The sequence below is a fragment of the Rhinolophus sinicus genome, chromosome 17 (genome assembly GCF_057876585.1).
Source record: "Rhinolophus sinicus isolate RSI-liver-muscle chromosome 17, RSI-T2T, whole genome shotgun sequence".
In the NCBI taxonomy this organism is placed as follows: Eukaryota; Metazoa; Chordata; class Mammalia; order Chiroptera; family Rhinolophidae; genus Rhinolophus; species Rhinolophus sinicus.
This window is the reverse complement of record NC_142517.1, coordinates 115,160,252-115,267,931: the sequence shown is the minus strand read 5'-3', so window position 1 is coordinate 115,267,931 and position 107,680 is coordinate 115,160,252. Positions and strand designations below refer to the sequence as shown.

Genomic DNA, 107,680 nt, shown 5'->3' with positions numbered 1-107,680 from the left:
TAAGAATCATGAATCTATGTCATATGTGTATATGATGCTTATTTTACTATTTCTGCTATTCGGAGTGTTCGAATTTCTTTTTAACACACAGGGAAAGACTTGGGATACGGCGGGATGGAGGGAGGTTAGGGAGTGCAATGCCCCTTCAGACGTGTCCCTTTAAAATCAAGCTGCCAAGAGAAGTAAAGGTTCACACACACAACTGTGGCTTTCACAGCTGTGTAATACAACAGATACTACAAAATGGAGCCAGCATCAACATAAAAGAGTAACTAACATCTGTGACCAGCAGGGTGGTGGTGGGGAGGCAATAAATTAGCTGTTCAAATGACACAAGTAATACATGAAAACATGTACAACCCTAAATAAGAAAATTAATATTGTATCAGTTTGGCATGTCTATACTAAACCTTCCTTGAAACTTACTGTGTACACACATCAAATCAGAGATATATGGAAACAATAACATAATTTTGCTTTCTAGTAGACTTTTTTAGAGTAATTTCAAGTTTACAGAATAACTGACCAGAAAGAACAGAGTTCAAAGAGTTCCCATATAACCCCTCTCATCACACCACACACAGCTTCTACTATTATTATCTTGCTTTAGTGTGATATATTTTGTACAATTAAGGAATGACACATTATTACTAGCTAAAGTCCAAACTAGTTTATGTTAGCAGTCCCTCTTTGTGTTATACAGTTGTATGGGTTTTACCAAATGCATAATGTCATCTAGCGTAATGTTTCAGCATTCCATTATACAGAGTAGTTGCATGCCCTAACAATCTCCTATACTCGGTCTTTTCCACCACTGCCTACTTGCTTTCCTATGTTGAATTCCTGGTAGCCATTCGTCTTTTTACTGTCTCAATAATTTTACCATTTCCAGAATGACATATAGTTAGAATGATATAGTAAGTACCCTTTTCAGACTGGCTTCTTTCACTTAAAATATGCATTTAAGATATATCTTCATGTCTTTCAGTGGCTTGACAACTCTATTTTTTTTTTGATCGATGGATAATACTCCATTGTATGGATGCATATGGTTTGTTTATTCATTCATCTATTGAAGGACACTTGGTTGCTTCCAAGTGTTGTAACTGTGAATAAAACTGTAAACGTTTTGTGCAGGCTTTTGTGTGAACATAAGTTTTCAAATCAATTGAGAAAATACCAAGGAGTGCAATCGCTAGATTGCATAGTAGAGACTAGTTTTAACTTCATCAGAAACTGCCACACTCTGTTCCAAAAGTGAATGTATCATTTTGCATTCTCACCAGCAATGAAAGAGGGTTCTTCTGTGCCACATCCTCTCCAGTATTAAGTGCTGTCAATGTTTTGGGTTTCAGCCATTCTAATAGGTGTGTACTGGTATCTCATAATTTACAACTTTGTAATGACATTGATGCTGGGCTTCTTTTCATATGCCTATTTGCTATAAGTATACCTTCTTTTGTGAGGTGTCTGTTCAACTCTTTCACCCATTGTTTATTGGGTTGTTCATTTTCTTATTTTTGAGTTTTTGAGCCATTTGTATATTTTAGATAAAATTCCTTTATCAAATATGTCTGGGACCAATATTTTCTCTCAGTCTGTGACTTCTCTTTTCATTCTCCTTATATTCATCCACAGAGCAGTAGTTTTTAATTTTAGTGAAGTCAAACTGATCAGTTTGTTCATTCATAGATTATACTTTTAATGTTATCTAAAAACTCATTGCCAAACTCAAGATCATCTAGGTTTCTTCTAAGTTATCTTCTAGAAGTTTTAAACTTTCATATTTCATTTCTAAGATGATTATGATCTATTTTGTGTTAATAATTGTGAAAATGTGAGGTATCTGTCTCTGTTTTTGTTTTCCTATTGATATTTTTAACTCAAGAGAATGCCTTAAACTACCTCAAATATTCCCATTTCTCAGCAACGTATAAATGCTATGTCAATTCTGCAATTATTTCAAGACTATTTCATGATTTTTCCTTCCCATATATTGCCATTCCTATTGGGATCGTAAAAAAAAAAAAAAAAAAAAAAAAAAAAAAAAAAAAAAACAGCTGAAATAGCCACACACTCTTCACTGACGATGTCATATTAAAATATTTTTATATATCTACATTTGACTGATATATTTAGAACTGATACTTTCTTATTTGGGTGAAAGTAATACAGTTGCTTAAAATTCTGATGCCATCACTGACCATCCTAACAAACTCAGGGTAATAAAAAAAAAGTAATTTGTATTTATGTTAATTTTATGGCTTCAATGGAACTTTTAATAGTTAACTTTCTTTTTAAACTGTAAATTATTTTTTCAGTTTTATTGAGGTATCATGGCATATAAAACTATGTAAGTTTAAATTGTACACTGTGATCATTTGATACACATATATATTGTGAAATTATTACCACTATAAGGTTAGTGAACACATCCATGACCTCACATAGTTACCATTTCTTGTTTGTGTGGTGAGAACATTTACAATCTACTAAATTTCAATATTGAAAATAATCAAATGTCAATTTCTTTTTATTCACAGAGTAGTCGTTAATAGTAATTATTTTCTTTGTTTTTTTTCATCATGTGCATGGTATCATATTTTCGTGGGTTCTTTTTTCAGGACTCGTTAAGATATTAATGTCACAGGATAATTGTTACTATGATATTTGATTAAATTTCTTTACACACACACAAAAAAAAAATCAGACCAGTTAGTGTGAATTTCCCTTAGAAGGCTCAGTCCAATCTTTATAACACTCTATGTGGAAATATGCCCAAATACACATACAGACACTCAAGAAGATTTAACAAACTTTTCAGAGCAATGAGAATACCTGGTACATTTTCAAAACATACACTTAATGAGTTTTAGTACAACTGATTTGTAATTTCTTTTCCCATTTTAAATCCATATACTTTCTAACTTCTGTCACTTTCCAACTTTCTATATTCCTCACTCCAGTTGTTACTTTATATTCTACAAATACTAACTTTTGTTCTTATCATTCGCAGTGAATGGTGGTGTCTCCTCACTGTGTTTTGTTTTGAAAGACCAATCCTCAGATTCCTATAAACACAGGAATGCAGCTTTCTGTCATACTGTGCAAACATTTTGTAATGTCTCTGTCTACTCATTCAGGCTGTCCTGACAGCAGCTCTGGCTCTTAATGTAAAATTCCCCTGGGGGCGATTTCAATGTACGCTCATCTTCACTGGCAACAAGGCAGTGGCTCTCATCTTAGTACAGCAGAAGGCTTGGGGTGTATCAATGACCTCCAGAGGGACTCCTTGGGCATCACAGCCAGGTAAGGCCTATCCCATGTCTTTATTATGGCATACTTCTTTTCAAACTTTTGATAGTGAACAAAAATAAAAAATACACAACATATCTTTCCTCTCTCTCTCTCTCTCTCTCTCTCTCTCTCTCTCTCTCTCTCTCTCTCTCTCTCTCTACCGCTATCTCTATCCCTCTTTATCTCTAATTTGCCTCTCTTTTTCTGTCTCTCTACCATAGACAATGAACTATTTATGAAATACTTGAGTTTATGTTAAATCTAGAAAATTGCTTCTCTAAATTCTTTTCAGGTTTTCCACAATGGTGATATTTTACATAACTTTAGTACAATATCAGTGCTAGAAAATTGGGTTCAGTACATGTGTGTAATCCTTTCTGCTATTTGATCACTGGTTTGTGTAACCACTACCACAGTTTCAATACAGAACCATTCCATCACCACAAAGATCTCCCTCATGCTGTCCCTCTCTTCTCCTCACGATACGTAACTCCTAGAACGCTGATTTGTTTTCCATCACTGTAATTTTGTCCTATCAAGAATTTTATATAAATGGACTCATGCAATGTGTGGTCTTTAGAAACTGGCTCTTTACTTAGCATTACACTTTCAAGATCCATCTAAGTTGTTGCACGTAGCAAAAGTTTGCTTGTTTATAGCTGAGTAGTATCTCATGGTACACATATACCCAAGTTTGCTTGACCATTCATTTTTTGAAGGACATTTTCGGTCTTTCCAGTTTGGGGAACATGCAAAAATGTTGTCATATGCATGTTTTTGTATAAATATAAGCTTTAATTTCTCTATGATAAAATCCCTCAGTGCAATTACTGTGTCATATGATAAATGTATGTCAAACAATGTTTTAGAGAGACTGTACCATTTTACAATCCCATCAAGAATATATGAGAAGAACAGATTCTGTGCATTACCACCATTATGTGTACTCTTAGTATTATTTATATTGTTCTTGTCAGTGTGTAGTGATAGCTCACTGTGGTCTAATTTGCATTTTGCTAAAGCAACTGATATGAAACCTTTTTTTATGTGTTCATTTATTTGCCTTCCATATATTTTCCCTGGAGAAATGTATGTTCATGTTTATTGTCCATTTTCTAATTTGGGTTGTTTGTTTTTCTATCATTCAGTTTTGAGAGTTTCCTTATAAATTCTAGATATAAGTCTTTGTCAAATACGTGGTTTGCAAATACATTTCCTAGTTGAGACCTTGCATTTTCATCCTCTTAAACAACCTATTTGCAGAGCAAAATATTATAATTCTCATGAAGTCCAATGTGTCATTTTTTCTCACGGACAAAGCTCATGAAACTGGCACGTTTACCAGAATGCCATGTCAAGTGATGTATAAAATAATAACAATAGCAAATCTTTATAGGCCAATTCTGTGTGTCGCATACTATTCTAAGCATTTATTTATCTAAGTTAACTCTCGCAACACTACTATAAGTTAGAAATTCATACCATTCCATGTTATAAATAAAGAAAAAGAAGCACAGAGACATTTTAAAAATTGCACCAAAATCACACATCTAGTACATGCCATAGCTAGGATTTAAACCCCACAGTCTGACACCCAGCTTAGAGTGTAAGAAAGAAAGAAATTTTATTTATTGCAATGAAAAATATATGATGCAGAGTGCTAGAGAAATGACACTCTCATCCTTGTATTCTTTCTTTGTTAAGATAGCAACAGGGAAGCTAAGCCATAATCAGAAGGAATCTTGGGGAGCAAAGATGCGGCATATTTGCCAAATAGTTAAAATGTGTCAGTGGCACCTGAAGGATGCTGGACCAGGGTGCACAGTGCCCTAGTCACAGATTCAGTAGGCAGTAACAACATTAGTTTGAGACCAACCTTGTCTGAATGGTGTTTGTTTTCTTCATGTACAATGCCTGCATTATGGGTATAGACAGACCATATTGGCCTCAGATTACTTTCCGTACATTTTCTCATCATTGGGAAAATCTCAGATGGAAATGATATTTCTGTGATTTCTAAATAGCTAGGGGCAAGGATGACCATGTCAATATAAGGTTCATATGCTCTCCAACAAAGGAAAAGGATCCAAGCTCAGACAATTAAGTTCGTGAACTAATACTAGAGAAAGTGCTACATACCTCATTGCTGAATATCACGACTGTCACCTTCAAAGTACTCCCCTTGGGAAGCTATGCACTGACACCAGCGCCTAGTCCACCTTCAAAGCAATTTTAGAACTCTTTTTCTAGAATGTCCATCACAGCTGTCGTCATATTACCCTTGATGTCCTGAATGTCATCAAAATGTCTTTGTTTCAATATTTCCTTTATCTTTGGGTAAAGTAAGAAGTTATTGGGGGGCCAGATCAGGTGAGGAGAGAGGGTATTCTAATACAGTTATTTGTTTACTGGCTAAAAACTCCCTCAAAGACAGTGCTGTGTGAGCTGGTGCATTATCATGAAGCAAGAACCATGAATTGTTGGTGAAAAGTTCAGGTCGTCTAACTTTCTCACGCAGCCTTTTCAGCACTTCCAAATAGTAAACTTGGCTAACTGTTTGTCTAGTTGGTACACAATCATAATAAATAATCCCTCTGATATCAAAAAAAGATTAGCAACATTATTGCAACAAGTTCACAAACTAAATTGTAAGACCTTGTATTCTGAAGTTTAAATGATATTTTAATGTATTGGGTGGCACTCTCTACTTATGAAAGCAGGAAGTGTGGAAGTGAATATATTTTCAGTATGTTTGATTTTATTTTTTATACAAGCATAATTTTACATAGCTATTAAAGAATGACCACTTACATTTTTCTAATATTGTTTTCTTTCTGTTGGATTGCTTTCTCTCCTCAGCTCACTGCTCCCACAAGAAACCAGTTCTGAAAAAACTAGGTTCGGGGGGATGTCTGGTCAATATGGCAGAGCAGATTAACACTGTGTTTGTTTCCTCTCCCAAATACATCAATATTAGAACTATAATACAGAGCAACCATCATTGAGAATTATCCACTGTCTAGCTGAACTGAAGTCTCATCTTTAAGGACATACAGGAGAAGCTGCCTTGAGACTAGTAGGAGAAGGAGAATGCAAAACAGGCCATGCCCACATGCACCTGTGATCATTAAAAACTGGGAGGGATATTTCAGCTGTGGATGTTTACCCTGGATGAGGAGGGGTCCCAGCTCCTCATCAGGCTCAACAACCCAGGGTTCCAATGCCAGGGAGAGAAGTCCACATTTCTTCTGGCTGTGGAAACCAGCAAAGATTGTGGCTGGGTGATACGAGGGTAGGTCGAGTCCCAGAGAAGTTTCTTGAAGAGCTCATGCACAGACTTGCTCACTGACTCACTCCCTCTGAGCCCCAGCAATTGGGCAGCAGCTTGAAAAGTGCTGGAGACATATCTAGAGGAAGTAATTTGTCTGGTGTAAGGTGAGGTCTGCAGGGGCATCTTTCTCCCATGCAGAAGGGGTGGTAGAATCCAGGGTTTCTGTATTGATCCCTCCCCTCTCCCAGCTTGCAGACCAGGTGTCTGTCATATCTGAGACTCCATCAACCTGGCTAACACTGTTCCTCCACCCCACCCTGGAGATTCCGTGAGACCCCACCCCACCCTACCTTGCATGCATACCCAAACCATTTCCAGTGGCTTTTCCATACAAAAGGCCAGTTTTGGTTCATGCTGCAGAGTTTTCTAAAATCTGTCAAAGTGTCACATATCCCAAACAAGCAGCATCAGGCTTCAGCAGGTCCCATACCTCTTGCTGAGTAGTCCTAAGCCCAGCACTAGTTGCAGCTGTCTTTGGTTCGTGATTGTTCTCTCCAGGAAACTCTAAGGCCAATGCAGGTGGCTCCATTTATGGATTGCTTTGTGGCTCATGTCAGTAGGCCCTCACCAGGGCACCAGCTGTGGCTAAACTTGGCATGTAGCGTGACACCTCCCTGGAGGCCCCAGGCCTGGCATTACCAGTGGCTGCCTAGAGACCAAACCAGAGCATCACCAGATCTCTCCCAAGGATAACACACCCTAAGGGAATATTGGGCAGAGCCTTATTAATGTGAATCCTACTTCGTGGGATCATCCTCGAATAACAGCTTCTCCACTATACTCACTACCAGTTTTCACAATCAATCAGCCTGAAGTGAATCCCTCTCATTGATTTGAAAGAGCAACCAAGTCTCAACTACAACAGGAGGGCACACACAACCCACACCAGGGACACCTGGAGCACTCAGCTCAGGTGCCCCAGGAGACTGCACCACTGGAGCCACAGCACACCTACTACATAAGGCTAATCTGCTAAGACTGAAAGACAAACCAGCCCTACTTAATACATAGACACAAACACAGGGAGGCTGCCAAAATGGGGAGACAAGAAACATGTCCCAAATAAAAGAAGAGAACAAATCTCCAGAGAAAGAACTAAACAAAATGGAGACAAGCAATCTTCCTGACACAGAGTTCCAAACACTGATTATAAGGATGCTCAATGATTTCAGGAAGAACTTCAACAAAGAGATAGGAAACATAAAAATGATGAGTAAAAAAAAAAAAAAAAAAACATTAAAAAGAACCAGTCAGAAATGTAGACTACAATAGAGGGAATCAACAATAGATTACAGGAACCAGAGAATCAAATCAGTGATTTAGAAGATAAGGTAGCAAGAAACACCCAACCAGAACAGAAAAAAAAAAAAATATAAGGGGCCTCTGGGACTACATTTAGCATAACAACATTCATATCTTAGAAGTACAGGCAGGAGAACAGAGAGAGCAAAGCACTGAAATTTTATTTGAAACAATAATGATGGAAAACGCCCCTATACAGTGGACAAAATAGACATAAAAGCCCAGAAAGTGCAGAGAATCCCAAACAAAATGAAACCAAAAGATTCACACCAATACACACCATAATTCAAATGCCAAATGTTAAAGAGAAAGAAAGAATCTTAATAATAGCAGGAGAAAGACAACTAGTCACTTACAAGCGATCTCCCACAAGTCTGTCAGCTGATCTCAGCAGAAACATTGGAGACCAGATGGGGTTGGCACAACATATTCAAAGTGATGAAAATTAAGGACCTACAACCAAGGTCACTCTACCCAGCAGAACTGTCATTTAGAATTGAAGGAGAGCTAGAGCTTCCCAGAGAAGAAAAAGGTAAAGGAGTTCATCAAAACCAAGTCAGTATTACAAAGATTGTTAGAGGGACTTCTTTAAGATGGAAAAAAAAAAGGATTCGAAATATGAATAATAAAATTTATATATACGCATATATGTGTGTGTGTATATATATGTATATATATAATATATATGTGTATATATATATATTCAATTACTTTCAATGCAAATGAATTAAGTATTCCCATCAAAAGAGGGTGGTGGGGCCGGCCCGGTTCCTCAGGTGGTTAGAGCTCAATACTCCTAAATCCAAAAGCTGCTGGTTGGATTCCCACATGGGCCAGTGGGCTCTCAACCACAAGGTTGCAGGTTCAATTCCTCGAGTCCCGCAAGGGATGGTGGGCTCCGCCCCCTGCAACTAAGATTGAACATGACACCTTGAGCTGAGCTGCCTCCCGGAGGGTTCATTTGGTTGGAGCACAGGCTCTCAAACACAAGGTTGCCAGTTCGATTCCTCGACTCCCACAAGGGATGGTGGGCAGCGCCCCCTGCAACAAAGATTGAACACAACACGGGACCTTGAACTAAGCTGCTGCTGAGCTCCCAGATGGCTCAGTTGGTTGGAGCATGTCCTCTCAACCACAAGGTTGTCGGTTCGACTCCCACAAGGGATGGGGGGCTGTGCCCCCTGCAACCAGAAACGGCAACTGGACCTGGAGCTGAGCTGCGTCCTCCACAATTAAGACTGAAAGGACAACAACTTAAAGCTGAACGGCACCCTCCACAACTAAGATTAAAATGACAATAACTTGACTTGGGAAAAAAAGGCCTGGAAGTACACACTGTTCCCCAATAAAGTCCTGTTCCCCTTCCCCAGTAAAAACTCTAAAAAAAAAAAAAAGACAGGGTGGTGGCAGTTGCCGTCCTACTGCCTTGTCCACTATTTTGGGAGAGTACTCCTCATTTACTTTAATAAATCACCTGCTTACTTGGCTTTCTTTGCATGACCCATTTGGTATTTCCTGGAATTCCTTCCTGTGATGATACAAAAACCTTTCTTTTCTTGACTGGCCTCATCTGTAGCAACCAGGCAGGGATTATTCTTCCCTGATATCAAGACTGAACCTTTTGCCATACTAACAAAGCTGCAAGCCAATTTTCTCCTTTCCACTTTCTTTCTGAGGCTGTTCCCCCTGCCTCCATTCATTTTTACAACCGCTCTAGGAATTCCTTAGCTGCATTGCGGGCATGGGTCGGGCACTTAAAAGCCAGAAAGCTCCTGCTACTTGAAGTCTCCCATGACTGGATGAATAGGTCAGTTCAGGGTAGGGCACTCGGCATCCCTGCCGAGTGGAAGACAGTATCTGTGAACTGAGGTACACAGTTCCACACCATACAATAAACACACACACACACACACACACACACTGCAATTTCCAATGTTAAGGTTAGTATAGCCTCCCAGGAGCAGGTCCTCTCTCAACTTTATCTCCGCCTTCCCATATGTGAACAGGCACCATTCAGCTTCTTGCCTTGCCTTTGCAACTGAAAAATCACACTTACTTTGCTGATCTTTTCCCTTACTAGTGGGGCTCTGAATCTGTCTCACTTTTCCGCAGGCTCTCTGCAAGGACCTGCCCTTCATGCTGCCTATGGCTGGGACATAAGATGGGAAACTGTCCAGATTGACTGAGAGTTGTTCCAGGATTTGTGCCTGAGAAGCCAGGGGTGGCAGGGGTGGGGCACACTGGGTGGCTGAGTGCAAGACGGGGTTTATGAGACTTACTGACCCGGAAGACTCCAGCGGTGGGACACAGAGGAATCGAAGGGAGTTTCCTTGAGCCGCACCCAGCACTGGGGGACGCCTCTTCCTTTCAATAGCCACTGTGCTGGTCAGCTTGTATCAAGGCCAACTCACACACAGGGCCATGCTCCAGGGATGCATGCCCCTGTGGTGGCCTGGCGGGATGCTGTGGTGTCACCTGCTGTCACATGGACATTGAAGCATGGGAGACATGCCTGCGGGAAGGGGGGTGCACTGTCCCAGAGAGGGAAAGTCAGCTGGCAGGGCCTGTAGGCTGCTCTCAGTATGCAGCATAGGTGAAGGAAGGAGATGTTGACTGCCTGCCAGCTCATCTCCTGCTGGGCCACGAACCCCAAACCAAGGGAATCCAGACTATGGGCTTGTTTAATCCACCATTTAATTAACTGCCATGAGGTACACACCGGGACTGCCTGTAAGCAGAATGAGGTAAAGGATTTCCTCCACGAGGGGAGGAGGGAGCTCTCCTTTCCCCCGAAACCACATGGCCTGTTTGAAACTCATAGGCTCTGTTTTATCCAGGGGGGAATGGGACCTACAGAGGTCCTGGAACTCTAACAGTGCCAGGTCATAAAATCTGTCGAGTTGCTATGGAGTTCACTGAACCCTCGCCTCACCAATGAGGCAGCAAACCCAGCTTCCAGGGCTATAACCAACAGGTAGGGACTAAACTCCAGGGCACTGGAGCCGCTCAGGGTCACATGGCAACCGGCAATCACTCATAGCGGTGGTGAGGAAGGCCAACAGCAAGGGGCCTGGGAGGCTCAGGACACCTCCCACGTTTGTCAGACTCCCCAGGAGAGTCATACTCCCTGCAGGGCTCCACAGGGAGAGCCCCTAATCCCTTCTTTTCCTGTTTCTCTGGATTGCTCCTGAGGACCTGAAATGGGTAATAATCTCAGTTCCTAGAGACTCCCCTTTCGCTTGTGATCTTCATAACTGGACCACCTTAAAATACAGTATTACCGTGTTTCCCCGAAAATAAGACCTAGCCGGAAAATGAGCTCTAATGCGTCTTTTGGAGCAACAATTAACATAAGACCTGATTATATTATATTATATTATATTATATTATATTATATTATATTATACCCGGTCTTATATTATAGTAAAATAAGACCAGGTCTGTGGGGACAGAGCCCCAAAGAGCAGTTTCCAGACTCTGGGCCTCATATGGAGGGGTGCTGGTTCAGGTGGTAGATGGCCGTCAGCTGTAACCACTGAGCCATTGGCCACTAATATAACTGCTGTGGCTACGGAGGACAGTAGAGGAGCAGAGTCGAGGAGAGTGGAGGAGAGTTGAGGAGAGTAGATGAACAGAGTCGAGGAGAGTGGAGGAGAGTCGTCGGTTGGTTGGCAGAAAAGCGGACAGCAGGTCGCATGTCCTGTGAACCCAGCCTCCAGTGAGACCATAGCGGTATGACTTCCCTACTTATGGCTCCGTGGGTGTTCCTTTTGGGCCTGGCCACATCCTGTGTTCTTATGTGGGGAGCGGGAGCAAAGACCCCACAGGCCGCCCTGCACGACACCTGTGTTCTTGTGCAGGGAGCGGGGGCAGAGACCCCGCATGACTCCCCAAACGACAAATGGCGCAGCGAGCAGGGTCCCCTGCATGACAAGGTCTTATATTAATTTTTGCTCCAAAAGACGCATTAGAGCTCATTGTCTGGCTAGGTCTTATTTTTGAGGAAACACGATAGAAAGAAAAAGCTTATTTTCTTTTGTAACACTGCCTGGCACTAGTATAAACTAAAAGAGGGCATAGCTTGACCTATAAATAGAAGCCTAAATTATAAAACCATCTTACAGTTAGATCCCTTCTGTAGAGGACAGAAAAGGTGGTCAGAAGTCCCATGTGTCCAAGCATCTATATACTTAAGAGGGAAGTCCAGAGCCTGTGGCCCTGTGAGCTGGCTCACTGCCATGTAGACCTCAGTCCTCCACCCGCTTACGTCCTCTGTCTCACCTTCACTCGGGCCACCTTTGGGATGCCCAGACTACGCAGGAAATTTTGGACCCTATTAGGACAACTGAGTCTGTCAAGGGACCCATCTGGGGAGCGCCCGGGATTTAGGGTCCAGGTGTCTGTCACCTCGTCCTTAAAGTGTCACTGGTCAGCATCCCCACTGTGAGTCACCAGTTTTGCAGTCTAGACTTCCTGTTTTCCTCCTCCCCATTTCCTACAATACATGCTGTACATCGAGCCCCCTGCAGACTTTGTAAAGAGGGTCAAGGGTCATTGTTGTCTTTGTTCAGGCGCTGAGAGGAGCTGCCTCTTATCAGTTTCCCAGGACTCGGGACTCTCTGGTTCCCTGAGTCCCTGTCAGACTATCAGCCCATTTAGTGCATTCTCCATCATTGCCTGGGAAGACGCCAAAGGGACCTGATGTTTAGAGAAGATTTTGTCCTTTATCATTAGTACTCCACGGGTCAATTTTGCTCAAACTTTGCTCTCCACAGTTTTCATCTGACCATTTGGGAAGAGGCCCTTTGGTACCAGGGATGATTCAATAAATTTTGGTGCTAAAAAGGGGAGACCCAGCTATCTGCTTGTCCTTTTATGATTGGACACCAACTCTATGTTCAGAAATTTGGCAAAAGTAAAAGTCTTAAGATTTTTCTAACTCTCAGTAACTTTCAAGGTCTTACAGAAAACCAGAAATGTAGACACAGCCACAACTGCTTGAGGCTGAGGTCATTGGAAAAAAAGGGGGTGGGGCAATGAGGGAGGAATTTTTAAAAAGAAACATGCCTAATCTCACAAGCCAGACACCCACCCATTTTCTCCAGTCTACTGAAAACTGTCAAGGTCAAATGGGAAATCGTAAGTCCTCTCTACAATTATTGGTAGTTCTCTTTATGTATATGATCTCTGATATCTGAGTTCGTTTGTGTTTTATATGTGACATAGAGCCTCTGCCTCCAGATGGTATTGCTAATTGCTTACTTATTGGTTGTTAGGAGAAATTAAGGTTCTGAGGGTTATAAAGTCTAATTTATACAAAAGAAAATGATGGGTGTTTTCAGGAAAGGAAGATATAGGTATGGAAGTACATTTCTAAAGGAATTGAAAGAATACAGTTTGTCCTAAGGTTGGTTATTTCTGAATGAGTAAGAAGAGACAAACTAAGAGAGACTAGGAAAGTTGTAGAAGGTTAGTGAAGGAAAGTCTTGAGGAAAAATTTTACATATATTTAAACTAAAGATTAAATGCTGAGTAAAGATTAAATGTGTGCTTCTCAATGTCAGATATAAGCCAGTGTAAAGAACGATTGAACCATTTTTACCAAAAACCTGGATAAGTGTAGGGTTAAATTCATCAAGCTTTACCTGATGTTTTCCCTCACCTGGTAAGGTGTTTTAGTAATTCTGACCCATTGTTACATATCTGATGAGAAGGCTCCAGTCCTATGGCAAGTCAGGGAATAAAGACATTTCAACGTCTTTAACAACCGAGACAGGGAAAACAGAAAAAAGGAACAGTGAGACCAGAGATGAGACCAGAGACAGGTGAGACTTGTGGCCTCAGTTACATACAGATCAAGGACCAAACCCCCTCAGGGCCACCCCGGCAGCCCCCGAGGAGCAACACCAGGTAAGGGAGCCTGCTTTGCATGTGCAAGCCCAGACCACTGGGGTAAGGAGTGCCCTAATCCTCCAAAAGAGCCGTGTGCCCTGTGCAAACGAAAAGGGCGCTGGAAAAGTGGTTGTCCCATTCCGAAGAAAGTAGGGACCAACTCCTTCCCTGCAAATGACAGTAATAAACTGATGGGGCCCAAGGTTTCCAATGCCTCCCAAGATTACTCTCCCCAGCAAGGCTATCATTTAAAATTGAAGGAGAGATAAAGTGCTTCCCAAAAAAGAAGCTAAACGAATTCATAACCACAAAGCCAGGACTGAAAGAAATGTTAAAAGGGCATATTGTTGGAGAAGAAAGATGAAAACTGACAAAGGAAGACCAGAAATGCAAATAACAAAGTGGCAATAAATACGTATCTATCAATAGTCACTTTAAATGTGAATGGATTAAATGCTCCAATCAAAAGACATAGGGTGGCTAAGTGGATGAGAAAACAAGACCCGTGCATATACTGTTTACAAGAGATTCATCTCAGATCAAAAGACACACACAGACTGAAAGTAAAGGGATGGAATAAGATATTTCAAACAAATGGAAACAAGAAAAAAGTTGGGGTAGAAATACTTATATTGGACAAAATAGACTTTAAAATGAAGACTATAATAAAAGACAAAGAAGGACATTACATAATAATAAAGGGATCAATCCAACAGGAGGACACAACCCTAGTAAACATCTATACACTCAACATAGGAGCACCTAAATATATGAAACAAATATTGACAGACATAACGGCAGAGATCAGGAGAAAGATAATCATACTGTGTTTCCCCAAAAATAAGACCTAGCTGGACAATCAGCTCTAATGTGCCTTTTGGAGAAAAATTAGTATAAGACTCAGTCTTATTTTACTATAATATAAGACTGGGTGGTATAATACGATACGATACGATACGATACGATATAATATAATATAATATAATATAATATAATATAATATAATATAGCATAACATAGCATAGCATAGCATACCATAACATAACATAACATAATACCGGGTCTTATATTAATTTTTGCTACAAAAGACACATTAGAGCTGATTGTCCGGCTAGGTTTTATTTTCGGGGAAACACTGCTTTAGGGGATTTTAACAAACTGACACCAGCAGAAAGATCTTCCAGGGAAAAAAATCAACCCGGAAACACCCTAAATGTGTCTTAAATGACACAGTATACTAGAAGGATTTAATTGATATTTTTAGAGCATTTCACTCCAAAGCAGCAGAATATACATTCTCTTCAAGTACACATGGAACATTTTCCAAAATCGATCACATTTTAGCCCAAAAATTCTCAGTAAATTTAAGAAGATTGAAATCACATCAAGTGTCTTCTCTGACCACATTGCTATGAAAATAGAAATCAGTTACAAGAAAAAAACTGAAAAATACACAAACACATGGACACTGAATAACATGTTACTAAATAATGAATGGGTCAACAATGAGATCAAGGAAGAAATTGAATGATACCTAGAGACAAAGAAAAATGAAAACTCAATAACCTGAAATCTATGGGACACAGCGAAAGCAGTCCTAAGAAGGAAATTTATAGCAATGCAGGCAAACCTAAAGAAACAAGAAAAATATCAAATCAACAGTCTATCTTTACACCAAAGGGAACTGGAAAAAGAATAGCAAATAAGCCCAAAGAGAGTACAAGAAAGGACATATTAAAGATCAGAGTGGAAATAAATGAAATAGAGACCAAAAACAAAACAAAACAAAAACAAACAAACAAAAAACCCACAACCCCCCCCAACAATACAAAGGATCAATGAAACCAAGAACTGTTTTTTTGAAAAGATAAATTAAATTGACAAACCATTAACCAGACTCACCAAAAATAGAGAGAGGACCCAAATTAATAAAATCAGAAATGAAAGGGGAGTAGTGACTAAAGACACCACAGAAATACAAAAATTAAAAAAAAAAAAAATACTACAAGCAAATATACACCAACAAATTAGACAATCTGGAAGAAATGGATACATTTCTAGAAACATGCAATGTTCCAAGACTGAATCAAGAAGAAACAGAAAATCTGAACAGTCAGATTACTCTCAGTGAAATTGAATCAGTAATCAACAATCTCCCAACAAACAAAAGTTCTGGAACACATGGGTTCACAGATGAATTTTTCCAAACAGTCGAAGAAGAATTGACACCTATTTTCCTCAAACTATTTCCAAAAATCCAGGAGGGAAGCCTCCCAAACTCATTTTACGAGGCCACTATTACTGTGATCCCAAAACCAGACAAAGATATTACAAAAAAAGAAAATTGTAGATCGATATCCCTAATGAAAATACAAGTAACCCCCATATAACACGGTTGTTAGGTTCCTAAAAAAATGCCGCGTTATGTGAATCCGTGTTATACGAAACAAAGAACTAGTACCAAAAAGGGGGTTAGGTTCCAAAAATTTTAAAAATATACTATTATATTTTTATAATTAAGAGAAATGTCTTTATTAAAGCAATTTTCACCAAAAGTATAACATATTAATGTGTATTAAATAATGTTTTCTTCATCATCACTACTAAGCACCATTAACCGAGGGCATTTTCTTTCTGACAAGATATCTTCATCCTCTGAACTTAATACTCCATGAACAAAATGCATTTAAAATTCAAATATATTTTAAAATTCTGCAGTCACATCTGATATGACATCCATGCTCGAATGAAAAATTTCAAATAAGCTATCTTTTGCCCTTAAAACCTCTTATTACATTCCGTGTTCTTTGGGGATTTTCCTAATTTTGAATGAGATATTTTTTGCTCTTAAAAGCTCTTATTACGCTCCGTGTTTGGGGAGATTTCTCTAATTCTCAAACTATGTTAGAATGAAACCGTGTTCTAGGATGCCTTGTTGTTCGAGGGTTTTCCCCAATTCTCGAACTGTGTTAGAATGAACCCGTGTTATAGAAGTGCCATGTTATACGGGGGTTACATGTAGATGCAAAAATATTCAACAAAAATATTAGCAAACAGGGCGGCTGAATGGCTCAGTTGGTTAGAGCTTGAACTCTGAACAACAGGGTTGCTGGTTCGATTCCCACATGGGCCAGTGAGCTGCACCCTCCACAACTAGATTGAAGGACAACAACGTGGAGCTGATGGACCCTGGAGAAACACACTGATGTCCAATATTCCCCAATAAAATTAAAAATATATATATTAACAAACAGAATTCAGCAATACATTAAAAAGATCATACACTACAATCCAGTGCGATTCATTCCTGCTATGCAAGGTTGATTTAATATCCACAAATCAATTAATCTGATATGCCACATTAACAAAATGAAAAATAAAAATCACATGGCCATATCAATAGATGTAGAAAAAGCATTTGACAAAATCCAACAATCATTTATGATGAAAACTCTTAGCAAAATGGGAATAGAGGGATTGTATCTCAGCATAATAAAGGCCATATACAATAAACCCAGAGCTAACGTCATACTCAATGGGGAAAAGCTCAAAGCATTACCCTTAAAATCAGGAACAAGACAAAGTTTTCCCCCTTTCACTACTTGTATTCAATATAGTACTGGAAATTCTAGCCACAGCAATAGGCAAGAAAAAGAAATAAAAGGCATCCAAATTGAAAGAGCAAAGTAAAATTGTCATTATATGCAGATGACATGATACTATATATAGAGAACCCCAAAGATTTTACTAAAAAATTATTAGAACTAATAAATGAATTTAGTAAAGTAGCAGGATACAAAATTAACATTCAGAAATCAGTTGCCTTTGTATACACCTATAATGAACTTTCAGAAGGAGAAATTAAGAAAACAACCCCATTTACAATTGCCTCAAAAACAATAGAATACTTAGGAATAAATTTAACCAAGGAAATAAAAGACCTGTACTCAGAAAATTATAACACACTGAAGAGAGAAATTGAAGAAAACACAAATTAATAGAAATATATACCATGTTCATGGATGGGAAATAATTAATATAGTTGAAATATCCATACTAACTAAGGCAATATATAAATTCAATACAATCTCTATCAAATTACCAATGACATTTTTTTCACAGAACTAGAACAAATAATCCAAAAATTTATATGGAATCATTCAAGACCTCGAATAGCCATAGCAATCTTGAGAAACAAGAACAAAGTGGGAGGTATCATGCTACCTGACATCAAAACATATGACAAGGCTATAGTAGTCAAACAACATGGTATCGGTATAAAAACAGATACATACACCAGCAGAACAGAATAGAGAGCCCATGCCTATATGGTCATTTAATCTATGGCAACAGAAGCAACAATTTACATTGGGATAAAGGCAGTCTATTCAATAAATGATGCTGGGAAAACCGGACACATGTATGCAAAAAAATGAAACTGGACCACTTCCTCATGTCATTTACAAGAATAAATTCAAAATGGATTAAAGACGAGCAGGGCGCACTTTTTGAGTTCTCCGTCTGATCTTATCACAAACGGGAAGCTTATAACCCATCAAAGGACTCTCTGCTCATCACGCAGAACAGCGAAGAGACTCACGCAGGGATTACTTGCAGGTGGGGAAAATTGGGCGAGCAGGGGAAGAAGGAAGGGAGTGCAGTGGAGACGCACCGCACCTGCGGCGGTGGGGATGCGGGGTGGAATCGCGGTCCACACCTGTGCTGTGGGGACTTGGTGGCTGTAGAAATACAGCCCGCACCCTCGGGTTGTGGAAATCTGCCCAACACCTGTGCTTGAGAAAATCCAGCCCACACCCACGGCTACAGATACGCAGGAGATCCCAGGACGAAGGAGAGCGCGGAAGCCAGGAGATAGGCTCTTTGCCCTGCGTCCCACAGCGGACCTCTCCTGCTGTGGGGGCAGCATATCCAGCATTTGAGGCAATAACCTCAGCTGATACCTCCAGTTAAGCTTTAGGCCAGACAAAGGACACAAACTCAATACCTGGGCCCCTCTCCCCACTCTTCCGACCCTACCCCCGCCTTTCTAGAGACTTGATCTGGCCCCGGCACTAAGGAGCAGTGGCAGATTACAGAGGAGCCTTGGCGCTCGGGCTCTGAGAAGACTGGCGGGAGGCTCTGGCCCAGGGAGGAGGCTGAGAGGAGTGTGGTTTTTGCTGGCTAGGAGAGAGGGACTCCTCTGTCCCCAGCCACCACCATTTCTGGCCTGCGGGAAGGGTGTGACACAGCTGTGCTGAGAAAGAGAGGACCCTTCCTTCCGTCCCCAGCCCCCACCCTTTCTGGCCTGCCTAGGGCGGGGCAATTACATCCACGGAGGCACTCCCAGGGATCAGCAGTAAGCTGCAGACGCAGCTCCCAGCTTTCAGCAGCTGAGAAATCTCCCACCAGCCACACACACAAACAGGGAAGAGGTGCCCTAAGACTCAGGAGAATTGGACACAGGGCTGGTGATGCTACTCTCAGTGTGCATATGTGCAGGCAAGGGCAGAAACTGCACTGGCTTTGTAAAAACTACCGTCCAGAACCCTCAGCCCCACGCATCTAAAGCTGTAGTCCCAAAATCACTCTGGGCACCAGGTGACCGGCTCTACCTGCACAATACGCAGGGGACTCTGTGCTACAGCAGAGAACAACCTGGAGATTACTTGGTGGGCTTAAGCCACGACTGGCGCTGCTTTTTGTTCTGTTTTGAATTGTCTTTATATCTTTGACATCTTTGCCTGTGTTGAGTGGGGGTTGTCGGTTGTTTTTTACATGTGAATGTATTTGATTTTTTCTTTGTTGTTGTTGTTGTGCTTGGTGATGTGCTTTGTTCTGAAATTGCCCTACCAGGGCCCAGCTTAAGAGGCACGAGATTCAACATACCCAGAGGCCAACTCCAGACCAAACCAGAGTACTACCGGGTTTGACCTACCAGGGTGACACACCCAGGGGGGATTCTTTAAAGGCACAAGAGCCCATAGAGGCCAAAACACATCTAAACGGTCAACCCTCATGCAGCAGAACACCCTGCGGTGGGAAGAGCCAAGTCTCACAACTAGTCAGCCTAGGAGTTAACCCCATCTACTCACAAGCGAAAAGAAATTAAAGATCTTCTTTAACAGGGCAATATACACAACACAAGAGTCACTTTTGGAGCACACGCAGGGGAGAAGAACGAAGTAGTGCAAGTGAAATATAAAGGACACATATTACATACGAACCCAGCAAGAACTAAGAACTCCAGGGCATCTACCTAATACGTCGAAGCAAACATAGAGAGTCAGCCAGAATGAGGAAACAAAGAAACATATCCCAAATAAAAGAACAGAAGAAACCTCCAGAAATGGAACCAAATGAAGCAGAGGTAACCAAACTATCAGAGACAGAGTTCAGAACACTGATGATAAGAATATTTACAATAGTCAAGATATGGAAACAACCAAAATGATCATTGATAGAAAATTGGATTAAGAAACTAGTACATTTATACAATGAATTATTACTGGGGTATAAAAAAAGAATGAAATCTTACCATTAGCAACAATATGGATGGACATTGAGAATATTATGCTAAGTGAAATAAGTCAGACTGAGAAACACCAATGCCACATCATCTCACTTATATGTGGAATCTGAGGAACAGAATAAATGAGCAAACAAAACAGAAATAGACTCAGAGATATAGGAAAAAAACCTGTTGGCTGCTAGATGGAAGGGAGAGGGGATGGGATAGAACGTGAAAAGATTAGAAAATGCAAATTAGTAGACACAATATAGTCATGGGATATGAAATACAGAATGGGGAATCTAATCAACAATGCTGTAAAGATTATGTAAGGTGTCTGATGGGTACTGGACTTATCAAGGGAATCACTTCATAGACTGTGTAGATCCCTGACCAATGGACTCTACAACTGAAGCTGAAGTAGAATTATATTGTATGTTAACTATAAGAATATATATATATATATATATATATATATATATATATATATATACACATATATATGTGTATATATATATTCACAGGAGGTGGAGTGTAGAATGAGGAAGATAGTTAATGATATTTTAACAGTTATATAAGAGGTCAGAGGGTAGTAGCTTGGGGGAAGGGGTTTTCACTTTGTGAGAGGTGTAAATGTCTATTATGTTGCTTCATAAACCTGAAATAAATAAATAAATAAATAAATAAATAAATAAATAAATAAATAAATAGGAAACTCTGGTGTCCACAGGCAGGGACAATGCCCCTGTTTAGTAGGAAGCAGTTTCCAAAGACGGACCTTCATCCCAAATCCCTTGTAAGATTATAAAAACACAGATTTCTTGAGGGAAGAAGTTTACCATAGGCAGAAAGAACAGGGCAATGGGGAGATAGCAGGAGGAAAGGAAGATGTGAGGGGAAACACAGGAAAGAAAGGAGATGAGATCATTCTTAAGAAAAGGAATAGCTACAGCTAATTGTAAGGAATTATAATGCTATTACCATTGGGGGCAGGGAAAAATCTCTACCAGCTGTGTAGCCATGACAGTTCTCATGAGGGCCAAGTGAGGACAAGGTAATCCCACCACCCTATGGTAAGGCGTGGTCAGAGAGGACAGCGGGGACCTACCCCGGGAACACCTGGGACTCCACCCCTTAAGCTAGAGTATTTGGCGCTCTCATTTGAATAAAATCCTAAGACTTTGTTCTTCAGCACAGTCTCTCTTCTTCTGGGTCTGCTCACTCTCACGCTGTCCTGAGAGTGTACCTCACTCTTTTCTTTCTCTTAATAAATCTACTGCTTGTTCAGCTCTGTTTGCATTACTTGTTGTGTCCTGCACGACAAGAGCTGTGGGAAGCAAGAAGGGCAGCGAAGGGTTAAGAAAGACAGTAGCCAAGAATAAAGTGTAAAGGGGGGGGGGGGGGGCAAGGGACTCAAGCCTCAAGGGCTGAGCCCCAAATCAGGTCAACACATAGCTTTTTATTCCTTAAAAAATGAGGAAGTAAAGCTTGTTAATCTCAAGGTCTGTGAGTTCCGTGCCTGCTGGCTGTTTTCCCGAAAGTCCCCATTGTGCTCCAGCACATACTGTGCCTTCACACACACAGGCACAACCCCGGGGGATGGAGTCATTGTTCTGAAACCATCCATTGAAGGGGAGTGTGGGGACAGAGCCCCAGAAAGTAGTTTACAGGCTCTCGGCCTCACGTGGAAGGGGGCTGGCTCGGGTGGTAGATGGCCGTCGGCTGTGGCCGGTTAGCCAATTGGCCACTGGTATAACTGCTGCAGCTACGGAGGAGAGCCGAGGATTGCCGAGGAGCCGAGGAGAGCCGAGAAGAGAGGAAGAGAGTAGAGGAACAGAGCTGAGGAGAGTGGAGGAGAGTTGTCGGTCGGTGGGCGGAAAGGCAGACGGCATGTCACGCGTCCGGTGGGCCCAGCCTCCAGTGAGACCATAGTGGTATGACTCCCCTACCTATGGCTCCGTGGGTGTTCCTTTTTGGCCTCACCATATCCTGCGTTCTTGTGTGGGGAGCGGGAGCAGAGACCCTGCAGGCCGCCCGGCACGACAAATGGCTCAGCGAGCAGGGTCTCCCGCATGACAGGGAGTGACCAATATCATTCCACTGGGTCTCAGTTTGCTGAGACATCCCCTCAAGAAAACTTTACCAATATCTTTCCATCAGGCCTCAGGTTGCTGAGGCACTCCCTTGTGATATTCTGGGGCAGGTGCAGGAGAACAAAGGGTTCGGCAGCTGTAAGACAACAGTTACTTATTTGGTTTTGTCCTGAAATTCCTTCCTGCGGTGATATAAGAACCTTTTTCTTCAGTAAAAAACTCTTCTATTTCCTTGCAATTATCTTGTTGAAGATCCTTTGTTATTTTATTAAGAGGTAGAATAGCACAAGGCAAGCTCTCCGGAGTCTGGCTGCACACGAGGCCCCACCACCAGCCTTGTGGCTACTTTATCAAGTGAGTTAACCTCTCTCAGCACAGGGTACTGGTAGATGTTTAACAATCAGCTCTCTGGGGGGGAGGGGCTAAAATATAAGCCCTGATTTGTACACTTGTCAATTTCTGTGGTGTAAATATCCCCACCATAGCAGATTTCAAACTGCCAACCTAATACCATAAAATGGAGAGTTGGGGAAACAAGAATAGCAGCTCACTATAAGACAGTGTTTCTGCCATACAGATACGACAGACATCAATAACCTCTGAAGCACAGACGCTAATGAAATGCTTTTGATGATGAATTTTAAGTATTTATTACCTTTGTTTCTAATATAATTTATTTACTTATAATTTTGTGTAATCAAATTTTTAACAAGAGTCATGATTAACCACTAGGTTGCCGAATTCCTGGAAGTTTTACATTTAGCGCTGGCTCCTGCACACAGCAGTCTCTGAGTCTTACCTTTCTCACCTGTGAAATGGGAGGCATAAAAACAATAACGCTTAGTGGTGAGGATGAAAGAAGACCATACCTTGGAGCACACAGTAAAGATTCAGTGATGTACTTGGTCCAGTGAACATCAACTAAAGAGTTCCTCTCTCCCCCAGGCTGGGTAGAGAAAGCAGTGAATGGGGCCGGTATTGGATCTCTACATACAGGGGAAGCCAGTTTTAGAATTCCAGGGTAAGAAACAGTCAGAAGAGTATGAGCTCACCACCCCTAAGCCCAGGAATTGGAGGTGCTGTAATTAGTTTAACTCTTCCGTACTGATGGTCATTTAGGTTATTGCCAATATTTTGCAGGGAAAGTAAATGCTGCTATGAATAATTTTGTACACGTGTGCATATTTCTGTAGGATAAGTTTCTCAAACTAAAATTGCTAGAACAAAAGGCATGTTTATTTGTAGTTTTGAAATCTATTTTCAAATCACCCTCCTTGAGGAGCTATAACAATGTAAAGTTTGATAGTCATTACATTTAATGTTTTCAGAGTATTCCACTGAGTAGAAGAATCAGAATTGATTAACACATTCCCTTATTTTTGTAAGTTTAGGCTATCAATAGGGAAATCTCCTTCCAAAGTTCTATACACTGAGAACTTGATCCTCTGACTTATAAACCTTCTCAGCTCTCCATGGAACAACAGAAGCTCAAGCACCTAACTCTATGTACAACAATGTATTCCTTAAGCAAGTGTAAAACTAACATTTTTATAAATAAAATTGAACAACTAACAAAAGGATACAGCAGAGTTCAGTAGAAACAACTAAGATTTTAGGGTCAAAAGGCATAATTTTTCATCTTTCTCTTATAACCTGTGTGACTTTCAATAAGCCACTTAGACTTCCTGAGATATATTATAATTTAACCCTCTACAAATGTATCTATTAGTATATATTTTGACATGAGTGACAATGTATGAAAAATCCATTGAACTGAGTTGGTACCAGTTCAGGAACCATGTCTGAATACTGTTTCATCCCCCGTGTCCAGAGTAGTTCCTGGAATGCAGCATGTAATCAATACATAATGAATGAATGAACCATATTTCATCCTCTTGTCCAATGTCAGGTAATACACAACCAAGAAAACTTAAAGGTAGCTAAGGGAGAGCTCTTACAGGTACGTCAAACTCCCAGTCTGGAGTACTATCTCTCCATGTGATCAAAGATATCATGATTGTCCCCAGCTTTACTTTATTGCAAGTGAAGAGATGTTAGGAAGATGTCAGTCATCACCAGTGTGCAACAAACCACTCCTATCTAGTGGTGTAAACTAATGGGCGTGTTATTATGCTCATGGATGCTGTATATCAGCAATTGGGAGAGGGCACAGCAGGGATGGCTTGTCTCTGCTTCACAGCTGGGCCTCAGTTGGGACGACTTGAATATCTGGGGGTGACCCGAGGCAGGGGATGGGAATCATCTGGAAGTTTTTTTACTCTTATGTCAGACACCAGGCTTGGGCTCAGCTGGGACTATCAACTGGAGCATGTACATGTAGGATCCAACAAGGTATGTCCCAGGAAGGAACATTTCAAGAAAACTGGTGTTCCAAGAGAACCAGATGGAAGCTGCATGGCCTTTTGTGACCTCTCCATGGAGGTCCCGTAGCATCACTTCCAACATATTTTATTGATCAAAACTATCACTAGCACACTGAGAGTCAAGTGAGGGGCTTAGGACCTCCTACCTTCTTTCCCCCATGGGGAATGGCAAGATCACATTGCAGAAGAACACTTGGGATAGATTTGCAGCCATCTTGGAAAATACAATCTCCCAAGGAAGGGGTGGGGCATACAAAATTGCATGAACACGCAAACTAGTGGGAAAAAATGATAGATAAACAGATAATCACATAAAAATAAAATAAATCGCAAGGTAGTTATTTCTCTCTCTTTTAAATGCTTCCATAAGAATTATTTCCCCCCCTTTGATAACAGTCATCACATTTACATGTTTTCATTTATTTTCTGTCTTCTCACTAGACTGAAATCTCCATGCACCTAGTTCCCTGTGCCTAAAATATTACCAACTTCATAACAGGTACTTAATAAATACTTGTTGAATTTTTATCTTGATTAGATGTTGAATTGATAATATTTTGGAGATATTTGATTAAATAAATGTATTGGTAAAATTAAAAACATAATAATAAATATTCGTTGAAAGAGTGGATGAATAAAATGTTGTTCTCCAATAGTTGTGGAAAGGCTGTGGGAGTCCAGGCAGTAACAACTCAGTTTGAAAGAAATGACATTTAAGTGAGTCTTGAATGATTTAGAAGGATGAATAACAGTTTTCTGATGAAAAGGGTAGGGGATATATTTTTGTCCTTAAATCTCTTTCAGAGACTTCTGTTAGCTAAGTTTAAGTAGGCATAGCCTCATCGTAAGTCTATAGATGGCAGCAGTTATGATGTTTTGGGTTGCAAGTGACAGAAAACAGTGACTGAGCTGGCTTCAAAATAAGCATTGTATTGTATCACATCACAAGAAGTCTGGAGGGGGGCAGATCGGCCATCCTCAATGCCATCCTGCCTCAGTGTCAGCTCAGGTCTTTTATGGTTGCAGGATGGAACCCACAAGTAGTAAGCATCACATGCAGACAAACAATACCCAATTGAAACAACACTGTTTCTCCTTTTGAGTAAAAATGTTCCCATAAGCCCCTTGTCAGATTTACCTCACATTGGTGCACTCCGTTATTGGCTAGTTTCCAACGCACATGTGTAACCTAAATACTGATAAAAAAAAAAGGGAGCAACAGGATCAGGTGGGGCAGTCACAAGTTGCTTCTTGGGACTTGGACTGGAGCTCCTGCCTCGCCTGAAGCACATGGCTGTGCGGAAAATGGTTGATTCACAAACAAAACAAAACAAAAACCTGGGGTTCTGTTGGGAAGGAGAAAGGGGAGATGACTCTTGGGTAGGTAATCAACAGTGTTCACAGCATTAAGCTTTAAGAAGGTGATAGTTCTGTCTTCTTTGTAGATGACTTTCACCTAGCACTTTTGTCTATTTTCTTTTCTGTCTTTTGCTCATTTCCTTTCTCATTCTGCATTAGATTTATTCGTTGAATAAATCCCATGCTACATCAATGAAAAGGTGTGATGTATAGAGTACATGTATGAATCTAATTAATTAAAAGTACAGTGCTTAGATAGAGTTTAGTTTCAGGTAAAAACCTTGATCCAGATTCTTCTGTTACTCCCTGATCGCCTAGTCACACCCAGCTGTCTGTTACTCATACTGGGCTCTTAGGAGGTCTTGTGCTTCTACGTGTGCTGATGCCTCTGCCGCGAAAGACCTTCTTAGACTTCTCATCTGTAGTGGATACTGAATATTGCCTCTGCAGGCCTCTTTCCTTTATGAAGAGATTTGAAACCTCGAAACGACATTTCCCAGACTCCCTTGCAGTGAGGGTGTGGTTCTGAAATAAGTTCAGTCAAGCAGGCGTACTCCTTTGAGATTTGGCAGGCAGATGCAAGGAGAAGGCACCATTCTGCTGGGGTTGCTGCTGGAAAGCAAGATTTGAGAGGGAAGGTTAATAATAGCTGTTCAACGCTGCTGGCCTCAGTGTCCTGTTTCAGTGTCTAGTCATAAGTTTCATAGGTGTGAAGGGCAGTTGCAGCAGCAACACTATTCTGACTTTCGGAACATAGCTCCTGTAGTGGGCACTTGAACTCAGTATTCCCGGGGTAGGCCCCTCACTTCTGCCCCTCCAGACCTCCCATCAATTTTGTAAGATCCTGCTTCAGTTTCAGTATTAAATCATTCTCTGCTTGCAGACCACCCATGGTGGTTTCTGTTTCCTGTACTGAACCCTGAGTGACAGATCACCTAACTCGTATTCAGCCTTCCACGCACAGCTTGGGTCCTCCTTGAGCCACCAGGTTGGCCTAAGTGACTCCTCTGCACTCCGCTTGTGCCCTGCCTGTTAAGTCCACGCCTCATCATGTTTGCACCCCTGGTGCCAGTGCTTGGCTCACAGCATGTCCAGCATCAGTATTTATTGAACTGAAACGTCCTCTGCCAGGATACCAGGAAATCTAGCCTGAGGGGCATCCCAACTCAGATCAGGACTGCAAAGCCCAAAAACAAGTTGGCTCTACACTTATACTGGATTCTACATGAATTCAGAGCCCTCAGTTTTCACACACTTTATCCTACCCTGCACACACACAAGAGGCCACACAGAATTGAAGGTTTGACCTGGTCCTCAGGAAAGGGATGCTAAGGTACAAGGGAAGTTGTTCATCTCAAGGTTTACCATCTGGTGGTTCTCAGGGCCGTCTATTGCTGGGACTACAGTGGCCTATAATTGATGACAGCATACGGTTTGGAGTCAGAAAAATCCAGGTTGGAAGGTGTGTAATCTTGGCTCACAAGTTACCTAACTTATCTGAACCTCAGTTTCTTCATCTATAAAACAGGGAAGACAACATCAGTCTTACAAAACTCTTTGGGGTAAAAGAGAGTATATATGTAACATGCTAAGCACAGTACGTACACATTGGAAACGCTCCATGTCCATCACTTGCTGTTACAATGGTCGTCATTGTTGTTATCTATACCCACAATTCTGTAGCTTTACATAATTTTTCCTTCACCTCAGACTCCCATGGAATTAGACTAAAATACACTTCTCTAATACCTTCTCCCAAGGTGTTCCATTGTACATACTGATGTGATTAACGCTTTTTGCAGACGATCCAGCCAGGCCCAATCTGAGGCTGTACTGAGGAAATAACAAAACCAGCCGTGTCAGTGGTTGTCCACATGAGTTGAAAATCAGAATCTCCTGGAGAGTTAAAAACAAAACAGCACCAAAGCCATTATGGAAGGCAGTGTGGAGGTTCCTCAAAGAATTACGAATAGAATTGCCATATGACCCAGCAATCCCTCTCCTGGGTATCTACCCAAAAAATCTGAAAACATTTAGAGATAAATACACGTGTGCTCCAATGTTCATTGCAGCTTTGTTTACGGTGGCCAAGACATGGAAACAACCAAAATGTCCTTTGATAGATGAATGGATAAAGAAGTTGTGGTATAGATACACAATGGAATACTATTCGGCGGTAAGAAAAGATGATATAGGAACATTTGTGACAACATGGATGGATCTTGAGAGAGTAATGCTGAGCGAAATAAGTCAGACAGAAAAAGCAGAGAACCATGTGATTTCATTGATATGTGGTATATAAACCCAAAACAACAAAAGAACAAGACAAACAAATGAGAAATAGAAACTTATAGACACAGATAATAGTTTAGTGGTTGCCAGAGGGTAAGGGGGATGGGGGGTGGGGCGTGGGAGATGAGGGTAAGGGAGATCGAATATATGGTGATGGAAGGAGAACTGACTCTGGGTGATGAACACACAATGGGATTTATAGATGATGTAATATAGAATTGTACACCTGAAATCTATGTAATTTTACTAACAATTGTCACCCCAATAAATTTAATTTAAAAAATAAATAAATAAATAAATAAATAAATAAATAAATAAACAAAACAAAAAAAAAACAGCACCAAACACAAATGAAACCAAACAACAATGTCTGGGGTCCTCAACCAGAGACGCTGACTTAATGGGGCCCGAGCACCAGTGTTTCTTAAAGCTCCCTGGGTGACTGTGACGTGCAGCTGAGCGCCACTGCTCAGTGTGGGAAAGAGGAGTACTTCCATTATCTCTGGGGGAAAAGAAAGCAGCTTTCACTTTTCTATACTCTCCCCGTGGTGGGGGAGCACAGAGGACTAAAAGATTATAGTGGGATTATTCCACTTCTGATGTGAAGAAGACATTCTCATTATGAACCTGGACAAATGACTCATCATGTGAACCCTCTGGTTGGTATATTGATTTCTTGGCTAGAGGTGTCTGATCTGATGAGGAGTAATCAGAAATGCTCTAGGAGCCAGTCTGGAAATACTTGTGAGGGATTCACTCTGGGTCGTGTGTGTCTTTCCTGTGCCAGCACTGGGCATGCTCATGGGCTGGTTGCCCATGTCCCATGAATGCACTTTGATCCAAGGCAAGTGAAAGGATCCCTGTTTTGGCATCAAATTTAGCTAATAATTAAGTATGAGAGATAGCTGGCCACAACTGGAGGTTTGCTTAGACATGAAGTATATCTAAAAATGTAAGTTTTATTTTTCATCTTTAACGTGATATACAAAAGGCAATATACAAGATTGGGAAAACAGAAAAATAGAATGGACCCTAGTAGAAACTAGTAATAATAAGACTTATACAGACTTACCAGCTACTAGATGTGACTCTAAACCCTTTACCATAGAAATTCATTTACCCCTCACTACATCTCCATGTGGTAGAAAACTATTTGTAACTCCATCTTACAGACAAGGAAAGAGGACCTGGAGCAATTAGGCGATTTGCCTGAGGTGGCACAGCTGGCTAGTAAAGGCAGAGCCAAGATTTGGACTCTTGCTGCATTTAACAGGGTACAGTCTACTCACCTAGAGCTCATAAGGTAAGCTGTATTCAAGGATTCAATGCCAGTTGCTAAAGTTTTTAAAGCTCATCTCAGTTGTCATTCATTCATCCATTTATTTCACGACTATTTCCTGAAGGCATCATACTGTCAGGCTTGATTATCAAGATATGGAAGGGGATACAAAAGACTACAACCCATTCATTCCTATTCTAGTATTGAACTCTTAAGGGTCTCAACAGGATAATACAAGTATAATCAACACAAGTCTAGTGAGATTAAAAATGCTCTAACTATTCCCCGATGACAGACTCTAAAACCAATACTGTAAAACTTTTGGAAGGTCACACGCTTACTGATGGTTAGCATTATTGTCTGTCTTTTCATCAATTAACAAACACATCTTGGACAATAATTTCAGTTAAATTTCATGAATTTGGCTTTGTAGAAACATGTTTAATAGAGCAGTATTGTCTTCAATCAGACTTTTGGTGTTTATCGGATGGATGGATGAATGGATGGAAGGCTAGATGAGTAAATTCAAAGACTACAATGCACAGCAATGTTCTAGGTGCTTAAATACATCTTAAAAGAATTTAGTGTTTTCTAAAACTATTTCTTATTTATGAATAAGAAATTATGACTCAGGAGAAAATTTTGATTTCTATCCTTTCCAGTGACAAATAAGTAATTAAGTAAGCAAGTCATTATGGTGTCCGTTTTATCTGATTGTTGTGAGGATTACATGAACTAATGGAAATGAATTATCTAGCACCCTTAATACATGTTAAACAGTCAGCATATTTTCAACTGCCTTTAAACTGAAATAATATATGTAAAAAGGCAAAACTTCAAGTGACACAAAAAACTATACAATGCAAAATAAGTCTCTTGTAGCATTTTCTACTATTATTACTTCTATTATTAGAGCTCTCCAAGCACAAGTAACATTTCTCTATTGGCTAAGAAGACAGAGGTTTATAGTCCAGTAGATAACATTGAGTTAGAACCAAGTGAAATACTGATACCGTGCTAAGGTCTGGATGCATGCCGCCTAAAAAATTTAAAACTGAGAGACATGGTTGGTGGGGGAAAAAAGCAGGTTTATTCAGAGTGCCAGCATTCTGGGAGGATGGCAGACTCCTGCCCAAAGGCCTTTGTCGTGCGGGGCGGCCTGCGGGGTCTCTGCTCCCGCTCCCCACACAAGAACGCAGGATATGGTGAGGCCAAAGAGGAAAACCCACGGAGCCATAGATGGGGGAGTCATACCACTATATTCTCGCTGGCGGCATCCGCCTTTCTGCAATCCGCTCTTTCTAGCCCAGCCACCATCTTCTTGCTAGCCCCCATTCTTCTCTCTTTTTGCTAGCGTAGCCACAGCAGTTATATTAGTGGTCAATGGCTCACTGGTTACAGCTGACGGCCAACTAGCCACAGCTGATGGCCATCCCATCACAGTTGATGGCCATTTACTACCTGAGCCAGCACCTGTCTATGTGAGGCCGAGAGCCTGGAAACTACTTTCTGGGGCTCTGCCCCCACACTCCACCCCTACAGGCTCTCGCCTCACAATCTATGTGACAAGCGTCTTCCGCGAGGGGCCCTGTGCGAGGAGCCTGGAGGTGCATGCAATATCCTGGACACAGCCAGACTCTCTGGGCACAGCCAGGGTTTCTCAGGGCACCACCAGTACTTCTGGGCATGGCCAGACTTCCTGGACTTCTTAGGGTACCACTAGTTTTCCCGGACACAGCCAGAGTTTCTCAGGTCACCACCAGTACGTCTGGGCACGGCCAGACTTCCTGGGCTTCTTAGGGTACCACCTGTCTTCCCAGACACAGCCAGGGTTTCTCAGGGCACCACCAGTACTTCTGGGCACGACCAGACTTCCTGGACTTCTTAGGGTACCACTAGTTTTCCCGGACACAGCCAGGGTTTCTCAGGGCACCACCAGTGCTTCTGGGCACAGCCAGACTTCCTGGACTCAGCCAGGGCTCTCAGGCCACTGCCACTCTCTGTGGGCACAGCCACACTTCCTGGACACAGCCAGGGCTCTCAGGGCACTGCCACTCTGTGGGGACAGAGCCCCAGAAAGCAGTTTCCAGGCTCTCGGCCTCACATAGACAGGTGCTGGCTCAGGTAGTAAATGGCCATCAACTATGATTGCATGGCCATCAGCTGTGGCTAGTTGGCCGTCAGCTGTAACCAGTGAGCCATTGGCCACTAATATAACTGCTGTGGCTGTGCTAGCAGAGAAGAGAGAAAGAATGGGGGCTAGCAAGAAGATGGCGGCTGGGCTGGCAAGCGTGGATGGCGGTTTGCGGACGGTGTGGATCCAGCCTCCAGTGAGAGTATAGTGCCGCCAGAGAGAATATAGTGGTATGACTCCCCTACCTATGGCTCCGTGGGTGTTCCTTTTTGGCCTCACCATATCCTGCGTTCTTGTATGGGGAGCGGGAGCAGAGACCCCGCAGGCCACCCTGCATGACAAATGGCGCAGCGAGCAGGGTCTCCCGCATGACACACTCTCTGTGGGCACAGCCACACTTCCTGGACACAGCCAGGGCCTCTCAGGGCACTGTCACTCTCTCTGGGCCTCTCGGGGTACCCTGCTGGAACAATAGCGACTCACAATCAAGGTGCTTACATATTCTCAATGGCGGCCAGTCAAGACACAAAAGCAAATATCCTCCAGTTCCACTACATGGTGGTATGTTCCCAATTAAACAGTTAAGCTGTCCATTAAATTAGGGATGGAAGGCAATTCCCCATAGTCCATAGTCGTTCGCCAGGGCTGTCCTGGGGGTGAGGGATGACCTTGACCTCACCCTCATCTCCCACGGAGGACTCAGCAAGCGTTTCCTCCTGGGACTATAAGTCCTGCATCCGGGCTGCCTCAGCAAGCACTTCCCAGCCCACAGGGCCGCAAAGACCTTTGCTTTCTCCGGCCTGTGCTGGTTGGGGAACCATCCACATCTTTCCACCTCTCCACGGGGCTCCATCTCTCCAGCAGCTGCATGACTTTTCCTGTGCTGGTGGGAGAACCGTCCACGTCCTCCCACACCTCCACGGGGGTCCAGCTCTCCGGCAGCTGCTCCTCCTGGTCTTCCTGAGATGAGTGTTCATACACACAAACTGCTCCACCGTCCTTTGGAGAGCTTTGGCCGGCACCATACCCTGCTCGCTGCACCATTTGTCGTGCGGGGCGGCCTGCGGGGTCTCTGCTCCCGCTCCCCACACAAGAACGCAGGATATGGTGAGGCCAAAAAGGAACACCCATGGAGCCATAGATGGGGGAGTCATACGACTATATTCTCGCTGGCGGCATCCGCCTTTCTGCAATCCCCTCTTTCTAGCCCAGCCACCATCTTCTTGCTAGCCCCCATTCTTCTCTCTTTTTGCTAGCGTAGCCACAGCAGTTATATTAGTGGTCAATGGCTCACTGGTTACAGATGACAGCCAAATAGCCACAGCTGATGGCGATCCCATCACAGTTGATGGCCATTTACTACCTGAGCCAGTACCTGTCTATGTGAGGCCGAGAGCCTGGAAACTACTTTCTCGGGCTCTGCCCCCAGAGCCTCCCCTCCATTCCTAGACCTGTGTGGGGACAGAGGCAGGAGCGCAGTTTCCAGGCTCTCAGCCTCACATGGAAAGGTGCTCATTCAGCTAGTAAACAGCCGTCAACTGTGATTGCATGGCCATCAGCTGTGGCTAGTTGGCCGTCAACTGTAACCAGTGAGCCATTGGCCACTAATATAACAGCTGTGGCTACGCTAGCAGAAAATGGGGGCTAGCAAGAAGATGCTGGGTGAGCTAGCAAGTGCAGATTGCAGTTAGCAGGGCAGATTGCAACTAGCAAATGGGGAGTCGGTCGGTTGGCAGAAAAGCAGACAGCAGGTTGCATGTCATGTGAATCCAGCCTCCAGTGAGACTGTGGTGGTGTGATTCCCCTACCTATGGCTCCGTGGGTGTTCCTTTTTAGTCTCACCCTATCCTGTGTTCTTATGTGGGGAGCGGGCCCAGAGACCCCCCAGGCCGCCCCACATGATAGCCTGTCAGAAGGTTTTATTAATATACAAGAATAACAAAGGATAGGGAGTCGGTCAGGTCGTCTGAGGGCTGACATGGATTCCTGGGGTCTGGTTTGTTTTAAGATGATGTTATCTCTAAACTCGGGGCTGGGGGCTCAGCCACCGGGACTTGAGGCTTTATGTGTATTCTGGTGTCTGGGAGCTTGAGGATTAAGAATTTGCCCTTTCCGGGTGAGTATTGTCTTAATTAAATGGATTAACGAGGTATGAGTCCTTTGCGAAAGGGAACAAAACAGAGTTCTTCAGTTAATCAGTGAGGGGAGAAATTAAGAGGGAATATCAGGGCGGCTATAACTGCAAACTAAGTTTAAGTACCAGTAGCTAGATAGAGAGCTATTTGGTAAGACAAGCTGCAAACGAGCTAAGTCTAATTGCATTATTGATTTACCAAATTTCACCCTTAAAATAACAACTGTATTCTGGGTAAATTCCAGCAGGAGTGATTAACATTCTCCAAGTTCAAATCATTTTGTTATTAGTCAAAACTTGTTCCATCATCGATAATACAGAAGTTGCATAAAGGGCACAGAGTGAGACAGCCCTCTCCTGGTACATTCACAGTCTGCAGGTATTTTCCACAGAGCGTTTCCCTTCCTTTTTGACTGTTATTCCAGGGCTTTTGAACTCCCACTACTCTCAACCCTGGGAACTTTGCCGACGCAGAGTGGCAAGTATCTCCAAAAAACAGGAGATAAAATAGGAACACCTGTAGGATTTCAGGGAATGAAAGATGTAATGTATTTGTAAAACATATTGATTACTAGTTTTGATGTTTGTGAAGCCATTGATATTTATTTTCACTTTTAACTCTGAGGCTGGCATTAATGCAGATATTCTTCAGTATTTCCCACAAAGCCTGTTGATGAGGGGAAGGGAGAGGGCTATTCTGCCACTTAGCCTCCCCGTCTGTACAAATGCGATCCAGGACACAAAAGCGACGATACCGGCGGCCTATCTCACCCCTTTAGTCCAGTTCTGAGTCCTGCCGGTCCCCTGGCCCTTCAGCATCCTTTTCGCTTTCTTTCAGAAGGAACAGATGGGGAGCAGGAAACAATTCAACCCCTCTTTTGTAAGCCTGTGAATGAATTTCAAGTATGCTAAACACCTGTCTTCCAACCTTAATAGAACACGAAGAAAAGCGGCACTTTTAGGACATTTAAAACTTGCCGCATGAAAACCCACCTGGAGAGCGCCACGGGGTGTCGTGACAGTCGAAGCGTCCAGCAGGTGCTCCTGCCAGACTGCTAGCTAGGTGGCCCAGCAGGCACTCGGCGGTGTGCAGGGGCGAGGCTAAGCAGCCAGCAGCCCCAGGGGGCCGGCGCTCTGCTCCTTACAGAGCCCAAAGCTGAGCGTTGCTTCTCTCCGAGGGGAACTGCCATGGATTTTCAATCTCCACTGATAAAGAACTAACCTCTCTGGAGACTTCCAAAGAGAAAGAAAATCTTTCTTGTCACAACCATATGATTTTCTCAGGAAATGCAAAAGTAAAGGTTGAGGGCAGGGAGATACCTGTTGTATTATGGGGGCGTGCTTAAAATTTTGCATGCGCTGGCCCAACTACCTGGGTTCAAATCCAGGTTTTGTCATTTGAGCGCCTACTATGTGCCAGGCTCTCTGAATACCGCAGGGAACAAGATGGTTCAGGTTGCGGTTTTCTTGGGGAACTATCATACCCTCGGTTACCTTGGTCAAGTTTCTAAACGTGTTTCTTCACCTGTAAGGAGTACCTGCCTCATTGAACTGTTGCAAGGATCTGAGATCTTGTATTAAAATGTAAACGATTCACGCTGTGTCTGGCACACAGTGAGGGCTCCGTAAGCATTCGCTGTTCTCTCTGGTCTCTCGAGATGAGCTCCCCTGGAATGAGGACAGCACAGAGGGGAGACAGGTGCCACGGTTAAGAATGATTGAGCTGTTCTTTTAAAGAAGCGCGGGCCTTTGTAAGGATTCTTAGCTGCGGAGAGGAGAACTGGTAGGGGCCCTAAGAGCAAAGGTTCGGAAGCTAGTACGTTACAGGAAAGTGAGTCCCGCAACCAAGGGCGCCAACAGAGAACTCTTTGGGATGTCCAGCTAGCGCTTCCCGCCCCGGGTGTCAGGAAAGCGTGATTAGCATTCGCTCCACCCCCGGCGCTTCCCGGCCTGCGATTGGCCGGCATTCCTCGGCTCCACGCTGGGGCGGGGCTGTGGGAGACAGGCGGAGAGGTGAAGCCGAGGGTTCAGTGGGGTCCGACGCGCGGAGTGCCTAGTGTGGTAACCCACCAGCCCAGCCCCAGACCTGGAACACTGCGTGGGCCCATGTCTCATGGCGGGCTTTAGTTGCAGCTGAACCCACGAAGAAGGGGAGGGCAGTGGGCCGGTGGCCATCAGCTCGCCACTGCTGCCGCTGTCGCCACCGAGCGCCCTCAAATGCAGCAGGAGTTGGGCGACCGGGTGTGAGTTTGCGGGGGATGCCCGAGCCGGTCGCGTCCCAGGAGCGCCCCCTGCGCCCCCAGGAGTCCCCTGGAGCGAGGAGCCCCCTGCAGGGGAGGAGGAGAGCAGCGGGCGGGAGGCGGCCGGTGTGTACCTTGCAGTCCCCGAGCTGTGAAGTGGCGGGTACCCCGGCCTCCACACACCGCCTTCCTCTCCGCTAGCTGCTGCAGGCGCACTCGCCCTTGGTCTGGCTCCGGGACCCCGGTGGAACGCACGGCCGTCCCCTTAGGAACGTGCCGGGAGGTGGGTGCGGACAAGGAAAGGGCGAGCGTGTTCAGGGGGCGACCCCCTTTCTGAAACTCCCCCACCTGGTGCCATGCGCCGCCACCACGGATACCAACCCCGCTGTGGGGGCAGAGCCCCAGAAAGCAGTTTCCAGGCTCTCGGCCTCACATAGACAGGTGCTGGCTCAGGTAGTAAATGGCCAACTGTGATTGCATGGCCATCAGCTGTGGCTAGTTGGCCGTCAGCTGTAACCAGTGAGCCATTGGCCACTAATATAACTGCTGTGGCTACGCTAGCAGACAGAGAGAAGGAGAGAAGAATGGGGGCTAGTAAGAAGATGGCGGCTGGGCTGGCAAGTGTGGATGGCGGTTTGCGGACAGTGTGGATCCAGCCTCCAGTGAGAGTATAGTGCCGCCAGAGAGAATATAGTGGTATGACTCCCCCATCTATGGCTCCGTGGGTGTTCCTTTTTGACCTCACCATATCACCATATCCTGCGTTCTTGTATGGGGAGCGGGAGCAGAGACCCCGCAGGCCGCCCCGCACGACAAATGGCGCAGCGAGCAGGGTCTCCCGCATGACAAATGGCGCAGCGAGCACGGTGTGGTGCCGGCCAAAGCTCTCCTAAGGACGGTGGAGCAGTTTGTGTGTATGAACACTCAGTCTCAGGAAGACCAGGAGAAGCAGCTGCCGGAGAGCTGGACCCCCGTGGAGGTGTGGGAGGACGTGGACGGTTCTCCCACTAGCACAGGAAAAGCCATGCAGCTGCTGGAGAGATGGAGCCCCGTGGAGAGGAGGAAAGATGTGGACGGTTCCCCAACCAGCACAGGCCGGAGAAAGCAAAGGTCGTTGCAGCCCTGTGGGCCGGGGAAGTTCCTGCTCAGGCAGCCCGGATGCAGGACTTATAGTCCCAGGAGGAAACGCTTGCTGAGTCCTCCATGGGAGATGAGGGTAAGGTCAAGGTCATCCCTCACCCCCAGGACAGCCCTGGTGAATGACTATGGACTATGGGGAATTGCCTTCCATCCTTAATTTAATGGACCGCTTGACTGTTTATTTGGGAACTGTTGTTAGTGGAACTGGGGGATATTTGCTTTTGTCTCTTGACTGGCCGCCATTGAGAATATGTAAGCACCTTGATTGTGAGTCGCTGTTGTTCCAGCAGGGTACCCTGAGAGGCACAGAGAGAGTGGCAGTGCCCTGAGAGCCCTGGCTGTGTCCAGGAAGTGTGGCTGTGCCCACAGAAAGTGGCAGTGCCCTGAGAGCCCTGGCTGTGTCCAGGAAGTCTGGCTGTGCCCAGAAGTACTGGTGGTACCCTGAGAAACCCTGGCTGTGTCCGGGAAGACAGGTGGTACCCTAAGAAGTCCAGGAAGTCTAGCCGTGCCCAGAAGCACTGGTGGTGCCCTGAGAAACCCTGGGTGTGTCCGGGAAGACAGGTGGTACCCTAAGAAGTCCAGGAAGTCTGGCCGTGCCCAGAAGTACTGGTGGTGCCCTGAGAAACCCTGGCTGTGCCCAGAGAGCCTAATTGTGTCCAGGATATGGCATTCACCCCCAGACTCCTCGCACAGGTCCCCTCGCGGAAGACGCTTGTCGCGTAGATTGTGAGGCGAGAGCCTGTAGGGGTGGAGTGTGGGGGCAGAGCCCCAGAAAGCAGTTTCCAGGCTCTCGGCCTCACATAGACAGGTGCTGGCTCAGGTAGTAAATGGCCAACTGTGATTGCATGGCCATCAGCTGTGGCTAGTTGGCCGTCAGCTGTAACCAGTGAGCCATTGGCCACTAATATAACTGCTGTGGCTACGCTAGCAGACAGAGAGAAGGAGAGAAGAATGGGGGCTAGTAAGAAGATGGCGGCTGGGCTGGCAAGTGTGGATGGCGGTTTGCGGGCAGTGTGGATCCAGCCTCCAGTGAGAGTATAGTGCCGCCAGAGAGAATATAGTGGTATGACTCCCCTACCTATGGCTCCGTGGGTGTTCCTTTTTGGCCTCACCATATCCTGCGTTCTTGTATGGGGAGCAGGAGCAGAGACCCCGCAGGCCGCCCCGCACGACAAATGGCGCAGCGAGCAGGGTCTCCCGCATGACACCCGCCTATCGCCAAACTTTCCGGCGCCATCTTGGCTCTGAGTCTCCTTTTTGAGCAGAGTGTGCCAGGGACGGGGGAACCAGTCTGGCTGGGGACATCTGCCTCTCTCGGGATTCAGGGACGTGGGAGCCCCGCGCCTTCACTTCTCCGGGTTCTTCCAGGCTCTTTGCCCTTTTATGGGGGGGGGGGCTAGCGCTAAGACCCATGGTCCAGCCTTTTAGAGTTTTAGAAGTGGCGGGAGAGAAGGGAGAGAGGTTAATCTAGAGGTCTGGTGAACGCTTGCGGGGGGGGGGGGGGGGGGGGGGGGGGGGGGGAGTCAGCCGTGACTCCCCTCTGACTGAAAGTTGTTAGTTTTTCTTCTCCCCCTCACTTCTTTATAAAGAATAAGTTCCGTGCAGTCGGAATCCTCACGGCCCCTCCCGAGTCCTATCCTGCGAAATGCTGAGCGCTGCCTGCGAAGGGAGGCAGCGCCTTCAGAAACAGTTTATCTTTGAAGTGAGAAAGAAACCAACAAGTCGCCAGCCCCAGCGCCACAGGCAAGTCGGAGGAGAGGAAAACCCCACTTCGCTTTTCCCTTCTGGCCTCGGCCCAGTGCGGGCTGCAGGAGGCGAGGGGAGAGAGGGGGTCTTGGCTCCGCCTGACCCGTGGACGCCGGCCTTGCTGCTGCTGCTTCCCACGCAGCTGCATCCTCCATTGTGCCAGGAAATCTCGGTACCCATGTGCCGCTGCATCCGCTACGCCTGACAGACGCACATGCCCAACGAGTTTAACCACGACATGCGGGACAAGATGGGCCGGGAGGTGCACCAGTTCTGACCACAGGTGGAGATCCACTGCTCTCTGGGCTTGCTCTTTTTCCTTTGCTCAACGTACACGCCCATCTATCTGCCTGCCTGCCTCAAGCAAGGCCCTACCGTCCTGCCGCTGAGTGTGCCAGAGCGCCAAGGTGGGCTGCTCCCTGCTCTTGCCCCAGTAGAGCTTCGCGGACCACAGTTTAGGAGCGACCCCTCTCGGTGCTGGGCCGCTACACAGAGGGCCTGTGCATGGATTACAACTACAGCCAGGCCGCCGTTGCACCCCCAAGGGCCTTCCCTGCCAACCCATCCTCTCGGGTGCGCCAGCCCCAGGAGGAGAGGGGAGAAGGAGAGGGAGGAGGCAAGTGGGCCACGAGGACCCATCCATGTACAAGTGCCAAGAATCCTTCATACCCATCCTGAAGGAGTCGCACCCGCTGTACAACCAGTGCTACAAGCCAGATACCCAACTGCCAGGTTCCCTGCCACCAGCCCACCTGCTCCTCCCCGAGCGTGCCTTCACCACCTTCTGGATGGGCTTGTGGTCTGTGCTGTGCTTCATCTCCACCTCCACCACAGTAGTCACCTTTCTCATAGACATGGAATGCTTCTGCTACCCTGAGCGCCTCATCACCTTCCTTCCAGCCTTCTACTTTCTGGTGCTCCTGGTCGTGGGTCCTGCCAGTGTTTCCTGCAACTAGGAGCACAGCCATACTCACTAGGACGGTCCTGCGCTGTGCACTGTTGTCTTCCTTCTGGTCTACTTCTTGAGCATGGCCAGCTCCATGTGGTGGGTCACCTGTCGCTCACCTGGTTTTTGGCGGCTGGCATGAAGTGGGACGAGGCCATCATGGGGTATGTGCAGTACTTCCACTTGGCCGTGTGGCTCATCGCCAGGGTCAAATCCATCACCGCGCTGGCACTGAGCTCCGTGGATGGAGACCGGTGGCTGGCATCTGCTTCGTGGGCAACCAGAACCTGAACTCACTGCACGCCTTCGTGCTGGGCCCTCTGGTGCTCTAGCTGCAGGTGGGTGGGCACGCTCTTCCTCCTGGAGGGCTTTGAGTTGCTCTTCCACCTGCGCAGGGTCATCAAGCAGGGCTGCACTGAGACAGAACAGCTGGAGAAGCTCATGACCCGCATGGGCATCTTCACGCTGCTCTACACAGTCCCGCCAGCACAGTGGTGGCCTGCTCCCTGGAGGAGCGGCACTGTCGCAGAGCTGGGAGGCTGCACTCACCACCTGCGGGTCCAACACTGGCCCACCGCGCCCCAAGCTGGAGTACTGGGTACTCAAGTACTTCACGTGCCTCGTGGTCAGCATCATGTAGGGCGTCCGGCTTTGGTCCCACAAGATGGTAGAGTCCTGGCTATGCTCCAGTAGCTGCTGCTGCTGCGTGGTTCAACGGGCCACAAGAGCGGAGGTGGGAGGGTGGCCGGGGACTGTGCCGAAGCCAGAAGCCAGCGCAGTGCTCAGGGGCAGGATTGGGCCTCTGGACCCCCACCCCCACCCCCCTGCAACTACCTACCACAATCAGGTGTCCCCCATTGTCCCTGCATTAGGCAGCGGTGGAGGTATGGGCCTGGAGTGAGGTAGGGGTATTGTTTTGCTTAGTAGCTTTGCCTGCTGCACTTGTGTTTACCTTCCTGGTGCTGGTGCTTCCCCCAAACCCTCCCCCAACTTGGAGAGAGGGGAAAAGAGCCCTTTGAAGGGAGCAGCAGTCCCAGGACTTCTCAAGGGGACTCAGCTCATCTGTATTCTGTTTTGGGATTCTTGCTGCCTTTTTTAGGGGAAGGCTGTTTTTAATTTATGTGTATTTTTAAAAATTTTTGACTTTGTTGCGTTTTGGCAACAAAATTTACCTTTGCTTTGTGGTCTTCACAGTCTTTAGGTTGGCATTCTAATGAAGTTCCCCTTAGTTCAGGTTTCTTTGAACTGTGTGGTCTAAATTGGAAAAATGTATTTCCTATACTTGTCTCTTTAAAGAAGATGTAACCAGTGAAAATTTGGGTTGCTGTGACAGGGAAGTTGACAGCAGTGCTTCTTCAGCTTGTTTCTCCTTCCACTGCTTAAAGTGTCCAAGATGGTTTTTCCTGCTTATAGTCCTGCCTGAGGGGAAACTCCAAGTCACACCAAGTGGGGGGGGGGGGAGTATAATGGGGTAGGACCTCCGCATAGTGACAAGGTTAGGGCGTGTTGAGCGATTTTCTGTTTCTTCTTATTTCTTTAGCGAGCTTGGGTTTCTTTTCTGTGGTACTTGTAAGCACCCTCCTTCTTAATAGCACAAGCATTTGAATAAGTTAGAGGTGGCATCATACTGTCCGGTATCAACAGTTGGAGCAGTGAGGACCTATGGGGTGGCAATTGGTTAAGCTTGAATTCTAGATGGTTCAGATGGCAGTTCTGTGCCAGAGGAGTGAGTGGTACTTAATACTAGGTTTCAGTGATGCCAGTTTTTGTGTGTTTTTTTTTGTACAAAACAACTTGTGTTAGAATTTGGGTACACGTAAACCCAGTCCTGTTCTGGAAGTACTTAGTGATAGTTGCTAAAGGGAGCTGCTTTGTAGATTTAAGAACTATATGGCTATACTTCCAGTAATTATATAAATTTCCAACATTTATGGGCTCCACCCCTATCCCACCTCCTTTATCCTGTGAAACAGTCTTTTCCGCTTTTCTTATTCCGCCTCTCCTGGAGAGCTGTGATAAGAAACCTCCTCACCCTTGAATGAGGTGCTTGAAGTGGGGGAGGGAGGCTGGCTACCTGTGAGCAAACACAGGCAGCCATGAGCCAAAGTCCCTGGACTTTGGACTAGTAGTACAGCCAGATATTCAAAGGCAGCAAGACACTGTTCTGTGCAGTATCAGAAATGAGACCCGCAACTCATTTGCATAAGCTTTGGAAATTTGGATCAGTTAACTGCTATAGCAGGAGGAAAGCTGTTTCCCACACCACCACCTCAGTACATTTTTTCTCTCTTTTTCTGAGAAAGCTTATATATTGATGAGCGCCCGTGTACACACGCAAATGCACCCCCCACACATACACACTAACAAACACACTTCACTATTCAAAAATTCAGTTTGCTTTACTAATTTGTTTAACCACTCATTCATGAACAGTGTGAGGCCTTTACAGGGAAGGGGGTGACAGTGCTATGGCCACCAAAATGCCATTGACCAGGGTTGAGTGGTGACTAAATGTAGGAAGCTCAAATGGCAAAAGCAATTAAAATTTGAGAACGCCTCCTTAGGAAAACATCTAGGCATTTGTGCTTCATTTATACCAAAGTTAGAAAAGTAAGATTGAAGCCCAGGTCAATTTTTCCTTCATGGATATTAAGTAAACAAATACATAGTTCCCATAGTGAATTTAAACACTGCTGTGGAGAGAAGCTTGGTATTCTGGGTTTAAGGACGCTTAAAACCTGTTCACGGTTATAAAAATGTGCTGTTCTTACACTTATCTTCTGAATCAAAATGGACACTTCAGTGGACCCCACCAAATCTAGCACACATGGCCTAGAGAACTCTGCACATGATTCCTCTGTTACGGATACCAGGACCAGAAAGAACCCAAGCAGCACTCAGAGAGTTAGGAGAGTCAGCTTTATTACTCCTGCGGGCTCAGCGGGATCCTTCCCAAAGACTGAGCCCCTAGCAAGGTTTTGAGCAGGTTTTTATGGGTTGGGGACTTCCTGGAGTCCGGGAAGGGGTAGGTGTCATCTGGTGATTGGCTCGGGGTGTGGTTATGTGGAAGTGGGCAATGGCTTAGGCTGGGGACTTCTCTCTTTGCTCGGGCCACCATTTTAGGTCAGTTCCCCCATCATGTCCCCCCTGTTGACCAATCGTAAGTGGTAACAACTTGGAGATCATCACATTAGCTAAGAGGACGATAACCCCGCAGGGCAAGGATCCGGGCTGTAGCCCCACAGGTGACGGAGGTCTCTGTGAAACGTACGACAGCGTTAACTATGCATGGCCCGATGGTAGCAAGGAAGAGGATCGTGAGGAGTGGGCCGGCCAGGGGTAGGAGCCAAGAGGACCAGCAAAGGCTAGAAATCGTAGGAGTCCAATGACAGCGAAGACGGAGGCCGGGCAGACGACAGCGAGGCTCATCCGGGCTGTTTCTTGAGGGTCAGACGGAGTTGACGGGCCGGGTCAGGTTGGGCGATCCAGGTGTCCTCCTCCAGCTGGGCTCTTTTAACCCAAGTGTGATGGATCTACGGAGCAATGCCTGAAACTTTCAGAGCAGTGGGAGTAATAAGTATGACAGTGTGAGGACGTGTCCACCGGGGTCGGAGGGGCTCGTGCTTCCAATCTTTGACCCAGACTTGGTCTCCCAGGATGAAGGAGTGTACTGGGGCCCCGAGAGAAATGGGGACCCTTTCCAGAATGTAAGCACGTACATCTGTGAGGACCTTGCCTAGCGCGGGCATCTGGTTTTGGAGGCTGGAGAACCCCAGCTGGCGAATGTCGCCAGGGAGGCTGATTAGCAGGGGAGTGGGCCTCCCGAACCTAATCTCGAAGGGAGAGAATCCAGATTTGCCAAGAGTGCAGCGCGCCTGAAGGACGGCTAGTGGTAGGAGGTCCACCCACCCTAGGGAGGTCTGGTGGAGTTTAGCTAATGTCTCCTTGATGGTACAGTTTATGCATTCAGCTTTCCCTGAGCTTTGTGGTCGGTATGCTGTATGGAGTCTCCAGTTGAGGCCCATGGCTCTGGTTACCATCTGGAGGAGTTCTGCTATGAAAGCTGGCCCATTGTCACCGTGGATAGAAAGTGGAATCCCGTAGCGGGGGATAATCTCCCTGAGGAGGGCCTTGGCTACTTCGTGGCTCTTCTCAGTCCGAGTGGGGAAGGCTTTGACCCACCCGGAGTAGGTACAGACCAGGACCAGCAAGTAATAAGTACTGTGGCAGTTTGTCGAGGTCCTCAAAAGGTGCGGTACCGCTTCTCTGAATCCTGGGAATGGGACTAGGGCCAGATTTTGGATTGTTCTTTGCACAAGTGAGGCAGAGTTCTCCGATTGACTTGCAAAGAGCTGACAGCCGGCTAATGTTGAAGATTTTGGCTAGGAGGCCTTCGAAAGCAGTTATTCTTAAGTGGGTTAACTTGTGATATTCAGCGGTTACTTGAGGACCTAGCAGGGCTGGGATGAAGAGTCTTCCGTCGGGCAATTGCCACCACCCTTGTAGCAATCTGGTGGCCCCTTCTGACTTTGCCCATCTGAGTTCTTCTTCTGTGTACCGTGGGAGAGATGTGGTGGTAGTGTTAGTGATCAACAGTAGTTCACTAGGGCTTCCCACCGCCGCTGATTTAGCCGTGGTGTCAGCGAGCTGGTTCCCGACTGCTGAGGGCTCGTTGCCTCTCTGGTGGCCCCGACAATGGATAACTGCAACCTGCTGGGGAAGCCAAATGGCTTGTAGGAGCTTAAGGATTTCTTGTTTATTTTTAATAGTTTTTCCCTCCGTGGTCAGAAGGCCTCTTTCTTTGTATATAGCCCCATGGATATGAACGATTGCAAAGGCATACCGAGAGTCGGTGTAGATGTTGACTTTTCGGCCCTCGGATAGAGTGAGGGCTCTTATTAGAGCCCATTGTTCTGCCCGTTGGGCCGACCATCCCAATACAAGTGCCCCTTCCTCGAGTACCTCATCTGTGGTAGTTACTGCATACCCTGCGTGACGTTTGCCGTCCCTTAGGAAGCTGCTGCATCAATATACGGAGTAAAGTCCCGGTTAGGATGTGGGCTGTACCGGAGGTCGGGTCTGGTGGTGTAGACCCCGTTGATAACTATACAGTCATGTTCCGGATCCCCTTCCTTGGTTGGCAGGAAAGTGGCTGGGTTCAGGGTGCGCACAGTTTCTAATGAGATCCGAGGGTTTTCCAGGAGTAGCCCTTGATACTGAAGCAGCCGTGCATTCGACAGCCATCTGGGCCCTTGACTGTTCATTAAGGTAGTGACCAAGTAGGGTACCTTAACTATGAGTCTCTGGCCTAAGGTGAGCTTATCTGCCTCTTTGATGAGTATCACAGTGGCTGCTAGGGCCCACAGCCATGGTGGCCAACCTGCTGCTACCAGATCTAGTTTCTTTGAGAGGTAGGCAATGGGACGGAGCCATGGTCCAACTGTTTGGGCCAGCAGTCCTAAGGCTATTTTGTCTTTTTCATGGACGAATAAGTGGAATGACCTCTCAGCATCAGGTAGCCTGAGGGCTGGGGCCTGTCCAAGTGAGCTCTTGAGCTGCTGGAAGGTGTGTTCTTGATCTTCTGTCCATAGCATGGGGACCTTTTCTTGACCAACTAGAGCCTCATATAAGGGCCGGGCTATTGCCAAAAAGCCAGGAATCCAGATCTGGCAGAAGCCGGCTGCCCCGAGAAACTCACGGAGCGCTCTCTGGTTGGTGGGCTGAGGGAGGGAAGTGATGACTTTCTTCTGCTCGGTGCTGAGGGCCCACTGTCCTTTGGAACAAAGCCCAAGTATCTTACTTGTTTTCTGCAGAGCTGGACTTTCTTCCAGGAGATTCTATACCCCGTCTTGGCTAAGTTGGACAGGAGTGCCCATGTCACGGTTTGGCAGTCGGTCTTGGTGGCACAGGCTAAGAGCAGATCATCCACATATTGCAATAGAGTGCAGTGGTATTCTTCTCGAGGGAAGGTGGCTAAATCTGAGGCTAGTGCTTCCGCGAAGAGGGTTGGGGAGATTTTGAAGCCCTGTGGGAGCCAAGTCCATGTCAGCTGGAGCTGCTGACCGGTATCAGGTTTAGTCCACTCGAAGGCGAACAGTGATTGGCTCTGGGGCGCCAACTGAATGAAGAAGAATGCATCTTTCAGGTCCAGGCAGGTGAACCATCTGGCCTCCGGGGGCAGCTGACTGAGGAGAGTATACGGGTTTGGGACTACGGGGTGTAGGGAGCCTGTGGCTTGGTTAACCACTCTCAAATCTTGTACTGGCCGGTATTCTCCATTAGGCTTCCTTACCAGCAGGAGGGGCATATTCCATGGTTACTGGCACTCTACGAGTATCCCTGCTGCTCTGAGACGGGTGAGGTGTGTTTGAATCCCTGCCCGAGCTTCCCTGGAGATGGGGTATTGGCATAGCCGTTGGGATTGAAAAACTGGCGCCTTACATTTTGCTAGCCCAGGTGGGTTATCTTCAGCCCAAACCTCCGGGAAATCAGTAGCCTTCTGGGTTCTGTTCTACACTGCCGGTCCTGTAGAGCCTCCATTCTTCTTCCCTCGGGGTGGTGATAGACAGAATAAGTCCCTCTGATGGGGGCTGCAGTGACATGGTAGCTTGGCCTGATTGTTCAAAGGAGATTTGTGCCCCTAACTTGGTAAGGAGGTCCCGTCCCAGGAGCAGGATTGGGCAGTCTGGTAAGTAGAAGAACTCGTGCAACACGGTGTGTCCTCCTAATTTACAACTCCGAGCCTGGCAGAATGGTCGGCTCTTAGCTTGATCCCCGGCAGCTCCCGTTATGGTGACTGCGGTCCCCGAGCAGTGCCACCGGCGTGGTGACTACCGAGTGTTCTGCTCCAGTATCTACCGTAAAAGTCACTGTTTGGCCCCCTACATCTAAGTCAACCATGGGCTCTTGGGGCCTGAGTTCGAATGAGCCCGGTCTTCCTCAGTCTGACTCAACTCTCACTAATCCTATGAAGTCGGGCTCCGCGCTGGTTGGGTTGGGACCACAGGGAGGCCGAGGCTGGAAGCGGAGTGTCTGGAAGCGGTGGGGCTGCGCCAGCCGTTGGCTGTGGTGCATAGGGAGGTGGTGGCGGCTCTTCGTCGGGAGTCTCCCTGGTAAATGGTCTTAGTCATGTGTTTCTGGGCGTGGCCCCGTGGGTTCTGTGCAACGAGGACCCTGGACTGTCCCTTACTATTGGAACAGAACCGTACCCAAGGAGGAAGGGGTCGGGCTATTTCCAACCACGAGTCAATGTAAGGGAACTGGTCTGGATGTCCTGGGGTCCTGGTGACAACTATGTAGACTCGGCGAATCGTGGGGAGGTCAAGAGTGCCTTCTGACAGCCATCCCACGTCAAAACTTGGCCACTGTAGTTCACATTAGGTGCAGAGACGTCCGGGGGTCATTTTGACCCTGTAGTCACCTCCGAAACCTTTCCTGAAATTCTTTAACATGCAATCTAGAACCGTGGGCTTCCCCTGTTTCCCTCCCATGATGTTCGGTGTTGCATAGACAAGGGAAGGGTCTCAATTAGGTGCCCGCCTGTCCGTTTCCCTCGTGGGAACTTTGGCTACGTCTTGGCTAAGGTGTGCCCATATAAGCCCCGGGCTTGGTCGCACTCCGAGACTGCGAATCATCATTATGCCGTGGGACGCTACCACGGAAGCACAGGTTGGGGCTCACTCGAGCTCTGTAGCCGACAGGCCATGGATCCACACAGAGTCCCCTTCGGGACCAAGCACACACACACATTCATTCAGGGAGGAAAGACGCCCTCCCCCGGAATGGCCCTAACTGGAGTCCGAAGTGGGACTCAGCGGGAGGTGATCAGGCTCCCGTGGGTCGGGGCTCCAGGGTCTTACCGTGTCCAATGTCCTGGTTGACTGTCCGTCCTTTCTCTCTGCTGGGATCCAGCAGGGAGTCACGGGCTGGAGCCAGCGGGAGGTCACCAGTCCATGGCCTGCCGAAATCAGCAGGGTGCGTCTAGCCATGTCTCGGTTCTCCTGCCACCCTACGGCCCGCTCTCGCCCAAACCAGGGGCTCAAGGGGGCAGCGTGGTTGGGTTTCCCGGTCAGGGAACCAAGAATGTGACAGATACCGGGACTGGAAAGAACCCAAGCGGCACTCAGAGAGTTAGGAAAGTCAGCTTTATTACGCCGACGGGCTCAGTGGGATCCTTCCCAAAGACTGAGCCCCGAGCAAGGTTTTGAGCAGGTTTTTGTGGGTTGGGGACTTCCTGGAGTTGGGGAGGGGATAGGTGTCGTCTGGTGATTGACTTGGGGTGTGGCTTGGAGGGGGTTATGCGGAAGTGGGCTGGGGCTTAGGCTGGGGACCTCTCTCTTCGCTTGGGCCGCCATTTTAGGTCAGTTCCCCCATCACCTCTACTTATTCTGAAGCTTCTTCTCATATTCTTGAATAGTTCCCCTAAGGGCCAAATCCTCCTCTATTTTTCAAATGAGGAACTTTTCTGATCACTTTGGGGTCTTCCCTCATATACCCTGTTTCCCCGAAAATAAGACCTAGCCAGACAATCAGCTCTAATGCGTCTTTTGGAGCAAAAATTAATATAAGACCGGGTCTTATTTTCCTATCATATATCTTCCCAGAATGTACATAGATTGTTCTGCTGCCTTCAGTCACTGTGTCTAATCGGACTGTCCCCCTTCTGTCTTTCTCTTTGTGGTGGAATCTAGAAATGGTACACAGTGTATCTAAAAGTTGTAGAGTGAGTGGATGAAAGTGATTGAATTCTTCATTTAAAAAAATGATTTTTTCATTCTGGCAACATGGCAAAGCTAAAAACAACCACCAATTTACTTGAGAAAATAAGACAGTTTACACAGAGGATACTAAGCCAAGGACAGGCAATATAGGCCGTGCTTATTGGGGTCTACTATCAGAGCTGCCTCTTTGTTTGCAGTCTCTGTTCTCACCCTGCTATCCCTCTCCCTTCCCTGGAACATAAAGCCCACCTGTTTCCCTAATCTTACTAATATCCACTGCCCCACCCTTACCCAGAGGAGAGAAGCCAAAGCTATTCAATGTCATCCCCTATTTCCCCCTAGTTTGCATTTTTATTATGCAAACAATCCATACACTTGAAAATAATTATAAAATGAAAGATTGTGTAGTGCTTTGACTTCTCAGTGAATCAGTTGATGTGACCTTAGGAAGGCTTTTGAATTTATATTATTTCCCTCCTCACATTTTGAAGTTGTCTAAATTGGCTGAAAATCATTTTTCTTGGCGCCTTCTTGTTTATCCTTGCAATCCTTTGCTATATTTCCCCATGACGTGTGTGTGTGTGTGTGTGTGTGTGTGTGTGTGTGTGTGTGTAACTGTAACTGTGCATGTGGATGAGCTGAAATAATGTGCCCACAGCACTGTTTCCAAGTCAGTATTCATTAGGCTGTTTCCTCCTGGGTCAGGGCAGCACTAATCCTGCTACTTGCTGCCAGGAGCAAACCTCATGGATCCCACATGGAACCTTCATAACAGCATCTGTGATCTGAACTCTGTCCACTAAACACTGACATCAACTAGGCAGTTCGTTAGCAGAAGGATTTATTTGGGGAAAGAATAAAGGGCAAAGGTGCTGCCAGAATTAGAAACCGTGGCCCCTGGCGAGCCACATGCATATTTGACTGTGTGCCAAGATGGAGGATCTCTATATGGCAGTGAGCCAGGAAGTTAGAACCATAGAGTTTTATAAAGAGGAACTTAGGGCCTTAGAGTTTAAGGAGCCCAGCTCCGCCCACGGACCTCCCAGCCTGATCAGTTTCCTTCAGTCCCAGTTCATTCTTATCGCCTCTCAAGTGCACACTGGGAACCCCCGCTCCTCCCCCCAGCTAGGAAATGTAGTTATATGTTTTAATGAACTGCTCCCTCTGCTAAAGAGGCTTCTTCCACTTTTGTGCTCTACAGAACAACCAAGTGTTGTAGGAGGGACAAAGCTTTGAATAACTGCTTTCTAACACCGCCTGTGGCAAACAGGACAGAACACATGACAGATATGGGCAGGGCTGAGGGGCAGTGGCTGAGAATGGCCTGCTCCCTCCACAGGCCCTTGTCTCCAGACTCTTGTGGATGGAAAACGAGCCACATGTTAACCCTGACGAGCTCAGGAGACTGAAAATGACCACATAAGATGGCGTGAGTATAAAAAATTTCATAACTAAGTGGACGATAGCGGGAAGTCATATCTTCAGCCAAAAGTTTCCTTCATAAAGTTAATCTGTGCCTTTAAGTGGGCCTGTCTATTTTCTTTTTACACCTAAAATTACATCCTTGGAATGTCAGTAATCCCTTTTTCTGGACCAGAGCAGGAAAGTACAGAATCCCTGATTATTATTCTTTTCCTTTGATTAACATCTCTATGTGAACTATTAACTATCTTGTACCCACCAATGTAAAAGAAGTACCTGTCTCTCCAGTTTACTTTTATCTAATCCCAGAGATTTTCCCGCTTTGCTTTCTCCCACCCCCTTAATCAATCACCAATGGATTTCATGTAACCTTCCTCCTTTGATTCTATTGTATAAAATAAATTGCAAAATGGCTGTTTTCTGGAGCATTTTCTCAATCGTTGAGATTTTGCTTCCTGACAATCGTCAGTTTGGCTCAAATAAACTCTGAGAAGTTTTTCTTAGGCTGGATGTTTTTTGATGACATTACTTGGCGTAGTCAGGCAGGATTCCATCGGGCAGGATTCCAAAGAAGCCCACCTAGGGACACCTTGCGGACCCAGATTTGGTACTAGGTACCAGCAGGGGCCATTGTGCCCCATACGCTCTGTGCTTCACAGTGGGTGAACTTGGGTGAGTATTTCTTGGAATCCTGGACCTCCCTGATTTAAGGTCCTGACTTCATCTGAGCTTTTTTTTTTTTTTTTTTAATTCTCTAGGAGTCGTTAAAGATTAAAGGTAGAGATAATCCAGGTTAAGGACAAGAGTTAAGATAACTCAGAGACAGGAGAAAAAAAATGGGTGGCTGATTTTCATTTTGGCTTTTCAGTTTTGTTTACTGCGAATCTGAACAAAACTTTGCTGGATAAATGAGAGTCTGAACTTGTTCATCTATGAAGATAAGGGGCATTTGCTTCCTCCAGGTCAAATTTCAGGTATTCTCAGGTGACTAAGAATCTATGTGGAGGTGTTTGAGGGTATAGCAGCAAGAGGCTATGTTTTATGTGGCCACAGAATTTGGAGATTGTAATATTGGTCCTGATACAAGTGGGGTCTTAACAAAGCCATCAGTTAATTCCTCTATTATATCATGTAATTTAGCAACCCCTCCTTTCCCTGCTTTTGCTCTATTCTGGATATGCCATTTCCTTTTGATTACACTAGCTCCTTGTGCATGCCCTATTTTATGGGACACTGGGTCACTATTAACCCAGGTCATAATGGGAATACCGGGCCTTAACAGGATATCGTGTCCTATTGTGAGTTGTTCAGTTCCAGTTAGTGCCCAGTACACTGCTAAGAGCTTCTGTTCAAAGGGGGTGTAAGGTTGCCCGGCCTCTGGAAGCTTTCGTGACCAGAAACCGAGAGGCACCCTTTTCCCCGATTGCATCTGCCATAGGCTCCAGTTAGCGTATTGATCAGAGGCAGTTACATGCAACTCAATTGGTCCGTCTTGTGTGGGCCAAAGATCTGAAGCTGTTTGGATTGCCATTTTCACTTGTTCAAAAGACTTTCTTTTTCCCTGCATTCAAATTTGTATTTCTTCCTAGTAACTTTGTATAATGGCTATAAAATTATTCCCAGATGGGGAATGTGGGCTTGCTATTAGCCAAATAGCCCTATAAATTTCTGAGCTTCCTGTTTAGTCCTTGGGACTGGGAAATCTAAAAATTTCTGCCTAGCCTTTGGGAGGATTTCTCTATGTCCTTTGTTCCAATTAATTCCTAAAAATTTCACTTGTTCAGCTGGCCCTTGAATCTTGGCTGGATTAATTTCCCAGTCTTTGTTTCATATGCTGAATTAAATCTTCTAGAATGACCTGTATATGCTGTTCTAACATAACCTGTGTATGTCTATTAAAATACCATCAATGTAATGCGTGATCTGCACCTCTTCAGGCAGAGGAAACTCATCTAAATGTTCTGCAACAATCCGGTGACAGATCGTAGGGCTATGGAGATACTCTGCGGGAGACGAGTGAATGTATATTGTCTCCCATTCCATGTAAAGGCAAACTGAGGCCAAAACTTACTATCAATTGGAATAGTAAAGAATGCATTAGTCAAGTCAACAACAGCATACCAGTTGCCTGGGTATTTTTGGACACGTTCAATTAAAGTAATAGTATCGGGTACAGCAGCATATAAAGGCAGAGTGACTTTATTTACTCCCCTGTAATCTACAGTCATGCGCCAGGACCCATCTGTCTTTTTCACTGGCCAGACTGGACTATTCCAAGGAGAGGTGGTGGGCACCAAGACTCCACCTTTTACATAATTTTGTATTGTATCCTCAATTTCTTGTCCTCCAGGAATCCGATATTGTTTTAATGTCACAATTTTAATAGGTTCAGGTAATTCAACTGGAGTCATATGTAGGTGCCCCACAGTAACGGGCAGAACTTTAAGAGCCCTCACTGCAAATTAATATTTCCCATCTTCTAAATTTAGGGACATCCCTCTAAGCATGTCTATCCCAATTATGTATTCCTTAATGGGAACTATTACTACAGAATATTCTCTTTTGGGAAACTGCCCAATCTTCATGGTAAGAGTAACTTGTTTAGCTGTAATTTCGGCACCCCCAGTGCCAGTTATAGGCAAGGGGCGGTCTTTACATTTCTGTGGATTCCCATAGACTAAAGAGGCCTCCGCTCCGGTGTCAATCAAAGCTCTAGCTACAGTATGGGACCCATTTTTCCAATAATCAAATCAATGTGTGGGCGATAATCTCTCCTAGCAATGTTAATTGACACCAGAGTTTGGCCTGATCCCTATGGGGCAGCCTGGAGAAAAGGGTTCAAATCAGGGTATAAACCCTGACGTGGGGGTAGTGGAGCACTAGATTCCATAAGCTCCGGTTCTCTCTCGTGTTCTCGCTCTCTCTCTCTCTCTCTCTCTCTCTCTCTCCCCCCCCCCTTTCTGACGTCTGTCTTTCTTGCGTGCTTTACCTTTTTCTTATATAGCTTCCATATATCTGAAGTTGGAATCCCATCTATTTGCTCTCTTTTTGCTCCAGCCTTTAACAAGGCCTGAAACATGTCTCTTCTAGAGACCTTGCTGGGATTTGGGGGCTGCTCTTTGGAAGGCTGTGCGCTCTCTCTCCAATCCCCTGTATCCCCTAACTGGGTCATCCTATCAAGGACGGCTCCCAGTGTATTCCGTTTCACTTAGGAGAAAAGTTATCATCAAATTTCGGTTAGCAGGCGGAGCGGTGCGCACCAACACATTACGATGAGGGACCTCTCTCTCCCATGTGGGTCTCAAAGTATGCATCCCCGTCCAACCATTACAGCAGTTTTCATGCATTCTTCCTTTAATTCCATAATACCGTCTCGCAGCGTATACCACGGACGGTCACTAGAGGGCCATGAAGTGTCAGTTGGATATTGCCGATTACAACCCTGTGCTGCAAGGGCTAACAGATTAGTCTGTCCGCCCTGATCCTGAGCGGGATATTCCCTAAGAGCTGCCTGCACACGTGGGTTGGAGGTTACAGTTACAAATTTCAAGCAATCAGTGGAATCTAACATTATTCCTCCAGCCCCTTGATCCGCTATTCCAGGTGATTAAAGCTTCACCTGGTCTTTGGGTGAATCTAGATAATATGTCATTAATCTCTTGTTGGGTAAAATCTTCAACAGTTGTTTTCCCTGCTACGTGGCCTGTAACCATATCCCTCTCTTCCCACCAGCGCACAAAAGGACGTGCACCAAATGGAAGTTTTCCTTCGTCTCCCTGTTTAGCCTCTTCCTCCAGTTCATCCCAATCCTCTTGGTCATCATCTGTATCTTCCCAAATATCCCGATCCCAGGTATCAGGATGCCAACCTGCCTTAGCAGAGGCTATGACAGCATGTACCTTCTTAGAATTTACCTTTCCTCTCCTTCTTTTATATTTATATTTTGCAACCCTAACAGCTGCAGTCTCAGCAATGGTCTGGTAATTTCAAGCCTGATCAGCCAAAATATAATTCTGACATTGTAATGGACAAACGACTTTGTAAGTCACAAATTTCTTTTTCCATTTCCAATTTTTTCTTAAGCAGGCTTTCCTTGTTTTCTCGCGTCTTTTGGTAGGTAGTTAGAATTGCCTAACCGCAGTGACTTCTTATCTGTAGTGCTGACAGCCTGCAGGCACGGCAGCAGCTGCGGAGGCTCAGCATTAGCAACCCGTGTAACCCAGATTTCAGCGAGGCCAGAGCGCCGAGCCCATTCCTGGGCCAGCTGAGAATACGGGAGTTCTTCCCAATCTGGCACAAGGGGCACAGGAACCTCAGGATCTCCTTTCTTCCCAAATGGCATGGTGGTCGCGTATCCTGCTCACAGCGCCAAAATGTAGCAGCAAGGGGCTACGTTTTATAAAGCTACAGAATTTGGGTGTTGAATACGCATTCACCATGCACACTGAGACAGAGACGAGGCAGCAACACACTATTTATTAAGTGAGGCAATAAGTAAGATAGACAGAATAAAGCAATGTAAGAGAAAGAGCAACAACGAGTTCTCACCACCTGAAGAGTGTTTCCAAGGTGTTGGGGTACCGAGACAGCATCTTGGCTTCAGGTGTGTCTGGCGAGCATCCCGGTCGGAGAGTTATAACTAGGACTCCCCCGGGACACTAATTTTATAGGGTTTTTTCAAATAGATTACCAGTCTGGAAAGAATGCTAGGCCATAATGATTACTATCAGCAAACATGGGGACAATGAATCACAACTTTCAGGGTAATTATCTAGGGTAGAAGGCAGGGGATATAATTTCGGCAGTTTCACAATGTACATGAGGGTACTATGGCCACAGGGCAACCAACGTGATCCTTTTCATGTGTTCCACCTGTGGGTCAGCTATTGTTCATTCAGGAAGGCTGGTGAGGTCTTCCCGAGTTTACTCCTGTTGACTGGGGCGTCAGTGTCCGGGTGGCACCTGGACAGAGCGTTCCCCTGACACAACAATTGGAAGGCACAAAAGGGCACCTAACTAATTATATTTACTTTACAGAGGGTACTCCTCGAAACGTGCTGTGGTCCCACAGGGATTTCCAACACAACTGTGTTTACATAGTTGACTCGTCCGGGGATGCAAACATAAAGATTGGTTACCTAGCTCTCCAAATCTTCATGGTTGTACTAGATAGCTGGGGAGAGAAACCAAGGCACATAAGAGGGTTGAAGCGATTTGGGAGGTAACAGCCCCTTGGAGCTCAACCCATAAGCAGCATACTTCAACCCACTACACAATATCACTAGAAACTTGTTCCGACTGCAGATCTCAAAAGAAAACTAAAAATTAACATGGGAAATTGTGCCTTAAAGACCAAGAAGCTCCCAGACCCCAGCCCCATTCATACTCCTGCTGATGTACAATTAGATCCTAGGGGGTCTTTACTTGCAAGTACTTATAGACACGGAAAGATTTGTCTAGAAGTGATATCAACTTAAGATGGCCAAAATGGAGCTCTTTTGACATCTAAATTTTTTGTGTGCATGATTAGAAAAAGCCGGCTTAAAAATCTAACTAAACAATATGGGAGGCTTAACTCAATTGGCAAATAGAACCCTCTGAAATGGTACAAAGACATTCTCTCCAGAAGTTAATAAGAAAATTTTAGAGACTATCTCTGAACTGAAGAAGGTTTCTGCCGCTGCTCAATGCCAACACCCCACTTTTCCCTCCTCTCTGGCTGTCCCACCGTGTGCTTTACTTGTCTGGACTCGCTCTCCTTTCCTCTGTCTCTTCTGTAGCTCTGTTGCAGCTCCCTTTGGAGAGGAGCTGGTCTTGGGCGGAGGGGCATTAGGTTGTACGCAGGCAGGACTGAGGAGTCTACTAAAGATTCCCCCAACACTCTCCAGGACCCTGATGAGTTCGCAAAAAAAATTGAATTAACTGTTAGAACATACAATCCTGGCTTTCCTGATTTATTCCAATTAATGCATCTCCTGGTTTCTGAGAGCAAACCAAAAGATTAAAGGTTTGCTAGGGAAACTCCTGTAGAGGAATCTGCCTTTATTGTAAAAAGTCACCTTAAGGATTGTAGAAAACTAAAATAGGATTTAGAAAAAGAAAGGAAATAGAAGCAAGCATACGGCTGCTCCAAGGACTATGAGAGCATTTTCCCTTCTTACTAACACTGGGGCGACTTTATCTGTTAACACCACCCGGCTAAGTTGCCCTCTCCCTTGGAATAAAGCTTCTGTATAAATGGTAGGGACATCTAATCAACCAATGTCTGTTTAAATCAGAACCTATTCCTCTCCAGCTAGGAAATGTTAAGGGGCAACATCTATTTTTACTACTCAAATCTGCCTCAATTCACCTGATAGTGTAAGACTTTCTAACCAACGATGCTCACATATCCTCCCAGAAGGGTTAAATGTATTTAGGACTAAATGAATCAGATTGGGAAAATAATGATTTTAGAAGAGACAAACTAAGAGGAGCTGGGAAAGTTATAGAAGGTTTGTAAAAGAAAATCTTGAAGGATTTTTATGTTCGTTAAGCTAAATGGGATTAATTAAGTAAATTTATCAAAAGTAAGCTGGTGCAAAATTAGTTACATTTTCTCTCAGAAAAGATAAAGTTTTGTTACAAGACGGTTGGTCTGCTACTGATACTATGAAAAAGTTTTCTGCCTGAAAAGCAAAAATTATGTGTCATCAATATTTTCTGTGTTTTACATTGTCTTAATTAGGTCTTTAGTTACTCAAGAGACCTAAATCTAAAAACTAAGTTTTGCTAATAGTTATGTAAACTTCTGGATTTTAGGACTGCAGGAGTTCATGTGCCCTTGGTGTCAGTATAGGCCAGTGTAAGGGAGCTTAGCCTAATGGGTATTGCAATGGTTATGACCCACTGTTACATCCATGATAAAGAGGCTCGGATCCTAGAAAAGGCCAGAAAATTTGCTTAAATGTCTTTAACAACCTAGACAGGGAAAATGAGAAAAAAGGAACAGTGAGACTGGAGACAAGGCCAGAGACAGGCCAGAATTTTGGCTACTGTTAATAGACAGGCCAAGTCCAGGGCCACCTCAGGGTCACCCCACCAGCCCCAGAAGAGGAAACCAATCTTGATACTGATGGAATGTTTGTTACAGGATGTTCTAATACAATTTTAGGATTTTTCCAGTACAGATATTGATTGGCACTATTAGGTCAACCACTCCTATTAAAATAACTATTGATAATAATTTGCCTCTACCTAATATTTGCCAATATCCTTTGAGGCCTGATACACCAGCTGGAATTAGCTCATTGTACAAAATTACCTTTAAAAGGGGGACTTATAATTCTATGTATGAGCACCTGTAATTCTCCTATCCTTCCAATAAAGAAACCTAATGAGAAAGGATGGATATTTGCACAGGATCTCAGAGCTATAAATAGATATCCTGTGGTTCCAAATCCACATACCCTATTATCAGCTATTCCTGTGTGTACTGTCAGTATTTTTTCAGTGATAGATTTATGGAGTGCCTTTTTCAGCATTCCTCTAAACAAACAAACAAAAAAAGACAGGAAATACCTCTTTGCTTTTCCACCTGGGAAGATCAGAGTTTACTGGACAGTAATGTCCCAGAGAGTCCCACCTATTTCTCTCAGATACTAAAAGCGGATTTGAATAATGTTGAATTTCCCAGAAATTCTATTCTAATCCAGTATGTGGATGATTTATTCTTGGGCTACATGCAGTAACTTTCACGGTAAACATAAATTTAAATTTCTTATTTACCAGTACTTGAATAAGATCAGCCCAACAAGCTGAATTAATTGATATGACAGGAGATTGTAAATGAGTCAAAGATCAAATAGCTAGCCAATATTTACACTGATAGTTGCTATACCTTTGGTGTAGCTCACAATTTGTTGTGGAAGCAGTGAGACTTCTTAACTTCTTCAGGGCAGCCCATAAGAATGGAAAACAGGTTGCAGAATTTAAATTAGGTAACATATAGCAACCAAAACAATTGGTAATTATCAAAATTCCAGGACATTCTAAGGCTTCTGTCATAGAAGGAAAAGAAAATAATTTAGCTGATACTGCAGCTAGACCAACAGCAAGAAACAGCCAAATTATCCAGAATTGAGAATGTTTCTTCTCCCTATTAAATCAATAAAAGACTTTTACAGTTCCAGTGGGCAGCTGCAGAAGAAAAGAAAATATGGCAACAAAAGAAGGAACGTTGACCCTTAGCATGTATCTGAGCTAACTGCACTTGGGTCTTAGAAAGGTGGTTTCATGGAATAAAGAAAACTATTAGAAACCTCCTACTGTAGCTTATAAGGTATATAGCAGATGTTTTATCTGTCCAAAATATAACCCTGGAAAATCACTCCATGGGTCCCAAGGACATTTTCCATTTCCTTTAGGTCCATTTGAGGTATAATAATTGGATTTTATTATCATCTTAAGGATACAAATATGTATTAGTCATGATTTGTATGTTTTCTCACCAGGTTGAGGCATTCCCTTACAGGACAGCAACAGCCTTAATGGTAGGGAAGTTATTTATAATAACAACAATCCTCCAAGAATTTCCTGTGAGTTACATAGTAACTGAGGGACTCATTTTAGTGAGTCAATAATATAATCTATTTGTAATGTTTGGCTTATTTTACAGCAGTTTCATTGTGTTTATCACCCCAGTCCTCTGGATTGGTAGAGTGTACAAATGGTAAATTAAAACTCAACTAGGTAAATTTTCAGAAGCTCTTCTTAATCTCCCTTGGCCAAAAGCTCTCCTTATAGTGCTTCTCAACCTGAGATATATTCCTTTTGGTAAACACAGGCCTTCTCCTCATTAGTCATTGTTCACCCTATGTGAAGGGACATATGAACCAATCTTACTAAAAGGAGGCATCCTGGGGCAGCTGGATGGCTCAGTTGGTTAGAGCCCCAGCTCTGAACAACAGTGTTGCCGGTTTGATTCCCACATGGGATGGTGGGCTGCGCCCCCTGCAACTAAAGATTGAGAACAGCAACTGGACTTGGAGCTGAGCTGTGCCCTCCACAACTAGATTGAAGGACAACGACTTCGAGCTGATGGGCCCTGGAGAAACACACTGTTCCCCAATATTCCCCATTAAAATTTAAAAAATTAAAAAAGTAAAAGGAGGCATTCTACTTATTATCAAGGACATCAATTATCTTAAAGAAATTAATAAATTAGTAACTGATTCACTTCAGTGAGTTCCTGGGAGATGGAGATGAAGACTTCAAAGACCATGACTCACAACTAGGAAGTTTGTCCATTGGACAAGACATCAATTAAAGACTCCTATCTTGTTGGAAGGGACCTATCAGTGGATACCAAAGACTCCTCAAGGATGAGAAGCCTCCGACATCAGGGGTAGACAGCTACCCCAAGACATCGAGAAGGCCTGTACACCTGCATAATTGATATTGAACTTAAAATAAACATTTGTTTGATTGTCTTTACCTGTCTGCTAATAATGATAATTATACTTGTTCTTTAGGCTTTTCTTGAACTCTGTGCTTACATAGCTCAACTGTTAATAATTGCTAAAGGTATATAAGATAACTTCTTTATTATCCATAATATTTTTATGGTTTCGAAATTTAGAAGAAATATTATTACAGAAGGAAGAAAAGGGATGTGTGTGTATTTTTGAGAGAAGTTAAAAGGAAGTAGTTTGTCCTAGTAAGTTATTTCTGAATGAGGAAAAGGAGACAAACTGAGAAGGATGAGTGAAGTTGTAGGAAGGTTAGTGGAAAATAAACATTGAGAAAGGGATTTTATATATAACATTAGAACTCAATTATGCTTACTCCCTAACTCAACATAGACTACTATATTAATGCAGATAGAAACTGAAGTGAATGTATACTATTTTTTTTAAGTGGCCTTCTATAATGGCTGCTGAGACACAGAAAATTTATTTATGAAACTCTTACTGTTCTGGCCTCTAGAAACGTTTAGGTAGTAATTGTAACTTACACTATTATGTTCTTACGACCTTGGCCCCTATTAAACCTTACAGTTCCCAGTTATACAACTAGCAGAAATCAGATTAATGAATGACACTTGAGTGCTTCCAATGTAAACTAAATAGGCCATATTAAATCAAAAAGGTGAATGGTTAATGTCCCCAGTCTATATGGAATTTTGAATTCACCCAATCCTAGCCTGTCATATCCACCCCAACAAACAGTGATATATGGTATATGGGAAGGGGATGTTTTTTATTGGGAAGCGTTAGAAAAATTCTTCTGTCATACTGATTTCTACTGTAATGACACCAGGTTTACAGTAAATGCTATGGGAATATGGTGTAATACTGAAATCATAGGCAAATTAACTTTGCCTGAGGTGAATAAAACCCATGACAATATTGATACCGAAAATGCAATGTATTGGGAAATTGAACTTAATCCTCCCCATAAAGTCATTTCTATGGACGCTAATTGGCAAAAAGAAAAATTAGAGTTTCTAGATCATGAAATAATAGAAAATCTTCATTCATCTAGCCAAACTTATCATAAGGTACAAATAACAGTAAACAAGGGAGGAAAACATATTAACTTAATAAAAATTATGATAATGCATATAAAGGGTTCCTTGGTTGCCTAGGATGTTTGCTCCCCTCAGACTCATACTTGTCTAATATTAGACATTTTCTGCTCTTAATTGTGTTATTGGTCCTAGTTTGTACATGTTATACTAGATGAAAAAAACAAGAAAAAAACATAAAATCCCTCAGATCATGATAGCTCAAAGATGAGAAATGACCCAGAATATATTTTATTTAGACATATAGGATCTGACTGCCTCCCATTTGCTCACATTTTCTTTTAAATATAAATAAATAACTCTGCCTTGACTGCCATCTAAGGTTATGGTCTTGCCCCACCCCCAATGGTCCAACATTCAGCAAGACAAACACTGACACTAAGACTTCCTAGGTATGAGCCGTGGGACCACACTATCCAACCAAAAGGTTGGTCATCAATATATCCTTCATATTGATTTATGACCAAAAGGGGGAAATATGGATGGTAAGGGACCACATTTTAAACCTGACAAGCGGTTCCGGAAGAATGGCGGCGTGAGGTGAACCTCTGTAAAGCTCCCCTGGAATTTACAAAGAATCGAACAATAAAAACTCCACAAAGGACTCCCTGCACAGCAGGCAGGCAAGACGAACAAGCCCACTACTGACTGAAATCACCTACAGGTGGGAGATTCGCGCGAGTGGAGGGAGGAGGAAAGGGAGAAGTGCGCGGAGACGGAGCCGCGCGGGCACAGGACGCAGACCTAGCTCAGTGCTCCAACCTCGCTGCTTCCCGAAACTACCGCAGCTGCGGGAGAGGGAAGAACTCGGACTGCTAGGGCTCCACCTGGGCTCCACAGGGCTGAGGGGGCAGCATATAACACGGCAGAGACCTCGGAGAAAAGACTGAGGGAAAAAGGCTGAAAACGGTGGTTTAAGCCCTCACTGCCGAGCAGAGAACGGAGCCTTAGGCACTGAGACTAGCTGCCCCCTCCTTACCCTCCCAGAGCTCGCCCCGCCCCCACCTACCCGGTGCTAGAAGCGAAACAATAGCAGCGTCAGATCAAAACAACAGAAAATTTGCTGTTTTGAGAACTGTGGACCGCAGACACAAATTCACAGCCCAACTAGTTCCGGCAAAGGGGAGGGAGCTGTGGAAGCAGGACCGGCTGTGGTGGTGGTTGCTGCCATTGCTCTGGGCCACCTCTCACAGCTCACCCCGCCCCTGGCCCCCACCTATCTGGACGGATCCCTACAGGAGTAAACAGAACTGCTGAAACATACGGGCTCTGAATCAGGAGCTGGAAGAGCTTTGGAACATCAAAAGCTCTCCGCATACCCACCGGGACACTGCGCCCTGTGACCTAGACGAACTTTTAACAGAGGAGAAGCCCGTCTCCCAGGGAATCCCCCCAGTGTGTGAGAAGCTGGAATAGTGCAGAGAAAACATAGCACTACCTTGTGAGAGAGGAAAAAAAAAAAAAAGCCTGCAGTCGGAGAAAAAGTAAAACGTTCTACCAACAAGTACTGGAAAACAAAAGAAAGACCTCTTCCTATCAACTTGTTGCAGAAGTCACTCCTGTAGATGTCTAGGAAGAGAAATAGTAAACCAGTAATCGCCATGAATAACCAAGGCAACAAGATAGCTCATAAACAAAGTGAAAAATCTCCAGAAAAGACACTTAAAGATACAGAAATATGTGACTTAAATGACAGAGAATTCAAGACTGCAGTTCTGAAAAAACGCAATGAGATACAAGAAAACACAGATAGGCAGTTAAATGAACTCAGAAACTCAAAGAACAGCATGAGCATTTTACAAAAGAGATTGAAATTTTAAAAAAGAACCAAATAGAATTTCTGGAGATTAAGAACTCAATAGAAGAAATTAAGAATGAAATAACCAGCTTAGGTAGTAGAGTTGACCAGATGGAGCAAAGAATCAGTGACATCGAAGATAAAAACCTGGAAATGACACAGATAGAAGAAGAAAGAGACTTGAGACTTAAAAGAAATGAAAGAACTCTACAAGAACTTTCTGACTCCATCAGAAAGAGCAATATAAGAATAATGGGCATACCAGAAGGAGAAGAAAGAGAGAACGGAACAGAGAATATATTCAAACAAATTGTCGATGAGAACTTCCCAAATTTGTGGACAGAACTGGACCCTCGAATCCAAGAAGCAAATAGAACACCTAGTTACCTCAATCCCAACAGGCCTTCTCCAAGGCACATTGTATTGAAGCTGTCTAAAATCAACAACAAAGAAAGAATCCTCAAGGCAGCCAGGGAAAAGAAGACGGTAACTTACAAAGGAAAGCCCATTAGATTATCATCGGATTTTTCAGCAGAAACTCTACAAGCCAGGAGGGAGTGGAACCAAATATTCAAACTATTGAAAGAGAGAAATCATGAGCCAAGAATAATATATCCAGCAAAGATATCCTTTAGATATGAAGGAGGAATAAAGACCTTTCCAGACATACAGAAGCTGAGGGAATTTTCTAATACACGACCTGCACTACAAGAAATACTAAAGGAGGCTATTCGACCACCATCAACAGGGACAATTTGTGGCAACCAAAACTCAAAAAGGGGGAGAGTAAAGGCCTGAACCGGAATATGGGAATGGAGAAAGTAAGCGTGCTGAAGAAAATGGAATACTCTAAATATCAAACTTTCTTTTACATAAATTTAAGGGTAGCCACTCAAAATAAATCCAGAATTGAAATATATACTGAAATAAAAGAAGAAACAGAGGGAAACATCATAGGATACCACCACACAGAAATAATGGACAACAACAAAAAGGCAAAGAAACAATGGAGACACAGCCTTACCAGAAAACTAAAGATAGAATGACAGGAAATCCTCACATATCATTAATCACCCTAAATGTAAATGGACTGAACTCACCAATAAAAAGGCACAGAGTAGCAGATTGGATCAAAAAACTAAACCCAACCATATGCTGTCTCCAAGAGACACATCTCAGCTACAAGGACAAGCATAGACTCAAAGTGAAAGGGTGGAAATTGACACTCCAAGCAAATGGTACCCAGAGAAAATCAGGTGTAGCCATAATGATATCAGATGAAACAGACTTCAAGGTGAAAAAGATAACAAGAGACAAAGATGGACATTTCATAATGGTGAAGGGGACTGTACAACAAGAAGACATAACAGTCATCAATATTTATGCCCCCAATCAGGGAGCACTGAAATACACCAAGCAACTACTAACAGAACTAAAGGGAGAAATTGACCAAAACACAGTTATACTAGGGGACTTAAATACATCATTGACAGCTATGGATAGATCATCCAAACAGAAAATAAATAACGAAATAGTAGCCCTAAATGACACATTAGATGAAATGGATATAATTGACATTTATAGAGCACTTCATCCTAAAACATCAGACTATACATTCTTTTCTAGTGTACACGAAACATCCTCAAGGATAGACCATATATTGGGACATAAAATCAGTCTCAACAAATTTAAAAAGATTGAAATCATACCATGCATATTCTCTGATCACAAGGCTTTGAAATTGGATATCAACTGTAAAAAGAAAGTGGGAAAACACCACAAATATATGGAGATTAAACAACATACTTTTAAAGAAGGACTGGGTCAAAGAAGAGATTAGAGGAGAGATCAAAAGATACATAGAAACAAATGACAATGAAAATACATCCTACCAAAATTTTTGGGATGCAGCGAAAGCAGTTTTAAGAGGGAAATTTATCTCATTACAGGCCTATCTCAAGAAACAAGAAAACTCCCAAATAAACAACCTCATGTTACACCTTAAAGAACTAGAAAAAGAAGAACAAGTAAAACCCAAGGTCAGCAGAAGAAAGGAAATACAAAAATTAGAGCAGAACTAAATGAAATAGAGAACAAAAAGACAATAGAAAAAATTAATGTGACAAAGAGCTGGTTCTTTGAAAAGATTAACAAAATTGACAAACCCTTGGCTAGACTTACTAAGATAAAAAGAGAGAAGACACTGATTAACAAAATCAGAAACGTAAAAGGGGAAGTTATCACGGACACCACAGAAATACAAAGGATCATCCAAGAATACTATGAAGGACTATATGCCACCAAATTCAACAACCTAGAAGAAATGGACAAGTTCTTAGAAACATATAGCCTTCCAAGGCTGAACCATGAAGAACTGGAAAATCTAAACAGACCGATCACCAGTAATGAAATTGAATCAGTCATCCAAAACCTTCCCAAAAGCAAAAGTCCGGGACCAGATGGCTTCACTAGTGAATTCTACCAAACCTTCAAAGAGGATCTAATACCAATTCTGCACAAACTCTTCCAAAAAATTGAAGAAGAGACAGTACTCCCTAACTCATTTTACGAGGCCAACATTACCCTGATACCAAAACCTGGTAAGGACAGCACAAAAAAAGAAAACTACAGACCAATATCTCTAATGAATACCGATGCAAAAATCCTAAATAAAATTCTAGCAAATCGAATACAACAATGCATTAAAAAGATTATTCATCACGACAAAGTGGGGTTCATCCCCGCGGCACAAGGATGGTTCAACATCCGCAAATCCATCAATGTGATACATCATATAAACAAAATAAAGGACAAAAATCATACGATTATACCAATTGATGCAGAAAAAGCATTTGGCATGATACAACATCCATTTATGATTGAAACACGTAATAAAATAAGTGTAGAAAGAAAATACCTTAACATAATAAAGGCCATATATGACAAACCCTCATTAATCTCATAATTAATGGTGAAAAATTGAAACCCTTTATGTTCAGGAACACGACAGGGCTGTCCCCTATCACCTCTGCTTTTCAACATAGTGTTGGAAGTCCTTGCCAGAGCAATCAGGCAAGAGAAAGAAATAAGAGGCACCCAAATTGGGAATGAAAAAATTAAATTGTCACTCTTTGCAGATGACATAATACTATATATAGAAAACCCTAAAGACTCTACCAGAAAGCTATTAGAAATAATCAACGAATACAGTAAAGTTGCTGGCTACAAAATCAACGCACAAAAGTCCATTGCCTTCCTATATACTAACAATGAAAACTCAGAAAAAGAAATACAAAAAACAATTCCTTTTGCAATTGCAGCAAAAAGAATAAAATACCTAGGAATAAACTTAACCAAGGATGTGAAAGACCTATATGCTGAAAACTATAAGACATTTTTGAAAGAAATTGAAGAAGACACAAAGAAATGGAAAGACATTCCGTGCTCATGGATTGGAAGAATCAACATAGTTAAAATGGCCATATTACCCAAAGTAATATACAGATTCAATGCAATCCCCATCAAAATCCCAATGGCATATTTTAAAGAAATAGAACAATAGAACAAAAAATCATCAGATTTGTTTGGAACCACAAAAGACCCCGAATAGCCAAAGCAATCTTAAGAAAAAAGAACAATAATGGAGGTATCACACTTCCTGACTTTGGCTTGTACTACAGGGCTACAATCATCAAAACAGCATGGTACTGGCAGAAAAACAGACACATAGACAAATGGAATAGAATTGAGAACCCAGAAATAAAACCACATAAATATGGACAGATAATTTTTGACAAAGACGCTAAAAACATACAATGGAGCAAAGACAGCCTCTTCAATAAATGGTGCTGGGAGAATTGGATAGCCTCTCCCATGCAGTATTTTCACTGTCATGTCAAATCCAGAACTCACAAATCTGAGCCAGAGACGTTTTATATGTAGACAGCCAACTTGAATCTATAAGTTATCACTGGCAGGTGATTATAATTCTGAATGCATCCCACTAAGAAAGGAAAACCCAGAGTCGTGAGTTTTCTGGTTTTGCTCCTGAAAGTCACTGAAACAGCTGTGTGTGGTTATGTTAGTCTCTTGATCCTTAATTTGCTGACCTTACTATTTCAGAAAATTTTTGTCTGTATTATATTTGTGGAAAGGTAAAAATGGTGATTTGACATTTTTATCCAATTATGGAGAATAGTTATTTATGAAAAACAAAGAAATGTCTGTATTTGTTTCCTAATTAATGTAGATGAGTTTTAAAGTGCATTAAAACAATGGTAAAGAAAATAAAGAGATGCTGTACAAGTCTTTTGCTCCTCAGGCTTTTATGGAAACACACATGCATTTTCAGGGTACCTGAGGAGATCTGTGGATTCTAACTTCATAAACAGGTTTCTCACATGCATTTAAAATATAAATGGTAGGATTTTTATTAGTTAAAAAAAAATCAAGCCAATTCCAATCACTAGAAACAAAACTAATGAAAACTTGTCTTACTTGAATGTACTTAATAGGTTTCTCCTGCTTATCCCGTTATTGTTTCATGATTCACTTGAAGGAATGAAGGCAAATACACATGAGAACAGAGACATAGGCTGAGACCCTGTTCTGTTTCATCAACCCTCCGTCTATACTCTGTACCAAACCTATGTGAGTCCATGCTGGTGCTGTTCTGTGTCTGGTTGGGGAGCAGGAATTCCCCAAAATGTGTATCATTCACCAGTTAGATCCACAACTTGACAGTCAGCTGACAATACCAGCCAGAGAGCCCAGATAAGAGGATAGAGATTGATTTAGACTTGGTACCTCCCGGGTACTCTGGACAGAAGCTTAGGGAACCTGAGATACTATCATCAGAGCACTTTCTCACTGGCTGCTGCTTTGGCAAAATGCAGATGAGCTAGCAGTCTGCCAGCCAGCATCTCCTGTGAGCGCCTGGTGTGCCCGTGTTCTCCAGCAGTTCTGTGAGGCCTGAATATGTGGAAAAGGTAGGGGAGTAGGAGCTGACAGTGCTGCTTGGGGAGATGAGACCAATCTGATACTAGGTGCATTACAACATGACACTATGTCATTCAATGTCAGAGCTAGTGCAGGGAACATGATTAGGTGGGTTCCTAAGTTCGGGTAGCTGGGGGAACAGAGAACACAGTAGCAGGGCTGGTTCTGACAGAAGGGCATCTGTACCTCACCTGGACAGGACCCTCTAGTGGGCACACCTCCCAGGCTTTCTCATTGCTCATTTCCCCCCAGTGGGAGAGGAGGAAAGGACACAGTCACAAGCTGGAGCAAAGGGACGTAGAAGGTGGGAGAAAAGGGTGGGCCAGAGTATTATTGGTAATGATGCTTCCTTTAGTGACTTAATTACAGAGCTCTTCAGTGTGTCACACATGGAAACATGACTGAGAGACCGTAGGATGGTTATGAGCATAGACGTGGGAGTGAGACTGACTAGGGACCCAAAGCCCAGCTCCCCGATTTCAGGGCTGTGAGATCCTGTACATGTTACTTAACCTGTGCTTCCTTCCGTTTTCTCATCCGTGAAAGTGGGATCACACTACTCCTCATATATCAGGGTGCAGAGGATCTAAAGGATTACATCAGGCTGAGGCAAGGTCAAGGTAAATAAAGCATGGAGGAAGCAGCTGCTCAGGATTGGACTGGAAAGGGAAAGAAAAGACTAGATTTTTATATCTCAGTCTGAGGACCGTCCTGGGGCTATTAATGTCGATTCCTAGGCTTCAGCTCCAGGAAATGAGATTCTGAGATGTGGGGCTGAAGAAACTGCTTGCTATTGTGTTTGTTTGTTTGTTTGTTTGTTTGTTTTTTAATTTACAGAGAAGTTGTAAAGATAATTCAGGTTTCCTGTATACCCGACTTACCTATTCTTTCCAATGTTAACACATTGTCTTAGTACATTTGTCAAAACCAGCAAGTCAACATTGATACATTGCTATTAAGTCCAGACTGCATTTGGATGTCACCAGATTTTCCACTGCTGTTCTTTATCTGTTCCAGGATCCAATCCAGGATTCTGCATGACATGTAGAGAAGCTTCATTTTTCATGCGGACTTTCAGCTGATCAGAGGCAGGTAATCTGGGGATGTCTTGAGAAACACAAGGACAGGGAAAGGACTGAGCAAAGCCAAACTGCCCCATCCCCACATTAGGGCAATGAACGCAGTTCTGAGTCAGGAGGGAGTAAGTTGGTGGGGGGGGGGGGCACTGGATATCAGTGGATGACTTTAGAATTGGAAGGAATCCCGTCCATGAGATGAGAGGGGTTACTACTCCTAATGTTAGAGGGGAGGAGTTTTGGAATTTGCACTGTGGGGGTGCTGCTTAAACTGAGGAGACACATATAGGGTTGTGGGGAGCTCAGGGGCTTGTGATGTTACAGCCCCTCATTTCTCCCTTAAGAGATGATGGCACTGGAGCACTGAAAACCTCTGTGCTCAAAGACCTCAGAGCCGCTCTGCACAGTTCTGTTTAGTTGTTGTTGGTACATAACTTGGAAACGGCTTAGGAAAGGCAATCAAATACAACACAGGTACAATGAAAAGAAAAAACATAAGGTCCCAACTTTATAAAAAAGAACACATCCCTGATGAGCCACATGGCTGCCTGCTTCAGAGAGTTCACAGTTCCTGCTGCTTTTGGGGGGCTGAAGTCTACACTGCCAGGGTTTGGGGATGCTGCTTCCCGCTAATTCACTAAGGGAGATCCTCTGGGTCTCTGATGACATTGCCAGAGCAAAGGGAAACTGAGAATTATTTAAAAATTGGGTTCCCAAAGATGTGGGAGTCGTGTGACATGTGCCTCATAGCAATGCCATCTGTTACTGTACGCTTGCTCCTTAAACACGATGAACGTGCACTTGGGCGACATCAGTATTTACTCAGCGGTGCCAGCGCTATCCGCTCTCATTAGTTACTGGGTCCTCTGAGCACATTTGAATGAGGCAGGCGTGTGCTGGACTTATTGAAAGGTAGGAAGGAAAGGTCTAATGGCTGAAGCACCATAAGGAGCTATTTTACTTGCACATTCATTATGGTAGAAAACGTCTTATTCTAAAGTAATGCCAAGGGACCACAGCAAGTGTCCATGTGAAACGTGTCCACTTCAGTTGCGAATAATTTTGCTGTTTACTCAAGACTCGTAAGCCATAAATCTTACTTGGTCCCATGTATGTTACCTTTTTCATTAAAACCCCATGTCCCCTCTACACCCAGTATTTGAAACTCACATCACACGTTCTCAGTGTAGGGCTCTAAGGTGAGCCACTGATGCTTTTGTCTGATAAACTCCTGGGACTGAACTGTGATAGATACAGAAAACAGGGATCTACAAACTGAGTAAGACAGTTTAGAGTGGTAAGTTCATTATGTATGTAGAGATGATCAGTCATACAATTGTAAGAAATTATTCATGTATGATTATAAGGAAGGGTAGAGGTTCAGATGAAAAGCATTAACAGATTACATTTGATTGAAAATATTCTAAATTCTGGTCATAGAACAGATACCATAAAAGACACCGAGAATGGGACACAGAAAGGTGAATAAGCCGTTCAATGTGGTGATTTAAAAAGCTCTCCATTTTCCTAATCACTACATAACATGATTTACCCACAGATGTTGGCATTGGTGACTGACAGAAAACAGCACATGGTGATTCTACAGCCTTATCTGTAGGTTTTGAGCTGTCTTTACTAAGATGAGAGAATATTGAAACCATATCATTGTCACCTGCCAAGGAGCAAAGGCCAAATTAGTATTTGGCATAAACACTGGCAGGAACATTAATATTAAACTTACATAGCTCCAAAAAACACCTTTTCATCCCCATTGCTGAGGGAGGACACAACACAACCAATACAGAACAAGGTTAGTGAACTGGGTTTCTTCAAAAATATCATCCTGAGCTACTCGATGGCTCTCAATTTTGCTTTAAACAAATAAAGACGACCCAGCTGGATCAATGCAGTGATGTTCCCACAAGGCACAGCTTTTGGTGGTCCTTTCTGCATCCCAGCACGTTGAGCTTGGGACGAGTGAAGAGGTCATGGCCTCTGCTACCCTCGTGTTCTGACTCGGGGCTCGTTCTTCAGAATTCCAATGTGCAGCTGTGTGATTCAGGCTCCACGCTCACTCACCAGGCACCACACACAGTGATCAGATGACAGGAACGATGCACGCTGCGTATTAGCTCTGAAGACCGTGCAAACATTTTCACCCAGCAGATACCAGGAAGGGGCTTATTGAGGTAGAGATCCCTCAACAGAAGCAGTGGGCACATCCCCACGACAACCACTGGATCCATGGAGAACCATGGCTGTGTTCTCTGGGGGGACAATCTCTTGAGGCCACAATGATTCATCTAAAATAAATAAGCTTCATGGGCTAGGAAAGGGTACCCCTCCCCCTGTCCCAGGGCACAGGGCTGATGTCAAAGTCACCAAGCAAGTTTCAGTTCCCCTCATCTCAATGGGGTGAGTGTGGGGACAGAGCCCCAGAAAACAGTTTCCAGGCTCTCGGCCTCACATAGACAGGTACTGGCTCAGGTAGTAAATGGCCATCAACTGTGATTGCATGGCCATCATCAGCTGTGGCTAGTTGGCCATCAGCTGTAACCAGTGAGCCATTGACCACTAATATAACTGCTGAGGCTACGCTAGCAGACAAATTGGGGCTAGCAAGAAGATGGTGGCTGAGCTAGCAAGAGCGGATTACAGAGAGGCGGATGCCGCCAGCGAGACTATAGTGATATGACTCCCCTACTTATGGCTCCGTGGGTGTTCCTTTTTGGTCTCACTGTGTCCTGCGTTCTTATGTGGAGAGCGGGAGCTGAGACCCCGCTGGGTCTCCCGCACGACAGTGAGAAAGTGTCACCACAACAGGACAGTAGGCACTTTTTAAACCTTGGAAGACAAAACGATTAAAGATAGCTGTCTTGGCTGGACAAAACCTACGTTATGATGTGACCTCTGATAGAGCCCAGGACTCAAACAGTGTTTGTCCCGTGGTGGGACTATGACCCCGAGATGCTCAGCACCCACTGCCCCTCCCAGAACAGCCCAGGAACACACCCCCAGGGGGCGAGTTCAGCAAAGTGGGAAAGGAAGACCTGGGAGGTGTCCTTTGCTGTGTGACCACACTGCTGTCACCTACAAGTGTTTAAGTAGGTATTAAGTCAGCGTCAACCGTACCACGTGCACAGGAATCCCTTTAGAGAGTTAGTGTCATGCGGGGAGGCCTGCAGGGTCTCTGCTCCCGCTCCCCATACAAGAATGCAGGATATGGTGAGGCCAAAAAGGAACACCCACGGAGCCATAGATGGGGGAGTCATACCACTATATTCTCTCTGGCGGCACTATACTCTCACTGGAGGCTGGATCCACACTGACCGCAAACCGCCATCCACGCTTGCCAGCCCAGCCGCCATCCTCTCGCCAGCCTCCATTCTTTCTCTCTCCTCTTCTTTCCTCTTTCTTCCGTAGCCGCAGCAGTTATATTAGCGGCTAATTGGCTAACTGGCTACAGCTGACAGCCAATCAGCCACAGCTGACGGCCATCTACTACCCGAGCCAGCACTCCTCCACGTGAGGCCGAGAGCCTGTAAACTACTTTCTGGGGCTCTGCCCCCACACTCCACCCCTACAGGCTCTCGCCTCACAATCTACGCGACAAGCGTCTTCCGCGAGGGGACCTGTGCGAGGAGCCTGGGGGTGAATGCAATATCCTGGACATAGCCAGGCTCTCTAGGCACAGCCAGGGTTTCTCAGGGCACCACCAGTGCTTCTGGGCACGGCCAGACTTCCTGGACTTCTTAGGGTACCACCTGTCTTCCCGGACACAGCCAGGGTTTCTCAGGGCACCACCAGTGCTTCTGGGCACGGCCAGACTTCCTGGACTTCTTAGGGTACCACCTGTCTTCCCCGGGCACAGCTAGGATTTCTCAGGGCACTGCCACTCTCTGTGGGCACAGCCACACTTCCTGGACACAGCCAGGGCTCTCAGGGCACTGCCACTCTCTGTGGGCACAGCCACACTTCCTGGACACAGCCAGGGCTCTCAGGGCACTGCCACTCTCTCTGGGAACAGCCCAACTTCCTGGGCACAGCCAGGGTATCTTCAGGGCTCAGCCAGACTTCCTGGACTCAGCCAGGGCTCTCAGGGCACTGCCACTCTCTCTGGGAACAGCCCGACTTCCTGGGCACAGCCAGGGTATCTTCAGGGCTCAGCCAGACTTCCTGGACTCAGCCAGGGCTCTCAGGGCACTGCCACTCTCTGTGGGCACAGCTACACTTCCTGGACTCAGCCAGGGCTCTCAGGGCACTGCCACTCTCTCTGTGCCTCTCAGGGTACCCTGCTGGAACAACAGCGACTCACAATCAAGGTGCTTACATATTCTCAATGGCGGCCAGTCAAGACACAAAAGCAAATATCCCCCAGTTCCACTACATGGTGGTATGTTCCCAAACAAACAGTCAAGTTGTCCATTAAATTAGGGATGGAAGGCAATTCCCCATAGTCCATAGTCGTTCGCCAGGGCTGTCCTGGGGGTGAGGGATGACCTTGACCTCACCCTTATCTCCCACGGAGGACTCAGCAAGCGTTACCTCCTGGGACTATAAGTCCCGCATCCGGGCTGCCTGAGCAGGAACTTTCCCGGCCCACAGGGCTGCAACGACCTTCGCTTTCTCCGGCCTGTGCTGGTTGGGGAACCGTCCACATCTTTCCACCTCTCCATGGGGCTCCATCTCTCCAGCAGCTGCATGGCTTTTCCTGTGCTGGTGGGAGAACCGTCCACGTCCTCCCACCCCTCCACGGGGGTCCAGCTCTCCGGCAGCTGCTCCTCCTGGTCTTCCTCAGACTGGGTGTTCATACACACAAACTGCTCCACCACTCTTCGGAGAGCTTTGGCCGGCACCGTACCCTGCTCGCTGCGCCATTTGTCGTGCGGGAGACCCTGCTCGCTGCACCATTTGTCGTGCTGGGAGGCCTGCAGGGTCTCTGCTCCCGCTCCCCATACAAGAATGCAGGATATGGTGAGGCCAAAAAGGAACACCCACGGAGCCACAGGTAGGGGAGTCATACCACTATATTCTCTCTGGCGGCACTATACTCTCACTGGAGGCTGGATCCACACTGTCCGCAAACCGCCATCCACGCTTGCCAGCCCAGCCGCCATCCTCTCGCCAGCCTCCAGTCTTTCTCTCTCCTCTTCTTTCCTCTTTCTTCCGTAGCCGCAGCAGTTATATTAGCGGCTAATTGGCTAACTGGCTGCAGCTGACGGCCAATCAGCCACAGCTGACGGCCATCTACTACCCGAGCCAGCACTCCTCCACGTGAGGCCGAGAGCCTGGAAACTACTTTCTGGGGCTCTGCCCCCACAGTTAGTTACATAAAAATGATAAATACCTCCACAAACAAGAGATAGGCTTATTTTTAAAACACATTTGGTTTCTTAACTTTCAAGTATTAATATTTTATCCCTTGGCTAAGCCAACAAAGGCTTGATATTCTCCTGTATGGAGAACAATCTGAACATGAGCAGAGATGAGGTTTTCTCATTTGTTCAACTTTAAACCCAACTGAACCGCCTTCCAAAATTAACTTCCTGTTCATATGGCCATACCTCTATAGAAATACAAATCACATGTTTTGATAATTAGCTAATCAGGACTTAATTTTGTACAGAAATAAAATGTACTTTACCATCCCTATTATATTTTCTCCAGTTATACATTTTCATTGTATAGAAATACAGTACTTTGGAAGGTTACTATGTGTATTAATAGAGGTTTAGTCACTGAAGAAAAGCATTATGCCTCCACAATATGCATCTTCTGAGGGTTTGGTTTCTCAATGGCTCGATAGCTGAATAGCAGACCATTTACAGGCACAGCAAATTTTCTGAATAGCAGCTGCTCAGTTTAACTGATTCTTTTGATGGAAATGTGTTCTAAGAAGGCTCATAGACCGATACTGAAATGTTTTAAGGAAAAGGTGATAAATACCAATTGTTAAATTTGGACTTAAAGGTGAGATCATTACAAATAGTAGTCAACAGCAGGGGGAAACCAATGTACACTAAACACTGTCATAATGTCTTCCAATTTCCAAAGATCATAAACAAAAGCAGCCTATTATAAACGTCAGAGTTTTTGGTGTTTCTCTGTTCACACACAGACAACCAGGGTTTAGAGCTTGTCTTACTGTAGCTATGTTACCTTAGGCAGAAAGAACAGGGCCGGGGAGGCAGAGAAGGAGCATGTGATGGGGACAAGGAAGGAGGAGAAGAGGAAATCCTTAGGAAAAGGTGTAGCTACCAGACTGGCCAGAACTGGGTGCCGGGGGCCAATAGCAGATCCAGGACACCGTCTTGCCCCTCAGGTGACCTTCAGCTACTTCTAATGGAGTCTAATATTATTAGCATGGCAACCGAGAAAAATCTCCATCCCCTGCTGCCATGACAGTTCCCACAAGGGCCAAATATGGACAAAAATCCCTCCTCCCTATGGGAAGGAGTAGTCAGCAAGGACCCGTCCTGGGAATGCCTGTGATGCCACCCCTAAATCTTTAATATTTTGCGCCCTCATTTTAAAGGTGATAAAATCCAAATCTTCCTTGTTCTCTGGGGCAGTTGCTCTTCTTCTGGGCCTGCCCACTCTCACACCATCGTGTCCTGTGCTATTTCCTTTCTTTTCATAAACCCACTGCTTGCTCTGCTGTTTGTGTTGCTTATTCGGTTCATCCCCGAATTCCTTCCTGTGACGTTTACCAAGAATGCTTCCTCCCTGTGACAGTGAGACACAGCCACCAGTGCTCCTGGAGCTCACATCTATGAAAACCCACACATTTCCCTGTGTGTTCTCTGATGGTATAACTAGAACCAGAGCCCCAGCCAGCTTAGTTGCAGGTTTTGAGAATCTTTCAGCTGCAGCATGGCGGGGCTAGTGTTTGTGATTACAAATTTTCCCTCCTCAAAGAAACAGTTTGAAAACTGATGACAGTAATGATCAAAGTCACTTCAGCTCCCACAGCAAAAGTACTTTCGTTTGTTTTGAATTCATCATTTGCTGTCACACTGTGGTCTAAGATGGCTACAAGCAGCATGACCATGACCACTCACTTTACACTGTTACCAAAGTGGGCACTGTCACCAAAAGCCACTTCGACAGCACCTGACAAGAACTGGTCCCTTCCCTTAGTCACCAGTGTCCTCACTTCAGTTGTGAATATGCACGTGGGGAATTCTGAATGACAGTCTTGTCTAGAGTCACAGGCAAAGGTAACAAAAACACCTCTCGCTACCGCCTGCTGTGACCTTGATCTTCTGATGCTGTTCAATACCATCAAGAGCTGTTCTTTCCTGTTTTCCTAAAAGCCACCCACAAAGACATTTCCCCTGTCCACTGGGTATTTTTGCGTCTGCAGGAAATACCTCTTTAGCCATCCTGGCCACCGGCTGCAGGGCTCTTCCCAGCATCCAGGGAGGCCAGATCGAAAGCCCTCATTATGTTTGCTGTCTCACTCCCACGTGAGCGAGCTGAGGAGCAGCACCACATGGCTAACCTATGGCCCACAACTCACTGCTGAGGTTGCTGAGCGCCCCGGGGAACTCTCTAATGGGATGGGCCTTGGGTTGATGCCGAGTGATGCTTCTTGGACGGACTGACAGGCAGGAGCTTCTGAACTCATCAGACCTTATCTTTTAACAAATGTAATTCTATATTTTAATCCTATAATTTAACACATGTAATTAAAGGAGAGTAGAGAACACAGTGACCTGAACCTTTTATACATGGCTGTACTTTTTATCCTCGTTTCTGTAACAACAGAACTCGAGAGAAAAAGACAAGTAAAAGGCAATATACGATGTGTGACTTGGCATTAAGCTATATATAACCACTCAATTGTCTAGACACCCGATGACCTGAACAGTGATCAAACATTTATTTCAAAGGCCACGTGGATGTCCCTTAAAAACGGACTGCACCTGGGAGACGGCTTTAAGGAAGCCATGAAGGTATGTACCGCACTGCTGTTCTGGTCGTGAGCCTGTAAAATGTTTGCCCAAACCACAGAGAAAGACACTTCAAATTATCAAGGAGACGATTACAACAATAACACATCAAGACCTACCGATTAATGATGAGGAACATGAATTGTTACACCAAAGGGGAATAGAATAACATGTAATTTTATGCCTATTTCAGTTCTTGGCACAATTTCACCTCTAACAATACTTCTTGAAATGTAAACTTGATGGGGGAACATGAGGAAAATGGTTAGGAAAGTTCACCGAAACCTTACAAACTCATAATGTCCTTGAGGGTCTTGCAGCAGTCCACATTTCATAGAGCCTGACTGTCCCAAAGCTTGGAGGCAAGAATGGCTCCCAAAACTATTCTTTTCCAGTTAGTGGGACAAAGGGTGATCTCAGCACAAGTAAAAAGCCTTTCCAGGAAAATCTGAAAAAGTAGAGCCCTGGTCTTTGACTTTCACTCATTTTAAGTTCTGTGATAAATAAGAACTGGTAGGAGAGACAGACTTCATGTGTTTTTTACATGCCTTTTATTCCTAGGTGTTACAGAGACTTGCTTGGCCAGCCACAGGCCAGGTCACAACTGCAAGTCACACACATCTGCTGCCTACTCTGCCTTTGCCCTATTTCCAGCCCAGTTTTGGTCACAGGAATGAATGGACATCTTAGCAAAGGCATCCTAAAGTCACGCATTGTGTTCTCACCTGTCCACATAGAAAGGGCAGCACATACAGGTCCAGCGCAGAGTCAAGTTGTTCACTAAATTCTGGAGTGCCTACCATGCGCTGTGCATCACACCTGGCTGGGAGATCTCTGGTGCTTGTACATGATACTTGAATGTGTAAATCTCTGATGAAACTGAGCATTTACCTCTTTTTGGTGGTCACAAGTGCCTCCCTGCAGCTGAGGTGCAACAGGACAGGTGGTATAGACGGGTGTGCCTGAGCCCAGGCTTTCCAACTGTCCAGCATCCCTGCACTTAGTGCCTTTTTAAGAAATACACATGCACACAAAGTACAGTCCTTCTCACACCCCCGCATTCTCACACCTCCATTAGCATTTCGTGAACTTCATCTCTGTCTTACCTAATCTGAAGCTCAGTCACTCGTGGTTTCAAGGCGGGAACAGAGCTGCCAATCTCTGTACCTCTGGGACTCCTCTCAACTTGCCAGGCGGCTTGTGAGATGTCGTGATTTCTTTTCCATGTATTAAATGTCTATTCTACAAAGAACTGAGTGAAGTTCCCAGCTGAGTCAAGACTACAGAGGGAAGCTGTGATTTGGTGTTAGCTAAGGGTGCTCTGCAGAAGAGTATATATGTCATTTGACAAAAAGAAAAAAGTCCTGCTCTTCCTGCCATGTGAGGATGCAATAGGAAGTTGACAGTCTGTAACTCAGAAGAGGGTCCTTCCCAGACACTGAATCACTGGCACCTTCACCTTGGACTTCCCAGACTCCAGAACTGTGAGAAACAAATTTCTGCTGTTTATATGCCACAGGCCTGTTCTGTTATGGTACCATGAACTTATCAAGACAAATGCCCAGTTGCTATAGCAGCATTTGTTGAAAATACTGTCTTTACTCAATTGTTTTTGACATTTGTTAAGAAATTACCAGGGTATTTTTATGTAGACCTATTTCTGTGTTCTCAGTTCTGTTCCATTGGTTTGTGTGTCTATTTCTCCACCAATCCCACACTAGCTTGTTTACTGCATTCTTAAAATCAGATAATGTAAGTCCTCCAAATTCGTTATTCTTTTACTAATGTTTTGGCTATTTTAGTTACTTTAAATGGAGAGACTCAAAACTTTCTTCCTTTAAAATATTTAAGTAGTAAATATTTTGCAGGCCATATGCTTTCTGTTTCAACTATTCAACTCTGGTGTTGTATCACAGAAGCAGCCATAAACAATAAATAAATAAATAAATGAGCGTGGTTATGTTCTAATGAAAGTTTATTTTTGAACATTGAACAAAAAAAAAGAAAAAAGTCCTATTTAAAGAGCATGTTTACTGTCTGAAAGTTATCAGACTGACAGGTCAGATTGGCCAATGTTCTCCAAACTCAACTGCATTTTCAAAAACACATGTTTATTGACTATTTTCTGTTCTAAGTGAAATTTTGTCCCCATTCCCCCAAAACTCAGCTCTCTCAGGTATCTCAATGAACCTCCTTACATGGCTCAACTCTACGGGAATAATTAGAGCCGTGTAGACGACACTGGCAATCTCTCAACTTCCTGTCATCTCTACTGGCAAACCTGGTATGTGCCATTCCTCATTCACGGACACCAGTGGTCCCTGAGTAGGTGGGGTTGTGATTTCTCCATCTTCTCACTGAAGCTAACTCTTCTATCAGTGAAGTTGATCTCACCCCACTTCTGCAGAACACTGGGCCCCAAATTACCTTTTTGAAGAATTTCTCCCACTCTGCCATAGATTTTCCCCATTACTAACGTGTTTACGTTGTCCCATCCTAATGGCTCACAACCCCTAGAATGCTTCCTCTCATTTTCTTACAGTAAATGCCCTGATGCTGGCTTCTCATCTCCCATTCTCTCCTTAACCCACTTTAGTCTGCCCCCTACCCCTATCACTCCATGGAAAATAATCTTGCTGAGGTCATCAGTGCCTGTGTACATACAAACCAGAGTTCTCCATCCCACCTCTCCAGTCCCCAAGCCTCCTTAGTAACATAAAGGGCACTGCCGTTTGCCTGGTTGCTGGGGCAAAACCTTCCAATGGGGTTAGCCTACTCCAATCCATTAGCAATTCTTGTCATGTTTACCTCTCACTGCTTTATCTGGCCACTTGGTATTCTATTTGTCACACTCACTGCTATCTCTGTTATTGCCTCCTGACTTCTCTGCTTCCATCCACTCTGCCTCCCAACAGTCTACTCTCCCCAAAGCAGCCAGCAGAGCCTCTTTAATTAAGAACATTTCACTCCCCTGCCCAAAACCTGCAAAAAGTTTCCCATCAAACAAATACAAATTTAACTTCTTTCCGCGACCTGCAAGTGACGAAAATAAGACCTAGCCAGACAATCAGCTCTAATGCATCTTTTGAAGCAAAAATTAATATACGACACAGTATTATACATCATATTATATTACATTGTTATATTATATATTATATTATATAAGATCCACTCTTCTAGTAAAATAACACCAGGTATTATATTAATTTTAGCTCCAAAAGATGCATTCGAGTTGATTATCTGGCTATGTCTTATTTTCGGGTAAACACGGTATGAAGCCAGACATTAAAGAGATTTGCAAAAATGAGAAGAGTGACACACTTTTCTTTTTTTTTCAAAGCATGAGAATTTATCTTTGTTTTACAAAAGGTCTTGATGGGTGATTTCTTTTAAAAATTAAAGTTTATTGGGGTGACAATTGTTAGTAAAGTTACATAAATTTCAGGTATACAATTCTGTATTACATCCTCTATAAATTACATTGTGTGTTAACCACCCAGAGTCAGTTCTGCTTCCATCACCATATGTTAGATCCCCTTTACCCTCATCTACCACCCCCCTCCCCCCCTTATCCTCTGGTAACCACTAAACTATTGTCTATGTCTATGAGTTTTTGTTTCTCATTTGCTTGTCTTGTTCTTTTGTTGTTTTCAGTTTTATATACCACTTACCTGTGAAATCATATGGTTCTCTACTTTTTCTGTTTGACTTCTTTCGCTTAGCATTATAATCTCAAGATCCATCCATATTGTCACAAATGGTCCTATTTCATCTTTTTTACCGCCGAATAGTATTCCATTGTGTATATATACCACAACTTCTTTATCCATTCATCTATCGAAGGACATTTTGGTTGTTTCCATGTCTTGGCTACCATAAACAAAGCTGCAATGAACATTGGAGCACACGTATCTTTATGTATAAATGTTTTCAGATTTTTTGGGTATATACCCTGGAGAGGGATTGCTGGGTCATATGGCAATTCTATTCGTAATTTTTTGAGGAACCTACATACTACCTTCCATGGCGGCTGCGCCAATCTGCATTCCCACCAACAGTGTATGAGAGTTCCTTTTTCTACACAGCCTCTCCAACACTTGTTACTATTTGTCTTATTGATGATAGCCATTCTAACCGGGGTGAGGTGATATAGCTCATTGTGGCTTTTATTTGAATTTCTCTGATGGTTGGTGATGTTGAGCATTTTTTCATATGTCTATTTGCATTTGTATGTCCTCTTTGGAGAAATGTCTCTTTAGGTCCTCTGCCCATTTTTCAATTGGGTTGTTTTTTGTTGTTGTTGAGTTGCATGTGTTCCTTGTATATTCTGGATATTAGCCCCTTATTGGAGGCACTGTTTGCAAAAATCTCCCATTCAGTTGTTTGCCTCATTATTTTGTCGATGGTTTCTTTTGCTGTGCAGAAGCTTTCAAGTTTCATATAGTCTCATTCATTTTAGCGTTTACATCCTTTGCCTTTGGAATCAAATTCATGAAATGCTCTTTGAACCCAAGGTCCATAAGTTTAGGACCTATGTTTGCTTCTATGCAGTTTATTGTTTCTGGATTTATGTTTAGGTCTTTGGTACATTTTGCTTAATTTTGGTACATGGTGCAGACAGCAGTCCAGTTTCATTCTTTTGCATGTGGCTTTCCAATTCTGCCAGCACCATTTATTAAAGAGGCTGTCTTTTCTCCATTGTATGTTTTTTGCTTCTTTGTCAAAAACTATGTCCATATTTATGTGGTTTTACTTCTGTGTTCTCAATTCTATTCCATTGGTCTATGTGCCTGTTTTTCTGCCAATACCATGGTGTTTAGATTATTGTTGCCCTGTAGTACAAGCTAAAGTGAGGGAGTGTGATACCTCCAGCATTGTTCATTTTTCTTAAGATTACTTTGGCTATTCGGGGTCTTTTGTGGTTCCAAATAAATCTGATGATTTTTTTGTTCTATTTCTTTTAAAAATGCCATTGGGATTTTGATGGGGATTGCATTAAATCTGTATATTGCTTTGGGTAATATGGCCATTTTATGCTGATTCTTCCCATCCATAAACACGGAATGTCTTTCTATTTTTTTGTATCTTCTTCAATTTCTTTTAAAAATTTCTTATAGTTTTCAGCATATAGGTCTTTCACATCCTTGGTTAAGTTTATTCCTAGGTCTTTTATTCTTTTTGTTGCAGTTGCAAAAGGAATTTTTTTTTTTTTAATTTTTTCTGAGATTTCATTGTTAGTATATAGGAAGGCAATGGACTTTTGTGCGTTGATTTTGTAGCCAGCAACTTTACTGTATTCGTTGATTGTTTCTAGTAGCTTTTTGGTGGTCTTTAGGTTTTCTATATATAGCATCATGTCACCTGCAAAGAGTGATAATTTAACTTCTTCATTCCCAATTTGGATGCCTTTTATTTCTTTCTCTTGCCTGACTCCTCTGGCGAGGACTCCCAACACTATGTTGAAAAGCAGAGGTGATATGGGACAGCCCTGTCATATTCCTGAACACCGAGCAAAAGACTTCAGTTTTTCACTGTTAATTATGGTATTAAGTGAGGGTTTGTCATATATGGCCTTTATTATGTTAAGGTATTTTCCTTCTTTACCTATTTTATTAAGTGTTTTAATCATAAATGGATGTTGTATCTCTGCATCAATTGATATAATCTCATGGTTTTTGTCCTTTGTTTATGTAATGTATCACATTGATTCATTTGCATATGTTGAACCATCCTTGTGCCCTTTAGGATGAACCCCACTTAGTCATGATGTATAATCTTTTTTTTTCCTGTTCCTATTTATTTTTTTATTTTTTTAAATTTATTGGGGTGACAATTGTTAGTAAAATTACATAGATTTCAGGTGTACAATTCTGTATTACATCATCTATAAATCCCATTGTGTGTTCATCACCCAGAGTCAATTCTCCTTCCATCACCATATATTCGATCCCCCTTACCCTCATCTCCCACCCCCCACCCCCCGCCCCCCTTACCCTCTGGCAACCACTAAACTATTGTCTGTGTCTATGAGTTTCTGTTTCTCATTTGTTTGTCTTGTTCTTTTGTTGTTTTTGGTTCATATACCACATATCAGTGAAATCACATGGTTCTCTGCTTTTTTTTTTTTTTAAAGATTTTTTTATTGGGGAAGGGGAACAGGACTTTATTGGGGAACAGTGTGTACTTCCAGGCCTTTTTTTTTCCAAGTCAAGTTGTTGTCCTTTCAATCTTAGTTGTGGAGGGTGCCATTCAGCTTCAAGTTGTTGTCCTTTCAGTCTTAGTTGTGGAGGGTGCAGCTCAGCTCCAGGTCCAGTTGCTGTTTTCTAGTTGCAGGGGGCACAGCCCACCATCCCTTGCAGGAATCGAACCAGCAACCTTGTGATTGAGAGGACGCACTACAACCGAGCCATCCGGGAGCTCAGCAGCAGCTCAGCTCAAGGTGCCATGTTCAATCTTTTAGTTGCAGGGGGCGCTGCCCACCATCCCTTGCGGGAGTCAAGGAATTGAACTGGCAACCTTGTGGTTGAGAGGCTGCGCTCCAACCAACTGAGCCATTCGGGAAGCAGCTCAGCTCAAGGTGCCGTGTTCAATCTTTGTTGCAGGGGGCACTGCCCACCATCCCTTGCGGGACTCAAGGAACCGGCAACCTTGTGGTTGAGAGCCCACTGGCCCATGTGGGAATCGAACCGGCAGCCTTCGGAGTTAGGAGCATGGAGCTCTAACAGCCTGAGCCACAGGGCCGATCCCCAGATATACTTTTTTTTTTTTTTTCCCAGATATACTTTTAATTTCAAATGATTTCTTACTTAACTTTTCAACTGTTTACTTACATGGTTCAAATGCTTCCTTTCTATTTTCTTGCCCTAAGAATAAAAAAAAAATTTCATATGGATCAATTCTGATAGAAACGCCATAGAAAAATATAAACATTGGCTAATTAACTGACAGATTATCAACATACAAAATGAGACAAAATTCAGTTTTTCATTTCCTTGAAATTTCGAACAAAATTCGTCATTTAAATCACCTGGCAAGATGAATCCCATAAAGTAAAATGTAAAAACTTAGTTTTACTTTTGGACCTAACATTCTATACTGGGTACAAATGAAAGACTGTCCATGTGCAAAAGAAAAGGGCAAAGCAAATGAGGCTGGGGAGAAACTTAGCTGAGAAAATGGTTTACCTGTGGCCCATCTGAAGAACCTCACAGTATCTCTAATTTGCATTTCTTTCATTACACGTGTGACTATTTCCCACAGTAATCAGAGCTTTTCCCACTGTAATGAGTTACCTGTCATTTGCATGTATGGTCTGTATTGTACCCACTATGAAAGGGAGAGGGTGATGACCAAGAAATTATTGATAGAGGCAGCGTATTTCAGAAAAACATAATTTCAACATATTGATTTCCATCCATTCCAATTCTACAGAAATGTCAGCAATTTCTGGGTCAGCTGCTGGGCTCCTGTTTACTTAAGGCTTCCTGCATTTACTGAACTGCTCCATCATCCCAATCCTATACACTGTATTAGTTTTATGGCCTGTGACACAAACATTCAGAGCCTCGCAGCTACCACACACTAATGATGTTATCTCTACGTTCACACCCCACCCCCCCACCCCCCCCAGTCAGGTAATTTCTACCTGGTGGCCTTGAGCTGGCCTGTCTCACCACAGGGCACACAGCAGTGCCTGTCTCCCCCAGTCTACTGCTCCCTTGAGCCTTGCTTCTGCTCTCCTGGCCTCAGATAATCCTCCTCACCCAGGCTTCCAGTCCACTCCTGCAGCTGCCTCTACTCGGTTCTCAGTCTTGCCTTGTTTTAATCCTGAATCCATGTTTTAGTGACTGCGACTAACATGTGACATTTCATAGAGTGAAGCCCACCTTTCTTCTAGTATGTATTTCTAAACAGTACTTTACTCACTTTCTTGGACGTTTAAGAACATTTCTGCATTGCAATTTACCTCCATATAATTTCACATTATGCAGTGTTACTGTTTTATCCCTAAAACTTAATTGTTTTAACACACTAAAAATGGAGATGAGAAAAAAGGTAGTATCCCCAAAGCTGCTATTCACATCATGCATAATTCTGTAAGTTCTTTTCATATTACTAGATCAAACAGATACATCCCTATGCTACCTAACTCAAAACACTGTGAGGATCCAATGAAATGCAGGAGCACTCTATATAGTATATACAAAGCACCATAAATGACAAAACAGAGCTTTCCCCAATAAGTTCAAAGGCAAAAAGGGAACATTTAGCATTTCATTGGAAACTGTATGAAATGCCCCTCATTACCCACACCCAAATATCATGTTAAGGAAATATGTACTTTGGCTACCCACGAAAGGGAAGGAATAATAGTCTAATCATTAGCAAGACTTTCTCCTGGTGTTTTTTTTTTTTTTCTTTAACAAGCCAACGCACAGATCCCTGTTTCTGTCATATAGAACACTGTATGAGGTGTAAAAAAGTGCTACATACCTCATTACTGAATATCCCTACAGTCACCTTCGAAGTATTCCCTTTGGGAAGCTATGGACTGATGCCAGCGCTTAGTGCACCCTTCAAAGCAATTTTGGAATTTTTTTGGAATGGCCATCAGAGGTGTCGTCGTATTACCCTTGATGTCCTGAATGTGATCCAAATGTCTTCCTTTCAATATTTCTTTTATCTTCGGGTAAAGAAAGAAGTCATTGGGGGTCTGATCAGGTGAGTAGGGAGGGTGCTGCAATACAATTATTTTTTTCCTGCTAAAAACTCCCTCACAGACAGTGCTATTTTAGCTGGTGCATTGTCGTGATTCAACAGCTATGAACTGGAGAAAAGTTCAGGTTATTTTCATCTAACTTTTTCACACAGCCTTTTCAGCACTTTCAAATAGTAAATAAATGGCTGTTTGTCTAGTTGGTACAAATTCATAATGAATAATCCCTCTGATACCAAAAAAGGTTAGCAACATCTCTTTGACTCTTGATTTGGATTGACGGAACGTTTTTGGTCATGGAGAATTGGCTGAGTTCCATTGTGCACTTTGACGCATTGTTTCAGGGTCGTATTGGTACACCCATGTTTCATCATTAGTGATAACATGGCATAAAACATCGTCTTGCCTCTCCAAAAGTTCTTGGCAAACTTCAACTCTCCTTTGCTTTTATTTCTTGGTGAGCTCCATTGGGACCATTTTTGCACACATTTTCTCATGCCAAGATTTTCAGTTAAGATTATCCTGTTTCTCTATCTATATTTACTTGGTCTGCGATGCTTCTCACAGTTAGCCGACAATTTTGATGTACAATTCAATTAATTTTTGCAATTTTTTCTTCAGTTCTGCTCATTACTGTCTGCCCTGACCCCTCTTCATCAGTGACATGTTTTCTCCCCTCAGAAAACCATTTAATTCATTGGTAAACTGTCATTTTCTTCATGGCATTATCTCCATAAATTTGGACTAACATGTCCCTGATTTCACTTCAACTCTTACCAAATTTGACAAGCAATTTAATGTTTATTCATTGCTCTAATTCATGCTTAGACATTCTCGCGACAGCACACAAAAACACACAACAATAATGAACACCACTCACAGCAAGACACCACCACACATCAACACAAACACAGCATGAGACACTGACATACCAACGTTATAAAACCTTACTGAGCTGTTTATACGGAGTTACCAATGTATGCACACGGTGGCTAGTTCATGAACTTAATTGTCACACCTCTATGTCCTTTCCTGGACTTCTTTATTTAACTTATCCTGGAGGTCACTCCATAGCAGTAAACAGAGATCTTATTCTTTTGTACAGCTCCGAAGTTCTCTACTGCATGGATGCACCAGGTTATTTTACCAGTCCCTTACTGGACATGAGTTATTTCCAATATTTTTCTTCTGAAAATAATGCAACAAATCTTCGTGAATATGTGGATTCCTATTTGTGGGGTATGTCTTAGGGATAAATTCCTCAAAGTAGGATTTCTTGATTAATACATCTGCATTGTTGGGAGATTATGCCAATGTCCCCTTCATGGGGTCGAACCATTTTTCATTTTTATCAGCTATATACAAGGATAACCCTGTCTTCACAGCCTTACCAAACAATACAAGTGTCAAGTTTACTCATTTTCTTCCAATAGGAGAGAAACCACAATATACTTTTATTTTGCATTTCTCTTATGTGTGAAGACATGTTTAAATGTAATCTGCATTTCTTTTTCTGTGACTTATCCATGCATATCTTTGTTACTTCTTCTAGATTCACTTAATTGCTTTAAATCAGCGTATTTTAGGACTTTGTTTTTTTTTTTCCCCAAGCCACCGTTGGCTCTCACCTGAACTACTGCACCAGCCTTCTACCTGGTCTCCCTGCTCCCACCCTCACCTGCATGACAGTCTGTCTCACACAATAGCTTCTCTCTTTTTCACTTTCTTTCTCCCCTTCCTTCTTTCCTTCCATCCATTCTTCTTTCAAGAATTAATATTATTTCCCTGCATATGATCCTACAATGGTTTCTGTAGGAGCCTGACTCAGAGAAACTATGCTATCCGGCAGCACATGACCTAATTCCTGGAACCGTCAGTTTGCCCTTAAAAGGTCACGTCTCTGATAAGTAAAGCTCCTTCCTCATTCCGCTCTCTCCTTCCTCATTCACTCCCCGCCCAGTTTACCCTAACCCATATAAGCTTGTAGCTACAATAAAAATTTTGAGGCTTGATCAGAACTTTGTCTTGCCTCCATTTCTTCGCGCCTCCTATTTTCTCTTTTCAGGGTGTCTCCCTTCGGTCCCTGTTGAATGCCCCGCTGGTCGGGGCATTTCTGGCGCCCAACGTGGGGCTCGAAGATCCCAGACCCCTTGAAAAACTGTCTGCCTTAAGTCCGGCCGGACACATCGCTGAGTCTCCGCACGATTTTACCGCGCGAGCCTGACTCGTTTCCTGATCTCCGCGGATACAAGCCGATCCGTGAGCCTGATCTGATAGAGGTAAGCAGACATACGAAAATAGATGTTTTGGGATGATTTTAGATTTAATATTACCCCTCGGTCGAATGAATGTGTGAATGAGTGATAGTTCCACGACTTCTCGTCACGGAGCTTGCTTGGGCCCTAATCTGCGGTTCCGGTTCTGTCATACGGCATAACGGCGACTGGACTCCGGTCCACCAGTTCGGGGGTTTATACCGTAGCGCCTTAGCCAAGACAGATTTAGTCCCACAAGGGGCACGGCCAGATGGGCATCTGATTGTTTCGCTTGTTGATTGAAGGGCCGACAAGGGGACCATGGGTCAGACATTAAGTTCTCATGAACTGTTCATTTCTGGGTTAAAGAGTTCCCTCAAGGTGCGTGGAATTAAGGCTAGAAAAAAGGATCTCCGTGAATTTTTCGAGTTTCTGACAGATATTTGTCCCTGGTTCCCCCAAGAAGGAACGATTGATATTAGGATTTGGAAGCGCGTCGGTGATGCGTTCCAAGATTTTTATAAAGCCTTTGGGCCTGAAAAGGTCCCCGTTTCTACTTTTACTTACTGGAATCTTATAAATGACGTCCTCAGGGTTCACTCTCGTGACCCGGACGTTAGAGAGGTTATAAAAAAGGGGGAGAGCCTCTTAAAGGAATCGTCCCATCCCCCGTCTGAAAATGACTCCATGTCTATAGATATCCCTATTACTGACCCTAAGCCCAAGCCCTGTCTCGAGGAAGGCCCTACCCAAAATTCGGCTAAACCCCCTAGTCATCCCTCATTAAGACTTTATCCCTGCCTTAAAAACCTTCCCCAAGATTCGGACACAACCCTCCCTCCCGAGGACCAGGCTACCCTTGAGGATGCGGCCGCTCATTACCATCAGAAGGACCCCTCTGTATCGTCTCCTCCACCCTTCCGGCCACCTCCTTATATCATCCCTCAACACCCTCCATTCCTCGCTCCCATCGTCCACGGTCCCCCTTCTACTATTCCTCACTCCAATCCCCCTACTCAAACAGCCGCTTCCCTAACACAACAGATTGCCTCTCTTCGAGAGGCCCTCCAGGAAAAACGCCAACACATTAGTCTTCTCAAAAAATTCCGTGCCCTTGAGGCTGAACTCGCTGCACTCTCTGGGCTGCCCTTTTCCCCCCGTCTACCCCTAAAACGAGCTCCTAAACAAAAACCTGTCCTCGCTTTTCTGGTCACTCGCAGACAGGCTGCAGAGGTAGGTCCCGATACTCAGACCCCTGAGGACCCCCAAGAGGAGAATACCGCGGAGGAGTCCGATAATGAAGCTGAGGAACAGGATAACCCCCCCTCAGAGGAAGAGACAGGGCCCCTAAGAGACAGACAGCGCTACCGCCCTTTAAACATTAAGTATTTAAAAGACTTAAAGGCTGCGGTCCACGCTTATGGCCCTGTGGCTCCCTTCACGGTAGCCTTGCTGGAAAGCCTCACCGACCGTTGGCTAACGCCAAATGATTGGTTCACTTTAGCTCACGCCGCCCTGTCTGGCGGTGATTTTGTTTTATGGCGCACAGAGTATGCGGAAATCGCACGAAAAATGGCTGAACGAAATACTCAGAGCCAGTCCTCCCGCTCCTGGACTAGAGATCGCCTTCTCGGCCAACCACCCTATAACACCAATGAGACTCAGGCCACCTTCCCCCCAGGCTTATTAGCTCAAGTCCAAAATGCCGGCCTCAAGGCCTGGCGTAAACTCCCACCCAAAGGGCCCGCCAGCACCTCCTTGGCCAAAATCCATCAAGGGCCTGACGAATCCTATTGCGATTTCATCAGCCGCCTAACTGAGGCTGCCGAGCGTTTAATTGGAAAAGAAGAGTCAGATAGCACCTTTATTAAACATCTTGCATTTGAAAATGCCAATGCCACCTGCCAAGACGCCATCCGCCCCCATCGCAATGGCTCCCTCTCAGACTATATTAAACTTTGTTCTGGTGTCGGGGCGTCTCACGCCATTGGTCTAGCCATTGGAGCCACACTAAAAAGCTTCACACAGGACAATCAAAAATCCTGTTACAATTGTAAACAGCCTGGTCATTTTGTCCGGGAATGCCCTATAGACAAACAGCCCCGTCAGCCACCTTCCACTATCTGTCCTCGCTGTAAACGCGGCAAACATTGGGCTAGAGACTGTCACTCCAAGGTAGATGCTATGGGTAACCCAATTCCCCCCAGGTCGGGAAACCCCCAACGGGGCCAGCCCCTGGCCCCAAGTCCCCAGAACAAACCAGGGGCAATACGGTTTGTTCCTCAGTCCCAGTCTCCATTACCTCCCTTTGCAGAGCCACCCCAGGCAGTGCAGGATTGGACCTCTTGTCCCCCACCCCAACATTATTAACCCCTGATCAAGGCATACAACTCCTCCCTACCAATGCCCATGGGCCTCTACCACCCAATACCTTCGGGCTAGTCCTTGGGCGCGGTAGTTCAGCTCTAGCGGGGATTAATATTATCCCGGGAGTAATTGACCAAGATTACACGGGGATCATTACTCTCCTGGCCTCAGCGCCTAACGGGCCGGTTACTATTCAACAAGGCCAGAGAATAGCTCAACTTATTTTACTTCCCTTAGATTCCTCCACTAAGTCTAACCTCCCTCACCCCAGACTACACTCTACCTTTGGGGCCTCGGATACCTACTGATACAACAAATTACCCCTGACAGACCCCTACTCACCCTAAAATTAGACAATAAACCCTTTGAGGGACTCATTGACACTGGGGCTGACGCTACGGTCATCGCCTCTCACTTCTGGCCTGCCTCGTGGCCTACCACTGTTGCCTCCACCCATCTAAAGGGCATCGGTCAGTCTACTAACCCTAGACAGAGTACAAAACTTCTCACTTGGGCAGACAGTGAAGGTAATACCGGCCACGTCCAACCTTATATCATCCCAGGGCTGCCCGTTAACCTCTGGGGACGCGATATACTTTCCCAGTTAAAGCTTATCATGTGTAGCCCCAATGAAGTAGTCACACAACAAATGCTCAACCAAGGCTTTGTCCCAGGACAGGGGCTTGGAAAGTCGGGACAAGGCATCAAACATCCCATAACTGTTATAACCAACAATAATCGGACAGGTCTGGGACATCCCGACCAAAATTTCTCCTAGCAGCCATTGACTTCCCTGTACCCCATGCAGACAAAATAAGATGGAGATCGGATGAGCCTGTATGGGTAGACCAATGGCCACTTAATTCAGAAAAACTCACAGCCGCCACACAGTTAGTGCAGGAACAACTGGCGGCCGGCCACCTTGAGCCTACCACCTCCCCGTGGAACACTCCTATATTTGTTATTAAAAAAAGAGTGGAGCCTGGAGACTTCTCCAAGACCTCCGTGAAATTAATAAAACTATGTTTGCCATGGGGGCCCTTCAACCTGGCCTCCCTTCCCCTGTTGCCATACCAGCCAATCACGCCAAAATTATTATTGATCTAAAAGACTGCTTTTTCACCATTCCCCTCCATCCCCAAGACAGAGATTTGCCTTTAGTCTCCCAGTCATTAATTTCAAAGGACCCATGCCTCGCTATCAATGGAAGGTCCTTCCACAAGGCATGGCCAATAGCCCTACACTTTGCCAAAAATTTGTGGCCCAAGCAGTTGACCCTCTTCGCACTCGGTGGCCCTCTATTTACATCATCCATTACATGGATGACATCCTTTTGGCCGGGCCATCCTCCGAAAAGGTTCTCCAATGCTGCCTGGAACTTACTAAAAATCTTGCCCAATTTGGTCTCCAAATCGCTCCTAACAAGATTCAAATACAAGATCCCTACTATTATCTTGGCTTCGAGCTCAATTCCAATCTTATTACCACTCAAAAGATTGTGCTAAAAACATCCCATCTCCGTACGCTCAATGATTTTCAAAAATTCTTGGGAGGCATTGACTGGCTCCGGCCATATCTCAGGCTCACTACAGGACAGTTAAAACCATTATTTGATATCTTACAGGGAGATCCTAATCCTCTCTCTCCGCGTTCGCTTACTCCGGAAACTCACCGATCCCTTCAAATAATACAATTAGCCATTGAACAGCAACAGATTAAACACATATCTTACCACCAACCCTTTTCTCTTATCATATGTGCCACCCCTCACTCTCCAACGGCGGTACTATGGCAAGAGGCCCCCCTATTGTGGATTCATTTACCCTCCTTGCCTGCCAAGGTTCTTACTCCCTATCCCACATTAACAGCCAACATCATCCAAATAGGGAGAGAAAAAAGTCGACTATATTTTGGGAAGGACCCTAACCGGATTATCCTCCCTTATACTAAAAATCAAATTAATTGGCTCATGCAAAACGATGATAACTGGACAGTAGTACTTTCTTCCTTTCCGGGTACTATAGACAACAACTATCCTGCCAATAGGTTGCTCCAATTTACACGAGTTCACCCATTTATTTTTCCAAAAATTACCAGTGCCAAGCCCCTATTAGCGGCTGCCTTAGTCTTCACTGACGGCTCCTCCAACGGTCAGGCTGCCTATGTTATCAATGGCCACACTTTTACAGTCCCCTCACCCTATCAATCTGCACAGCTAGTTGAACTGTTTGCTATCCTACAGGTTTTTATCCAACTCCCAGATACTCCATTCAACCTATATACAGATAGTGCTTATATCGCCTTCTCCCTTCCCCTTCTAGAAACCGTGCCCTACATCAAACCCTCCAGTAATGCAGTCCCTCTTTTCTGCCACCTTCAACGGCTCATTACCTCAAGACATCACCCCTTCTTTGTTGGACATTTACGGGCCCACTCCGACCTTCTTGGCCCTTTAACTCAGGGCAACGCCCTTGCGGATGCCGGCACCCGACTCATCCTCTCCGTTCTCACCGACCCCCTAACCAAAGCTCAACAGTGTCACGCCCTCCATCATTTAAATGCCCGCACACTCCACCTCATGTTCAAAATCACTAGGGATCAGGCCAGAGAAATAGTCAAGAGCTGCCCTGGATGTGTTATTCTTCTCCCAACACCCCACTTAGGGGTCAACCCTCGGGGAATTCTCGCCAATGAAATCTGGCAAATGGATGTTACCCATATCCCAGAGTTCGGGTCCCTCAAATATGCTCATGTCACCATCGATACTTACAGTGGGTTTATCTTCTCCAGCCTCCATACAGGAGAAGCGACAAAAAATGTTATTGCCCATGTCCTCCAGTGTCTAACTGTGCTCGGAAAGCCCCAAAAGATAAAAACTGATAATGGCCCTGGGTACACTTCCCAGGCCTTTAAACAGTTTTGCGGCCAATTTCAGATTCAACATGTCACTGGTATCCCGTACAATCCCCAGGGACAAGGAATTGTTGAACGGGCTCATCAAACCTTAAAAAACACCTTAAATAAACTCAAAACATCCACTTCCTACCCCACTAAAGGTTCTCCTCGTAATATTCTAAATCACGCCCTGTTCGTCCTCAATTTTCTACAACTAGATGACCAGGGTAACTCCGCTGCAGACCGCCTTTGGCGTCAAAAAACAAAACATCAATACGCCAAGGTCATGTGGAGAGATCCCCTCACGGCAAAATGGAACGGGCCCGACCCAGTTCTCATCTGGGCGCGAGGATCTGCCTGCATATATGATACCCAATAAAACAATCCCCGTTGGCTACCCGCTCGTCTGGTTAAACCCATTAACCCCCCTATCACTAATCCATCACCACCAGGGACTTAATCCCTGAGAAAATTTCTTTTTCCCTTCTTCCACAGATGTTCCACCCAATCATTCTCGCTGGATATCTACTCCTGGTGACTTCTTGCGTTTTGGCTGGCTATTGTTAATTCCACTGCTCCTGCCTGCCCCGCTCCTAATCATGTTTTCATCTGCGGCAACGGCCTGGCCTTCACGGCCCTCCCCACCAATTGGACTGGCCTCTGTGCACTGGCTTTTCTCTTACCAGATATAGATATTCTACCCGGAGATCAGTCACTTCCTATACCAGCCCTTGATCTTTTCCCTGGACGACAAAAACGGGCCCTCGCGTTCATTCCCCTTATGGCAGGACTAGGTATAACCGCCGCTATGGCCACAGGTGCTGCCGGGGTAGGAGTGTCCGTAGACACTTATCAACGGCTCTCTCTCCAACTTATTGATGATGTTACCACACTATCAGATACTATTAATGACCTTCAAGACCAGGTCGATTCCTTAGCAGAAGTAGTACTCCAAAACAGACGAGGGCTTGATCTTCTAACGGCGGAACAAGGGGGGATCTGTTTAGCTTTATAGGAACGATGCTGCTTCTATGCCAACAAATCCGGCATAGTGTGAGACAAGGTCAAGAGACTCCAAGAAAATCTTCTTCAACGCAAAAAACAACTTCTTGACAACCCCTTTCTAACCAGTTTTAATGGTCTCTTGCCTGTCCTCCTCCCCATCCTTGGCCCCATTCTAGGATTACTCCTACTTGTCTCCCTCGGACCTTGTTCATTTAATAAACTAACAGGATTCATCAAACAACAAATAGACAACATTTTGGCCAAACCTATCCATATTCATTATCAACGTCTGTCCACAAATGACCATTCGGAAGGTAATCATACGGGCTCCAGCTATATAAACTTGTAGCAGACACGGTGGCTGAAAACGTGTCGGCCCGATCTAAAGGGCTTGAGCACCAGACGGCTGCAGCGACTGGGTACTGCAAGGGAGGGTCCCGATTGACCCAATTTCAGCTCTCCCTGAACTCATGTCCAGACTGCATAGGGGTTGGTGTCTAAGTCAAAACAATTGCCTCACCCCTGGTCCAAAATGGACACCAGAGGCTACGCCTTGCGCGTTATTCGGGCCGTCTGAGACCCCTGAGTTCCCGACTCGGTTAAGGCTCACTCTCTTAAAAAGATAAAGAGAGAGGAGATGTAGGAGCCTGACTCAGAGAAACTATGCTATCCGGCAGCACATGACCTAATTCCTGGAACCGTCAGTTTGCCCTTAAAAGGTCACGTCTCTGATAAGTAAAGCTCCTTCCTCATTCCGTTCTCTCCTTCCTCATTCACTCCCTGCCCAGTTTACCCTAACCCATATAAGCTTGTAGCTACAATAAAAATTTTGAGGCTTGATCAGAACTTTGTCTTGCCTCCATTTCTTCGTGCCTCCTATTTTCTCTTTTCAGGGTGTCTCCCTTCGGTCCCTGTTGAATGCCCCGCTGGTCGGGGCAGGTTTCCCATTACAACTAGACTACAGTCATATTTTTGACAAGGCCCACTAGGCAGGAAGCTTAACCCACCACATTCCTCCTGGCATTCCTCTCACTCTGCTGCAGCAATCCCCGTGTCTCTCTGTCCTTCACTGGCATCAGTGTATCCCATCTGAGGAACTCTGCGTAGAAGCCACTTCTCCCACATCCTCACAGGGCTCCCTCTCATTGTTAGGACTGCTCAGTGTCACATAAAGAGATTAGCTGTTACCAGCCATGTAAACTGCCCTCCTCCCCAGTCCATGACCCTCTGTGACTTTCTTCCCAGCAGGTCACCACCTGACTTTCTCGATGGTTCATGTGTTCTCTGCTCCTCTAGAACATAAAGACCTGAGTTAGGGTAGGGGCTTTGTCTTATACACCACTGTTTGTTCTGCATGTGGAATGGTGCCTAATAAACACCTGTTTCAGTGGACCCCAGACCAATTAAGTTTCTCCCCATTTTCCCATATCTCCCAAGATTTCATCAAATGCTGTCTTTTGACTTGTTGTCTAAGGCCAGTATTACTTTCTGATCGCTTAGTATAGAGTTTATTCAGAATTAAAGACACGGACAAGCTACTGAGAACCACAAAAACCTAAAAGAGGAGTCCTAGTGTCCTGGGAAAAACCAATGGTAATTTTAATTTGGGATAAGAACATTCAATGTTAAAATACCTTAACTAGAAAATAACATTCTAATTAGCTTACATGAAAGGATTCCGTCTGATCTACAAGGAGGTACAATGTGTTTGTTTTCATCTGTGCAGCCAGAATAAAGCATTAGAATGGGATTGTGTATGGTGTCCCTTTAAAAGATGCCCAACCATAAAGGGTGGGTAAATGAATGATGCTCCAACCATTTGCTGGGACACTATATAGTTATTAAAGGCATGCTGTAGGGTTCCAGACAGGTGCACCGAGACATAGCCTGGGGAACTCTCTAGGTGTCAAGCACAGTTCCAGGAGCTTTGTGTCATTACTTCTCTTTATAACAAAAATGTATAAAGCAGCACATAAAGAGTGACCTCATTTTCATAAAATATACAAAATGTGTTTATATGCATACAAAAGATTCAGGGAGAGTCAACACCAAAATACTAATTAAAATTCCGGATATTCTGAGCATTAATGACTTTTCTGTATTTTCTAAATCTTTTACATCAAATGCTTAATAATACTGTCACCCAAAAAAAATCACAAGTAAAAAAAGACAGAGGGGTTAAAACAACTGTAGAAAGAGGAAGGATCTGATGCTCAGAAGGTTTTCCACATAATATTGCCAATTCCCTGTCTACTCACTCTGGGGAGAAGGGGAGAAAAGGGTCACTTGACAGAGCACCTGTAGCCAGCAAATGAGTAAAGCTCATGAGGTCAGAACATAAAAGGCTGTATGAGAATTGATAGTTAAAAACAATATTGGATCACAGGACCTTAGTGTCTTTTTTTGTTACGGATACTATCATCAGGTATGTCAGTTATACTGCTGGATAAAGGTGAGATAGTAGAAAAATTCTTTAAGTCTATCTGAAATCTACACTAGGTACTTAGGAATACCTTTCTGAAATCAATTGAAGATACCACGTTCTTCTGTTTCAGAAGAACGAGGCAGAGAATCATTCACGGATGATTTTGTGGCAACAACCAAAATAATGCAGTTCTCCATTGTAGAAAAGCCAAAATGTTTCCCATGCAAGGAGGTCTTTCTTAGTTTGCAGGGAAACTAAAATAAACTTGTCTGAAACAAATACATTAAAAGCAAACTTTCAGTGTGCTTATACTTTATAGTCGGTGTTCTGATCTTGTTTCTATGGAAGCTGAGTAATAGGCAAATGCTGAAATTGAGGTTTCTTCAAAAGACAAATTGAAATGAAATTTTAAGTATCATATAAAACATAAAAAGGTAAATTCTGTCCTCTCAACCTCTGTTTTCAACTTTTCTGATTCAAACTCCTTCTCCCAGTCCTTTGCTTAGTCCTTCTTCCCTTACCTGCCTCTTTTCAGCTTCTCCCAACATCCCTGTGTCCAAGGCAGTGGGCTTCAATTTGAGGTCACCAGAACAAACTCTTTAAAATAGATCAACTCGTTTACCTGGTAAATGGATGCCATTTCATGACTTCTAGTTTTACTCTCATCCATCGTAATAAGTTTACAGACATAAAACAGAGAGGTAATGTTGCTTCTGAGTTGTGTACCTCACTTTGAATATAAGTAAGACTGGAGTAAATTAAGATAAGCCTAGTTTATGGATCAATGATAAAACATAAGTCATATTCTGAAGAGTTTTGTCAGCACCTCAGTAACTGAAATTGGCATGCCCATCACATCAGTCTCTTCTGTCCAGTAGGCAGCTGCATTACACAGTCATTTCAGATCTCTAAGTCTCGGCTTCTTCACTGGCAATAGATAGAGACAGTATACCGGCCTTATTTGTACTTAGAAGGGCCAAGTGAGATATATTGAAAATGTATTGTCAATCTTAAAAGAATTATATAAAGGTCCTATTTTGGTCTGTCATCCAATAGTACCCATTTGCTAACAGGTTTGTAAAATCGCTCAGAGGCTTACCTTACAAAAAGCAGAGCACAATTTTTCACAAATACTTGCTTTGGGTTTCATGCTACAATTAAACTTTGCATTTAAAGGTACAATTAATCAATTCACATAATCTGTTCTTTTTTTCACAATATTTTAATATGCTGAAAACTGTACTTCCCAGCTACAAAGCCATGTCCATCATCCGGGTGTCTTAATTATTATTAATACATAGGCTTATTATTATAACTTCTAAAGAAATTATGAGCTCAACTAAAGTTTAAATACATAAGAGCTACAAGATACTAATATTCCTTCTATAAGATAATGAAATAATCGCTGGCATTTAAATGAAACAAATGGACCAATGGGGCCTTAACAGCTTTATGACACAACGTTTCCTACTTCAGAAGACAATCTTCATGAGCCCGTTGTACCCAGAATTACTGGAAATCAAACATTTCCTCCCTTCCCCCCCACCCCCCCAGCCATTTACCTCAACAATCTTAAAGGAGAACAGGGTTCTATTAGCAGGAGGGGGAGTCACGGAGGCAAACATTCTAGTGCAGAATCTGGCATCTTAACTCCCAAAACTTTACATTACAAAGTAAACTCTAAAGGTATGTTTTCTTCTCTTTTGAAATTTTTGACCAAGTCTCAGGAACCACCCCACCTCTCCTTTAGAACAGGCAACGTAAAAGTGAAGTCACTGAAGTAAGATTCAAGACATTTTGTGGCAAAATGGTACTTTTCAAGGAATCGGAACTCCGTGGGTTCGTTCTCCTTTGGGTAAAAACTATCCTCCGCAGCGCTGGCAGTAACAGGTCATCGCTCAGTTATTTTAAGTTCCCTTTCCCACCATTTTCTTTCCTTCTGTGTTCAAATTATACTCGGAAGGAATAACGCGGCTTCTATCCAGGCAAATGGAAAGAGCTCAGTGAAGAACTCTATTGGACTCTCCTACGTCATCAATTTCTAGTTTGAATTTCAGTAACAAACCCTAAAATGTTTACGTTTGAATGGTCCCGCGGAGCAACTAACTACCTTAATGGGTGGGAGCAAGGGTCTTACCCGGATAGGTCAGCACAGAGAGATGGGATGGGAACTCCGAAGTAGGGGTGCTCAAGTTTTCGTTGATAAAAGGGAGAGAACACACCCCAAAGTCTTTATAAAGTCCCACGAAACGTTCCACAGAGCCATAAACAGCAAGGGCCGAGGCCAGGAGGGTCTCAGGCTGGGGTGGGGGTGGGAATGGGGCAAATAACTGGGCGTTCGGGTAGTGAGGAGGGAAAGAACCTAGCGGGACCGATGGGGAAAGAGAAGGGGAGGGGACGCCAGGCAGAGTGAGCCTTCGTCGCCGGTGCCCAACCCTGGGACAGCCGGCTCCGGGCAGGAAGGAGCCCGAGGCGGCGGCGCCCTTCCGAGACCCTGGGGGCGGCCGCAGCTAGAGGTCCGCCCGAGCGCGAACGGCGCCCGCCGCCTCCTCACCTTCGGGCATCTCCGGGTCGCTCCTGTGTCGCAGGCGGTGGCCATGGCGGCTCCGAACTCCGGGCTCGGCGGGCTCCAGCGCAGCAGGCGACGGCGCTACCACCGCGGTATCCCGGGTGTGCCTCTCGCAGACCTCGGACTCGTAGTCCGGCTCCGCCCACCCCAGCGCGGGCCGCGCTGCGGCGGGTATTAGGGCAGAAGCAACAGGTCACCAGGCGCTTCACTCCTCGGCCGCTGTTGGCGCCCTAGCTCGCCCCCCAGCTCCACCGCGCTCTGCGCTCCCCTCTCCCTCAACAAGGACGCGGTCGGCACCGGCAGCCCGAGGGTATCTATGCCGGGACTACCCAGTCCTCCGGGCCGCCCGCCCGGGCAGGGCCCCAGGCCCGGCCGAACGCCCGCCGCCCGCCGCTACCGCCTCCCACCAGCGGACTAGTATGAGGGCGGCGACCAGCCTGGGTTATTTCCAAAGGGTGGGGACGCGACACGCACGGACAACTACAGCCACCGCAGGGACAGAGCGCAGCCTGAGCCCCGCCTCCTTCTGCAGCCGCCTCTGGACTGACAGCCGTTCTCCCGACTGGCACCTGCCAACCAGAACGCGGAACGCGAGGGACCAATCACGCCCAGAGTTCCCTCCACATGCCCCGCCCCTGCCCCGCCCCGCGGGGCGCTCGGGCCTCTGGTTGCGGTTTACCGCGCGCGGCCCAGAGCTCTCAGGTCAGAAGAGAAGCGCTGAAGGCGTTTGTTAATGCGAGCGCTCCTCGGTCAGTGGGCTCCATACAAAGTCCTGTTAGTAAAGAACCGATTCCTTTAGCAACTCGGTTTCACCGGGTCTCACCGCTGCCCACAGAATTTGGTGACACCCCAGTTGTTGACCATTTTTGTAATGAAATGCTCCTCTCCTGTCTTCCAAAAAGTGCTAGTTTCGTCCGCAACTTGACCACAGGAACCCCCGGGCCCCAGTCCTACTCTCAATAAACAGCTGTGACTGTGAGTCTTGAGTGAGACTCGAGGACAGGTCGCCCCGCCCCTTTCTCGTGGGTAAAATTGGGACCCAACACGTCCCTCCTTCCCCTGAACTTGGAAACGCAGGGATCCACCAATTTGCTTTTCTCGCCTGTATCTCCCTTCCACCGCAGGTGTTTCCAGATTTTAATTTTTTCTCCAACAACGTGTAAAGCATGATTTTCTCATACAAAAAGGAGAACGACAAAGTAGAGGACCACGATCCTGACTTGATGAAGATGATGATAATGATAGTTAACATGCGGCAAGGCCTCACTCACTATGCGCAGGGGCGCATTCCAAGAGAGGTGTTCATTTCACCGTCCAAAACAATCCTCAGTTTACAGATTTTACCGGAAGAAGTTGAAACGCAGTAGTTACCTAAGTCCCCCAAGACTATTTTATTCCAGATGGTGTGGATTTCTCCACAGGCATCTTATTGTGATTATCAGAAAATAGAGGTGTTTGTCATAACTGGGAGGTAGTGACGTTGTGTCAAGATTTTTGTTAAGAAAGCACAATTTTTTTACATGGATTTAAAAATATTTTATCTTCATCCAACATTAAGTCTCTCCTATGTGCCAGGCACTGTATGTGTGAAACACTCCTGCCCTCAGTGAGCTCAGGCAGATGAGAAAACAAAGGCTCAGACAGTCCAACCCTGTGAGGTCACACTGTTGGAAAGCACTTAAACCTGGGATTCAAATCAAGATCTATCTGACCCCAAAGTAGATGTGGGGGTAAAGAGTGTGAATTTTATCCTGGAAACATAAACCAATGGAATGATGTGAAGCTGAGGAATCACTATCAGATGGTTTGGAGTGGAATCACTCTGGACAATAAGGCAGACTGAAGGAAGCTACAAGACTAATGAAGACATTTTACGTTCATCCAGGGGAGAAATGAGGGTTCAAACTAAAGGCAGTGACTGGAATGGAGGGAAAGGACTTGTGATCATTGGGGAGGTAGAAGAGAAGTACTTGGTGACTAGAGGGAGAAGTGAAGAGGGGAGTCAAGAATGGCGCCTACGGTTCTGGCTTGGGGACTGTTTAGATAGCAGTGACTTTCTCCTAGACAGAGAATGTAGAAAGAAGAATGGGTTTGCAAAGGAAGATAAGTTTTGGCTTTGCTAAGAGGAACATCAAAATGGAGCTCTCTTGTTCAAAGTTGGATATAAACCTCTTTTGGCTAAGCCTGTTTTTGTGATATTCCAACTTACGTTTTCAAAAACAGCATACACGTTAAATCGAACCACGTAAGTATTTGAGGAAATTCCCTAGAGTTGACACTAAGCATATCACTCTTTATTGTGATTACTTTCATACAGCAACTTGGAATCTATGGCTTTAGTAAATGAGACATCCTAAGTAAAATAATACTTTAAAACATTTAAAATTGTATTGTCACTAGAGTATATAGGAAGTGATTGAAGCCATGGGTACAGAAGTAATTGCTTTGAGAATATATGGATAATAAGAAAGAAAAGAAAAATGAAAAAGCAGGAGACTCAGAGAATAGATTTAAGTGGCATTGAAATGAAGTCTGCAAAGGTGAGCAGTGGAAGTCAAGAGACGTGAGCATTATCAGGAATGGCTGATCAGGTGAGTCCCATCAGGGTAGGATCACACCTGCCTTTCACTTCTGTTACTTCAGCACCTGCATCAGTGCGTGGCTGGTAGGAACTACATACATGATTCCCTAAACAGAGTCAAATATCCAGAGGGCAGCAAAGCTACAAATGCCACTAACTGTGGCACCTGGGTTATTAGGGATGTGTGCCAGCAGGATGGCAGGCAGTGAGTGAGTAAAGAAGTGATTGGAGGTGAGAAAGTGAAGACAGGAACTGAGGACTCTCTGCCCAAACATTTTGCTGAGAAGACAGATGTGGTGGTAGTCAGAGGGAGATACACTGTTAGGATTTTTTATTTTGAGATGGTAAAAAATGTCAGTATATTTCTGTGTTAAAGGGTGAGAACCAATAGAGAAAAATAAAAAAACAGTGTGAAGTCAGAGGAGAAGGTTGGAGGAACAGAGCAAGGTCCTTAAGAAGGCAGAAGGGGATGCTCTCCAGAGCAGATAGATGAGCTTCAGGCTAATGGAAGAGAAAGAAGGACAAAGGACCTGTGTGGCCACAGACACATTTCTGGAGGAGGAGAGATTGAGGAAAAGCTCATCTGGTGACCTCTATTTTTCTCAATTTTCATAGGCTTCTATTTGGAAAGCTACGCTGGGAAAGAGGGGGCCATGTGTAGAGAAGTGTACACTTCCAAAAAGCTCAATATGCCTAACAAAACCCAAATAATATAATCCATCAATGGAGGGCAAGTTGAAAAGAAGTTTGAGCAAAAACCAAGGAGCTCTGGTATGAATAAGTATGTCACCAAAGCATGAGATGAGGCTAATTATTTCCCCCAAATAGTTAAGAGAAATAGCAACGACTTCTGTGGAAGAGTAAAGAAAAAATTATGAAGGAAAGATATGTAATTTCAAAAAGTGTGAACACTTACAAATCCTTTAATCACATAAGATGCCAAGAAAAGGACCTGAGGGAATGTTCTCCTTTATTAAGAGGATAGCAGTAGGAAAAGATCACCTCAAGAATCAGAGAAGCAGGGATGATTAATATTTAATTTAATAGCTTAAAAGATACAAGTATGGTCAGGTGACAGAAATGGGCAATATATTAAAATGTGGGACACCACAGTAGAATGGAAAAGGATTTGATGAAGTTCAGTTTCAGTAAACAACAATGGGCTGGCCCAGTGGCTCAGGTGGTTGGAGCACCATGCTCCTAAGGGCCATGGCCAGGAGGAGGGCAACTACTGCTACTCTGTCTTTTGATTGGATGAGCACTTAATTCATTTACATTGAAAGTAATTGTTATAGATATATAGTTATTGTCATTTTATGATTTATATTTTGATGCTTTTTTTTTTTTTTTTCATCTTAGGGAATTCCCTCTAATATTCCTTGTAATACTGGTTTGGTGGTGATGAACTCCTTTACCTTTTTCTTCTCTGGGAAGCTGTGGTATCCCCTTCTATTCTAAATGACACCTTTGCTGGGTAGAGTAATCTTGGTTGTAGGTCCTTGCTTTTTATCACTTTGAGTATTTCCTGCCAGTCCCTTATGGCATGCAAAGTTTCTGTTCAGAAATCAGCTGACAGTGTTATGGCAGCTCCCTTGTAGGTAACTAGTTGTTTTTCTCTTGCTACTACTAAGATTTTTTTCTTTGTCTTTAACATTTGGCATTTGACTTATGATGTGTCTTGGTGTGAGCCTCTTGGGTTCATTTTGTTTGGGATTCTCTGCACTTCCTGGGCTTCTATGTCTATGATTTTGCCAAGATAGGGAAGTTTTGCATCATTATTTCTTCCAATAGGTTTTCAATTCCTTGCTCTCTCTCTTCTCCTTCTGGTACCCCTAAGATGTGAATGTTGTTATGCTTGTTGTTGTCCCAGAGCCCCCTTAAACTATCTTCTTTTTTCTTTTTCTTTTTTTAAAGTTATATTTGCTGTTATGAGTGGGTGTTTTCCGCTACCTTATCTTCTAAACTGCTGATGTGATCTTCTGCTTCTTCCAATCTACTGTTGATACTTTCTAATTCATTCTTCATTTTTGATATTGTATTATTTCTGACTGCTTCCTTTTTATGTTTTGTATTTCCATTTTTGTTTCCTGTGTCTATGTTGACATTCTCCCTCAAATCTTTGAGCATCCTTATAACCAATGTTTCGAACTCTGCGTCTTGCCTCTATTTTGTTTCGTTTTTTTTTTTAATCTGGAGGTTTGTTCTGTTCTTTTATTTGGGACATGTTTATTGTCTCCCCATTTTGGTAGCCTCCTTGTGTTTGTTAGTGTGTATTAGGTAGGTCTGGTAAGTCTTTTTGTCTTAGTAGAGTGGACTTTTGAGGTAGGTATGCTGTGGGGCCCAGTGGCACAGTCACCCTACTCAACTGAGCTGGGTGCTCCAGGTTTCACTTGTGTGGGTTGTGTGTGCCTTCCTGTTGTGTTTGAGTCTTGGTTGCTCTTTGCACATCAGTGGGAGGGATTGCCTTCAGGCTGATTGGTTGTGAGGACTGGCCCTGACTATAGAGGAGGAGCCATTCTGCAGGAGCTGACATAATGGAGTGGTATTCACATTAGTAGGGCTCTGGTGCCTACCCAATCTTTCCTTTGGGTGTGTCATCCTTGGAAGAGACAAGATGATGCTCTGGTTCAGTCTGAAGCTGGCCATTGGGAATGCCAGGCCTGGGGCCTCCTGGGAGGTGTCTCTCCACAGGTCAACTTCAGCCACAGCTTGTGTACTGCCTAGGGTCACCTGGCATGAGCCAGAAAACAATCCATAGATGGAGCCACCTGCACTGGGCTTAAGAGATTCCTGGAGAGGTCAAGCCACAAATCAAGGCCAGCTGCAACTAATGCCGGGCTTAAGGCTGCTCAGCAAGAGGTATGGGACATGATGAAGCTAGATGCTGATTGTTTGGGGTATGTGACCCTTTGAGAGATTTTAGCAAAGTCCGCCGCATGAGCCAAGACAGGCCTTTTGCATGGAAAAGCCACTGGAAGCAGTTTGGGTGGGCTTGAAAGTTGGCTGGGGTTGGGTCTCAGGGAATCACTAGGGCAGGTCAGAGGAACAGTGTTCGCCAGGTTGGTGGAGACTCAGATATGATAGCTTCCAGCATCTGCATGCTAGGAGTAGGGAGGGATCAATAAAGAAACAATGAATTCTACCACCACATCTTCCTGGAAGAAAGATGTCCCTCCAGACCTTGCCTTAAATCCAGACAACTAAGTTCCTACCCATATGTCTCTGGCACTTTTCAACTGCTGCCCCAGTGCTGGAGTTCAGAGGGAGTGAGTCTCTCAGCAAGTCAGTCTATGTGGACTCTTTATGAGTCTTCCCTGGAACTCTAGCTGCCCTCATCTCACCCAGCCACAATCACTGCTGGATTTCACAGCCAGAAGTAATGGGGACTTTCCTTCTTGGAACTGGAAACCTGGGATGTGGAGCCTGGTGAGGGGTGGAGACCCTTCCTCATCCAGGGGGGACACCCACAGCCGAGATATCCTTCCTGGTTTTTAAAAATCACAGGTGGGTGTGGGCCCAGCCTGTTCTGCGTTCTGTTCCTCCTACCAGTCGCAAGGTGGCATCTTCTGTATGTCCTTACAGGTGGGACTTCGGTTCAGCTAGACCTGAGACAATGTTCAATGATGGCTACTCTGTATTTTACTTCTAATATTGATGTGTTTGGGAGAGGAGGCAAGCACAGTGTTCCTCTGCCATGTTGATCATAAATCCCCCCATACCTGGTTTTTTAGAACAAGGTTCTTGTGGGAGTGGTGATATTGGGAGAAAAAGCAATCAAATAGAAAGAAAAATAATAATGTATTAGAAAAGTGTAAATGATAATACTTTAACAGCTATGTAAAATTATACTTGTATAAAAAATAAAATCAAACACACTAAAAATATATTCATACTTCCTGCTTTAATAATTAGGGAGTGCCACCTGACACATTAAAACACCATTTGCTCTTCAGAATATGCTTTTCCTTTGTTGGAGAGCATATGAACCTTGTATTGAAATGGTCATCCTTGTCCCTAGGTATTTGGAAATCACAGAAATAACATTTCCCTCTGAGATTTTCCCAATGATGAGAAAATTTACAGAAAATAATCCTAGGCCAATGTCGCCTGGCTGTAACCCTAGTAAAGTCACTGTACATGAAGAAAAGAAATACCATTCAAAAAAGGTTGGTCTCAAACTAATGATGTTAGTGCCCATTGAATCTGTGACTAGGGCACTGTGCACCCTGGCCCAGCATCCTTCAGGTGCCATTACAAGGTGCCATTTACACATTATAAATATTTGGCAAATATACCACATCATTGTTCCTCAAGATTTCTTTCAATTACAGCTTAGCTGCCATATTGCTATCTTAACAAAAAAGAATGCATGGACCAGAGTGTCATCTCTCTAGCCTTGTGGATCACATATTTTTTCATTGGAATAAATAACATTTCTTTTTTTTCAGACACTGTAAACTGGGTGTCAGATTGTCAGGGTTTAAATCCTAGCTATGTCACTTACTAGCTATGTGATCTTTGGGCAATTTTGTTAATCTGTGCCTCTTTTCCCTCATTTATAATACAGGAATGTATGAGTTTTGTTTGTAGTACTTTGTAAGAGTTAAGTTAGATAAATAAATGTTTACAATAGTATGTGGCACACAGAATGGGCCTTTAAATATTTGTTATTGTTGTTATTTTATACATCACTTGATATGGCATTATGGTAAATATGTCAGTCTCATGAGCTTTGTTGATGAGAAAATGACAAATAGGACTTCATCCAAATTATATAATTTTGCCCTGCAAAATACGTGTTTAAGAGGATGAAAATATAAGCTCTCAAATAGGAAACATATTTGCAAGCTATATATTTAACTAAGGACTTATATCTAGAATACATAAGAAAACTCTCAAAACTCAACAATAGGAAAACAACGCAATGAGAAAATGGACAATGAACATGAATATATTTCTCACTAAGGAAAATATATGGAAGGCAAATAAATGAATACATAAAAAGAGGTTCCATATCAGTAGCCATTAGTAAAATGCAAATTAGACCACAGTGAGCTATCATTACACACCGACAGGAACTACTAATAAAATAATATTTAGAGCACAGATAATGGTGGTGATGTACAGAGCCTGGGTCTCTTATACATTCCTGTTGGGAGTGTGAAATGGTACAGCTTCTCTAAAAAATTGTTTGACATATATTTACATATGAGTCAGCATTGCATTTCAGTCATTTATAATAGAAAAATTTAAATTTATATTCATACAAAAACATGTGCACAACAACTTTATTTGTATTTCCCCAAAACTGGAAAGGCCCTAAATGTCCTTCAATAGATGAATGTTGAAGCAAACTCGGGTATATGTGTACCATGTGTACTCGCCATAAACAAGCAAACTTTTGATACGTGCAACAACTTGGATGGATCTTGAAAGTGTAATGCTGAGTAAAGAGCCAGTCTCTGAAGACCACACATTGCATGTGTCCATTTATATAAAATTCTTGATAGCACAAAATTACAGTGATGGAAAACAAATTAGTGGTTTCCGGGAGTTACGTATTGTGGAGAAAAGAGATGGATAGCATGAGGGAGATCTTTAGGTGATGGAATGGTTCTGTGTTGAAATTGTGGTCATGGTTACACAAACCTGTGATGAAATAGCAGAAAGAATTACACACATATGTTCTGAACCCAATTTCCTAGCATTGATATTGCACTAAAGTTATATAAAATATAATCACTGGGGAAAAGCTGAAAACAATTTATAGAGAAGCAATTTTCTGCATTTAATGTAAACATAAGTATTTCATAAATATTTAATTGTCTATGGTAGATAACAAAGAAAAAGAGAGGAAAGAGAGAGAGAGAGAGAGAGAGAGTGAGAGGAGATAGATATGCTGTGTATTTTTTTATTTTTGTTCACTATCAACAGTTTGAAAAGAAGTATGCCATAATAAAGACATGGGATAGGCCTTACCTGGCTGTGATGCCCAAGGAGTCCCTCTGGAGGTCATTGATACACCCCAAGTCCTCTGCTGTACTAAGATGAAAGCCACTACCTTGTTGCCAGTGAAGATGAGCGTACATTGACATCCCCCCAGGAAAATTTTATATTAAGGGTCAGAGCTGTTTTCCTGACAGCCTGAATGAGTAGACAGAGACATTACAAGTTTGCATACTATGTCAGAAAGCTGCTTTCCTGTGTTTCTGGAAACCTGAGTATTGGTCTTTCGAAACCAAACACTGTGAGAA

At 44.2% G+C, this 107,680-nt stretch overlaps 2 long non-coding RNA genes and 1 pseudogene across 10 annotated transcripts; 1 reads left to right on the top strand and 2 right to left on the bottom strand.

The window, feature by feature from the left end:
* Positions 1 to 23,092: 23,092 nt before the first annotated feature.
* On the bottom strand, positions 23,093 to 99,388 carry LOC109438113 (uncharacterized). Of its 9 annotated transcripts, XR_012497265.2 has the most exons (5): positions 98,831 to 99,388; positions 83,444 to 83,476; positions 68,464 to 68,689; positions 27,916 to 28,062; positions 23,093 to 26,778 (listed from the first exon to the last, which is right to left on the bottom strand). It is a non-coding gene; the product is annotated as an uncharacterized LOC109438113 (long non-coding RNA). The 9 variants fall into 9 exon arrangements; XR_012497262.2 differs by lacking the exon at positions 68,464 to 68,689 and having other exon boundaries at positions 23,096 to 26,778; XR_012497266.1 differs by lacking the exons at positions 23,093 to 26,778; positions 27,916 to 28,062; positions 68,464 to 68,689 and adding exons at positions 82,710 to 82,988; positions 85,107 to 85,296.
* LOC109438106 (frizzled-5-like) lies at positions 38,962 to 41,062 on the top strand (annotated as a pseudogene).
* On the bottom strand, positions 42,978 to 48,528 carry LOC148754839 (uncharacterized). Its single transcript, XR_016019792.1, has 2 exons — positions 47,937 to 48,528; positions 42,978 to 43,630 (listed from the first exon to the last, which is right to left on the bottom strand). It is a non-coding gene; the product is annotated as an uncharacterized LOC148754839 (long non-coding RNA).
* Positions 99,389 to 107,680: the final 8,292 nt, after the last annotated feature.